This window comes from Phacochoerus africanus, chromosome 15 (assembly GCF_016906955.1).
Source record: "Phacochoerus africanus isolate WHEZ1 chromosome 15, ROS_Pafr_v1, whole genome shotgun sequence".
Taxonomy (NCBI): Eukaryota; Metazoa; Chordata; class Mammalia; order Artiodactyla; family Suidae; genus Phacochoerus; species Phacochoerus africanus.
The window spans coordinates 8488389-8632182 of record NC_062558.1 but is presented as its reverse complement, the minus strand read 5'-3'; the positions used below and the strand labels follow the sequence as shown (position 1 = coordinate 8632182).

The window sequence follows — 143794 nt, the reverse complement described above, 5'->3', positions numbered from 1 at the left end:
AAGATTAGCATTTTCTGTCTGACTTTAAAAGAAGGGTCAATACCAAGTACTCCGAAGTTATGTTAATTAAGGGGAACTTACGATTCTTTTTGTAGAAGCTAATTTCAGCCCACTAATTGTGTTTTAAGTGTATTGAAAAGAACACAAGATTCAAAATCAGGAACTCTGTGTTCACCTGTGACTAATTGATGACCTTTGGCAAATTGCTTATTTTCTGGGTCTTACTCATAAATTAGGAATGCTAGCTCTCTAAGATTTTTTCTTTTAAACATGGGAATGCTATGTTTCCATGCATTTCCTGTTTTGTTTTTTTTTCCCCCCTAAGACCTTCTAAGACCTTGTCTAAGACCATTGTAAGTAGAACTTATGACCTTATGGCCAGTATAATTACAAGTTTTGGATTTTTAAAAAATCGCTATCATATTTTCCACAATTTAATATGCTTAGAAATGTCATGTTATAAATGCACCAAGAGCCATTTAAAAATTGACTCACTCAATTGACCCAAAAGAATAAGGTTGTCCCTGGGGAATAGCAGACCCAGAGTAAAAAGAGTGTGTAGAAATTTCACTTCTTAATTCTGATTATCACTTAGCTGGTGATATTGAACAAACTACTTAATATTCCTAGAGTCTGGGTTTCCTCATGGCAAAGATAATAGCGCTTTGATCACTGTATAGATGAAGAAACATAAAGAACAGCGCATGCATAACATACATACAACTCCAGTTTTGTCCAAGGGTTGACATTATCTCTCACCTTCAATTTAACTCTGTTTTCTAAGGGCTTTAAGAAATACGCTAACTTCGGGAAGGTCAAAATGGTTTAAGCAACACAGACGTAAAGCCCTGTGGTGACAGGATTTGAAATGAGATGCAATTAGATTTTTCTCCAGGTGGATAAGTGATAGAATTTGTGATCCTATTCTGAAGTCCTGTTCCTACAGAACCAAGTCGCCCCTTCACTTCAGTCCTCCGCAAGCTGTAATTTTCCTCTTTAAACAAATGATAGCAACTCTCTTGACCTCACATGCCCTTCCAGCCACCTTGTTATCTTTCTGATCTCTTCCTAACAAAACCCTCCCAAGGAATTATCGGTAATCACTGTTCCTGGTTCTTCCTTCCACCTGCGAGCCATGAGAGATAATCTCTTTTGTGCCAGCTACTCTACTGAAACTGCTCAGCAAGGTCACCAGTGATCTCCAGACTTTAATTTCAATGGTTAATTCTCAGCTTTGATTTCATTTCTTGGTCATTTTCGATTTGTCATTTGACCTTGACCTTCTTTCTCTCTCTCTTTTTTTTGGATACACATTCCTTACTTGAAAGGAAGAGCCTTGCTTTTCCTCCCTCATTAGATGCTCTCTTCTTGCTTTATTCACCCATTTCCCCACATATCCCAGACCTTTAAACTTTGGAGGGTCTCAGGACTCACTCCTTGAACTTACCTCTTTTCTGTCTATACTTATGCCCTTGCAGAGCTCAGCAAATCACATCTTAAAGGTGCTTGTGTTACTGTTGATTGCCAAATTCACAGGCCCCAGAAATATTTCCTTGATTCCAGTTGTCTGTTTGGCATCTTTATTTTGATGTCTAGTGGGCATTACAAGTTTAATATAGACAGAAACTCCACTCTTGATTTTCATCCCCAAAACTGTTCTTCTGAATGTCCTGCTCGTCTCTGGCAGTGGCAGTGCTGTCAATCATCGTAGTAAGTCAAGCCAAAGACCTTGGTGTTATCCTGGGCAGCTCTCTTTCTCTCACACTCCATGCACAGTCTGTTGGGAAACCCCACTGGCTCTTCTTTCAGAATAGACTGTGAATCTAACCTTGTCTCAGCTCCTCCACTGGATTTGACCACTCAACAAATCCAGAGTCTTCTCTTACTAGATTACCACCATAACCTCCTCATCTGTGGTTTCTTGTTTCTATCATTGCCTCTCCCTCATGGTCTACTTGACAAGAGTAGCTAGGGATCCTTTTACAACAGAAGCAATGCCATGTCAACTCCTTTGTTTGGAATCCTCTAGTGGCTTGCCATTGAACAGTGAGTGGAAGCTCAATTCCTTGTGAGCATCTACAAGTTCCTACATGATCTGGCGCCCTCTTACTCTTGGACCTGACCACTGGCTCTTCTCTTCAGCTCTGTTTAGCTACTCTGTCCTTCTCCCCATACCCAGGATGAATATGCCAGCCCATTGTCATCAGGGCAGCATCCCTATAGCTCCCTCCCTCACCTCTTTTATGTCTTTCCTCAAATTGTATCTTTTCAAGACCTTCTCTGCTCACTCTCTTTTAGATGGCACTTGTATTCCTACGAATATCTAAGCATTCTATATCCTCCTTCCCTCTTGATCAATGAAGGCTTCTTAGTACCTGGTCTGTGAAGACTTTTACTCATGCATTTGTTTTTCATCCTCTACCTGTACTAGAATGTAAAGCAGAGATTTTGTCTCTTGGGTGCTATACCTCCAATGCCTAGAATTGTGCCTTACATGTAAGATACTCTCAACAAATATTTTTGTATGTAAATTAGCCATTTGTTTCAGGATATTGTCTTTATCATTTATATTTTCTTTGCAAGAAACTGAATATTACCAACCAATGACTGAGATTCTAGCCTCCTCTGCCTTTCTGAAGAGGATTTCTTTGAGGCCTGGATGGTCCAATGGAAAGAGACAAAAGTTATTATACCCAGTCACCATTTGCACAACAGTCTAAGAACATCAGCTAAAAATGTGCAGGGACTTTACTTTTGGCCAACTGATTGGTTGGTTGGCCTGTTCCATCCTTGGCACCCCTGCTCCCTTTATCAACACACCTGTGTGAGTTCTCCTACACAGTTGACCTTCCTTTCATCTTCCTACAGTTTCAACTGAAACACCTTTCCCAAGGTTGATTAAACAGAACTCAGAGTACACTTGTCAGGCTTTTGTGGTTTAATCATGTTCTTCATTCCATGCCTACCACCCTTTGCCTCCAATTTGATAAATATAATAAATCACTCTCTGGGGTAAGGGGCCATCCCCTGTCCACCTTCGCTGACTCCAACACGTTCTGGCACCACAGTCTTTATGCTACCTGCGTTACCTACCATGGCACACACTGCTCTTCCCCTCTGCACCTAAAACCCTGCCTAGCTCTGCTCCATAGTCTGCATGTATGTAGTAGGTTGGTTTGTTTATATCTTAATAAAGAGATGTATCCAGAGTTACCCCCTGTATGTGGCTACTTTCAGATATTTGCAATGCTAGACATTATTAGTATAATTTTCACTTTATCTTCTGAAATATATGCAACCCCTTTGAAGACAGAAACCCTCTGCGAGCATTCACATGTCCCCTGTCGAGTCTAACGGTGCCACACCTTGCATGTTGCTGGTATTCAATCAATAGCAACTTAAGAAGTTGATCATTCATCATAGCTTTATTGCCACACTTGATTTACAGAATAGGTGAAAACTGTTATGGGTTTACTGGGACTGAACAAAAGTCCCACTGTAATTCTCTTTTTCCTTTACACTTGAGCTTCTTTGGATCTTTGTATGGCTAACCCAGGGCTGTGTAAAGGCCCCAGAGTCCCTGTGACCGAGAGCAATTCATGCACCATCAAGTATCAGGAGCCAGGTTCTTATTACTATTTCAAAGTACTCGGGTATCCTACATGCCTTCCTTCTGAAAATGGAAAAGAAGGTGATACAATCTCTGCAGGCTGCCCATGCAAACTCTGTAGATTGCATTCACCCACAGGCATATCTTCCAGCACAGCTTGATCTCCGTGTGCCTGTACCAGCCATACCCCATTAATCAGGGGGCAGAGGTTGGGAATGGCCCTCAAACCTATGCCAGAAACTCCCCAAGGCCAAGGGGCCAAGGTTGTCTCCTCACAAAGAGAAAGTTAAGGGAGGGAGGAGATATTGGCAACTGCATATTCCTTAACTCAGAACACGCAATCCTGAGTCAGCCTTAACCCTACTACCTTATGATGAAATAAAGTGTATGCCCTGAGCACTCACTCTGGCAGGACTTGCCCATTTAATTTTAACAATATGTGGTGGTGATATAATAATTTAGTCACTTTACAACTGAAAAAACTGAGTCCCTGAAAAAGAAATTCACCTGTTCCAAGGTAATCAGCAAATGGTGGAGCCTCTTGAACGCTCAAGCCTCTTAGACTATTAATTTGCAAGGGTCCCACTATTTTACTCCTCGTTTCTTTCTTTCTTTCTTTTTTTTTTTTTTTTTCTGCCTGCCCCAATGGACGTGGAAATTCCTGGGCCTGGGATTGAACCCAGGGTTAGGGTTAGGGTTAGGGTTAGGGTTAGGGTTAGCCACACCAGAGCCACAGCAGTGACAACACTGGATCCTTAACCAGCTGAGCCACCAAGGGATTGACTCTTACTACACTCCTCACTTCTAAGCACCACAGAGGACTCCTAGAGTAGTGAAAATCTTAAAAAAAAAAAAGAAAAGAGTTTAACTTTTCAAAGTCACCAGCAGCTGCACAAAGTTAGAAATTCCCTTCCAATTTCAAACTCCAGTCACGTGCCTGCAAAGATGAAGGGAATTATTTTGAGCCTTTTCTTTCCACGGTGCTTTGCTGATAGTGGTCCTGCTGTCTGCTGGTGCCCATGGTTAGAAATAGAAACTGAAATTTGACAGTTTTAATTTTTTTTCCATCCATTTCTTGTTTTAAGGATCATACTCATTTCCCCCTAACTACTAAAGAGAAATCATAGAAGAAAGCTATTCTCACTCTCTTCCTCTGAAGTCAGGAAGTGTGCTTTTGTTTCATTTTGTGTTACGTTATTCTCTCTTTTTGTTGTTGTTGTTGTTGTGGTTTGAGCCCTTCCAGTCCTTGCTTCTGCCATTTCCTTTCCTGAACTGTCTCAGTTGCTTCAACTGAGTAACACATACTTGTAGTGATTGCAGTAGTCTCTCTCTTATAGAACAGAAGAGAAAAAAAAAAAGTTGAATATTAATGGAATGATGAGATTTGCTCCAAGATATGAATTCTGCAGTAGATGATTGTTATGAATTGAAATGAAATTAGATGAAGCCAATTCATATCTAAAATTCTGACCTAAACATGCATCTGGGTGATAGTGGAGATGTTAACAGTGGAACAAGTTCAGTGGGACTGGGGAGGTGGGGCTGAGCCATAAAAGGAGGTGTCCCAGGTATGCTGGAGATGGATCATGAAGAGGTCAGTTTGCCAAAGTAACAGGATGATAATTTATCCTGATGGCAATAAAATTAGAATTTTAAACACAGAAGTAATGTCAGATCAGTTTTTCAAATAACAAGGCTATCCGAGATGATGGATTGGAGTGGAAAACAGAAAAAAAGTTTTGTTTTTTTTTTTTTTCATTTTAAAAAATTTTTCTTGAGGTATAGTTGATTTACAATGTTATGATAATTTCTGCAGACATGCAGACGGGACCTGCAAGAGGGACTCAGTTGAGAGGTCCTAAGTATTTCTCTGTGGAACTGGGTTTCTCCTCTCTGCCACGATCTCCTCATTACATAAGCTTCACCAGCACACCCCCAGGCCCACCATAAGGCTTTGTCCAGGGTCCTGTTAGCCAGAGGATTTACTGTGAGGGGAGTAGGGGATTTGACAAGTGCTCTGCTGCTGTACATATTATGGCCACACGAGGGCGCCTAGAGCCCTAGATATTGTCCATAACTGAGGCCATCGCCTTTGAGTCTACAAACTATAGCCCTGCCCGAGTCCCTCGCTAAGCTTCTAGACTTCAGACTAAACTCCACCCACCCTGGTCTTGGAGTCCTCCACTCTGTTCAACAATGCTCACTTGTCACAGCCCCTCTGTTGTGGGAGGAAAGGAGAATAGACTGAGGTGCAAAGATGGGAAAAGGCAAGCTGTCTTGGAGAGCCCCTCCCACTCTGTTCTGTGTCACCAGGGCCGCGGGGCAGAGCAAATCCACTGTGTGTTCCCTGCCTCCTGGAACTCGGCTCCTTGTTGCAGCTTTCCTGGAAGAGAGGCTCCTGCAGGGGTGTAAACGGCTTTCCTGGAAATTTATAGGGAGGGGCCTTGCAGATGGTTCTTACGCGGGATTTTTAGGGATGAATACGAATCAGAAATTGAGGAAGAAAGGTTAATAGGTAATAAAATGGAATCCATCCCGTGGGAATAAAGAGGAAGGGAAGGGAATCGGGCAAAGTACATAAAATGTACAGTTCTTTGGGCTGGTGTTTGTCAAACCAGCAGACAGCCACACTATAGGAAGATGGCTGTGTTTATGTCTACTTTTTTTTTTTTTTGGTCTTTTTGTCCACACCCAGCAGCATGTGGAAGTTCCCTGGACAAGGGTTGAACTGGCACCACAACAGTGACCATGTCCCCTCCCCAGCCCCAAGTGGCTTTCCTGTCCTTCTCTTGGTCATTGAACTCACTATCCTCAGCATCCTCACTCACCCCAGCGTTTTAGGACAGCCTGTTACCCCAAGTTTTCTTTGTTTGGGTGTGTCGTGATGGTTCCATGGTTGAATGGAATTCTCAGAGGCAGTACTTGTGAGTATGCATAGACACACACACACACACACACACACACACACACACACCTAGCATGCCCCTTGGCCTCAGTGAAGTCTCAGCCTTGGTTAGGTCAGTCTTATCAATTAGTCTAGTTATTAAGAGTACAGATTCTACTTTTAGTTTATTTCTAAGCCAAGAAAGTAACCATATTTAAAAGATTATGTTGTGATACCTAGAGATTATCATACTAAGTGAGGTCAGACAGAGAAGGACAAATAGTGTATGATATTGCTTACAGGTGGAACGTAAAATAGGACACAAATCAACATATCTATGAAACGGAAACAGACTCACAGACATAGAGAACAGACTTGTGGTTGCCAAGGGGGAGGGGCTGGATTGGAAATTTGGAATTGGCTGATACAACCTACTATATATTAAGTAGATAAACAATAATGTCCTACATTATTGGAATACAAGGTACTACATTCACTATCTTGTAATAAATCATAGTGGAAAAGAATATGAAGAAGTTTTGTATCTATATGCGTGTATGTGTGTATGTCTGTAGTGATAGCAGTGTGATGCTCTCTCAGATGCTGGGCCTGGGCAGTGAACCGCAGCCCCCAGTCAGCCACACAACCACAGTGGGAAACAACCAATACACCTGTAACCATTCTGTACCCAGACGACCATTCAGTTCTCATTCGGTATGGTCTTCAGCACTTTATAGGTAACATTTCAGCACCTTATTGTAAAAGAGACTTGGTGTTAGATGATTTTGCCCAGCTGTAGGCTAATGTCAGTGTTCCGAGCACACTTAAGGTAGCCTAGGTTAAGCTGTGATGGTTGGTAGGTTAGGGTCTTAAACACATTTTCAACTTAGGAGAGGTTTTGGGGATGTAAGTCTATCATAAGTCAAGGAAGACCTGTATGTGTATCTGTCACATGGTTATGATGGACCTAAACAACCAGAAGAGCAGAGGTCCATTAAACAAGTGAGTGTACTAGGAAGAGATAAGTTTTCAGCATAGCCTCTGCTTTTGTGACGGCTGACTTTATGTGTCAACGTGACTGTACTCAGGGTGCCCTGGGACAAAGCAGACAGCCCTCCTCGGGGTAGGGGGCCATCACCCAATCTGTTGAGGATCTGAGGAGAACAGAATTTGGAGGAAAAAAGAATTTATCCATTTTTGCTTCCTGCCTGCCTGCTGGAACCAGGGCGTCTCATCACATCTTCTCCTGCCCTTGGCCTGAATTACACCAGCAGCTCTCCTAGTTCTTCAACTTGCAGGTGGCAGATTTCAGGACCTCTCAGCCTTCATAATTTTCTATGACAATATGAAAATACATTTATTTTTTGTATGTGTTTTATCTATCTTTTTTAAAAAATTAGGGGACAATAGTTGCTTTACAATTTTGTGTGAGTTTTCAGGTGTACAGCAACAGCCTTCATAATATGTGAGCCAACTTCTCTTAATAAAATTTAGTCTCTCTCTCTCTTATGTAGATAGAGAGATAAATGTTATAAATATAGATATAGCCGTCTCTTTCTCTCTCTATGTATATATCACATATAGTGAATAAATGTAAGTGGCATATGTATGGTGTTTCTCTGGAGAGATCTAATATAGGTTTTCATATAACTTACTTAATTGTAAATGTATGCAGTTGGTTATTTTTTTTTAGTAACAGCTGTGCACCACAGCCAGCTCATAAGATTCCTGATAATTTCACAGTTAACATCGTGAGCCATTATTGTCTTTAGGATGCCACCAAAGCTGCAATCCTTGCAGCTCAAGTGGTTTTCTAAGAAGCCTCTATCTACACATGAAGCTGGCGAGAAAATAAGCCTACCTTAACCCTTTTTCCCAGGAAGTTGGGTGGAAGTTTGTACTAGCCCAGTGGACCATAGAGATATTGACAAGTCAGGGCTGCAGCATGGCTACTGGTGACAGCCGATGTGCCACCTCCTGTAATACTGGTAGTGCCAACCCACCAGTAATATGCAGGTGGGGAAAGGGAAAATGGCCGAGACCAGCAAGCAGAGCTTTCTGGAAGGCCACTTGTTCCAAAGCACAATCCTTGGAAATATAAGTCCCTCTTCTCCCCACTCAGGCCTCAGTGGAAATTTGGGCAATTATTTGGAGTAACCGTTAAAAAGCGTTTAGAGGAACGTTGAAAAGAAGTCTAGTCTTGTGTGACCAGCCTCAAGTCATTGCATTTTGAGCATTAAAGGAGGATGGCCCACTGGATCCTGGGGGCAGAGCCTCCTTGCTGGCCCACTTGCATCTCTCAGAAGCGTCCTATCTTAATAAATCTATTTACCCATCAAAAAAAATAATAATAAAGGAGGATATGACTTTCCTCCTCTCCCTCACGATGCCTGTGCTCTGTGGCAATGCTGACAAATGTCCAAACGGGAAATTATCTACTCATAACACAGACCTACCCGGAAGCTAGAAAAGACTCATTTTTTGAAAAGGGCCACACAAAATTCTCAAAAAGCGGTATTTTATTCATTGACAGTGTGGTTCATGAAATCAATAGATGATCGAAGCATTTCTTGGTGGCTAAATTACAAGGCGAGCCATGCAGGCTTCTCAAAACCAACAGTATATGTGATGGTGACAAGATTATACATGATAAAATAAAAATGTTTCATTCATCTTGACATGACATAGAAAAATACCACACATCTACGAGTCAGGCAAGCAGAATACTGAGGAGTAATAAATGACACATGAACTCTGATTTTTTTTTTTTTCCACCAAAGACCTCACTCATCCAGTGGCCTTATTTCTTCATGGGCTAGCCCAATTGAGATTAAAACACAATGTACAATTCTGATTTTTTAAAAATTATCTTTAGGGTCACATTCACCGCATGTGGAGGTTCCCAGGCAAGGGATAGAATCAGAGCTGCAGCTGCTGGCCGGTGCCACAGCCACAGCAATGCCAGATCCCAGCCTAATCTGCAGCCTACGCCACAGCTCATGGCAATGCCGGATTGTTAACCCACTGAGCGAGGCCAGGGATGGAACCCGCATCTTCATGGAACCAGTCGGATTCTGAATCCACTGAGCTATAATGGGAACTATATAATTCTGATTTGAACTGGCATAATTCCGCAGTGCATTTTGAGGTGTTTTAATTAAAGGCTAATTTCTTTTGTTCTCCAGAGAGTAGAGCTAAGCAAGAACTTCACAATCCTTAAAAATACCTTGAAGACCAGGCTTAGAAAAGAGTCAGCTTCTCTAAATACATCTATTTCCCTTTTGGCTGGAGTGGTAAAAATATAGGAAATATAATGACAAGTGAAAAGCAAATATATCTAAAAACACGGGTGAAAATATGAGACGTTCTTGGCAGGTTTAGATTTCTTGATTCTTGTCCTGGCAAGTGGTGTCTCAATGAAAGAGGTTTTTGGATTCACTCTCTGATCAGAAGAAAAAAAATTTTGGAAGCCATGGTTATGATAAATTATAAAATATTACATAATAGTAAAAAAAATTACATAATAGTAAATATTTATGGAATTTATATAATACTAACAGCCCTACTGAAAGATAATATCATTATCTTCATTTTACAGGTGAGCAAATGCAGTGAACAACTTGGCCGAAAGGGCCACAGCTACTTTAGACCAGAACTAAGAACTGAAGTTTCCCAAGTCCAAGTCCAGTTTTCTTTCCATGATGCAAAATTGTCAGTCTTGCCTGGTAAGGGGGCAGGCATGCCCACCTATCATTCCAAACCCCTAAAGAGTTGAATGGACTTTTTTTGCAATGCTGTGCTTCTGAAGCCTCTGGACAGAGGAAGAAGATGGGTCTGATTTCTAAAATTCCCAGTGGTTCAGCTGAAGACAATGGTATTTGGGGGAAAAAGAGTGAGTGATGCGCCTCATCTTATGACCTTGCTGTGTCTTTTCCTTGTGAAAGTGATACCCATGGTCTTTGAGTCAATTACTCCCTTTATCATCTCTCAGCAGGTTCCAATCCAGAAAAGGTTCAGAAAATTCAGTAAGGATAACTCCTTTTCATGTAATTTATCCTGAGACTTTCCCTCATTTATAATTTCTGTTGTTGTTGCTGCCATTTTTAGGTTTGGAGAATATGTTCAGAACTATTAGATGTCCTAGTCCTACTCATGTAAGAGTGTGTAAAACATAACAATAATGTGCAGATCATGGCTTATTGAGGCTTTTTTTTTGTCTTTTTAGGGCCCCACCTGCAGCATATGGAGGTTCCTAGGCTAGGGATCTAATCGGAGCTGTAGCCACTGGCCTATACCACATCCACAGCAATGTCTGATCTGAGCCGTGTCTATGACCTACACCACAGCTCACGGCAACGCTGGATCCTTAACCCACCAAGCGAGGCCAGGGATCGAACCCGCAATCTCATGGTTCCTATCCGGATTCATTAACCACTGAGCCACGACGGGAACTCCTTATTGAGGCATGTTTAAAAGAATAACTTTGTCAAATCTTGGAGTGTTATTTTCTGACTACATTGCAAATTTCAACTGTCAGCACCAAAAAACAAAATCTGCTCATCAATCGAGGCCTTTTTAAATAAACTTTTCTGTCTGTCATATTGCTTTGTGTGACAGAAATTTATACAATTTTTAGCATAGATTTCAGTAGTCCCAATATCACAGATGACAAAGTAGCCACTTTTCTCATTTGTAGATTAGTGTACACACAACTGTGAGTTATTTATGTTCAGAATGGCAGGTTTTTTTTTTTTTTCATTTCTGAAATTGTGTCATCTTTAAAAATGTAAAATAAATTGTATTTTAGTGTATCATAGAACTCAGTGGCACATCCTTCTTAAATCAAATGAAAGTGAGAAAATATTTGGGAACAACGAAAGAAGAAAGGATCTTACATGTTATGGTTTAGTGTCTTTTCCACAATCAGCTTCAGGTTTGAGCAGGCAGGTCGTGGCCTCACAACAAGGGTTGTTACATTCCTTTAAAACACATACACAATGAGAAAATGGGTTCAAGCATTTTTCTTCCCTGTAGGCTAGGTGCACAGAATTCTGCTACAAGATAACAACGAAATTTCACTTTTTAAACTAAATTACTCTCTTATACAAATTCCAGTGGAAATGACCAAGGAAATTTAGTGACAGACAAAAATGTGGAGGAGTGAAAACTGCCTCTTAAAAGGACAAAATAGAATTATCCAAGAATTGCCCAAATAAATATGCCTAGAGGGTATTACATGTAGGACAATTTAAAAGTCTGAGGGAGACTATTTCTATACTATTCAAACGGTTTGAATCCTCAGTTCATTTTATCAAACTTGCATAATTCTGATAATGAGAACTGCTAATGAATATACACACACGTTTTCATTTATGAATATAAATTCAAAACTTTGTAGAAAATATTAGTAAAACACTAGCTTCTTAATATAATAACTTTCCATTATAAACTATGCAGGTTTTTTTTTTCACCAAAAATGCAAGAGTGTCTCAACTGTATAGAATAAAGGAATATAAGTCCATCATATTAAGAGTTGAGGGGAGGAGTTCCCGTCATGGCTCAGCAGAAACGAATCTGACTAGATCCATGAAGATGCAGAGTTGAGCCCCGGCCTCGCTTAGTAGGTTAAGGATCCGGCGTTGCTGTGAGCTGTGGTTGGTGTAGGTCACAGATATGGCTTGGATCCAGCATTGCTGTGGCTGTGGCATAGGCTGGCAGCTCCAGCTCAGATTTGACCCCTAGCCTGGGAAGCTACATATGCCATGGGTATGGCCCTAAAAAAAAAAAAAAAAAAATGAGTTGAAGGGCAAAAACAACTAATACTGTTGTGATAGATGGCAAAAATTAGTACAAATTCAGTAACCATTATTTATTTAAGCATATATAAAGAAACTCTAACCAGAATTATGCATCACCATGATAAAAAAATCTACCCAATGAATGGCAAAAAGATATCTAATAAAATAAACTGTAATTGAGAATTATAGGCTATATTTTTGTGTAAATAGGCTATATTTTTGTGTAAATTATGACAATGCTATGAGACAAAAAATATATGAAAAATAATAATTGGAAAGTATAATCACATTTTCATTATTTATATGTGACACAATTCCTGACCTGGGGAAAAAAGAAAGAATCAACTTTAAAAACACTGAATGAATCAATGAGACAGCTATTTAAGACAATAATAAAATAATATGAAAAGCAGTAATAAATTAGAACCTAAATGAAAAGGAAAGGATTACACATATTAATAGCAAAAAAAAATGAAAATGCTTCAAAATAGATTTTCAAAATGTGCAAGAACTACATAAAGAACTTTACATATAACTTTCCTGAAAACTTTAAAAGCAACTTGTCTTTTAAGACAATGTTTAATATTGTGACAATGCCAGTAGCCTTCAGTAGCAAATTGATAAAAAAAAAAATACCTGGAGTTTTATGGAAGAATGAACACAGAACAATTGCCATGCAAACAGTGCAAAAAAAAAAAAAAGAAATGAAGAAACTTTCCGTTAAAGATATTAAAGTGTATTACATAGTTATAATCACTAAAATTGTGTAATAGTTGTGTGACCATATCTAGACAAATAGAATGATTATTTTTAAATCTGGAATAATATATACATATAATAAAAAAGCAGATGATCAAAGAAAACTGGATTTTTCACTAAATGATAATATGTAAATTATATATACCACTTTTTGGATAAGAAAACAGTTATTTAAAATTCAACTGTTCATAAGCTTGAACTCTCTAACTCTCTAATTTTATTCAACTATAGAAGAAGAAAATCAATAAAATATGGAAACAATATAGGAGCTAGATATTATACTTAAAGTATAATAGACAGTAGTTTCTGTCTCTCTCTCCCCCCCATCTCCTCCCCTTTTTTTGCGTGTGTGTGTGTGTGTGTGTGTGTGTGAGAGAGAGAGAGAGAGAATGTACTGCATACATGCCATTTACCTGCTGAAATCAGAAATACCTAGGATTGTGAACAACTTCAATTATCCTCCACCCGAGAAACCATATGGGAATGTAAGGGAGAAAGAGATAAACCTAAGTCTAACTTATTGAAAAGCATCAAATCATTTATGAAATTCCATATCTCATTATAATTAACAGAATATTTGTAAAGTCTTTGTGAACGATTAAGGTGCATGATGAAAACTTTTAATATAATTCAATAACGTAAATTTTCTGGATGAATAAACCCAGGTGTAGAGTGATTACGTGCCTTCCCCATTGTCACAGAACCCCTTAAAGCAAGGGATAAATCTTGGGTTGCAATAGGATTCACCAGTTACTAGCTTTGTATCCTTGGATCTAGTTAACTTTTCTGAATCTCACTTCTTTTCTAAATTGGGAACAAAACAGTCCTTTTTTGGGAGTTCCTGTCATGGCGCAGCAGAAATGAATCCAAGTAGGAACCAGAAGGTTGCGGGTTCAATCCCTGGTCTCACTCAGTGGGTTAAGGATCCAGTGTTGCCATGAGCTGTGGTGTAGGTCACAGACGTGGCTGGGATCTGGCGTGGCTGTGGCATAAGCCAACAGCTACAGCTCTGATTAGAGCCCTAGCCTGGGAACCTCCATATGCCGCAGGTGTGGCCCTAAAAAGATTTTTTAAAAAAAGTCCTATTTTGTAGGTTTGTGGTAATAAAGGAGATTGTGATTATAAAGGCATTTTGAAGATTGACAGTAAAAAAGTCTCTTCAAATAGCGATTCATTTTCTTAGTTTTAAAAGTAAGAGAATATTACTGAGAAAATAGAAATCTAATATGGGATTACTAATAAACATTCTATCAGAGACATTCTTTAGAGTATACCAATGCCTTAAGGGGTCAGAATTTTGGAAAGACTAGCAGAAGTATAGCAATTATCTTAAATCTTCTATGTTAACCCATTTTTTCTACAGGTTTGTGTGATTTTTCTATTTTTTCTGTTATATTTTCTGTCTTGTTTACACACTGGCTTGATGAGAGAAAGCCGGCTCTCTAGAGAGAAATCTTACTTCTAGATTTTTAAATGTAATTGCTCAATAAATGATCAGCTGTGACTTTACATGATTTAGGAACTTCTGACTAATATATCTAGGTAATATCATAAGTGACATGTTTTAGTTAATGATTTACTTCTTTACCTTTGACTTCACCCAATCATGATAAGCATATCCTGGCTTTGAAATACTTTTCAAAAGATGACTAAAATCAGTACTAAAACCAAGTGCAAGTTTACTTTTTACTACGATGCCAAGTTAAAAAGAATTTCCAAAAGGACACATTAAGAAGAAAAAAGAAAACAGCATAATTCTTATGCCACAGTAACTCTCTAGTAAATGTTTTAAGCCGTGGATGTTTTCGTACCTTAGCAGAGCCACAATCGCAGTCTTCTCCTGCTTCCAGAAGCTGATTTCCACACACTGGTTTCATCATCATATTTTTAGGAACTAATGTTTGCAACAGGCATCTCGGCTTTTTAGATAAAATGTATTTTTCAAAATGTGAGCGACTGCCTGTACTGAAATCCTTGGGGAATTTTGAACTGCAACCAGAAGAGAAATGAGAAATACCATGATACATAGTGATAAGAGAAGATGAGAATCTAACTTGACTAATCATATTACTTGGTTCAGTGGAAATTCCAAATGTGCTATGTTATAGGTGGAGTTCAATCGACCGTGCATACTATGCTGGGGGGAAATAGTTTTCTTGGATGCTCAGTTGTTGAGCTAGGAGAATCCAAAGTCCTGTGTGGAGTCAGTTCTGTCCTAAATGGCAGCAGTGATGAGCCATTTGTTATCACTCACTTATGTCACCACTGAGGGCTGAGGGGTAAGCTATCATAACAACAATGAACCAGTGAAAGGAAATAATTGCAGACTTAGAGGTCCTAGGACGTATTTATCTTCCTATTTATGAACACTTCAAGAGCAAGGTATGCCTGGGGAGTTCCCGTCGTGGCGCAGTGGTTAACGAATCCAACTAGGAACCACGAGGTTGTGGGTTCGTCCCTGGCCCTACTCAGTGGGTTGAGGATCTGGCGTTGCCGTGAGCTGTGGTGTAGGTTGCAGATGCGGCTCGGATCCCATATTGCTGTGGCTCTGGTGTAGGCTGGCGGCTGCAGCTCCGATTGGACCCCTAGCCTGGGAACCTCCATATGCCGTGGGAGCAGCCCAAAGAAATAGCAAAAAGACAAAAAAAAAAAAAAAAAGCAAGGTATGCCTCATTCATTTTTCTATCCCAAGACCTTGCAAAGTGCCTGGAATTAAAAGGCAATTATTAATAACATAAAAATGAATTGATTTGTGATAGGGATTGATAAGGATGTTGTCATCATGTTAATTAGATAAACATTTTTAGAAAATATATTATTTTAAGCTAAAATTAAGTTAAAATAAGTTATTGTAATTGAAAATAACATGGTCACTAATAAACTATCTTGGCATATCTAGAAATCTTAAATAATGTGGTCTGATATCTGGGTAAATCCTGTACACAAGAAAGTAGAAGGTGAATTAGTGAGAAAGACAGCCATATATATATATTTATAATATATATATTTATATTTATATATTATAAATATATATAAATATAAATATATATATATATATTTTGCCATTTCTTGGGCTGCTCCCACTGCATATGGAGGTTACCAGGCTAGGGGTCGAATTGGAGCATAGCCGCCAGCCTATGCCACAGCTACAACAACGTGGGATCTGAGCTGCGTCTGCAACCTACACCACAGCTCACGGCAATGCCAGATCCTTAACCCACTGAGCAAGGGCAGGGATCGAACCCGCAACCTCATGGTTTCTAGTCGGATTCGTTAACCACTGAGCCACGATGGGAACTCCCACAGCCCTACATTTTAAAAAGAATGCCCATATAACTATATAGACTACATCTGAATTCTTAAGATTTAAGAAATGTTTTCTTCTCTAGTTGACAAGGCCTCACCTTAGATATTGATTCATTACACAACTCCCAGAGGAGCATTTGGTATCATACGGAACATCAGGCATCCCGAGGACATGACCTAACTCATGTGACATCAGTCCTACAAGAGAGACTCTATTCTTTCTCTTTGCCTAGAAAAAATAGAAATATCCATGACTTATTTTATTCAGTGATTTTTTAAATTATTCCCAATGTTCAGTATTTCAAAAAAAAATTGAAAAAAATGAGCCCTTGAACGCCTTTCTTTGTCATTGATGATTATAAATTATTGAATAAACATTCAATATACTTGGTTTCTGGACATCTAGCCATTGAGTCAGTGGTTAGATGAGCTATATTTGCTGAACTAATGATGAATTTTTGACAAACTATGGTTAAATTATGGTAATTATATTCTTCATAGGAAGTACCCAAAGGTACTTAAAGACCTCCAAGAACTATTGACATGATGCCCATGATGTTGGTAGTGTTTCGCCACATGACATGAACATGCATCTTGTCTGACCTCGCTGGTCATCGGTACTAGGGATGATAAATTGAAGTTGCCTCAGGCCACCGATGGCACCTGGATTCCCTTTCTGTTCTTATTTCCTAACACCAACTAAAGAACAAAACCTCTGGGAGGGTCAATGTAAAGAGAAACAGTCTCATAACCCGAGGGCTCTTCCATGTAGTGATTTACCAATAGGTTCATTTCTACTTTTATTTACTGACTGAACCAAGGTACGTTGTCCTAACTCTGAATAAGATGTTGCACTTGTCTTCATAGAAGAGAACGATGTTTACAAACCTCAATAACAGAAACAGATGATGAGGAACACAAGGAATTCGAGGCTGCCATTCCTGCAATTCCATTTTTGAAGCTGATTCCACTGTGTGAAAGTTACAGGGACACTGTCACAATCTGAGTTGTCCGAACCATTGGTTTTTGTCAACTATGGTGATTTCCCTTGTTGCCCCACCCTTGTTATAGTCACTAGGCCCCCCCACATCTGCTATTCTGTAGCATTAGAATGACCACAGCTGGTTATCCCACATCCAAGGGTCCATGAGTCACCAGTAATCTCACAGGTGAGTTGCTACTAGTAGAACTTGAGGCTCTCTGACAACTGATTGGGGAGATAGAATTGAACAGCAATCTCTGCCAAGAAACCTTTGGGATGACTATATCTACTTTATCAAAACCGACCTGGCCCTGGCCAGCATGTGCTCACCTGAATAGCTGAGCATGATCATGGGTCTTCATTTTCCTCAGGTTAGATTGATGCCAATTCAGAAAGTTGTTAAAGGTGACCCTTGTTTCGGGTACCACCTTTATCTTATCACCGTCAGACCAGATTTCCATACCTACCAAGGTCACTTGAATATCTATGGTATTATAAATCTGTGGGAAGAATATTTTTCTTCATGACATTGAGGTTTTTTTTTTTTAGTATTTTAATTATTTTATTGACCACAAGTGATGGGTAAATGTATCGCATTTTGAAAACGGAAAACGTAGGATTTGCTTTTGCTACAGTATATGTGATTTTTCCCTTGATGTCGATCTTTGTCTGCTACATTTCCCCAAACTGCTGACCTTAAGCCACTTTGACTGTCCCAACTCCTCATTTAGTGAAAACATAGGGAAGCCCTAAGCTTATGCAAACATATGTTTATTGAACAAATATCTTACCACATTGAGTAGGTTTATCACATCAAACACAAAGCTTCTTATCGAAGTTATATTCCCATTATGCATGTTATACTGTAAAATACAAAATGCAGAATGTAATTAAAATCACAAATTAAAGTGAGAAAGCTGATAGGGCACACAATTTTTACATTTTAAGAAAAATTATACAGTTCAACATAAATAAGTGTATATTAATTCCATGTCTATTTTACATAAGAATCTGTGTTTCAACTATTCTATTTCAAATGTAAGACCTTTTTAGCAAGAGAAAAATTATGCATTCATATAAAATTTCAATTCAAATTAAGTTGAATAAATCAAATTAGTAATGTCAATGATTTTTTTTTTTTCTTTTTGCCATTTCTTGGGCTGCTCCTGCGGCATATGGAGGTTCCCAGCCTAGGGGTTGAATCGGAGCTGTAACCACCGGCCCACACCAGAGCCACAGCAACGAGGGATCCGAACCACGTCTGCCACCTACACCACAGCTCACGGCAATGCCGGATCCTTAACCCACTGTTCAAGGCCAGGGATCGAACCCTCAACCTCATGGTTCCTAGTCAGATTCGTTAACCACTGCGCCGTAACGGGAACTCCATGTCAATGAATTTAAACTACTTGAATATTACTAAAATTTGGGAAAAGCAGTATTTGCAAGCTAAAAGCACAAATTCTGCAATTTTTGAATATTTGAATAGAATTTGTACAGTATATATAGTTATGCCTACATTTGCATATTATAGTGAGGATTTTGAAAAGATATTAATAACTGTTCTTTTATGTTTCTAGTTGTTTTACTCTTGCTTTCTGTCACTGAATGTATTTCCAGCATCTGAATATTTTGGCAGCAGATGGGTTTTTAAAGGGGGGGAAGGGGGTGTGAGTGAAAGCAATTTCTTCCAAGGCACGTAGAGCAGAGAAGACAATCAGGTGGACAGGTTTTGTATTTCCAGCCAAGATGGTTTATGGCTTGTGTCCACTTGATAAGAAAACTTAAGAGGTGACTTAAGTGGCCCAGAAGCACACATATTTCGTACTCACAAAGGCTCTATCCAGCACCAAAAACAGATCGATGTATTTCTGAGCCTGAAGAAAGTCTTCTTTCTTTACAAAGAGAGAACATTGTTAGCAGCATCTTCACTCTGCAAGAGTAAAAAGCTCACAAAGAGATTTTTTTTCTTTTCTTCAGAGGCAAGTTAAATCGAAGGATAAGTAACAGAAGTATGGGTTCATCACACGAGTCACTGCGGAGCCCACCAGTATATCAACATCACTGCTGAGACAGACGTAATGAGTGATGGTCGGAAAGCGACTCTCACCTCTGGATTTTTGAGTGACCTTGAAGTTCGGACATGGCCCTGTTTCCTGCCAACATTTCTTACACCACAGGTAAGGTTAGTGGGGTCTAGCTCCTCCTGGTTGTGTGTGAGGACGGTGTGTTCTTCTTGGTCAGTGCTGTTCAGAGGCTTTATCATGTACCTCTGATCGTGATGTGTGAAGTATCCCCTGCGAAATGCAAAGGCTCCTATTTCAGCATTCTCTGCCACACAGGGTCACAGTCACTGACAAGAGTGGACGGACACTCCCCCCTCAGCCTCAGGCTCGCGCACAGCGTGTTCATTCATGGGCCTTGTGGCTAACTTTTGCTGGATGAAATGATAATCAACATTTTGTCAGCAGCAAAACAGAGCCTATTTTAATCAGCCAGACAATTCTGAACAAGGAGTACTAAGACGAGGCTGTTCCAAAGAATTTGGAATTTACACTGTGAGCTCAGTAAATATCGTAGTATATTTTTACACTTAGTTCGTAGCATATTTTTATATTTACCAAGTATTTCTTGGCAGGCCCCAGGAATATAATGGGGAGTGTAGTAAAGGAATTCTTAGATACCAAGAACCCCCGAAGAGAGAAAGAATGATGAGCAGATCAGCTAGAGGAAGAATTTGGAACTAGGAGTAACTTAGAAAGAAAATTAAAGCGTTCCCACTGTGGCACAGCTGGGTTAAGGACCTGGCATCACTACAGCTGTGGCATAGGTCGCAGCTGCAGCTTGGATTTGATCCCTGTCCCAGGAACTTCCATATGTCGGATGAAGGGGGCACAGAAAAGAAAAAAAGAAGGAAACTTAGTTCAGAAATACATAGTGAATCCATATGATGAAATATTAGGAAGCCAATACAGCTGTTAAGAAATTACATTTATGAAGGTAGCTTATGATATGGGAAAAGGCTTATGATGTCATGTGGGGCGAGCCATGTTGCAAAAAGAGTCCTGTATATTCTATTTCATATTTAAATCACATAAAAGATACCTTTGTTTATATGCATAAAAGGCTGCAAGCACAACAAAACCTTAATACTAGTGAAACTCAGAGGTAAAATTTTGCAGTGGATGTTTTCTTATGTGTGCTTTCTCACACTTTCCAAATTTTCCCTATTGGCAAGAACTACCTTAGTAAACAGAAATACCACACACATACTTTTCTAAAAATTATATTCAACCATGATAGGTGCAGGGTAGAATCTTTAAGAAAATAAAATGGAATGGTTTTGGGGAATGGAGATCAACATGAAAATAGATCCAGATATCATCAAGCTCCAGAATGGAGTACTTGCTTAAAAATTGGTAAGGATAACTTCTACGAGAGCAGCAGAGAATGAAATGAGTAGAAGGATGATACTCTGTTCTTCACGTTAACCACATACCTTCAGCACTTTATCAATGGTGAAAATTTCACCAAGACAATAAAAAGACGTGGTGTCCGGGGAGACTCAATTCTGTGTAACAAAATGGTACCTGAGGTTTAATATTTTTGCAAGTGGCTCTTACCTCAGCCCATCACAAGTACTAATGCTGGCGACAGAATCCCATTCATTTAAAATATGTCCTTTATAGTAGCAGTGTTCCTAAGGTTAGAAAAAAAAATATGTTTTTAGTTATAAAAATAAATGTATCACAGTGGTGTTGAAAGTTCTTATCTTGAATATGTAGGAAAGTTCTTCAAGTAGTGGCTGTGGCCAGAGCAGTTCCCAGAAACAAAAACATTGAGAAGTTCAGTGGTTTCATAAACTCTTTCCCCACAGACCTTGGAAACTCTGCATTTTTGATGGCTGAGTGGTCTTTCTGACACTAATTCACACTAAAGAGAAGTCCAGGGAGTTTGAACCCAAACAGGGTCATGGCAAAAGTGGATGTGCATTTGAGGTTAGCCAGTTTCCCATGAGATCTACAGCACTCCCCACCTCTCAGGAGTGGAGGACCAACTTTTGGGAATTTGGTTCTATGTGCAAGCTCCACTGTGCCTCACACATCAATAAAACAAAGTATTTATTTGTCTAGATTCTAGAGTCCTCAGGAGCCACACTTCCAGCCCTGAGCCCCTCAGATTAACTGGTCCAACTCATTATTTTAATTGATGTGTTAGTGGAATTCCTCTATCAGCATCAAAAACCCAGAGCATTTGTCTACACCTAGAAATTCAGACGTGGTTAGTGCTTCATTTAAGCAAAGTAGGGAGGTCACTTATGTAGAATGACCCAAGAAAGCAAATGAATAAACTCTGATTCAAAATAAACTTTCATCTGTGCCTTTCTTTCATTTTCAAGAAACTTTGTCATCATAAATATTTTCTTACAAATGACTTGAAAAAGGTACCACATTACGATATCGCCGACCATTCACACTTAAGCATGAATGAGTTTATCAAATGCTTTCCCCGAGGTCAATATTAGCAAAATTCCAAATGTCCATGAAATGAGGGTTTTGATGTGAGAAGGAAACAGAGAGTCATTTACAGCAGAAGTCTTTTTTTTTTTTTTTTTAAATAGACACATAGATGTTTGGGGCACCTTGGCAGGTGGCTCTGAGAAACTGACTTAGCTTGGTAATACTCCATGACTGAGGCTTTCTATATTCTCTTCCTGCTCTTCCCTTGGCTTTCTCAATGTGTGGTGTCTGAACCTTGACATTATCTAGAGGATGGTGGTTTAACCAGATACAAAAATTATATTAATTAAATAATTGATATTCCATTGTGACCTCAGGATAAAAGCATATATCATTAGAAATAGTAAATAGCAACATGACATTTCAAGTCCTTAGGGAAGAATATTTCTAACCTATTGATAACGTGGTCTCAGTTGCTTCTAAAGATGCAGCACTTGGAAACCTCCTCCTACTCCTACATTTTTAAAAAAGCTATTTTTTTTAATGCTTTCTCATTGGTCATAGATGAGCACCTTGCATTCAAGTCTTTTGATTTTTTAATAAATTTTTCCTTGGAACTATGAACCTTATGATGTAAGCAGCAGATTGAAGTAAGGGTCCCCCAGAGCATTCAGAACCTACCATGATCTGAGGGCTTCTGGTGATTTCCTCTCCTCTGGGTGAGTAATATGTCTCAGTATAGTCTGGACCCAGGAGGTGCCTGTAGAGAAGAGAAAGTTGCATAACCTTCTCACGGTGGCAATAAAGACCAATATTCCTAATACGATCTTCAGCACTAAAGGAATGATAATGTCTATAGTGAGAAAGAGCTGACATTCTGACCCCCTGATCCTTTTCCAGCATTGGAAGTCTTCAAATCAAAGCCTTAGATCTATCAGATCTGAGGAAAGGAATGCCCTCAAATACTTTTCTGATAAAGGAATCAAATAGGGATTTTTCTGTTTTTCAAGTGGATTATTTGGGGATTCTTTGCACCAATGATGCAGCCTCCCCAGGATATTTGAAGGTTGTTTGTTGGGTCACAAATACACATCCAGGCCCATTGCATTCAGAGAGAAGTTTACTGACTGCTACAGAATGTAGTGGAGCCCCGTCCCCTAGGATCTGCCTCAAGATTGTGTGACCCTGAATGAGGCTTAGATATATGTTCTTATAAAAGTAATGGAAAGTCACATAAAAGGTTTGAGTTTATCTGTGTAGAAAATTTTTCAGTAAATTCTAAAAAGCAGCAAGGAAAGGTCACTGGTGTGTTCTCTGTTTTACACTTTGCAAATAATTTCCTAGGGAAACATCAAAATTCTTAAATAATGTTAACACAAACTATTAGCATCTAATACTCAAGATGCTTCCTGTCTTCTGTCTCAAATTATATTATACAGAGTTGCAAGATCTATTTTTCCACAATCTCTTAGTACAATCCAGTGATTAGACTTGCAGGAAGTACAACTTACTCAGTTTTTCGTAGGGAAAGAATGACTTCTTCTCCATTTAATATAATCTGATATTGAAGTTCAGGTTCATATCTTTCCTAAAAATATTTAACAATATAATGATAATTTATATTTATGCATCTGAAATAATTATAATATAATGATATACATAATACATCTAGAATAATAATTAGAAATGCATGTGGGACAAAAGCTGTTCTCTTATGCTTTTAAAATATGTAAAAGCAAACATAAGTTGTACATTAAGATAGATTTCCAGAAAGTTTAATGTTAATATAGATTAAACTAACTCCAACATGTGAGATAGGGATTTATTGTTTGCTCTGATGTATGGTATGCTGTCTTATGTATCCTAATGGCTTACTAATAAGTTAAATATTTTTATTACTTTAAAGCCAAACCAAATATGCTAAATAAAACAACCAAAAACCGACTAAAAATTAAATATCATAAAATGAGGGTGATATTTGTGAAAATGTAATAGTCAAAGAGTTAATATCTTTAAGACATTAAAATTCTTGTTGATTAGTGAGATGACTTGATTTCTCCATTATAGACAGAATGGCAAAGGAAAAGGCAATTCACTGGGGGCCGAGAGTGAGAGCAGGGAGAAGAGGGCTTTGTTGAGCTTGGCTAGAAACATTTCTTCCTAGAAATGGCTGTTCTTAGTGTTCACTTTTTTTTTTTTTTTTGATTCCTCTACACACTTGGAGAGATATCCAGGCTGCTTTATTATTTCTGATCAAGTGAGGCAGTTAACTCCCTTTCTGCTGCTTAATTGTAAAATCACTTCAAGAAATCCTCTCCTCTCTCCTGAGCAAAAGGGAGCTGTGGTATATATGGGCTTCAAGATTAAACTATTAGATACTGAGTGTGATATCACTTATATTAGTAAAAAGGTCCTTTACTGTCTTTTTAGATGACAGTAAAAATCCCACCATCATTTCCATTGCTTACCTCTTTGCCAGGCTTCTCTGTCTGGTTGTTCTGTGTCTCCCTTTTGTGTAAAATGTGTAGTTTTTTAGGAAGAACTACTTCATAGGTCTCAGATTCCGGCATTTCCTTCATGGCTATTGCTAGAGAAAGAGAGCTAATATTGATACACAATGTTTAAAAGTTTTTGTTGGTTGGTTTGTTCAAAGGGCATGGAAGACAATTTCCACTGAGAAGGGAAATGTTGAAAAGAACAAGTTTCTCCTTCCCCTTCGGCTTTGATCATAAAGACGTTTTCTTTAGCTTTCTCTCCCTATTCTGGAAAGACATGACAATGAAGAAACAATTCTTTGGAACTGTCAACAGAGCAGGGCTTACCTTGAGGTTGAACAATAAGCCAGAGGAGAGAAAGCAGTCCCAAAGCCATGCTGGTTACTGCAGGTAGCTGAGATGTGCTTCAGAGCAACAAGATGTGGCCTCCCCAGCTCTCTCTCCAGTTTTATCTTCCCCTACTTCTCTTTACAAATTGAAAAAAAATAAAAATAAAAACCTCAAACCTTCTTTGTGAGATTAGGGTATGTTTCCTAAGGGCGTTGGGAAGTTGCCAAGAGATTGCGGTATCAAGTTATCATGAGAATGTTCCTCATTTATGAGAGGTGTTTATATCTGTGGTTACAGCTTTTAGGGATTCATATCTGAACAGCTGCTTGGCCCTCGTGTTCCAGCAATGCTGGCAAAGTACCCACTGAGCCTGAGGTGTCTGTGTGCGTAATTGCATACTCATTAAATTCAGCCATCACTCATGCTGTTCAGTAACCTTATAGAAATTGACCTATGCATTTAGAAAAAATACCAGTAGTGTGTAGATATTTTGAAAACATGGCACAGAGAACACTGTCTATAAAACAAGAACCAGGAAGTCTTAAAAGCTGGTAGTATATTGTTCCCTTACCTCTGAAAAAGGGATGAATTTTTATAAAATCCACAGAAGGTAATGCACACACACACACACACACACACACACACACAACTGTAAGGAAATGTGCAAATGCAAATTTTCTTGACAGTGTTAGCCTTAACCAAGTTATGCTGCATATATTTTTGAAATGCACTTTGGAACAAAAAAATAATATTTTTCTGATTATAAAAATAATAAATTTTCATGGTCATAAATATCAAGAGTACACTGAGGAAAAAAGCTGGTCACCCAATGGTTCGGCATCAAGAAATGACTTCTGTTAATAATTTCACAATTTATTTTCATCTCATTTCCATGCACTTGTAAAAGAAAAGAAAGAAAAGTACATTTTAAAAAACTTCAGTCCTTCCTGTATAAAAGGTTTGGGGAACCTGTTATTTTTTGTATAACATTATGGCATAAGCATTTTTATGCTATTAAATTGACTTTATTTTAATGAACATAGAATAGTGCCTTGTGTGTATATGTTATGTATATCTCTGTATTTGTGTATTTCTTGATTGAATTTCTGATTACTTCTTTTGGATACATTACTAGTAATAGTATTATTTCGTTAAAAAGGTAAATCAATTTGAGATTCTTTGGATACATTGACCTGCTACTTCTCAGAACATTAGCACCAAGTTACACTTGCATTTGCAGAGTTTTCTCAATTAACTCAGAGTTCTTTAACTTCTGAGTTTACTTTCTACTGATATAGTTAGGAATTTGCTAGCATCAGACTGTACGTTTCATGGTCACCTCCATGTCTATGCTTCTTTTTATTCTTCTACATTCTTTTGAGTAATTTAAGTTTTCTCTGTAATTTTGTTTCTTCTGCTGGTCCAGAAGACTAACATTCTACATACATCCTATAATAGTTACCGTTAAAATTTGACAAAATGTAATCTTAATTAACATCTCTACCATCAAATGATACAAGACGGTGGAATGGTGTAACTCTTATCAACATCTCACTGCTGGCCACCTTACATGTGGCTGTCAGGTATTTTAGTTCTAGTGTGATTTTTAACCCCAAGTTAGTCATTATAATTAGTTGTATATTTTATACAGATGATGCTATTTGAAATTAAATGTATCACCTTCTTTGTCACAGGCCCTTTTAGCATTAGTATTTTTTAAAAAAAAAAAAAACTTCTTTGTGAAACAAATTCTTAGACAAATCCTTCATTAAAATTTTCTTAGTTTAAACACCATCATGAGATTTCTCCATCGCGCTCAGTGGAAATGAACCCGACTAATGTCCATAAGGATGTGGATTTGATCCCAGGCCTCCCTTAGTAGGTTAAACGTCAAGGCATTGCCGTGAGCTGTGGTGTAGGTCACAGACTTGGCTTGGATCTGGCATTGCTGCGGCTGTGGTGTAGGCCAGCAGCTGGAGCTCTGATTCCACCTCTAGCCAAGGGAACTTCCATATGCAGAGGGTGAGGTCCTAAAATTAAAAAAAACAAACAGGAGTTCCCGTCGTGGCTCAGTGGTTAACGAATCTGACTGGGAACCATGAGGTTTCGGGTTTGATTTCTGGCCTCACTCAGTGGGTTAAGGATCCGGTGTTCCTGTGAGCTGTGGTGTAGGTTGCAGACGTGGCTTGGATCCTGCGTTGCTGTGGCTCTGGCCTAGGCTGTAGGCTATAGCTCCAATTAGACCTCTAGCCTGGGAACTTCCATATGCCTCAGGAGTGGCCCTAGAAAAGACAAAACAAACAAACAAAAAAACCCCACACACGTTGTGTTTTTAATTTTTTTTTTCTGAGAGTATATTTATTTCAACCTGTTCTTTAATAGTAGTTTAAAACCGTGAATACAGTTTTAGGATGACAGTGTCTTTCAGCATGTTATCTGTTAGAGAGCTGAGTATCAGTCTATAAATTGAAACTGTGGAAATAACAGTGAAGAGTGTTTACTAGATGCATCTGGAGAGAATGAGGGAAGGCATATCTTTGTTCCCTTATGAACACAAGATCTAAGGATTTACTAAACATAAGGCTTAATTTATGATCTTAAAACTAAGAAATCCTGACCACCGTGAATTTTGTTCCCATAAAATTTAACAACTTAACATTCTGGAATGTTTCATAATAAAGTATATTTGATGATTAGAGAGGATGTTTAAACAGTGACTAGCTAGAAATGAAAATAGAACAGCAGCATGGATAAAAATTTTAAGTAAAATTATAATAATCCCTTAAAAGGTAAATATATTACATGCATTTTTTAAGTTGGGAATCATAATAGAGCTAAGTAGTCAGCTCAAAGATTATGATTTACATTTTATAGATGACTCAAAGAGTGACCGACTTCACATTATCCAGAAGATCTGTAATATATGTCTCCTGAGTCACTGGGGCAGGAGGGTTGCTTAATATGAGCACTAAATTATTTTAGGTATTCCCTTGTGGTACAGTGGGTTAAGGATTAGGCATTGTCACTGCAGCAGCTGTGGTTGCTGCTGTGGTGTGGATTTGATCCCTAGCCTGGGAATTTCTACATGCTGCAGGCCCAGCAAATATATATATATATATAAAATCATATTTTATTATTTTATTGTGGGAGGAATCCATAATGACTTTAATTGCTTCAGGGAATTAGTGAAATGGGTAAGAAGTTTGAGATGAGGAGAGAGGGTTTCAAATAAATTATCAAAAACAGTGGCAGGAGAGCTAAAGAGAAGTAAAAAGATTAAATGAGTGATTTCTCATTAAAACTTGGGCTTTGGGGGCATTATGTTTTGAAACTCTAGAATTGTTTAAACTTTCTATTTTGGCTTGCTTCTTCTGACCCCTCTCTGGCAAGAGAAGGAGGCTACTGTCTCATTACCTCCTAGTGCAGGCAGGAATCCACACTCTTAACTTGGTCTCTATTGGCACCTGAAGATAGGGATGTTTTCATTGAGCCTGGGTAGGGGTGGGGTTCTGGCTCCCCACTAGGTCTCCACAGAGCCCTGGATGGGTAAGAGCACCTTGTTACTGCTGTCCCCATGGCCTCCACTGACATCTTGGGAGGGAAGGTAGCCTTGTTACACCTGGGAGGTGGTAAAAGTCTAGACTCTCCATTAAGCCTCCTCTGACAACGTCCCAGCAGGATATGGGGAGGGAGATACTCATTATTCCCAGGTAGGCATAGAAATCCAAGCTCTTTACCTTAACGTCCCCTGACACTAAGGGGAGAGGGGCTGTTATGCTCCTTACTACCTGGTGAGGATGAAAAAAGGCTTAAGCCTCCACTTAGCCTTGTCTGACATCACCCCAGTTTGGGGGTCAAAGAGGCCACCAGCCTTTGCTGGTGTGATGGGAATGGAGTCACAGATACTTGTGTAGTGTTTGGCTTGAGTAGAGTATTTAAAGTTTCATGTGTTGTTATCTGATCTTATGCTGGTTCTTTGGCTATAGTGAAAGACTTTTGTGGTGGCTTTTCTTGTCTGTGTCTGTTGGCATCTCCACATTGATGCTTCTTCAGATCCAACCTGGGTGAAAATGAAAACCAAGGGGGACCCACCACTATATCCTTCCTTGCATCCCGTCCAAGGTGTTCTGTCTTCTCTCCACCTCTCATAGTCTTATTGTGTTTATTTTATTTATATTCTGTAGAGAGTTTTTAGTTGTGCTTCACGTGCTCCATCTTTTTTTTTTAATTCTTCTTCTTTTTTTTTTTTTGTCTCCTGTCTTTTTAGGGCCACACCCACAGCATATGGAGGTTCCCAGGCTAGGGGTCTAATCAGAGCTGTAACTGCCAGCCTACACCACAGCCACAGCAACGTGGGATCCGAGCCACGTCTGTGACCTACACCATGGCTCACGACAATGCCAGATCTTTAACCCACTGAGCGAGGCTAGGGATCGTGTCTGTGTCCTCATGGATGCTAGTCAGAATTGTATCCCCTGAGCCATGACAGGAACTCCTTTAAATTTATTCTTAAGGATTTTTTTCTAATTTAAGCTGTGCTGAATGTTTTATGGGAAAGTTTTCATACTACTTTGTTTTTATCCTTCTAATGTCAAAAAGGTCTGTTGTGATGCCATTGCTCTTTTTATTTATTTATTTATTTATTTATTTATTTATTTATTTATTTATTTATTTCAACCAGGGATGGAAGCCACACCACAGCTGTAACCCAAGCCACTGCAGTGACAATGCCAGATCCTAACCCACTGTGCCACCAGGGAATTCCATCATTCTTGATATTAGTAAGTTCTTCTTTCTCTTTATATACTCGATAGGTTTTGGTAAAGGTTTATCAATTTAATTTCTTTTCAAATCAAATTATGACTGTGAATTTCCTATATTATTTTTTTCTGTGTCCTTTCACTTTTCCTTATTTTTGTAATTTTATTTGTTTTAATTTTTTATTATTTGAAGTCATTGATTTTAAGTTTTTAAGTAAGAACAGGGAAGCTATATACATTCCCCAGGACTATCCAAAGTTTTTACTTCTCTTATTTTGTTAACGTTTAGTTGAAAATATCTTCTAACTTCATTCTCTTCATTAACCTAGGAGATTCTGAAGTGTGCTGTTTAATTTCCAAATATTTGAAGCTTCCCAGTGTATCTCAGTTTAATGGAATTCTAATGTACTTCTATTGTGTTCTTGGGAAATTTTTGTAGCATTTTGGTTTTTTTGAAATACATAAGTCACTGATCAGCATATTATCTTAATGAAGGATCCATGTTCTTTTAAAAACTATCTATTTTCTGTAGTTATGAACATAGTACTGTATTCTTTATTAATTAAGTCACATTAATTGTCTAATCGGTTGTTGTTCAAGTCTTCTGTAAGTGTACTGTTAAAAATTTTTTCCTGGTTGTTTTATCAGTTCCTGAGAGTTGACATGTTAAATCACCTACCATAATTATAGATTTACCTCTTTCTCCTTTAATGTTCATCAGTTTGTGTTTCATGTATTTGTAAGTTTTCTTACTTGGTACACAACATCTGAAATTATTACGTGTTCATGATGAAGGTCCCTTTTTATTTTCACCTGATTTCTTATATAAAATATATTTTTTCTGATATTAATATAGCACACCAGCTTTCTTATAGACTCTTTACATGATATATCTTTTTACTTTAAATTCTGTCTTCATAGTAACATCAAATATACATTTCTCAGAATATAAATCCAACTTTTAGAAATATTTCTAGAAAAATTTTCTCTATTTGAGCTCTACAATTTATCGATTTATTCCTCAATCGTATTCATTTTGCTATTTATTCTATTTTATTCTGTATTTCAACTATTGAGTTTTTTATGCCTATTAGTTTTCCTTGGTTAGTTTTTAAATGTTTTCTTATTCTTGTTTTACATTTGGAATAAATTCCTTGATGCCTATTAGTATGTTAATTGTTTGTTGACCCCTAGTTCTGATATTTCTGCATAGGTTCTATTATTTGAAGTTTTTTGTTCATTTGCACTTTATATAATTATTTATATGCTGAAATCTCTTACAATGAAGAAAATATAAGAGCAGTTTTTAAAAAATTATTGGAGTATAGTTTATTTACAATGTTGTATTATTTTCAGGGTACAGCGAAGTGAATCAGTTACACACATACATATATCCATTCTTTTTCCATATAGAATTTCACAGAACATGGAGTAGGTCTTCCTGTGCTATATAGCAGGTCCTCATTAATTATCTATTTTATATAAAGTAGTGTGTATGTGTCAAGTCCATCCTCCTAATTTATCCCTCCCCACCATAGTTTCCCCTTTGGTAACCATAAATTTGATTTTGAAATCTGTGACTTTGTTTCTATTTTATAAATAAGTGTTTTGTATCATTTTTATTAGATTCCACATATAAGTGATATCATGTGATATTTATCTTTGTCTGACTTACTTCACTAAGTACAATAATCAGTAGGTCCAACCATGTTGCTGCAAATGGCATTATTTCCTTCTTTTTTATGGCTTTTTTTCTTTTTTTTTGGTCTTTTTGTCTTTGTATGGCCATTCCCACGGCATATGGAGGTTCCCAGGCTAGGGGTCTAATTGGAGCTGTAGTCACCAGCCTATGCCAGAGCCACAGCAATGCGGGATCCTTAACCCACTGAGCAAGGCCAGGGATCGAACCCGCAACCTCGTGGTTCCTAGTCAGATTCGTTAACCACTGAGCCACGATGGCAACTCCTCTTTTTGACTTTTAAAGGCCGCACTCATGGCACATGGATGTTCCCAGGCTCGGGATCTAATCAGGGCTATAGCCTGCTGGCCTACACCACAGCCACAGCAACACAGGATCCAAGTGGCATCTGCAACCTACACCACAGCTGATGGCAACCCCAGATCCTCAACCCACTGAGCAAGGCCAGGGATGGAATCTGAGTCCTCATGGATGCTAGTCAGGCTCACTAACCACTGAGCCACAAGGGGAACTCCCTGGCTTTTTTTATGTCTATTGGAAAATGCGAGGTCAATGATAATGTTTTTTTTTTTTCTTTTTTTCCCCATATGATAGGCTAATTGTCTTGGAATCATTGAATTTTTTCTCTGTTCTGATATTCCTCAATTTGCCATAAATTTGCTAGGGGCATTTTTTTTTAAGTGTTTTGTTTCCCTCCCTCTTTGACTCTTCATGGCTGTTCCCATATTGAGCGCTTTTCTCTTTCTTAAGGCTAGAAAATTCATCTCCATTATTCAAGTATTTCCTTGTCTCCACTTTTTTAAGATAACCATTTTTCTTGGATTTCTATTATTTGGATTTTAGCATTTTTACTTCTACCTTCCATATTTTTTTGGCTTTTTCTTTTTCTTTTTTCTCTCTCTCTCTCTCTCTTTTTTTTTTTTTTTTGTCTTTTGTCTTTGTAGGGCTGCACCTGTGGCATATGGAGGTTCCCAGTCTAGGGGTCTAATCAGAGCTGTAGTTCCCGGCCTACACCACAGCCATAGCAACACCAGATCCGAGCTGCATCTGCAACCTATACCACAGCTCACAGCAACACTGGATCCTTAACTCACTGAGCAAGGCCAGGGATCAAACCCGCAACCTCATGGTTCCTAGTTGGATTCATTTCTGCTGCACCACGATGGGAACTCAGGCTTTTCCTTTAAAAATTGTTTTTTCTTTGTTATTTTTTTAGTTATTTCTGAAAAAAAGTTCTATTAGGTCTCTGTAATTTACTGATTTGTTCCTCAAGTCTTTACATTCTACTACTTATTCTATTTTATTCTATATTTCAACTGTTAATTTTTATGTCTAATATTTTCCCTTGGTTGCTTTCTTTATGTTTTCTTGTTCTACTTTCATATTTGAAATATCTTCCTTCATGCCTATTAGTATGTTTAGTATTATTTTTGTCCTCTTTCTTCTAATATTTCTGCCTAAGTCAGAATCTGTAATTTAATATAGTGTTTTTCTTTGTAAAATGTTTATTTCTCTAATGGGTTATGTTTTGGTTGACTTTCTTTTTACGTGACCCTATTGCTTATTCCATTAAGCAACGCATCTAGAGAAGGACAGCCTCAGATATTTTTAGGTGGAAAAACCAGAAAGTGGGAAGTTGAAGATTCTCCCACAGGGTGGAAAAACCTCAAATACCAAGAAACAAGTCAATTGCTCTTCACCCACAGACAGCTCTCTGATCTTCACCTTTTGTCCCTAGAGAAATAGCTTTGGTATGGTAAACTCCTAGATGGCCTTTCCCTTGTCAGTTTCAAGCAGGTGGCATCCAGAGCGCAACCATCAGGGATAGTCACTCATTTCCTCCAGCCTCAAGGTTTCTCTATTGCCCCAGTTTTATCTCTGAGTTCACTGGGATTAATCCCAGTTGTGACAGGTATGATACATAGCACTGGGTATTTGAGGCAAAGCTAGCAAACAGCCAGAGAAGCTCAATCCATTTTGCTCCCAGACCTGCCAAGCTACGCCAAAGTCCACGCAGACATCAGACATCTAAAAACAAATCCACCCCCTATTCCCACATTATCCAGGAAATCTCCCAGGTTCCTTCACTTCTTTTGCGACTAAAGAAGACATCTGTAAAATATTTTAGCTACATCAGCTATTGCTTGAAATTGCTGAATTTTTTACAAAATGCAAACAAAATATGCATGTTTTCTTTTCTCATTAAATTTACTTAGAATTAAATCTTTCAGCTTCAGGTGTCCTTCACAACCCCCTTCTAGTTATAAAATCAATTTGTATCAGCCTAGCTTCCTTTTTCCCTCTGAACTTCTCCATTTTGTGTTTTAAGAAAGCAGAAGTCTAAACCAAACGGCTCATGGATCTCTAGTTGTGAGACTCACAAATTACTCATGGAGGTGTTATTTGTGTCATTTTGAGTCACTGTGTGAGCGATTTACCATCTCAAAAGAAACTAGACGACTCAGGTTATGTTTTATGATGGCATTATCTCCAGTAGCAACAAGATAAAAGATGCCTGGATCAATTCAAAAGGCCATGGCTGGCAAATAAACATGGAAAAGCTCAACATCGTATATCATTTGGAATTTCAAATTAGGACAACAGTAAGATACCACAACACACCTATTAGAATGGCAAAAATCCAGAACACTAACAACATTAAATACTGCGGAGGATGTGGAGCTGCATGAATTCTCATTCATTGCTGGTGGGAAAGCAAAATGGTATAGCCACTTGGGAAGAAAGTTTGGTGTAACCAAACCACCTAGCAATCTGACTCCTTGGTATGTGGCCAAATAAATGAAAACTTGTATTCACATAAATACTAGAACATGGATACTTACTGAAGCTTTCTTCATAATTGCCAGAAATTGGAAGCAACTAAGATGTCCTTTCGTAGGTAAGTGGATAAAGTGTAGTTTGGAATTTTATTCTATGGTAAAAAGAAATGAACTATCAAACATGAAAAGACACAGAGGAAACTTAAATTCATATGACAGAAACCAATCCGAAAAAAGTTACATACTGTATGATTCCAACCAAATGACATTCTGGAAAAGGGAAAACTTTCCAGACAATAAAAGGATCGGTTGTTGCCGGCAGCTGCGGTGGGGGTGGGAGAGAAATGAATCTGTAGAATAAAGGGGATTTTTTTAGGGCAGTGAAAATACTTTGTATGGTACAACAATGGTGGATATATGGCATTATACATTTGCCCAACCCATCGAATAGATCACATTAAGCCACAGACACTGAATGATAAGAATATGTCAGTATAGGACATATGGATAGCCAAAATACACATTAAAAGATGTTCAGCCTCACTAATTATTAGAAAAATGCAAATCAAAACTACTATGAGCTACCATTTTACACCAGCCAGAGTAGCCATCATCAAAAAGTCTAAAAATAATAAATCCTGGAGAGGGTGTGGAGAAAAGGAAACACTCTTACTCTGTTGGTGGAGATGTACATTGGTGCAACCACTATGGAAAACAGTAGGGAAGTTCCTTAAAAAACTGAAAATAGAACGATTCAGCAATTTCACTCCTGGGCATTTATTCAGAGAAAACCATGATTTAAAAAGCTACATGCACCCCAGTGTTCACTGAAGCACTATTTACAGTAGCTAAGACATGGAAGCAACCTAAAAGTTCAACAGAGGAATGGATAAAGAAGATGTGGTACATATATATATATAATGGAATATTACTCAGCCATTAAAAGGAAAGAAATAATGCCATTTGCAGCAACATGAATGAAACTAGAAGCTATCATACTAAGTGAAGTTAGTCTGACAGAAAGTGACAAACATCATATGATATTGCCTATACGTGGAATCTAAAAAAATAATGGTAGGGGATAAAAATGAATTTGTTTGCAGAACAGAAACAGACTCACAGACTTTGAAAAACTTACAGTTACCAAAGGGGACAGACAGGAGAGTGGGAGGGATGGACTGGGGGTTTGGGATTGGCATATGCACACTGAGGTATATGGAATGATTAACCAAACAGGGGCCTGCTGTATAGCACAGAGAACTCTACTCAATATTCTGTGATAATCTGTGTGAGAAAAGAATCTGAGAGAGAATGGATATGTGTATACGCATGACTGGGTCACTCTGTTGTGCAGCAGAAGTTATCACAGCCTTATAAATTAACTATACTTAAATAAACCTTAAAAAAAAGTGTATGTCAATATAGTTTCATTGATCAGGACAAATGTACCACTCTGGTAGAGGATGTTGATAACTGGGGAGGCAGTGCATGTGAGAGGGCAGGGGGTATGTGAGAAATTTCTGAATCTTCCACTCAGTTTTGCTGTGAACCTAAAACTCCTATAGAGAGTAAATGTTATGTTTCTGTTCAATGGTGGGACTGAACCACAACAGCATGAGTGAACCATGAGTGTGTGCTGCAGCTGATCATATTAACCCAGGGGCTTTGGGTTCTCTATAGTTGCACATGTCCTGAGGTTTATACTTCATATCCTCATGCAAATTTCTTTTCTTTTCTTTTTTTTTTTTTTTTGGTCTTTTTGTCTTTTTAGGGCTGCACCCACGGCATATGGAGATTCCCAGGCTAGGGATCTAATCAGAGCTACAGATCCGAGTTGCATCTGCAGCCTATAGCACAGCTCACAGCAACGCTGGATCCTTGACTCACTGAGTGAGGCCAGGGATCGAACCCGAAAACTTCATGGTTCCTAGTCGGATTCGTTTCTGCTGCGCCACAATGGGAACTCCCAATTTCTTATGTAGCAACTAAGAGAGAAAAATGATAGCCACAAATATAAATATTGTTTGCTCTTAATTACTTAACAAGCTGATTTTTCAATATTGTCTGTAGCTTTTGTTTCTAATACTTAATTTTGGCTTCCTTTTACTTCATTTTAAGCCCCATAATTTTATCAGTAGCACCCATGAAATATGCCATGTTTATAATATAACTCCAATGTCTTGGATAAGAGATTGCAGCTCCTGGAAAATGTATATATTTAAAAATATTTTGTAATCAAATAACTGTTGTTATTCCTGATGCTAATTTCCATGAACAATCAAGATTGGATATAGCATATAGGTAGCAAATGATGGCTGAAATATTCCCATTAAATCTTTGGTTCTTAACCAAGAGTACATATTGGGATCACCTCTAGAATTTACTAAAAATCCAGTGTCTTGATTCTTTCCTCGTTATGTTCAGATTCTGTTGATATAAAGTAAGGGCTTTATTATTTTAAAGTAATATAGATGATTTCTATGTTCACCTTTAGTAAAGACTTCTTATTACAGGAGAGAAAATATTGTAATACTCCATATATTTTTAGTGATGAAAAATATAAAAAGATAAAAAGTTTATAATACTCTTTTTTAGTGATGAAAAAAGATAAATCCAATGAGCTTAGAAATGATTTTATAGAAAAAAGTAGATTCAGTTTCCCAAATAATCAATTAAGATAGAAATACATATAACTAATGATTATACAATGATACAAAATGTCTTCAGTGTCACTTAGCATAAAGCCATTCAGTTTTCAGATATTAAATTTCCTCAATGGCATATTTAAATATGCTACAAATGCATATTTTTAAAAAAAATTTCTTTAAGTACTCTTTTTTTGGAGGGGGGGTGGCTGTACCCAAGTTATATGGAAGTTCCCAGGCCAGGGATCAAATCCTAGCCCCAGCTGTAATCTATGCCACAGTTGGAACAACACTAGATACTTCAACCCATTGCACTGGACTAGGGATCAAACTTGTGTCTCTGTAGCAAACTGAGCTGCTGCAGTTGGATCCTTAAACCACTGTGCCACAGAGGGAACTCCTTAAGTACATTTAAAACAGGTTAAAAATACCTATCTCATTTGTTCAGTGATGACATGAGTTACTAGTATGAAAAAGATCAATGATTTGGTTTCTCAATGCACAGTATCCAGCTTAGTTAGAAATAATTTTTCCATTACTATGACATGTGATGGATAAAAGTCACTGGTAAAAGGGCTGGGCCAGTGACCTAAATTGAACCCATACTTTGTTCACTTTTGGGGTTCTTTTCCTACTGGGTGTGACCAGAGCACAGGGTAGGGCAACCAGCCCAAGACTCTGTATATGTGAAATACCTGGGGGCTTACCAGGGCAAGGGCCCAGGAAAAAGACAAGGTCAGGTTCTCAAGTTCGATCCAAGAGCCATACTGCAATATAAACTCTCCGAAGTAGGAAGAGCTCTTCCCCTGATTTTTATTTATTTGGTTGGTTGGTTTTGCTGTTTATGTAGTTTTATTATCCTTGTTGACAGTATGTTTGCTTTTACTTCATGGCTGCTATAAATCTATCAATCCTGTTTACTTCTCTTGTTTGTTTACTTTCTTGTTTTCAGATAGTTTGGAGTAAAACTTGGAGCTCATATTTATCAAACATGTAGGACTGTACGTTTTATATTCCACCGACCTCATCTTACTGATGGCTTTATGGTTTCTGGAACTTTCTTACCTTCTTTCTTTCTAATTCTCTTAACTGTTTCTTTTGGTTGTTGTTACACTTTTTGAAACCTCTTCAATTTGTGTGTGCACAATGTGTGTGTATTTAACGAAGAGGGGTGTATATAAGTATATAAAGGTGCTCATTAAAAATGAATAAATTAAATTCTGTATTTCAGTTTAGCCTTAATAAACCTGATGAACCAGGACTTCATACATGCTATTGGTGAATCTCATTATCTCCTAGAATGCCCCTTTCTTCTTGTTTCTTTTTTAAGCCTGACAAACCTGCTATAATTTAAGGTTTAAATGGCACCTCCCTGAGAAATGCCTCATGCCCTCCTTTGACAAACATTTCCCCTGTGCTCCCTTGTGCTGGTATTTTAGCAATGACACTCTTTCTATATTTATTTATGTCAGTTCTAGAATGAGGTTGTGAGTCCCTGGACAGCGGGGAAAGAGGTTAATCTTTTTATCCCCAGTATCAACATAGTAAATTGGCACTTTGTAAATGTTTGAATTAAAGAAAGAAAAATAAGTAGTTATGCAAGTGTAAGTTGCATAATGCATTTTATCATTTTTAATTTATTTGTCTTTTTAAGGCTGCACCCATGGCATATGGAAGTTCCCAGGCTAGGGGTCGAATAGGAGCTGTAGCCACTGCCCTACACCACAACTCACAGCAATGCCAGATCCTTAACCCACTGAACGAGACCAGGGATCCCACCTGCATCCTCATGGATACTAGTCAGATTCACTTGGCTGAGCCGCAAGGGGAACTCTGCAGAATGCATTTAAAATCCAGAATCTCAATGGAAGACTTTTGTTAGGGACTTTGTGAGAACTTAACCATTTTCCAGGCTCTGCGCTAGTTATTAGTGGCTAGAGTGGGGAGAAAAATTATTTTCAGGAGTGGACCGCCAAGGGGCATAAGATTTGAATCCAACATCAGATAAATTTTCATCGGTAACATTGTAGAAAAGAAATTATAGCTGGAGATACATTGGAATGTTCATACTTGGTATTATAATGTTAAATGTGCCTTTCTGTGCAAAATAATCTTGCTGCATTATGGTTGTGTATAAGGAACTAAAAACTTGGGAATTAAATTAGTTGGGTTTGAGTCTCTATTTCAACACTTCCTAGCTGTGCAATCTATGGAAAAATAACCTGTTCTCATTTTATCTCTGTTTTCTCATCTGTAAAAATGAGGACAGTGATTCTTTTTTTTTGTATTTTTAGGTGTGGCATATGGAAGTTCCCAGGCTAAGGGTCGAATCAGACCTGTAGCCGCTGGCCTACACCACAGCCACAGCAAGATGGGATCTGAGCCGCATCTGCGACCTACACCACAGCTCACAGCAACACCAGATCCCCAACCCATTGACCGAGGCCGGGGATCAAACCCACACCCTTGTGGATCCTGGGTTTGTTTCCACTGAGCCACAACGGGAGCCCCAGGACAATGATTCATTACATAGGTTTTTTATAAGGATTAATTGAAGACACAAATGCACACACATACACACGAACTTGTGTAAATCATATTGTACTCTACGAATGTGAACTTTTGTCATTACCCTATGATATTCTAATTTAAAAAAAATCATCAAATTTACAATCGGTTGTGATTCCATTTTTTTCTAAAAGTTTTGTGGGTTCAGTGCTTGTTGTTTTCCCCCAAATATCAATCCAGGGTAATTGCACATGGCAGCCCATGCTCCAGTTCACTAGGATAATGTTTGATTTAACCCAGAAGCTAAGTTAAACTTACTAAAAGAGAGGAACCTAAATAAGGATATGGAGACAAACTCTAAATAGGCAGAATAAAACACCAAGAAATACAGAGGCTCACCAATGAAGTGTGGGTGAAAAATAAGTAACTCTGCCTTACTTCTTGCTCAAAGGTGTATGAACAGTAGCCTGTAGAGAGTGGGGCTCACTTCTGACAAATCCAAGGATGGAGGCATCTTATAGGTAGATCCTGGATGGATGTATATTATCTACCTTTGTAGACCATGAAGATCTCTCTTCCTTTTTTTGTTTTTGTTTTTGTTTTGTTTTGCTTTTTAGGGCCGTACCTGCAGCATATGGAGGTTCCCAGGCTAGGAGTCGAATCAGAGCTGCAGCTGCCAGCCTACGCCACAGCCACAGCCTCAGAAATGCCAGATCTGAGCTGTGTCTGCAACCTACACCGCAGCTCACAGCAACGCTGGATCCTTAACCCACTGAGCGAGGCCAGGGATCAAACCCGCATCCTCATGGATCCTAGTCAGGTTCATTACTGCTGAGCCACAATGGGAACTCCCTTCTCTTTTTCTTTTTATGTTTTCACACTGCCTTTACACATTTCTTAGAAAATTCTCTTTGGAAATCAGCAATTCATGAATTGTTAACTGTATTTCATAGATGAGGAAATGTACGGATGCCCAGAAAGTTGGGTTTATTTACTGAGTCTAAAAAGCTTGTTAATGGCAGAGCCAGGGGGACTGTCTCTTCTTTTATCCATGTGTGTTGTATACCTCTCCCACATAACTTTTGTTGTTTTACCTTTTCTTATTCTTTTCTTTTCTGTGCATTTCAGTTAAATTTTCTCTTGACTTTCTCCAGTTCCCCCTATCTGTTAAGAGGGCAGATGTCATGTCAAATGTTCTTACCACAATACATTTTAAAAAATTTATTGTAGAATAAAAAAGAGAATGGACTTCATCACTAGCTGTGAGAGAGAAAGGAGTTAAATTTTAACGAGGAGATGCTTTCATAGTAAATTGCATACAATAATTTTCTTCTGCTAAGGGATTTTGTTTCCACAACAATATGACTTATTTAGCATAATGATAATAGTATTGTATTAGTGTTGAGCAGCATAGCAGATGGCCCAGGGCTAACTGCTAAGCAATGTCTAAAGTTGTCATTGGCAAGCAAAGGTCTTTTTCTAGAAGCAATACATAGTGGTGATAATGAAGTGGAAAGCATGTACTCCAATAATGGAAGCAGCTAATTATACTTCCTTAGTTACGATGACTTCTGCTGCAAGTAAGAGCAAATCTAACTCAAAATGGCTCAGGAAATTTTATTGATCACAAAATAGGAAGTCCCAAGAAAGTCCACTGTGACTCCAGCAATTATCAATCAGTTCATGACATCATTAAGAGACCAGGTTTTATTCTTTTTATCATTCTGCTCTTACTCTGGATTATCAGCTTTGCCCTCATGATCACAACATGGCTTCAAAAATACAAGATAGGATATCCTCATGGCTACAAAGGACAAGGACCTTTCCTAGAAACTCTCCAACATATCTCTTATCTTGTCACATTGTAGGGGGAGTGTATATGCTCGCCTCCAAATCATGGCCTGGTAAGGGAAATAAGATTATCATGATTGACTTAGAGTGGCAGAAACTTATGCAGGAGATGGAGTTAGGATTGCCTTTTCTACCATATGGAAAACCGAACCAAATTGGGGTTCTGAAAAGGAAGAAGGGGGTTTCTGGTAGGCAACCTACAATGTTTGTTCCATCAGTCAACTAAGCTGATGGTTGCTGTGGGCAATGTAACCCTGGGGTTGACAATTTGATTACTTTAAAAATGCTAGAGATCTGGATGTTTACACAAGATCTCCCAATTTTTAAACATTGGCAACAAATTCAAAACATTATTAAAATACTTTGTGGCCAAAATCATTCAGGCCAAATGAAATAAATCTGCAGTCTAGGCACATCCTGCACATCCTGCAGTTAAGAACCTCTGGTTTACATTATTAATTTATTTAACTATTTCTAGAAAATGATGTTCACTTTAAGCTTGCCAGTAATTGAATTATACAAATTTCTATTAAATTTTAATTAATAAAGTCATAGTCAATTGTAGTGAACTTCAAATGACACAGCCAATAAGGATTGCAGAAGATAGTGTGGGAAAAAGATGTCATATACACCAGGGATAGTTTATGTAATTTTTGTCAAAACTGAGAGTTCTAATTTGACGAGTTCACAGTTAAAACAATCAAGATGTTGCCAGGGAGTTCCAGTTGTGGCTCAGTGGATCAAGAACCCAACTGGTATCCATGAGGATGTGGATTCAATCCCTGGCCTTGTTCAGTGGGTTAAGGACCTGGGGTTGCCACAAGCTATGGCGTAGGTCACAGATGCAGCTAGGATCTGTCGTTGCTGTGGCTTAGTGTAGGTCAGTGCCTACAGCTCTGATTTGACCCCTAGCTTGGGAACTTTCATCTGCCATGGATGCGGCCCCCAAAAGAGAACAACAACAGAAAAGATGTTGCCAGTTATCTAACAATGAATGTAAATTTTCTTCCATTCCTCCCAGTTTCCTGTGATCTCTTATTTTTTGTTTTCATTCGAGGATGAATTAATTCCCACGGAATGAGAAAATCAAGGTGCTCAAAATCCTTTAACAAATATTAGTTAACACCATAGTAAAATAAAGGGGATGGGTAAAGGTGGCGGGGAGGCTAGGAAAGTCCCCTAATTAGAGAGTTCAGCTTCTTAGCTGTTTTTTAGAGCCATCTTCTTTCCCATGGATATAGAGAATAGAAATTTTTAATTCATACAAAGATGACCACGGAGTATGTCTCTCTTCAAAGTTTTGTTTAATCTCTTCAATGTAGAACATGAATCACAAAATCGTAACTTTCATGTGGCTCAAGAGCAAGTAATAATGAGAAAGCGAGTATATGTCTCTTCTATCCAGATTGTCCAGTCATTTACCCAACAATCCTTGCTTGGCTGTTCCTTCAGACTTTTGGATTGGAGACCTAAAAACAAAACAAAACAAAACAAACAAACAAACAAAAAAAACCCCTTAAACAATGGACTTTTCCTTTTTTTTTTTTGTCTTTTTCTAGGGCCGAGTTCGAGGCATATGAAGGTTCCCAGGCTAAGGGTCTAATCTGAGCTGTAGTCACCAGCTTACACCAGAGCCGTAGCAACACCAGATCCAAGCCGTGTCTGCAACCTACACCACAGCTCACGGCAACACCACGGAGCAGGGCCAGGGCAACACCACAGCTCGTGGCAACACTGGATCCTTAACCCACCGAACAGGGCCAGGGATCGAACTCACAACCTCATGGTTCCTAGTCGGATTCGTAAACTACTGAGCCACAACGGGAACTCCTAAACTTTTCCTATTCTATACTCTTGAACTACTAAGGAATTAAAATGTATTCTTTGTAGTCACATGTCCTATTTTATGGATTATTTGAGACCTCACATTGAAGGAGGAAAAGAAGGAGAAAAAAAATCACACTAGGATCCAAATACCCATCAGGCTACTTAGGATAGGGGATGAGGAGAAGGGTTATGCGATGCTGAGGGATTTTTCTGTGGGGAATTTTCCCCATCTCACATTCCCTGGGTAACATTTCTGAGAAAAAGAACACTGGGGTCATCATCCCTTTCTAGTGACCTTACATCTCTCTCTTTGGTTATGGTCCAAACTCAGAAGGAAGACATATACTAGATGCAGGTATATGAGGGAGTCATCCCACACTCCCTGAGTTACTGTCCTCAGCGAACATCTAGGAAGACGTGGTTAGAACTTCTGCCCTTGATCCTAGGAGGGAGACAGCATGATAATAGTTTGGCCATAGTTCTCTTACCTTAGGTGTAGACATCAGCTTATCCTGGAAAACCATGGGGGAAAGTCCTTTTGTGTCTTTATGCTATAATAGGGACAAAAGTAATGGTAAGTCATTAAAGATGCTATGCAATTACCATATTAGCTGCTATACTTACTTCCTCATTTAAATCTTTCCTGATCTCCTCATCTCTTATCTCTCTCTTTTTTTATTGCTGCTCCCATGGCATGTGGAAGTTCCTGGGCCAGGGATCGAACCCAAGCCATAGCCATGACAACACTGGTTCCTTAACCACTCGGCCACCAGGGAACCCCCTCATCGCTTATGTTGAGCTCTCAGGGACCAGTACATATCCCAGCTCCTCAGTCAATGGATCTTCCTCTTACTTTAGCAGTCACACCCATTCCTCTTCCCCTCATCGTACTCTTCTCAGTAGCATCATCTGCTTTGGCACAAATAATATATGAGGAGTTATATATGTATAATTCCCTATGTATCTGACTTCTTTTCCCAGCAAAAATGTAAACATTATCGAAAAAAAATACCTTAAACTTTAGTGCTTTCTCATTTACTCACAGCAGAGTATCAAGTGTGAAGGAACAGGCTCAGGAACCCCTTGAGCAAATGACCACCTTCTGCTCCCTGAGTGCCTGGCTTTTCCTCTGGGTTTGCCTTTATGCGGTCTGTTTTTTCATACCCTACCTCCTCTAGAAAACTGTGACTAATATAGGCCTTGTTTGATCCAGAATAAACAAGTAAAATATAATTGATAATACAATTTTATATCCTCCAAAATGAGCATGTAGAAACTACCCTTGGAAGGAGACAGTTTAGCTCCCACAGCAGGATGGTGTGTCAGTTTTTGACAATTATGTAACCAATTATATACCCACATAACCATAGAGCTATTTTTCACACTAAAAAATCAATACCCGTACTAATTTGTAGACAGTGAGTAGGCCTCGTTTTCTCAGATATTCCCATGGATGGTGCTATCTCAGGTTAGCTTGGCATATCCTAAATGAAAACCCGTACATTTGGAGACATCATTCACACAAGAGACATTTAAAAAATCACCACTGACCGTCTGATACTTACGAGGAAAGAGGATGACACAGATGTAGGAATTGGAGGTGGTGGAAAATCTGGCTTTGTAATTAGCTAGTGAGAAGGTGAAAAAAATGAATTAAAACATGGTGCCTTGGCGTTCCTGTTGTGACGCAGCAGAAATGAATCCGACTAGTATCCAGGAGGATGTGGGTTCAATCCCTGACCTTGCTCAGTGGGTTGGGGATCTGGAGTTGCCATGAGCAGTGGTGTAGGTCGCAGATGCAGCTCAGATCCCACATTGCTATGGCTGTAGTATAGGCTGGGAGCTACAGCTCCTATTCGATCCCTAGCCTGGGAAATTCCATATGCCATGGGTGTGGCCCTAAAGAGCAAAAAACAAAACAAAACACGGGGCCTTGAAAACAGATGTGCTTAAGGGAAAGACTTAAATCATTTTCAGAAACAGAGAAGCAAGAATAATCTGAACCTGTAAGTTGAACTGCTTTCCCTAAGGTGTGCACGATACAATTCAGAAATAAGCTCAAAAGCAACAGGCAGATGATGAAGATGGCACTCTATGAAGCTGATTGGCCCTCTTCTTTAATGACTTACCAGCTTTCCAGGCCCAGTAATTCGGGTTGAAGAGTTAAATTCAGTAGTCTAACGGAAAGGCAAACTCAACATTCTGTATTTTCAAAAAGTTTTGCAGAGGAATCTCTACTTTATACGAATAGCCACATAGATTGCAACATTCTCTTGCAGAAATAAATTGGGCACTGGGGATTCTGTCTTTCACTAGCATTTCCTAGGATAAGAAGGGATGGTGAAGAGAAGCTGCCAACTCACAAGGGAAGCTGGAAGCTCACTGCCCCCTACTGGCAAACCAGGTGCATGAAACTTCATCTAAAACAAAACAAAACAAAACAAAGCAAAAAACATTTTAAAAGGGATTATGGGAGTTCCCTGGTGGTGCAGCAGGTTAAGGATCTGGTGTCACTGCTATGGCTCAGTTCACTGCTGTGGCTCTGGTTCGATCACTGGTCCTGGAACTTCCACATGCAGCAGGCACAGCAAAAAAAAAAAAAAATCACATGTGTGAAATGTATGGAAATTGTCAAGCACTATAGAATTTAAAGAATTTTTCATTCAACACAAATAAATATATATTTTTAGGGGGCCATACCTGATGCATACGTAAGTTCCTGAGCTAGGGGTTGAATCAGAGCTATAGCTGCCAGCCCACACCATAGCCATTGAACTCACATCCTCATGGATACTAGTCAGGTTCATAACCTGCTAAGCCACAAGGGGAACTCCCAAAGTACATTTTTTTAAATGAAATGATCAGTTTCCTAATTTAAGCTTCGAAATCAACAGTTCTTTCTGATCCTGAGAGATCAGAACTAAGAGAACACCAAAAGACAGTGGAATGGAAAATCATGGAGTTTCCAGCAAATCACTATTTTAATCAAAAACATTATTACCAATGTCATTAAGCAACTTCTGCTAAAATTTCTAAACTTGCAGGACAGAGCTAGGGCATTAAGTGGTCTACGTATGACATGTATTGTCATACAAGTATGCCTATTATTGTCATTATTGGGATATTTGCAAAAGGAGTAAGGAGTCAACCCAGAATCACATAGAGAGAGAGAGAGAGAGAGAGAGAGCTGGCTTCTGCCCCCTCACTCTCTTTATTCTCTGCATTTTGTGATTCCCAGGAACACAGCCTCTGCATTTGGGGGAGACTCTTATGCATTCAACAAAAGGCAAAGGCGAACTTTCTGAGTGTGTAGTTATCGAGCCCCCAATCCTTGCTGTACACTAACTCGTGAGGTGGATTTGGAGAACGCAGCCGAGTAGAAATGACAACGAGGTCAGAACAAGAGAGTGAGAGAATCACAAACTAGGACCCACTAGCAAACACAGTACAGACTGTGGTTCACCTCCTGGGGTTGAACAGGCTTCTCCGTCTGCAGTTTCCTCTTCTGTCTATATGGCCCGATGCCAATGGCAGACAGTGGCCTGTATGTGAAAGAAAACCATACAGATTGACTTGGCAGTTCCTTGGCCATGAGGGGAGAGACTCAGGAATGATCTGCTACTTTCCGTGGCCCATTGTGTCATCTGTGGTAATGGACAGGGTTTTCATGGGCTCCCTAGAACAGTATGCAGGTTTTCCTTGCCCTGTAACTCATGATCGCCGCCCCTGAGTTTCTTTTCAATCCTCTACCGCGCCCTGATTCCTAATAATGATGGTGTTGAATCCAAAGTTTATCTAAATGATGACCCTTAATTAAAATGTTATATTATTCATTCAGTATTGATTAAAAGCCCATTCTGGGTGAATAAGTGAGTCTTTAAAAATTCTAGAAAGGTCCTGTAGTATGAAGATTATGTTTGAAAGACTGACTGAGGGAGGTGCAAATTCTGATTCCACTATTCAATTTATAAGACTACAAACATGTTTGTTAACTTCCCTGAACTCTGTTTCCACATCAGTCAAAATGTGAAAGGCCTGACCTTCCAAGATTACTGTAAGGATGAATATATAACACCTTTACATCTGTAAAATGGAGATAGTGGTTATTACTATTATTTCCTTGTGAAGAGTAGATGTTCTTATCAACATTAAATGACATAATATATGTTAAAGGACTGTAGTGCTTGTCATAAAGATAGGGATCAGGAGTTCCCTTCATGGCTCAGCAATAACAAACCCAACTAGTATCAACGAGGACATGGGTTCGATCCCTGGCCTCACTCAGTGGGTTAAAGGACCCAGCATTGCTGTGAGTTGTGGTGTAGATCACAGACGTGGCTCAGATCCGGCATTGCTGTCTGTGGCTGCGGTGTAGGCCGGCAGCTGCAGCTCTGATACGACCTCTAGCCTGGGAACCTCCACATGCCGCAGGTGCAGCTCTAAAAAGACCAAAAAAAAAAAAAGATAGTGATCAATAAATTTTGGATACTGTATTTGCATTATGCATATGAAGGTTCTTATTATTAAACAGTGATTAACAGAAAAAAAAAAAACATGTCTTATTTTAAAGGATTTCCCAATAAAAGAAATACCCAGCCTCTGGTCCAAGAAAAATGTATCTGTACTTATTTCTGAGTCTTTGAAGTAAACTAAAATTAAATTTGACAATCTGGGTCATATCCTTGCACTTCAAGTGCATCAGAGGCTACAAGTCCCCAAAGCAAGATTAACACAAAAACAAAAACAAAAACAAAAACTACCTCAGGACTTTCTTCTGCTTTCCTCTCGGGCTCTTGTATCGAATTACTATAGCAACCACCACCAATATGATGGCCACAGGGAACAGCACCCCAACCACAATGGAGAAGTCTGCAGCAAAGAAAACCCAAGCCTCGTGAGAGTGTGAGAACGTCACAAGTATACGTCGCCTGGTCCTTATATCTTAATTTATCACAGAGTCCATCTACCCTTTCCCCAAAGAACATGCATTCCCTGGAAAACCTCTCACAGCCAGTAAAATGAAAATGTTATCTTGATAATGGTTATTCTAATATTAGTTGGAGAGAGGAAATCTATTTAAAACATTTCATGTAGGATACGTGAAGCATTAGCCTACCAAAAATTCTTAGAAGGGATGATGTTTGCAATAAATTGAAAACAAAGGGCTGGGAGATTGGAAAGATTAGAAAATAAGGAGCGTAGCAGAACAGGAGAGAGACTGTTGAAAATTCAGCCCTGGAATACAATAATGTTTGTTAATTTGGGGGGGAGGGCGCACCCACAGCATGCAGAAGTTCCTGGGCCAGGGATCCAACCTGCACCACAGCAGTGACCCAAGGCCACTTCAGTGACAACACTGACTCAACCCACTAAGCCACACAGGAACGCCTACAATAATGCTTTGTAGAAGATAATATATGGCTATATATTCATAACTTCAGGACAGGAAAATTTTCCTTAAACAGGACACACACACACACACACACAAAACTAATCATCAGGGAAGTGGTAAACAAATTGACTATGTTACAATGAAGAGCTTCTTTAATCACGCGGCACCACCAAGAGTGAGAAAACAGAATGAGGGAAGTTATTTGCAGCATACATAACTGAAACATAGCTTCTATCAAGAATATAAGAGAAGTTACTAATTTCTAAGTAATTATACAAGTTAGTAAGAGTTCAGCGGAAATAACCTAATAGAAAAATAAACAAAAATGGCTTGAACAAACACTTCCCATAAGAGAAAATCCAAATGGCTGAAAAAAAAAAAAGTTGCTTTTTTATTACTATTAGCTTTAAAGAGCAAATTAAAACCCCAAAGTGCTATCACTACTAACCTACCACAGTGGCTACAATTTAATAATTTTATTTATGCCAAATGGCTTAGAGATTGTAGAACAATAGGAGGAAAAGCAGCTCTCACAAGATGTGGATGAAGTGAAGAGCTACCTCCTCAGGGCAAAGTACTCCTCACCATGGCAACTGGAGGTGAGCGTCTCCACTCTGGCTGCTCCCCACCCAAAGGTCTGTAGGAAGATCTGCCTACTGAGCCAGTTCACAGCCAGATCGCCCATCAGGAGAGGTATGGTGGGTACAACAAGCACACAAACATGCAAAGAAAACCCTCGTGAGATAATTCAAATCAACCTAATCCCACGTTCAACTAAGGATTGTACGTCCTAAAGAAAAACAGTACCATGCAACACAAGAGACAGGGTGAATAAACAAAACAACCCAACTCCAAAGAGAGAGAAATTTGGAGTTCCCATGGTGGCTCAGTGTTTAATGAATCCGACTAGGAACCATGAGATTGAGGGTTCAATCCCTGGCCTCACTCAGTGGGTTAAGGATCTGGCGTTGCCGTGAGCTGTGGTGTAGGTTGCAGATGCGGCTCGGATCCTGCGTTGCTGTGACTGTGGCATAGGCTGGTGGCTACAGCTCTGATTTGAGCTCTAGCCTGGGAATCTCCATATGCCGTGGGAGCAGCCCTAGAAAAGGCAAAAAAAAAAGAGAGAGAAATTTAAATTGAACCCACAAGAATAATGGAAGTCATATTCTCCGAGAGTTTTACCAGGCTGTTGTGGCTAGAATACATTAAGTCAAGATTGCTGTGAAAATAGAACGATCATAAGGCAAGAAAATTCAGGAAATTAAGCTCAAATTGCAAATATAAAATTTCAAGAAATCTTTTTGTAGGTAGCAGAAAAACCTAAGCATGTGGAGCATGTGATTAAAAAATTGCTGAAGACACTGGAGATTAATATCATGGGTTCGATATCTACAGGACAGGAATTCCAAGAGGAAAGAAAATAAGACAATGACATATTGTGTAATATAAAATCAAAGCTTGGAAGAGGAGAGTAATTTTCTCAGGTTAAAGTGTACTGTTACCTACTGAAAACCGTGGAGACATCATCGCAGTTGGGAGGGGCCCATCCTTCTTTACATTGACACTGGAGCTCGTGGTCACACACCTAAAGGAGCGACGATCCTGTCAATTTGCTGGCTGGACTGACCTCCAACCCAAAGGCCTATTCATCCATAACTAACTCCATTCTGAAAAAAAAACAATAACCCTTGCTCTGCAGCCTCTTGACTGTCTACATAATGGATGAATCGGTAGCAGGAATTTTGGTACCAGGTTCTTTGAAGGAACTGATCGTTGCATCAAACTACCAAAGAGTTAGAGAAACTGAATAATAGTCATCATTCAACACTGAAATGTTACTTGACCATCATCAAAACGGACCTAAAATGACACAGGATTCAGCAAGCTTGGGGAAACATGGTCAAAACTTACCGCGTGTCCTTTGCACTTAGAGGAGCAATTGGCTGATTTGTAAACTCTTTCCATGTCCACACATTCTGCATTAATGCAAACCTGAAAGTGACGTGAAAAACCAGAAGTTGGCATTCACGTCCAATGGTTTCAGCTCCGCCAGTTGTTGATTCTGAGATTTAGTCTTGTATTTTTGGCTACTTTTGTGGTTATCAAACTTACTTTTTTATCAGGAAAATCATGGCGTTCTTTGGAAAATAAGAAGATGGAATCTAGATAAGTTTTATAATAAAATGTTTATGGAGTTTGTTTAGCAGAAACAAATCTGACTAGGAACCATGAGGTTGTGGGTTCAATCCCTGGCCTTGCTCAGTGGGTTAAGGATCCGGCGTTGCCGTGAGCTGTGCTGTAGTTGCAGACGCACGTCGGATCCCGTGTTGCTGAGGCTGTGGTGCAAGCCAGTGGCTACCGCTCCAATTTGACCCTTAGCCTGGGAACTTCCATATGCCCTGGGTGCAGCCCTAAAAGACAAAAAAAAAAAAAAATGTTTAGGAAGTCCCCTTTAGAGATTTCTTTCCTTCACGTCATTCCTCATGGGTCATTCCCTTACTCCACCTCTTGAGTTCAACTCTTAAAATTGATATTTAGCGTTGAACTAAGCATTGCAAAAACAATTGCAAATATAAATACAATAAAAAGTACCCATTCTTGGAGTTCCCATCGTGGCTCAGTGGTTAACGAATCTGACTAGGAACCATGAGGATGAGGGTTCGATCCCTGGCCTTGCTCAGTGGGTTAAGGATCTGGCATTGCCGTGAGCTGTGGTGTAGGTTGCAGATGCGGCTCGGATCCCATGTTGCTGTGGCTCTGGTGTAGGCCAGTGGCTACAGCTCCAATTCGACCCCAAGCCTGGGAACCTCCATATGCCACAGGAGCAGCCCAAGAAATGGCAAAAAAAAAAAAAAAAAAAGTACCCATTCCAAACAAAAACATTACGGAAAACAAATTAATGTCACATCATCTCCAATATTAACATAAATATCATTTATGTAAAAGTAAATAGTACTGTTATGATTCTCTTTATTATTATCAGAGAGACTCTCATTTTATTGAGAAACTACCAATTTGAGGGCAACAAAATTTACCTAAATTTAACAACCTAGTGCTAAGCACATGATAGGTGCATATTACCACAGGCCTTCTTTATGAGGAGGGTACCTAAGCCCAGATGGACATTAATCTCTAACCCCTGTGACTCAGTTTACGGGAAGAGAAGGGCAAAGAAACCATGAGACTTATAAGACATTTCCACCCCTAAGACCCCTATTGGACAAGGACTGATAGAGGTAACTGAGCAAGGCCAATGGGAGAAAACCACATCTTTCTGAACCCCATGTTGGTAACCCGCATCTTAAGGGATAAAAACCCCTATAAGAACAATAGAGAGGGGGACTCTTCTTCCTCCTCCCAGCTGTCCTGGGAGTTGTTTGCTTTCCTGTAATGAAGACTTTGCTTGCTTGCAGGAAAAAAAAAAAAAATGTACATATTAAATAACATTGCAGGGAAGAATGCAGGCAGGCATGGGTGAAGGGCATTAACATCGCTTTCAACACTGTGCTCCATGAAACACCAGGAGGTCCTGCGAAGCAAACCAAACACAACAAAACAGAAGAGCATTTGAGTAAAAGCCACAATTTCCACTTACCTTCTTATTTCCACACTTGGTGCCATAGGCTACCATGCCTACTTCTTCACCTATGACTTCAGGTTCAAATGCTTTACACGTCAGGAAAGTTACTATACGTCCTCTCCAGGGCAGATATTCCGACCCGCCTTGACAGAACAACTTCCCACACATAACATCACTGGGAAAAAGCCAAAATTTGCAGCATTTGAAATACCAGGATCCAAAATGAAGTTTTTATACAAATGTAAATCAACTCCCTGACTATCAATATTTAACAAGTAAGGGAGTTCCCATCGTGGCTCAGCTGTAAAGAAACCAACTGGTATCCATGAGGATGCAAGAGTTCGATCCCTGGCCTCCTCAGTGGGTTAAGGATCCAGTATTGCTGTGACCCGTGGTATAGGTTGCAGATGTAGCTCAGATCTCACGTTGCTGTGGCTATGGTGCAGGCCAGCAGCTACAGCTCCAATTCCATCCCTAGCCTGGGAACTCCCATATGTCACAGGCGCAGCCTGGAAAAGAAAAAAAATAAATAACTAGCAATATTTCTCCCTGTGACAGAGACTCCGCATTCTCCTTTATATGAGTTTTCCTCTTCAGTAATAGAACCACTGAATATTAGCCAGGCACACTGTCGCTCAAAAACATTCCCACATTTCCCAGATTCCCCAGTTTTGGCCAGTGGTCTAAATTACCAGCCCATGGGAAGGAAACAGAATCTTTATGGCAGATTCTTGAAGGTGGCCTTCCATGAGAGTATATGTCCTCTCTTCAATGTTTTTATCCTTTTTGCTCATTGGAATGTGATAGTTGGAGCTGGAGAATCCATCTCAGACCAAGAGAAACATTTGGGAAAGGAGATCATATGGATGATGAGCAGGAAGACATTAGGAAGATGGCTTTCTGACATCATGGAGAGTACCTAGGCTATTGGTTTCCATCTCGGTTCAGCTAAGGGTCCTCATTTGTCATGAATGGCAATAGAATAATTCTCTCAACAATAATTGTGTCAGTTGAGCCTTGGTTGACACCCCAAGGCATCATGGGGGGTTAACAAAGAACTCTCTCCCGGCAGATTCAGAAGAAACTGTTCAGCACTCACTAAAGCCTTGCATTCACTACCAAAGGGAATAAAGTCAACACCGATAAAAGTGGAATCCATTGCTTCGTGCAGAATCAGAGGAAAGCTGTGAAAAAACTATTCTGAGAGTGGTAGAATCTGATTCTCCTGATGTTTCTGGTGGCATTTAGAAAATAGGATTGAGGAGAGGAGAAAGGCATGAGAGTGCTTTCCTTGACTCATGTGGGTAGAGCCCGATAAGGAAGGCTCTAGGATGCTGGGAATTCCAGGCTTACTTCCTGCTGTAGCATAGGAAAGCCAAAGACAAGTGACTGAAAGCAGTTCCCTGGTGGCTTAGTAGTTAAGGATCCAATGTTGTCACTGCTGTGGCTCCAGTCGCTTCTATGATGCAGGTTCAATCCATGGCCTGGGAACCTCTGCATGTCAAAATTACTGTTACTGTGCAACACATCAGCCTACAACTTCCTGACAAATCTTCTTCCTTTTTATGTCTAGTCCCTTGCTTGGGGTACAGGTTGGTCATCTCTTTGTATACATGGCTTTCCATGTGGCTAACTTGGACTTCCTCCAATACAGCAGTCTCAGATTTCCAGACATCTTTCAAGGTGACTAGCTTTCCCCAGGAAAAGCATTCCAGGAGGCCCATGAGAAAGCATCCAGGCTTGCTATGACTCACTCTTAGAAAAGAGGAAAAAGAGAAAGAAAAATGACCTGCCTTGAATTAGCCCTGATTCTTGTAAAGGAGAAGCCACAGGGTATGATTGTCTTTCAGGCTCAGACTCCCCAAAAGATAACCTCATGTCCAAAATATGGTTTGTTTAGTAACATCTATCATGCAGAAAAATGTGGGTTTTTTTTAATAGAAAAACTTTGAGAAATGCTGATTTGTTCATTCAATCTCTAGTTATATATTAATTTGTATGTGTAAAATTTGGAGCAGGCACATGGTTTATTATACTTATGATTTTAAAAGTCACCTTAAGGGAGTTCCCATTGTAGCTCAGTGGTAACAAACCCAACTGGTATCTATGAGGATAAGGGTTAGATCTCTGGCCTTGCTCAGTGGGTTAAAGCATCTGGCGTTGCCATGAGCTGTGGTGTAAGGTCACAGACGTGGCTCAGATCTGGCGTTGCTGTGGCTGTGGGGTAGGCCAGCAGCTGCAGCTCCAATTTAACCCCTAGCCTGGGAACCTCCATATATCATGGGTGTGGCCCTAAAAAGAAGAAAAAAAAAAACCTAAAATTGCTAGAAGCAAAAAAATATATAGAAAAATCTCAAGTTCAATCCTTGTGATAGTCTATAATTTTTTCCAGAATATCAATACCAAAAGTAAAACAAATCATTTAGGTGAATTGTCAATCTTTTCCCTTGCTGTATTTTTTTGTTATATAATGCCATGGCAAGTTGAAATAAAATCGCATAATAATCAATGTATCACTTATGCCTCTGAATATTTCTACTCTAGAGTCATAATGAATCATACTATTTCTACCCTAGAATTGTATTTCCACACTAGCTGGAAAAGCATCTAAAGTACACTGGAGAAGCCATGTACAAATTTCCAATCCAGCCCACTCACTGTTGCACATTCCATCTCAACATCCATTCATTTAGCAGCCGTGCTTGGTGTTCTCTGAAGCATTCATCATGAGGGACTGGAAAAAGCAGTATTGGCTATTTGGCTTCCTAACTCAGAGCCTAGTTTAACATATGGCACCAAACAGTCACTCAATGAATGAGGTCCAAATTCAGTTTCTCTTTAAATGGGATAAATTGGAACATGTGACTAGAAGCAAGCAATTTCCCTAGTCTGTGGAGCAGAAAGGTTCAAATAACAAGGCCACTTACTTTGCTTTACAGGGAATACGCGTGTCATCCACTTTTCGACAGTACCCGTACTTTGACCCACCTTCATTCCAGCTAAAACATGACTTATCAGCAACTTTGGTTCCTGGGACCAGACACGGTCAGTAGGGACATATTTGGAAAGAAAAGAGATAAGTAGTTCAATGCTACAAAGGATTCATGAACTAGAAACCCACTGACCATGCTCAGAAATACAGGCTGCAATACTTTGATAGCCAGAGAGATGGCTGGGATTAAAATAACCTTTGAAATTGCCTACTTTTGAATAATAGCTAGCTAAATATTTGGAAACATCTGGATGATTTGCTGCAGGTTAAAAAAAAATCCATCTAAACAGGAAGACTTAGCTGGAAAAGCCATAGTAATTGTGTTAACAGCCAGCCCCCAGGTAGGTAGTGGAAGGCCATCCTGCTGGAGGGTGTAGCTGTGACAGATACATGCTCTCCTGAGTCAAACTTCTACTCTGCCAGGCACAGTGATGAGCAACACATGTTTCCTCTCTCGTGGATCTTCCTCAGAGCCCCATCAGGTGGGCAAGAGAACATAGTAGTTAAGAATTCAGGTGTTCTAGGGAGTTCCTGTCATGGCTCAGTGGAAACGAATCTGACTACCATCCGTGAGGACGCAGGTTCGATCCCTAGCCTCGCTTAAGTGGGTTAAGGATGCTGCGTTGCTGTGCCAGTGGCACAGACCAGTGGCTACAGCTCTGATTTGACCCCTAGACTGGGAACTTCCATATTCTGCAGGTGCAGCCCTAAGACACACACAAAAAAGCTTGGGTGTTCTGTAAGAGCTGTGTGTGATCTTGGGCAAGTGCCTTAACCTCTCGGTTTGGCTGTGTAAAAATGAGGTTTATGGGAGTTCCCATTGTGGCTCAGCGGTAATGATCCCAGCTAGTATCCATGAGGATGCGAGTCTGATCTCTGGCCTTACTCAGCGCATTAAGGATCCAGTGTTGCCATGAGCGTGACTATTAAGTTGCAGATGCGGCTCGAATCTGGCTTGGATCCCATGTTGCTGGGGCTGTGGTGTAGGCAGGCTGTAGGCAGGCAGCTATAGCTCTGATTTGGTCTCTAGCCTGGGGACTTCCATATGCTGCATGCGTGGCCCTTAAAAAAAAAATGAGGATTTTATAATAGTCCCTCTCTCATAGGACTGTTATGAGGATTACATGAATTAATACATGTGAGCTGCTGAGAACAGTGCCTGGTTGATAAATATTAAACAAGCTTATTACCATTCCCATTTTATCAATAAAGAAACAGAGGATGGTATTGATTAAAACCACCAAGAGAGACAAAAAACCAGACTTCATACCCAGTTCTATTGAATCTAAGGCCTCTGCTCCTTCTTTGTGCTGAGATGCCCCCCTTAAGACTGGGGAAACATGATCCCAGCTTTTGAAAAAACAATAACAAAGTTAATAATAATAATAATAATAAACCCTATGGAGGAGTTCCTGTTGTGGATTAGCAGGTTAAGAACCTGACTAGTATCCATGAGGACATGGGTTCCATCCCAGGCCTTGCTCAGTGGGTTAGGGATCAGCGTTGCCGTGAGCTGCAGTGTAGGTTGCAGATGCAGTTCGGATCCTGCGTTGCTGTGGCTGTGATGTGGGACAATGGCTAAGCTCTGATTCAACCCCTAGCCTGAGAACTTCCATATGCTGCAGGTGCGGCCCTAAGAAAAGCCAAAAAAAAAAAAAAAAACCTATAGAGTTTGGGACTAACAGATGTGAACTATTGTATATAGACTGGATAAACAAAAAGGTCATATCACATAGCATAGGAAACTATATTCAAAATTTTTATGTATTAAGCTGTAATGGAAAAGATGACAAAATATATATACATATATATATATATAAAACTGAATCACTTTGCTGTACATTAGAAACTAACACAACACTGTAAATCAACTACACAAATTTAAAAACAAGAAAACAAAAATCAAAAGACGAAAAAGCGAAAAAAACCTATGAAGACACTGCAAATATTACAAATATTACCTATTACAGTGATCGGTAGACTCAAATCATTTGAAATAAATTCTATGTTGTGATGTCCAAGATGGTAAAATGAGTTTTAGTGCCATATTTTCTTGATTATTTGATCATAGTAACATTTATAGATTCCTTAATTAAAACAGTCACTAAAAATTGAATAATTAGTGATGAATAATTAGGGAAAATCACAATCCTAATCACAAAGTTTATAGTTAGTGCTGCTGATAATATGGAAAGTATCATTCATATACCTGCTATCATTTTACGTTATAAGTTACTCTTTCCCAATTAAAAATATACACTTCCTCCCCTAGACATTAAATGTCCTATAATATCATATCTGTAATAATTGCACTGCACAGATATTCCCTGTAATTTATTTGACTAATCTTAACTCTTGGACTTTGCATGTTTCCCAATTGTCCACTATCATTTGAAGAAAATACTGGCTGAAAAATCCTTCGTAAATAAATATTCCTGGGCACCATTGTTAAGGAAAGGAGCACACTTTCTTTTTAGGTTGCACATATATTTTTCCAAATTCTCTGTGAAAAGATTGTGCTAATTCATAATCTTACTGGAGTGTATGAAACTAGGTGTTGTGTTGTCTCCTCATCAGCAGTAAGCATTAACTGCAACAAAGCTTTGCAGTTTAACAAGTGTAGAAAATTAACTTGTCTTCATTTATTGTTCTTACTGTACACTGCACATGTTGATGCATTTATGGCATTTCAGACTTCTTGCTAGTGAGTTAACATGATTTTACTGTTTATTAAACACATGTTCTTCTTCATGATGAACTGTCTGTTTATACTTTGGTCACATTTTCAGCATTTGGAATTTCACATGATTTATAGAATGTTAAAGAGAATGATTCCCCCCCTTACATGTGTTATAAGACTTTTCAAGTTTTGAAGTTGAATTTAAAATAAGTGATAAATGTCTGATCCTTATGAGCTGTAAAATTTGGAATTCTGTTTAGGCAAATCTATTTTTCTGGGCTTTTATAAGGACCACTTTTAAATGTATAATTTAAAAAAAGTTTTCTTGGAGTTCCCGTCATGGCGCAGTGGAAATGGATCTGACTAGGAACCATGAGGTTTCGGGTTCGATCCCTGGCTTCATTCAGTGGGTTAAGGATCCGGCGTTGCCATTGATGTGCTATAGGTCACAGATGAGGCTTGGATCTGGCTGTTGCTGTGGCTGTGGTGTAGGCCAGCAGCTGTATCTCTAATTCCACCCCTAGCCTGGGAATCTCCATATGCTATGGGTGCAGCCCTAAAAAAAGAGCCAAAAAAAATTTTTTTTAAATAAATAAAAGGTCTTCTCTCTTCCAAGATCAGACAACATATATTCAACATTGTTCGATAGGTAGTTTCGAACGTTTATAACGTCAGGTGTTGGGCTAGGATGCCCTGGGAATAATAATTGTGAACAAAAAAAGTGTCTAGGCGTTAGGAAATGTACAGATTTGTAGGGGAGGCGGATATTAAAGGGTCAGGCAAAAAAAAGAAGGTAACAGTATTTATTGCAGTGATTTGTGACCAGGTAACAAAGAGCTTCAGCTCTGTGCCAGAGATTTCCTTTCCCGAGGTTTCTGCCATAACTGAAGTCAACCAAGGAAGCACAGGGTCTTTAACCTGCAAAGCCATTTCTGTTTCCACCTGTAACTTAGATGTGCATCTACATAAGCTGTAACTGGAGGAAAGCAACAGCCCAATTCCAGGCCATCAAAGCACTTCCTGACAGCATCAAGCTTTGCTCCTCCAATTGTGTCTCATCTCACCCTAGCCCTACCCAGAGGCTTTCATCCAGGGATTTTTCTAGGTTCCTCCCCATTTATTTTCCAGTTTTTTTTTTTTCTTTTCCCTGAGTGTATTGTCAATCAACAATTTTGTGGCTTTCCTTAATCTGACCTTATGTGTATTTTCAGGAATTATGAAAAGTTTTCAGCATGGGAGAACCCTCCTCAAAAATTCTTAGGAATATATATTTCCCCTATTAAAAAATATTCCTCCTTTGACCATTTAAGTAGGAATCTGGAAATGTAGCAGAAAGGGGGATGAAAATTAAAAATATGTAGACAATATATATCATATCCAATCCAAAGAATTAATATTTTAAAAATTGCCTTTTTGAGTTCCTGTTGTGGCTCAGTGGAAATGAATTCGACTAGTATCCATGAGGACTCAGGTTCAATCCCTGGCCTCATTCAGTGGGTCAGGGATCCAGCACTGCCATGAGCTGTGGTGTAGGTCACAGATGAAGCTTGGATCCCGAGTTGCTGTGGCGCTGGTGTAGGCCAGCAGCTGCAGCTCTGATTTGACCTCTAGCCTGGGAACCTCCATATGCCACAGGTGCGGCCCTAAAAAGACAAAAAAATAAAAATAAAATTGCCTTTCTAATCAAGTAATGTAGCACATTTAAATTTTGGTTTAAAGTTTTTGAAGATTTTTAAGTTACAATTTTATTTTTAATTTCTTCTTTCATGGTGTAATCAGAGAATATGACCTTGAAAATTCTGGTAAATAATGAACGTTTAAGAATTTTCTCTTTTCCTCATTGCTGCTCTGCATTTGCAGCATCCTCTTTTCCTTTTGTCTCCCTTTGCTTACTCTCTGCCCATCTCCCAACATCTTGCTACCCTTACACCCACACTCACACATGTGTGCACACGCACACACACACACACACACACACACACACTTCCAAGGCTCCAAGGGTATAATTAACTGAGAAGGATCTGGGTTGGGGTTTCCAGATAAAGTACAGAATACACAGTTAAATTTAAACTTCAGATACATAAAGACTTTTTTTAAAGCATAAGTCTACCTCAAATATTGAATGAGATATACTGATACTAAAAAAAAATTGATAATCTGAGATTCAACTGGGCCACTCTTATTTTTATTTGCTAAATCTAGCAACACCAAACTTGACCACTTGTCCAGAATTTTGAGCCAGGGCACAGTTTCTAAGACAGAGTGGGACAGAATGCTACTTTGGCCACCATTAGACACTGTCACCTGGAATGCACAGAGCCGGGAGTGCCAGGAACACTAGGGTTGGTCCTCCTACCTGGTCCCCACATCTCAGTGCACTGCTCCTGCAGGGTGGGGCATGTCCCATTCAAGCAGTAGCCCTTCCCGTCTTGGCAAGGGAGGCCATTGACCTGGAATCGATCACTAGGGCAAAGCCCCGATTTGCCATCACACATTTCAGGCAAGTCACACTCATCTTTTGCTGGTCTGCACACAGCACCGGCCTTTTTAAACTGTAGGGAAATAGAAATGGAGAAAAGGCTTGTTTCCAACCACCTGACTTGCCCTACTATCTCAAATTGATGAAAATGCCCAAATAACCAAAATTATAAATGAAAAAGGAGAAATCACAACGGATACAGCAGAAATACAAAAAACCATAAGAGAATACTATGAACAACTATATGGCAACAAGTTTGGCAATCTGGAAGAAATGGACAATTTTCTAGAATCTTACAGCCTGCCAAAACTGAATCAAGTAGAAACAGACCAACTGAACAGACCGATCACTAGAAATGAAATTGAAGAGGTCAAATTGATGAAAATGGCATTTTCCCTCTGTCCTTTTTTTTTTTGTTTTTGTTTTGCAAGGTAATCAGAAGCATTTCAGTTGACATGTGCATTGTATAAGCTAAAGCCATATCCTATTATATCACTTTTTTTTTTTTTGCTTTTTTGCTTTTTTTTTTTTTTAGGACTGCACTATGGCATATGGAGGTTCCAAGGCTAGGGGTTGAATCAGAGCTACGGCTGCCAGCTTACACCACAGCCACAGCAATGTGGGATCCAGGACACAACTGTGACCTACACCGCAGCTCAGAGCAATGCCAGATCCTTAACCCACTGAGTGAGGCCAGGGATCCAACCCTCAACCTCATGGTTACTAGTCAGATTCGTTTCTGCTGCACCACAACAGGAACTCCTATATCACTTCTATTGAATTTGGCCAATGCCCTGAGTCTTCAAGCAATTGATATTTCTGAATTTGTAGAGCAAGCGTTATAGGAAGAACAATGAAAAAGTACAGGAGAAAACCAAGCAGTAAGTTAGATGCAAAGAAGGAAGTTATTTCCCTCTTTGTTGAATGTTATCTTTGTTGAGCTTTTCAAGGAGATTTAAATCTGCAGCTTCAGAGATTTACTGGTGAAGTGAATCTTCTGTAGTAAGGAAGATATGTGTTTACAATCCCAGATCAGCATGCTCTGAAATTTTCCCAGACATTTGTGTTTCCTAATCCTTAATTTCTTTTATTCTATGGTCAGATATTTCAACTCACCATTGAATGATTTATCAAGAGGGAGAAACAACCAAATAGTCACTTGATGTGTTAATTGCATTGCAATCTATTATTGCATATCTTGCTCTTTTGTGCTCAGAGAAACCTAGTACAACAAATTCTGCCATTTATGCAAATGGGAAGAGGCCCATGTGGATATTGAACGCATACTCTTCCCTACTTGATGTGAGCAGGCATGTTCACATATCATCAAAAGACTTTCATGGAGTTCCCTTCACAGCTCAGTGGTTAACAAACCTGACTACGATTCATGAGGATGCGGGTTCAATCCCTGGCCTTGCTCAGTACGTTAAGGATCTGGCATGGCCGTGAGCTGTGGTGTGGGTTGCAGACGCGGCTCAGATCCTGCGTTGCTGTGGCTGTGGTGTAGGCTGGCAGCTGCAGCTTTGATTTGACCCCTAACCTGGGAACTTAACATATGCCATTGGTGCTGCCCTAAAAAGCAAAGAAAAAAAGACTTTCAATATCTTTATGCTGGTGACAATAAAACCCAAATTTTCATTGGAGCATGTGAGGCCTTCCAGATTTCAGCCCCTTCCAGCTCCTGTTGGACCAGCTTCTCTATGAGATGTGACACAAACCTTCTTTAGACCTTTTCTTTGTTCTCTCTTCCAAACCCCTCATTTGGAATGTTTTTTCTCTTTCTTTGTATCTGAAATCTACTCGTAACTTTCCAAACTAAGCGAAAGTCTCACTTTCCATGAAGGCCTCTCTGACTTCTGTGCAGATCACTGCTCCTCTTTTCTACTCTTAGTGGGAAAAGAACCTTAAATTCAAATTTGAAAGATACAGGTTTGAATCTTGGCGCTGCCAAGAGTCAGTGGCTAGATGTGTACCCTTAGCACATGGAATTATGCTCTCTGAAAATCCATTTCCCCCACAAGTATTAACTTTTCAAGTCATTATGAAAATTAATTGAAAATATATGTGAAAAATATGACCCAAAGGCCATATACTATTATAATACCTACCTGGGCATTTAATCATGTATCACATTTTCATCTGTTTCAGGTGTGGATATAAATATCATTGCCTTAAGGAAATAGCAAGTTCTTTGAGGTCAAATGCTACTTTTTTTTTTAATCACCCATAATCTCTAACAAATAGCTCTTAATAGACACTTGTGGTTTTATTTATTTATTTATTTTTATTTTTTCATTGTTAAGGCTGCACCTGCAGCACATGGAAGTTCCCAGGCTAGGGGTTGAATAGGAGCTGTAGCTGCCAGCCCATGACACAGCCACAGCAACTCAAGATTTGAGCCATATCTGCGACCTGCGCCGCAGTTTGTGGCAATGCCGGATCCTGAGCCCACTGAGCAAGGCCAGGGATTGAACCCGAATTCTCCATGGATACTTAGTTGGGTTCTTAACCCACTGAGCTGAAACAGGAATTTCCCATAAACGCTTGTTCAATACCACTTAAGTTCTCACATTTTCTTCCTTTTGGCCTCTTTTATTTATTTCCTCTCCCTGCAAAATTTAAAAAGAAAACCTATCCCAAACACTACCTATATCCTGGTATTCTATCTACATATTTCTTTTATAAGTGGTTGCTGAACATTTAAAATAGATGCAATTCTGTGTTAGGTAAGTATGAGTCAGACCCTGGACGGTAGGAGTCAGTCTAATTGAGAAGACATGCAAACAAATAATCATAATACACAATTCTCCACAACCATAAAATGTAAAATGCTAAATTCTCACTGGAAGAGAAAGTCAAAAAAGCCCCACAGAAAAAAGTGATAGGGCATCCTCATCTTGTGTCTTTTATCTAAGTTCATCCTCAAATGACATCAAAGGCTGAAGACAGAGAGAGGAGCTCCCACATTACTCAGAATAAAAGATTTTCCACTACACCCTTATTAGAGGCATATTTTATGGCAAGACAAGGAAAATCTAAACAAAAGAAATTGCCTCTGCACTCTGGCCTCCTGTCTCCACTCCACCGTGCATTGTGGATCTGCCCTAGGCATCAACAGAACTCCATCAGCAGAAGCAGCTGCTCAACAGTAAGGAACCGCATTCTCCTAGCATCAACAAGACAACTCCTTCAAAGATAACATTCCTTCTTCATCTTGTAAGGAGCCAGGATAGTGCTTAGCTCTGTACTGTGTAAACTGCCAATAACAGGTCATTTAATGCACAGCCCTCTGTCTCAAAAAACTTAATGTAACTGTGCTTTGACTTCTAAGGGTACGATAGTTCTCTGAGCTTTCTGATATGCTCTTCCTGGGTTATAATCCTCCATTTGGCTCAAATAAAAAAGGTCCATTTCTTTCTTAGATGGGACTGGTAAATTTTTGTCCACAGAAGGTAGAGGCAAACAATGATTGGATTTGGCCCAAGAAGATCACATGCATTTGAAGAAGCAAGAGGCAGGAGTACCTAGTATTGGCTTTGGAACTGGTCATTCTGGAGTTTGCCATTTAGTGACTCTATTATTCTGCACATTTTCTGCTTTGAGCACAATTAAATAGTTATCCTTTACCTACCTCAAAGGGCTGTTGGAAAATTAAAGAGCCCATGTTTGCAAAGCACTCAGTGAAGACTTGAAAAATGGTGGGAAGCATTATTTCATAGACAGAAAAATATTTGCCTATTTCATTTAACATAATCCTAAGATTTTAATTTAGAAAAAAAACAAAGAGGAATCATAATTATCATGACAGAATAAACTAAACGTACCTGGCATTTTTCACAGCATTCTCCAATGGCACATTGAAAATTTACTTTGCTTTTACATGTCTTTGCGTCACAGCAAATGTTGGTACATTCCTAAGAAATACCAGAAATGCAAATACCACATTGCCTTTTGTCTCATTTCCTCACAATTCACAATGTAATTTATTCATCACACAGACCTTTGAGAAGTGTGAAAATGATTTTGGTGGGGGGAAGCAAAGCTTAACATTAGAAATACTGAGATTTTGGAGCAACTGGTGGTTTACTGTTCATCTGAATTCCACTAACATTTATTTATTTAGGGGTCACAGCATGCAGCAGCTTGATGTGGGATCTTAGTTCCCAAATGAGGGATCAAACCCCAGGCAGCAGCAGTGAAAGTGACAATTCCTAACCACTAGATCACCAAGGAACTCCCAGCACTGCTTTTTTTTTTTTTTAAATATTTTTTCTAGTTCCCCCAATCTCCCATAGTAATACTGAACATGGTCTATTTTTGGTGATACGAGAGGAAACCAAAAAGAAGGGGACAATTTTTAAAACTAAAATCATCTAGATATTTAAGAACATAATTAGTTTGGCTCATCCATTTTGTACCTATCCAGCAGTAAAGTTAATCTCTAGAGCATGTACTGAATGTCTAAAAATAGAGTTCTTTATTAAGTTGCACATTTAATTTGACTCTCTGTAAAGCAATATATTTCGTCTTATTCTCGGTGCCTTGTTGCCAAGAAGTCAGACACCAGCACAAGGGAAATTCTTACTGCAGACATTCTGCCCTGTAGCTGTTGAGATGCCCCTAGAGGAGTGATATATTCAGAGTTATAAAAATGTAGGGTTAAAACTCTTGCCCTTATTTCAAACCTCAACATTATGTGGGAAAGGTTCCTTTTTCTCGTAGAAGGGGTAAATGGGTAATTCTATTTTGAAGTTACTAAAAGGCTGCCCCCCCTGAGGGCTTGGCGTGGTACTCACATTCCCTCGCATTTGGTATTGATAAGTTGGGGGCAAAGATCCCATTCGGAATCCCGGCCGCCCCATCAAGAGGGTTGGATCAAGCCAGAAACTTCTAATGGTAACAACTCCTAGGTCTCAAAGCAAGAAGAGATGACCAAGTCCCAGCACAGGGAGGCTCTAGCATTGCTAGAACTAACACACCTGCATCCAGTCTTGGCTGCTCCAGGTACCAGCCCAGGGACCCTGGGCAAGCTGTTCACGCTCTCTGAGCTCCATCACAGAGCTGGGTCTAAAGTAACTGCCTGGTGAGTCTCTGGCACACAAGAAATGTGAAGTGTTTCTGACAGAAGGGGACACGAAGCCCAAGCCGGTGAGTGGAATTTAAAAAACAGGGCGTGAGGAAGGACTCCTAAGAAGGAAATGAGGAAGATCTTTTTTTTTTTTTTTTTTTCTTTTTAGGGCCAGAGACATGTGGAAGTTCCCAGGTTAGGAGGCAAATCAGAGCTGCAACTGCCAGCCTGCGCCACAGCCACAGCAATGCAGGATCTGCGACCTACACCACAGCTTGTGGCAAGGGAGGATCTTTGACCCACTGAGGCAGGCCAGGTATCACGTCTACGTCCTCATGGATACTAGTCAGGCTCTTAACTCTCTGAGCCATGATGGGAACTCTTCATTCTTTTATAGTTTATCTCTCAGCAACTGAAAAACAGACAAGACCACTTTAGGAAGAACTTGGTAGTACCTCCGGGGTCCCACAATCACAGTCTTCTCCCATTTCTAAAAGCTGGTTCCCACAGGTCGGGGTGGACATGATATCTGTAGGCAACGGAGCATTCAAAACACAGTTTGACAGTTTATCTCCAAAGAATTTGGCATAGCTGTCACGGCTGCAGGAACTGAAGTCCTTAGGTAGATTGAATCTGTCAAGGTAAGGAGAGAGAAGGTGGAATGCAGCCAAACAGGCAGGAAGAAATATCCAACACTGGACTCAAAACCTGACCCAAAAGATCAAACTGAATTCACTCATCAACTGCTAAATCATGAGATTTTTGTTTGTTTGTTTGTTTGTTTTTTCAGGGCTGCACCTGTGGCATATGGAGGTTCCCAGGCTAGGGGTCCAATCGGAGCTGTAACTGCCAGCCTACACCACAGCCACAGCAATGCTGGATCTAAGCCATGTCTGCGACCTACGCTACAGCTCAAGGCAACGCTGGATCCCCAACCCACTGAGTGAGGCCAGCGATCAAAGCTGTGTCCTCATGGATGCTTGTGGGGTTAGCTAACCACCAAGCCACGACTCCCTCATGAGCTCATTTTTTTGTGCCTGAATTAGCCCACCAGGGCAGACATAAACACCTGCAGCTTGATGAGCAGGTATGGTCATATCTCAAAATATAGCATCCTGGCTGCTCTTTGATAAATTACAAATCCTTCTAATTTATCCAGATAATCTTATTCAGCCTTGGTCATTTGGGTTGTGAGGTCCTAAAGGCAGGAAAATTATATTTATTTATATGCTTAAAAATTCACTTCCTTCAGAGGAATTTCTACCGACAGACCCTCTACATTCCACAAATAAAGATGAGGTTTAAAACTGCAATAATATCTGGGAGAGATAACACAAGATATGTAACTGGCACGCAGCCATGTGCTGTTTTGTCGAAGGGCATGGGAGACTCACCCTAGCTTGAGTGAACTGGGAGAGGAACACACAAATGAGGAAATGAACACATAAAAGGGATTGTGGGTTTTTAACGATAAAATTCCGGGGTAATTTTGCCTACGGCAAGGCAGGAAAGGGTAATCTCTTCAAAGACGCTTCATCTTTCTGTGAGCACATTCTTCTTTAGATTTTTTCTTCTAGAACTTTTCCCTTTCCACCCCCCCGATCTGAATTCATTGAACATTGGGTAAATGCTAATGAGTTTCGGACACCAGAGCTGGTATAGAGAAAATGAGGATAAAAGGACATGTCAGTCCAACAGGAAAGAGACAGTGTATTTAAACTATGACTCAGTTAATGAAAAACATCAGCAATAGATGAGAGATAAAGTAGTTTGGAGAGATACACATCCATGATTACATCCCGACACTGCTATTCAATAATTTGAAAGCTTGAGCATGTTGCTGCTGATGACCTAAAAGAGAACAGCCCAGAGTGAACCCCACACAGCGTCTTCCCAGAAAGGCTCACCTTAGTGCTCTGTCCATCACACACACGGCAGAAGAACACTGGCAATTATCGGTGTCGTGAAACATTCCAAAGTTATGGCCCATTTCATGGGCCATGGTCCCTGCAACTCTAAGCCCGTTGTTACTGTGGTCCTGAGGATGAGAACAGGGAGAGAGATGTTCTGGTTTGCAAACTGAATTATCACTCAGGGTGCAATTAAAAATTTGGACCATAGCCAAGTGGAGGAGAGAGTCTGATTTTAGGTTCAGCTTCCTCGCCTTACCCACCACGTCTCCTTCTCTTTCCCCCCTCCCTCCTCCTCCCCCTGGCTTTCTCCGTCCGTCTGTCTGTCTGTCATCTCTCTCTGTCTCTCTCTCTCCCACACACACTCTTCTCGGGTACCGAATGCCCATCACAAGTCGTACAGCCTACCCTCTGTTCTGGTCAATGGGTCCCTAGAGTGAAAGCTTTTGTGGTTTCCCGCCATGAAAAATAATGACAAGTTTTTTTCAACAGTGATAAGAAATCAGATTTTTTTTTTTAACTGTAAATCCTTCCTCTGCCATTGCTTGCTTTTCAATAGTCTCCAATTTAACTGGAGGTCTTTGATCTGTTTCACTTCTAGGGATCTAAAAGTGCTCATGAACTTCTAGAACTTTAGAATCTTTTGCATCTTTTTTTTTTCAAATCGACTACTGCCAAGACTAGACATCAGTCACTTCCAGACTTGCCCTATCACATGAAGTCCAGCCTGTAGCCAACTTCATTACCAAATTGTTTCTGATTCAAGGTGTTGGACGGGGGCCTCCACATTATCCAGAAGCAATAAAACAACACTAGAGAATCACTGCTGGTTGTAAATCTTCCAGAGGGGAGACAGGAAACTGCCTAGAAACCCACTCACTGACACCGAATTCCTTTATGAATTTCACTTCAAAGAACAAAATGCAGAGAGCCAGCAGGCACAGTACAAGGATGGCAAACAAGGAACACTTGTGAAAATAGGAAGTTAATGCCCACCACTCATGATGCTGTTTCATTCTGTTGAGATCAACCTGGTAACCCTGCTGTCTAGTAAGATGGAGTGCCTCAACTGGGGACAAAAACAAACCAAAAAATTAAAGCAAAAAAGAAATGAGTTTAAATAGCCCCTTTCCAGACTGCCTTCCTTGAGGTCCCTTCAAATTTAGGATGTCTTCCTTTTTTTTTTTTTTTGTCTTTTTGCCTTCTCTAGGGCCGCTCCTGCAGCATATGGAAGTTTCCGGGCTAGGGGTCGAATTAGAGCTGTAGCTGCCGGCCTACACCAGAGCCACAGCAACACGGGATCTGAGCCGTGTCTGTGACCTATACCACAGCTCACGGCAACGCCGGATCCTTAACCCACTGAGTAAGGCCAGGGACTGAACCTGCAACCTCATGGTTCCTAGTCGGATTCATTAACCACCGCGCCACGACAGGAACTCCTAGGATGTCTTCCTTTAAAGAATAATTTTTCATAGCTTAAATGGACTTTTCCTCCTGGAATGACCTCCATTCTCTCCTCCCCTTAAGGCCTAGCCATGCTTTGAGCTTCATCTTCATGCAACCTTTCCTGACCACCTTACACTTCATCAACAGTCCTCTCCTCTGAATTCCTACTGTAGTTTTTAATTTTACTATCATATATTATTAACTATTGCTTTAAGTAGGTTGGCCTCTCTTCCAATTTTCTGGTAAGCTCTTTCAAGTTTACCTATTACCTCTGTACATCCTAGGAAGCTTAGCATAAACCCAGACTCAGACTGGAGACACATATACATATTCTACAGCTCCTTGGGATGTAGAAAGCTGTAAGGAGCATCATTCTAATGCTCACAACAGAGACAAGCCAGTTAAACTTAATTACGACTTGCTGGAACCTATCAGTCCATTGGGGTTGTAGGACATCCAGAGAGCCTGAAGATGAGGACGGACAGGGACAGATGGGGCATGAGAACTGGCTTGTCTATGGAAGCGCACAGAGGAAGAGACGCCAGCCATCCTACAGTGGGGAGGAATAATTCAGCTGACTTCTTAAATGAATTGCTAAAGGCCTAGTTTGGGCCAGGGCAGGAGTGCAGAATCAGCAGGACATCAGAAACAAAGGTGCTTTGCACATACTCAAAGACTCTTCTCCAGGGACCTCCTCCAGGAGCTCCCGACAGACAGTTGAGGCAGAAAAGCAGGACACAAAGAATCTCCCTTGCTGGAGCAGGCCGGGAAGAATGAAGGAACAACTGCCGCAGGTAAAAAGCATTAAGTCATATCCAGATCTTTCTCCACTAAGGAGCACAGGCCTTAAGTCACTGACAGGAGAAGTAGCAACAGCCTCCAGCAGAACTGAGGACCTATTTTGGATCAGGTATGAATTTAACGTGCGCGCGCGCGCACACACACACACACACACACACACACACACACACACACACCCCTTCACTCATAAGAGAGAGGGCCAGACAAAAATCCTGAGCCCAGGATCCGATGTTGATATCAATTGAGGTTCCTTCCCCTTGCAGGAGAGCCAGGAGACTCTTTTTTACAAAAGATCTGCAAAAGCCAGAAAGCAGAGTTTTGCTGCCATTGGAAAGGATGGGTGGGCTTAATGAGAAAGGCTAACCCCCGAGACCCAGGCCCTGCCAAAAACTGAAACTGGACCAAGTCAGAAGAGAATTCCCCCAGCCCTGTTTTCCACCACTAGATGGCACAAAGCTGGACAGAGCATAGCCCTCAAACCTCCAATATAATAGTCAGATTCGCAGTTTTCTAGATTTGCATTTTCTAGAACCCATCCTAGAGCTGAGGTCACAAGGCAACCAACAAAGCTGAAATCTAAGGAAAGAATGGCTGGCACCTACTGGGAGAAAGAGTCGTGTTTACATGAGTTGGGGACTACCAGATGCCAGTAGTAATTTATAAAGAAAAAATTTAAAATTGATAAAGGCTGAGTGTGGAATACACAATAGCAAGAGAGTATGCAAAAATGTGGGGGCTTCAGTCCTAAGAGGAATCCCAGCTCTTCACAAGTTTTTCCCCACATGACCTCCCCAAGTGAGAGCTCCAGGGGAGCTTCTGCCACAGTGTTGATCTGGGGGAAACAGCAGCAGCAGTAAAGTATGAACCCCCTTCAGAATCCTTCTCCTCCATTGAAGTAATAGAACAAATGTGACCAGGACCAGGGTGGGCTGATTGCCTCACTTGCCTTTCTCTAGTCCTAGCCCTAAACTAAGGTCTTAAACTTCTTTTTTGTTGTTGTTGTTTGTTTTATGCACTCCCAGGGCATGTGAAAGTTCTAGGGCCAGGGACCGAATCTGTACCACAGCAGTGACACAAGCCACTGCAGTGACAGCTCTGGATCATTAACAGGCACTGATGAAATCTCAGTGCAGCTAGGAAAAAAGGAAAAAGGAAAGAAAACAAAAACAAAAAGACCCTCTACTGCTGGCTAGAGGGGGTAGAAAGGGCAGGATGGGCTACATCACTAGAGGTCTCCACCAGGTGGGAATGGAGCAGGATCATTAGAAAGACCCACCCCAGAAACTAAGGGACACAGGACTTGCCTAACACTGAGCTTAATGAGGACAAAAGAGAATGCCCTCCTCCCACCCAAAATCCAACACCCATCCAGTAACAACTACCTACAGATGGGAGAGAGACAACAGCATAAAGAGACTCACTGGGAGGTGCAGTAAAGCCCTAAAGACGAGTGTGAAGCACACACTGAGAAAAACTCTCTGGCAAACCAGCCTTCATTCTAGATGCAAATAATGGGAAAGGCACTTAGAGTCTGTGATGGACTGAGAGTCACCATAGCAACCAAAAAACCCCAAACCCAGCTCCACTCTTCCTAGATTGATTCAAACCCTCACACTCAAGTCCTAGCAGAAGGAAAGGAGTGATCATTTCCAGCCCATACTTCCACAAAATTGCCTCAGATTACTGTCTTTCACAAAATATCTGACTTCCAGTAAAAAATATTAAGGCACCCCCACCACTGGGAAAAAAAAAATCCCAAGCAAAATAGAACCAGACTCATACATGATACAGATGTCAGAACTATCAGAGAGACACTTTAAAATAACTATGAATACCCTCTCTGATGTTGTGTTATCTGTTTGTTTGTTTGTTTGTTTTGTCTTTTTAGGGCTGTACCTGTGGCACATGGAGGTTCCCAGGCTAAGGGTTCAATTGGAGCTGTAACTGCCAGCCTATGCCACAGCTACAGCAACGCTGGATCCGAGCCATGTCTGCAACCTATCCTACAGCTCATGGCAACGCTGGATCCTCAACCCACTGAACAAGGCCAGGGACCGAACCCTCAACCTCATGGTTCCTAGTCATTCATTTCTGCTGTGCCATGACGGGAACTCCAATTCCTTCTCCTTTACCAAAGGTGCAAAGCCCAGAGCCATGGCACCTAGTCTGCTCTTTTCTTCTCAGATAGGGATGGATCTCTCTCTCACATTCAAAGTTTACTTATTTTCAGTTCCTTTCTCTCCACAAAACAAACAAACATGTTTCCATAAATCAAACAAACAAAAAACATGTTTCATAATAGATTTGTTACTGACCCGGCTTCTTGGACTCTTTAATGGATAGAGATTGATAAAAATCTCTAGTGGAAATGATGAATGTCATACAAGATGAATGGAAAGTTTCAGCAGAGAGTTGGACACCATTACGAGAGAATCAAATGGAAATGCTACTGTTGAAAAACATGGAGTTCCTGTCGTGGCGCAGCAGAAACGAATCCTGACTAGGAACCATGAGGTTTCAGGTTCGATCCCTGGCCTCGATCAGTGGGTTAAGGATCCAACGTTGCGGTGAGCTATGGTGTAGGTTGCAGAAGTGGCTTGGATCTTGCGTTGCTATGGCTGTGGTGCAGGCCAGTGACTGTAGCTCCGATTAGACCCCTAGCCTGGCAACATCCATATGCAGCAGGTGTGGCCTTAGAAAAAGCAAAAAGCGAAAAAAGAAAAGACAATAATGGAGATGAATAATGCCTTCTACAGCTTAAAGATAGATCCAGAATAATTGAGGAAAGAACCAGTGGACTTAATGGTTGAACAGAAATTACCCAAATGGTAACATAAAGTGAAAAAAAGTGATCAAAAGGAAAAAACAAAACAAAACAATGGAGTATAAAAGTGTTCCCAGGCGGAGTTCCTGTTGTGGTTCACCAGAAATGAATCAGACTAGTATCCATGAGGACACAGGTTCCATCCCTGGCCTCGCTCAGTGAGTTAAGGATCCAGTGTTGCCATGAGCTATGGTGTAGGTCACAAAAGCAGCTCGGATCTGGCATTGCTGTGGCTGTGGCGTGGGCCGGCAGCTGCAGCTCCAATTCGACCCCTAGCCTGGGAACCTCCATATGCCACAGGTGCGGCCCTAAAAAGACAAAAAAAAAAAAAGTGTTGCAGGACAATATAGTATAATTTTACACATACATAATCGAAATCCTAGAAAGAAAAAAGGATGAGAATGGAACAGAAGAAATATTTAAATAAATAATGGCCTAAAATTGTCCAAAATTAATCACAAATAACAAGCCTCAGGACCAAGGAACACCAAATAGGATAAATTGCCTTTCACTCCCCCTAAAAAAATCACTTGGTTATAATTATAATCAAATTGAAGAAAATTAAGGACAAAGGAAAAAAATCTTAAGATAGGAAAAAAAACTCACACACATGACAGAGGAATAAAGTTTAGAGCAGATTTCTCACTAGGAATGGCAGCAGACAGTGAAATCAAAGTGCTGAAAGAAAATCACTATCCACTCAGAACTGTAAATCCTGTGAAATATATATGCAATAATGAAAAAGAAACAAAGTCATCTTCTGAAAACAAACAAACAAACAAAGAATTCATGGACAGCAGACCTATATTATAAGAAATATTTTTAAAATTCTGGAAGAGAAAAATATATTATGCTAGATAGAAGCTCTTTTCTCTGCAAAGAAATGAAGACTAATGGAAATGCAACCAAAGTAAGCACCAGTAAAGATAAGCACAAAATATAATTTTTTTAATTTAAAATTGAATGAAATTTCATTTTCTTTTTGAATTGTACTGAAAAATGACTTTTAAAGACAAATCAGTAACTGTGTTTTGTATTAAATGCTGATGAAGTTAAACATTTGATAAAAATAGCACAAAGAATAGAAGGGAGTATTTAGAGGTGTGCTTTGAAAAGTTCTTATGCCACATGTGAAATAGTTTAATACTATTTCAAGGTAAAACACAATCAGAGGTGTAAACCCCAGGGCAACCATTAAAAAGAAAAAAATCAATAAAAATTAATAATGGAGATAAATGAAAAATTTTAAAATACTTAATCCTGGATAAGCAATGAGATCCTTCTGTATACCACAGGGAACTATATCCAATCTCGTGGGAAAGAACATGATGGAAGATAATATGAGACAAAGAATGTATATATGCTGCGGGTGTGGCCCTAGGAAAAGGCAAAAAGACAAAAAAAAAAGAATGTGTATGTGTGTATGACTGGGTCACTTTGCTGTGCAGCAGAAATTGGTACAACACTGTAAATCAACTATGCTTTAATAAATAAAATAAAATATCAATCCTAAAACAGGCAGAAAAAATAAGATGGCATAGGAAACCTCTAACAAGATGAAAGATTTTATACAACAATATCAATAATAACATTACATATAAATTATTTAAACATACCAAATAAAAGATAGATCTTGTCAGATGATAAAACATAAAACCCAAGTATATACTGCCTAAGAAACCTTCTTTAAATGTAAAGAAATACAGGGAGTTCCCGTTGTGGCTCAGTGGTAAACAAATCCAACTAGGAACCATGAGGTTGTGGGTTCGATCCCTGGCCTCGCTCAGTGGGTTAAGGATCCGGTGTTGCTGTGAGCTGTGGTATGGGTTGCAGACGTGGCTCGGATCCCGCACTGCTGTGGCTCCGGCATAGGCTGGTGGCTACAGCTCTGATTCGACCCCTAGCTTGGGAACCTCCACATGCCATGGGAGCGGCCCAAGAAATGGCAAAAAGACAAAAAAAAAAAAAGTAAAGAAATACATATGCTAAAAATAAAAATAAGAAAACAATTCTATCAAGTGAGCTATAGCCACAAAGTGTTGGAGTGAATATACTGATTTTGGTCAAAGTAGACTTTAAAACAGGAATATTTCAGGGAAAAAGAGGAACATAATATGATAAATGGATCAATTCTCCAAAAAGATATGACAGTTCCATCTGTGTATTCACTTTGCAATAGAGCTTCAAAAAACATGGAGTGAAATTTATAGGACTGAAAGAAGAATAGACAAATCTACAATTATACTTGGTTACTTAAACACTCTCTTTCTGTAAATGATTCAAAAGAACTAAACAACCCTATAAGTCAACTTGACATAAATGAAAACTACAGAACATTCCAATAACAGCAAGAGACACATCCTTTTTCAAGTTCATATGAAATAATGAACAAGAACAAACCTCAAGAAAATTAAAACATCTAAATTTTACAAAGTATATTCTCGATCTATTATGAACTAAATGGTGTTCTGCCCACTAATTCTTATATTGAAGCCCTAACTCCCACTGGGACTGTATTTGGAGAGGGGTAATTATGGTTAGATGAGGTCATAAGTGTGGTGCCCTAATCCAATAAGACTGGTATCCTTATGAGGAGAGAAAGAGACACCACGGATATGTATGCACAGAAAATGGCCTGGGAAGACACAGAAAAATGGTGGTTACCTTCAAGCCAAGGAGCGAGACCTCAGGAGAAACTAAAGCCACTTATGCATTGATCTTGAATTTCCAGCCTCCAGAAATGTGAGAAAATAAATTTCTGTTGTTTAAGCCACAGAGGCAGTGGTATTTTGCTGTGCCAGCCCTAACGAACAAATACACAGTCCTTCACGGAATAACAGAATTAAACTAAAAAACCAATAATGGAAATTATAACAATGCACATCTAAATAACACACGGGTCAAAAAAGAAATAAAAAAATAAGAAATATTTTTAACTTAATGAAAATGAAAACACACATATCCAAATATCTTGGATGCAGCTAAAGCAGTGTGTAGTAGGAAATTCATAGGATTAAATGATTATATTTGAAAAGAGGAAAAGTCTCAAATTTATAATCTAAAATTCTTCCCCAAGTAACTAGAAAAAGAACAAATTAAGTACAGAGAAAGCAGAAGAAAATCAATAATCAAGACAAGAGCAAAAATAAATAAAATTGAAACCAGGAAAACCATAGGAGCATCAATAAAGCAAAGACTGCTTCATTGAGATCAATAAAATTGATATACCCTTAGCCAGACTGATGGGGGGGGGAACCCATGAATTACTAATATGAATGACAGAGGGAAAATTACACATTCTACAGATATTGAAAGAATAGTAAAGTATTATCATTGACAAATTTATGCCAACTTAGATGAAATGGACTTTAATTGAAGGCACAAACTACCAAGTCTCATTCGGAAATAAACCCTGACACCTATGGTCAATTAATCTTTGACAAGGGAGGCAAGAACATCAAATGGGAAAAAGAAAGTCTATTCAGCAAGCATTGCTGGGAAACCTGGACAGCTGCATGCAAAAGCAATGAAACTAGAACACACCCTCACACCATGCACAAAAATAAACTCAAAATGGCTGAAAGACTTAAATATACGACAGGACACCATCAAACTCCTAGAAGAAAACATAGGCAAAACACTCTCTGACATCAACATCATGAATATTTTCTCAGGTCAGTCTCCCAAAGCAATCGAAATTAGAGCAAAAATAAACCCATGGGACCTAATCCAACTGAAAAGCTTTTGCACAGCAAAGGAAACCAAAAAGAAAACAAAAAGACAACTTACAGAATGGGAGAAAATAGTCTCAAATGATGCAACTGACAAGGGCTTAATCTCTAGAATATATAAACAACTTATACAACCCAGCAGCAAAAAAGCCAATCAATCAATGGAAAAATGGGCAAAAGACCTGAATAAACATTTCTCCAAAGAAGATATACAGACAGCCAACAAACACATGAAAAAATGCTCAACATCGCTGGTTATAAGAGAAATGCAAATCAAAACTACCATGAGATACCACCTCACACCAGTCAGAATGGCCATCATTAATAAGTCCACAAATAACAAGTGCTGGAGGGGGTGTGGAGAAAAGGGAACCCTCCTAGCACTGTTGGTGGGAATGTCAACTGGTACAGCCACTATGGAGAACAGTTTGGAGATACCTTAGAAATCTATACATAGGACTTCCATATGACCCCGCAATCCCACTCTTGGGCATCTATCCGGACAAAACTCTACTTAAAAGAGACACGTGCACCCGCATGTTCATTGCAGCACTCTTCACGATAGCCAGGACATGGAAACAACCCAAATGTCCATCAACAGAGGATTGGATTCGGAAGAGGTGGTATATATACACAATGGAATACTACTCAGCCATAAAAAAGAATGACATAATGCCATTTGCAGCAACATGGATGGAACTAGAGAATCTCATACTGAGTGAAATGAGCCAGAAAGACAAAGACCATATGATATCACTTATAACTGGTATCTAATATCCAGCACAAATGAACATCTCCTTAGAAAAGAAAATCATGGACTTGGAGAAGAGACTTGTGGCTGCCTGATGGGAGGGGGAGGGAGTGGGAGGGATCGGGAGCTTGGGTTTATCAGACACAACTTAGAATAGATTTACAAGGAGATCCTGCTGAATAGCATTGAGAACTTTGTCTAGATACTCATGTTGCAACAGAACAAAGGCTGGGGGAAAAATGTAATTGTAATGTATACATGTAAGGATAACCTGACCCCCTTGCTGTACAGCGGGAAAAAAAAAAAATTAAAAAAAAAGAAGTAAATAACCTGAAAAGTCCTATATCTGTGGAAGAAATTGAACATATATTTAAAAACTTCTCCACAAAAAATGTCAGGGCCCATGTAGTTTTACTGGTGAGTAGCACCAAACATTTTAAGAAGGAATAATACAGTTTTACTCAAATATTCCAGAAAACTGAAAGAGTTGGAAACACATTTTTATATGGCCAGATTTACTCCAATATTTGCCCTAATAACAAAACCTGAAAAACATGTTATAAGAAAAGACAACTACAGACTAATATTCCACATAAATATAGATGAAAAAATCCTCAATATATGTTAACAAGGTAAATCCAGCAATATATACAAAAGATAATACATTATAACCATGCTGGGTTTATGTTGGACATGCATGATTGATTCAACATTTGAAACTCATTCAATGTTATTTACCATGTCAACAGACCAAAGTAGAAAAACTACATTTTCTTCTTCACGGAGTCAACAAAAGAGCATATGACAGACTTGAACCATAGAACCAACAGTTTATCTTTAAACAAACCTGAATAAGGCCAACAGAATGATAAGGAGAGCACATTGTAGACATGAAAGCAAGGCCCACAGTTGTTCCAGAAAATCCTTTTGCCCTGCAAAAAAGAGAGAAATCAATGCAATTTATGACTCTAAATATATTTTCTATAGACAATTCATCCAGAACCCTAACTGATTAGCAGAGAAACCCACACTGTGAAACATCACTCTTAAATATTTCCTTGAGTTTTTGAATTTTGCACAAAGTGGTTTTGATTTTTTTGTTTTGTTTGTTCGTTTTTGTTTTGTTTTGAATGATGGTTCTCCTACCACTAAGTCCAAGCATCTAGATGTAATCACTTCTAATGTTTTAATCTCTCATTCACAATTATTATATTTTTTATTGTAGAACTCATCCCTTGTCAGGAAATATAGGGATTTTTTTGTTCTAATATTTTTTCCTTTAAATATGTATATCTTCTAATATTAGTATTGTCACGTGTTTATATTTTCATCATATATTTTTATATATCTTTCCTTTTAGCACTATTTTTTGTTTGTTTGATTGTTTGGGGCTGCACCCACATGATATTGAAGTTCCTGGGCCAGGGATCCGAGCCACAACTGTAACCTATGCCACAGCTGCAGCAATGCCTGATCCTTACCCCACTGCACTGGGTGGAGAATCAAACCCATGTGCCTCAGAGACAATTTCAGATTCTTAATCCCCTGCACCACATGGGGAACTCCTCTTTCAGCACTGTTTCAGCTACAGCTGGATTTGGAGTTTGGGCCCATTCTGAAAGCATTTGTGTTACTAAAGCACTTATATCCAATAGAAATATTTGTCCTTTGGAAGAGAGAAATTTAAACCACTTGCATTTATTTACATAGAAAATATGTTTGGTCTTTAGTAATTTAATTTTAATTTCTGTCTTTTTTTTTTTCCAGAGCTGCACCCGCAGCATATAGAGGTTCCCAGACTAGAGACAGAATAGGAGCTCTAGCCTCCGGCCTATGGCAAAGCCACAGCAATGCAGGATCTGAGCCAAGTCTGCAACAGCTCACAGCAACACCAGGTCCTTAACCCACTGAGCAGGGCCAGGGATCGAACCTGGGTCCTCATAGATGCTACTCAGATTCGTTAACCGCTGAGCCATGACAGGAACTCCGGTTTTGTTTCATTTTGTTTTTCTTTCATTTTGTAATAATTCCATGTGCTTTTTTTTTGGTTATCATTATTCTGCTATCTATTCAAGATCCTGGCCCTGGTTGGTCTCCAGAAATTTGCAAGATATGTATCACTTAAAAATTTTCCTTAGTTGATACATTTACATAAGGAGTTGAATTTATATTTCTCACTCATCAACATCAAGAATGAAGAGTATTCATTTTGCCATGAAAAATGAAGGCATTGGAGAACTTCCTCCAGATTTCCATTCCCTATGGAGTTTTCAATATCTATTATTCTGAAATGATATTTTGTATCATCCATGGTATTTTAAAGATTTCTATTCTTTTAAAATTACATGGTAAAATTAGACTTAAATCTATATTTTTGTGGATTCAAGTCTTACTTCTAGTTCATTTGTTAAAAATAAAATCTTCCTCCATTACAGAATCAACTATTTTGGTTTCTCTTTCCAGTGGAAAGAGTACATTTGGGCTTTAAAGTTCATACCTCATTATGCCTAGGTATAAGTATATTTTGTTATTTTGTCAGGTAACTAGTAAGACTCTCAATTTACTTGTGAAATGACAATTACATCCTTCCATCATATCTTTTTAGTCCTTTTATCCTGTTTCTTCTGCTCTATTCAGGAAATCTACTCTTGATATTGGGTAACCATTTTTTATCTACACATCTGCCTCTTGTCTCTGATTTATATCTCTCTACCTTATTTCTTCATGAAGAAGAAATGATTGATTCAACATCTGAAATTCACTCATTGTTATTTACCATGTCAACAGACCAAAGTAGAAAAACTACATTTTCTTCTCCACACAGTCAACAAAAAAGCATTTGACTGACTTGAACTGTAGAACCAACAGTTTATCTTCAATTTGAGCTTGGTGCTGGATTCTACTTCAATTTGAGCTTGGTGCTGGAACCAGCCTGATGAAAGTTGAATTTCCTTACCACTCACTAGCTACGAGACCTGGGAAATCACCAAATCTCTCCAAAAAAAATGAGCATGTGTCTTATGGTGGGCCCTTGAGTCTGGAACTCACTTTCCAAATTAAGGAACTGCAGAAGCTGTCCTTTGAAAATAACTCCCAGTGAGCCAGCTATGCAGTATTCATATCCTTCCCTAAAGCTGGATGAATCTATCTATGACTTGTTCTTAACCAAGAGAATCACAAGCGACACATGTGATTTCTAAGACTGAGTCCTAACAAGCCTGGAAGCTTTTTCCTGGGCCTCTTAGAATGTTTCTTTTGGGGAAAGTTAGTCATTTCGTAAGATGTCTGGAAATCTGAGCCTGTCGTATTGGAGAAAGTCCAAATTAGCCACATTGAAAGCTATCTGTACAAAGAGATGACCAACCAGCATCCCAAGCGAGAAGATTTGTTTTAAGTCAGGAAGTTGTGGGCTGATATGCTATGCAGTAACAGATAACCAGCACAGAATATTAATTAATTCTGACAGGGCCTACACCACTTATTTCCCATGACACTCACTGTTTTCTAAGGAAGTGAAACTCAAGTAAGTTTAAGTCACTCTTTATTACAGTCTGATTTCAAGTGTAAAATTTCCAGTAGAATTTACTTGAAGCACAGTCTCAGCACTTTTGTATCCTTTATAGCTGTTAGATTTACTTGCCTTATTATTTTAAAAAATTAGTCACCAATTAGTCATTTTAGCAGGATAGTAGGAGTACAGGATTAGAATACAATGTTCAGGGAGTTCCCGTCATGGTACAGTGGAAACAAATCCCGACTAGGAGCCATGAGGTTGTGGGTTCGGACCTTGACCTTGCTCAGCAGGTTAAGGATCCGGCGTTGCCGTGAGCTGTGGTGTAGGTAGAAGACGTGGTTCGGATCTGGTGTTGCTGTGGCTGTGGTGTAGGCTGGCAGCCACAGCTCCAAATCAACCCGCAGCCTAGGAACTTCCATATGCTGCCAGTGTGGCCCTAAAAAAAAAAAAAAGAATACGATGTTCAATTTTCCTTCTGGCCTAGAATTTTGTCCTGACTGGTGTGTAAAGTTAATTAGTTCTTTTAACACACTGACTCTAAATCCCTCTCACCATTATCTAAACCTGTCTTTCCTTTCTGCTATACCCAGTTAAAACAAGTTCTTATGAATCATTCCTAAATTATTAACTTCTCTCTTAAAAAAAAAAAAAGGGAAAAAAACTTGGAACAAAAGTAAAAGCATATTCAACATACACTCCAAATGAATATTTTTTAAACTCAGGATGGAAATGTTCTAAAATTAGGTTGTAATGATGGTTGTACAACTATAAATATAATAAAATTCACTGACTTATTTAAAAAAAATTTAACACGCTATGTGTAAACCACCTCCTCTTACTCTGTACTCTGAGATACCACTTGCTTTGCCAAAGTTTTGAAAAATGTCTGTGCTAAATACCATAGAATGTGCAAGGGGGAGAATCCATACATACGTGATTAGCTGAGCAACATCATGAGGTTTTCTTCTTAGGAGGACATTCCCTCTCCACTGAGAAAAATTTTCCAAGGTGGAGCTTGCATTTGAGGTTATATGTATCTTATCCTTGTCATTCCAGATTTCCATCCCAATTAAGGCCACCTGGGTATTGAGCTTTTTATAAAGCTATTGAAAGAGAATAAACGGTAAAGCAACAACTCATAACGGTACTAGTATCTTTTAATATTTTCAATGTATTTAGATTTTCAAAACTTTCTAAAAACCTTCTTCCCCTACTTGTGAAGTGGAAGGTACCATCTCTTTTGGCAGAAGCTAACAACCCCAACTGTAAGCAAAGCAAGGCAGACATCCTTAGATATTTCAGGTCTATAAACTCCTTTGTTTTTGCTTTTGTTTTTAGGGCCACACCTATGGCATATGGCATATGGAAGTTCCCAGGCTAGGGGTTGAATCGGGGCTGCAGCTGCCAGCCTATGCCAGAGCCACAGCAATGTAGGATCCTAGCCGTGTCTGTGACCTACATCACAGCTCATGGCAACACCAGATCCTCAACCCACTGAGCGAGGCCAGGGATTGAACCTGCATTCTCATGGATACTAGCTGGATTCATTTCCACTGTGTCACAACCGGAACTCCCTATAAACTCCTTTTTTGTTTCTTGTTTTTTGTTTTTGAAAAAAGGGCCTATTGAAACAAATGTTTCCTGCTTGCAATCTCAAGAAATACTGTAATTTCCTGCCCGTAGTTCATCAAATGCTATGTAATTTTCTCAGAGTCATAATATTTCAGAATTAGCAAGCTTGACTCAGTGCTGATATGGACATTCGAAAAGGAACATGCTTCATGAAAAAGTCCTGCATATGTGAGTTGCAATAAAGTCATCCTCTAATGCTTAAAACTGGACTGAACCAAATAATCTACAATGCATGTAGGGTAACCTTTAGAAATAACGAGTCAGGCCTATGAGACAATCGCTCTAAAAAAACCCCATAAATTGTTATATTTTATAAAACAGTTCCTCAAAGAGTACTGACTCTAGTTATAAGATGAGTAAGTTCTGGGGACTTAATGTACAGAATGGTGATTATAGTTAATAATACTGTATTATTGTCACAAGACATGTTTCTACAATATTTTCTTAGCCTCTTTGCTGAAAACTCCATCTTGTCCTGCTTTACTTTACCCCATCTTCCTGCTTGAAAAACAGTCGCAGTGCTGGTAAATGACTTAAGCTTAAGAACAAAAGCCTAAAGGCATAAGTTATTCATGTGGTCACATTATGAATGAGGACAAAATGTGTTGATCTAGGCATGCTGGACCTGTGCAGATGGGCATGTCGTTTGCACAGCATGATATGTTCCTCTAAAGAATAAGAGGAAGGTGAGCCTCATGGCCCCAAGGGGTTTGTGAGGGGTCGTTAGCAGGATCTGCATTAGCATGGAGAACTGAGGTGCAAACCTAGGCACACTGGGTTGCTGCAGATAGGCACGCCATCTGCAGAAGCACAATGGTGATTCTCTAGAATGCTATGCATAGATAGCTGATGCCAAGCTTCCTCAATGCTAATAAATATTAAATGCCTGAAGGTCAGAATAAAAGCTTAATCAGCAACCGGTTATGTGACTTTTAAAATAATTTTAAAAAACCTATATCCTGCACCTACAACCCCCTCCTCACTGGACATAATCCTAAAGAGCACAATGAAAGCAGTGTGGTTTCTTGAGGCAGAGCGCTCTTGGTCCCTGAGACCTTGAGTCCGGCTCTTGGTCCCTGAGACCTTGAGTTCCCGGGCTCCCACCTTTACTTAAGATAAATGTCTCTGTGTCTTGTTTTATGTTAACTCTTTTCCTTAAGTTTCACAGCACCTGTTCTTCAGCCCCACCCTGCTGAGCTGGTCTCGGCATATTATATGCTTCAAAATTGCTGATAGAGTAGGTTTTTAATACTCTCATCAGAGAAAAGAAATGATAATCATGTGACGTGATGGAAATGTTAGCCAATCTAGTAGGTTAGTTAGCTTAACTGGTTTGCAATATATAAATGTATCAAATCAATACACTGAACAGTTAAATTTACACAATCTAATATGTCAATTATGTATCAGTAAAGCTGGGGGGGGGGAAGACAGAGTTACAAGCTTTCTCCTAGGCAACTTCCTGGTGAGAAACATGATTTTTCTTTCTTTCTTTTTTTTTTTTTGGCCACATCCTCGGCATTCAAGTTCCTGAACCGAAGCAGTGCCACAGCAGTGACACTGCTTCTTTTAAGCCACCATCATCTCTTCCCCTGAATGATGGCACAATTCCCCTATCTGGTCTTGTCTCTGCCCTTGCTTTCTCCTTCAGTTTATTTCAACACAATGGTCAAGATAGTCTTTTAAGAATGGGGATCTGAACATGTCACACCTCAGCTCAGACTTGCCAATGTCTTCCTCTCTCATTGAGAATAACCAAGTCCTTACATGGGCCCATCAGGGTCTTGAGGTTCTGGCCACTGCGGCTCTTCAGATGTCGTCTCCCATCCTGGCCCTGGTTCACAGCATTCCAGCCGCAATGGCCTCCCCCTTGTTCTGCAAACAAGGCAGGTGAAGTTCTGCCCTCAGGTCATTTGCTCTCCTTAGAGTCAGACTTCTCTCCTTCCCTTCAGGGCTTTACTTGAATGCTACCTTATTAGGGATGCCTTTCCTATCTGATGTAGCATCCACGCTATCTCAACATCTGCCCCTTTTTTTCTTTATCAGCATCTTCATAGTCTTTGTTTGGCTTGAATGTTTGCCTCCTCGAATGAGTAGGCTAACTCCCTGAAAAGAAGGGGAACTCTTTGAAAAAAGAGCCATTTGTCAGTTTTGTTCTCCATTTTATTCGTGTCATCTAGAAAAGTGCCTGGCACAAAGCAGAGCTTAACAAATATGGCCCGTTCTTGGGGTATCTTAAGAGGGATCAGCATACTCTTCGTGCTGAGATAAGCCGCGCCCTAGGTCATTGAATCCACCTTTCTTTTCTTTCTCTCCTTAGAGGATCTGCAGAACCACAAGTCACTCAGCTATTTCAACTAAAGAGGCTAATCATATGTTCAACTAACAAGAAACTAACATGATTTAAACAGAAAGGATATAAAAATATATTTTTTAAAGTTTTTGGAAATCAGACAATAAAATCATGTTTAAAGAACAGAATCAACAATTGTACAATAGGAGTTCTCACTGTGGCTCAGCAGTTAATGAACCCGACTAGTATCCACGAGGATGCGGGTTCAATTCCTGGCCTTGCTCAGTGGATTAAGAATCCGCATTGCCATGAGCTGTGGAATAGGTCGCAGACACTGCTCAGATCCTGCATTGCTGTGGTGTAGGCCAGCAGCTACAGCTCTGATTTGACCCCTAGCCTGGGAACCTCCATCTGCTGCAGGTGCAGCCCTAAAGAGACAAAACAAGAACAACAAAACCAGTTGTATAATGCAAATAGGCTTGGAAGTCTAACCAATCTAAGTTCAAATCTTTTCTCTACTGTTTAGGGAAGTTACTTTGCTTCTCAGAAGCTAGTTCCTTAGCTATTAATTAGGTTTAATAATATTTTAGGGTTGTTTAGAGGATTAAATGAGATAATACATTGAAAGATGCTAAAGTACCAGAGCTTGGCTTCTTTTGTTTGCTGGTTGGTTGGTTTTTCAATTTTCTTCCTTAGATTGGTTTTCTATTGGGATTTGTCTGGCAAAGTTTTCTTACTGGGTTTTAGAAAAACAAAAACTATTGGGGAAAGAAACACCCTCTATACCTTCATGGACCTGAGAATAGTGTGGCAGGTAGGTAATTCACTTCTCTATCATGTAAAATTAAAATTCAATTAAGTAGCCAAAGTTGTGGTTGCCCTTCAAGAACCAGCCAGTAGTATTAATGTTAGGACTATTGGATTTTCTTCCCTGCATCATGAGTATTCACAGAAACACTCAAAGACAGAGCATAGCAAATTTTTAAAATTATACTTGATAAAATATATCATACCATGTTGATGTAATTGACCATCTCAAACACCCTCTTTCTTATTTCCTCTGGATCTTGACGATACTTTATAAACTAGAAAGCAACCAAGACAAAATAGAGATATTGATGGAAATGAATATAACTAGGTTAAAAAAATCACTTTATCTTACTTGTCACTGTAATTAATGATCAATTATAAAGATTAACATTTAAATGTTAGAAACAGAGCACTTTATTTTTCTAGCTAAATTAAAGCACTTTGGGAGAAGATATGATGTTTTGCCCCCTGAAATACTAGCTCAGTGTAAAGCTCTAAGGAATTATTCCAGATATATTTTCAGTTAAATACCATGGTTTGCTAAACTGTACAGAGCAGGTGCAAGGAATAGTCTATTCATTTTAAAAAATATGAGCAGTAAATGAATTTAGTGTAACAAGAGAGGCCAAAGCTTTCAGGTCTGAACTAACTCACTCATCCATGTTATCATAACACAGAATTTGTCCTTTTGAGATCACACATGTGGACCTCAGGTTTAGAACAATCAATATATCAAAATCCATTATTATGAAAAATTAGTAATGAATATTACCGAAAAATTGCCTTTTTTCAGAAGATTCTATTCACTCATCCTTTTTATTTACCACTTGCTGATAAGCATAAAATTTATCCATGATTTAGCTATTTATTAGAAGACAAAGTTACAAAGAAATTTAATTGGAAAATAAATTTGGAGCTCTTAGGACAATAAGAAAGAAGCATTATACTGAAAAAACAAATAAGTTTATACATGTAATATTAGGTATACATTCCTTAAAAGGTGAAACTGTATCCATCTAATTATGTCAGATCTCCTAGGCTCCAAACAATTTGTAAAAACAACAACAACAACAAAAAACCCTCATATTCATGATTTTAAAAAACATTTATATACTTAATATCACCTCATAAATTGATATGGAGTAACTTTTTTGGGGGGGGGGGCTTTTTAGGGCCACGCCCACGGCATTTGGAAGTTCCCAGGTAGGGGATTGAATTGTAGCTACAGCTACTGGCCTACACCACAGCCACAGCAACAAGTGATCCAAGCTGAGTCTGTGACCTACACCACAGCTCATGGCAGTGTCAGATCCTGAAGCCACTTGAGTGAGGCCTGGGATGAAACCCACATCCTCATGGATACTAGTTGGCTTCATTTCCACTGAGCCATGACGGGAACACCTAGAATAACATTTTAAAAGACATATTTATCTGATATAATTACCTCACCATTATCCAGGACCAAATAATATTCTACGTATTTCTTACGTTCCCAACTTTTCCAGTCTTTGGAATTCTGTAATAAATATAAAAAGGCAAATTACTAAAACAACATCTTTCTCTGCCAGAGTTCTTCTTTAATTTGTAATGTGTATTTCCTAAGAGCAGGTTGCTCTCTGGGAATAAAGTGAGACAATATTACTATGTTGAGCCTAACTGACCAGCCAGAATCATCTAGGACAAGGCTCAGAATGTCAGAGGTAGAGAAGCATTGGTAATATTTAGTCTGGCCCCTTTATTTCACCCAGGAGTGTAAAGGATTACACGCCTAATTAAAAGTGTGCTTAAAATAAAATCGAAGTCTTCAGGTTTTTTTCAACAATGGACTTCCTCCACTATCATGTCATGAAATACAGACACATTAACTTTCACAGCCTCCCAGGGTTTTATTTTTGTTTGATTGCCCTTTATTCCTATCACAGTGAATCCCCTCTCCTTTACCAAAGGTGCAAAGCCCAGAACCATAGCACCTAGTCTGCTCTTCTTCTCAGATAGAGCTGGATCTCTCTCGCATTCGAAGTTTCCTTATTTTCAATTCTTTTCTCTCCATAAAACAAAACAAAAAACAAAAATCTTGTTTCATAGTAGATTTTTTACTGACCCAGATTCTTGGACTCTTTAAGGGCTAGAAATTGATAAAAGGCCAGAGGAGGAATCCAGGCAAAATTTTAATGGGATTCACACTGCAGGACAAGGGAGCAAAACTGAGTAACAGTTTCCTTTGCTTGCTCCCAGAGGAGGGGGTGAGCTGGGCTCTTAAATGAGGTAAGGGCTGGGGGACTCTTGGGTCTGGCAGGAGGGATGGTTTGGGTGGTCTACCCACCCCTTGGTGGTCTTGCTGTGTGCAGGGATCCTGTGCATCTCAGAAGTGGCACCTGGGTTTTGGTCTGTTTGTATCTTCTTACTCACAATTTGCCCCCACTGCCTAAGCATGCAGTTATTTCATCCCTTACTGTTTCTTTGCATTCTGCTGCTGGAGGAAACATTTGTGTAGGTGTAAAAACCGCAGCAAAGGGTCCCAGGTCCCAGCCTATCTCAGACTGTCCAGTTAAAAAGTAGCAGATATACTGGAGTTCCCACTGTGGCTCAGCAGTAATGGATCCCACTAGGCTCCACAAGGACGTAGGTTGGACCGCTGGCCTTGCTCAGTAGGTTAAGGATCTGGCACTGCCATGAGCTGTGGTGTAGGTCACAGACATGGTTCAGATCCTATGTGGCTATGTCTGTAGCTCCAATTGAACCCTAGCCTGGGAACCTCCATATGCTGCAGGTGCGGCCCTAAAAAGCAAAAAAAAAAAAAAAACCATAAAGATTCTAAATTGAATTGATACTGACATGTTAAGTAAAGAAAAAAAAGTTTGTGTTTGTCAGCACATACTGGGGGAGGTCATCGGTGGGTGGGGAGTACAAAGTGGGATGAGATTAGAGAGGTAAGTGGAGCCCTAATCAGAAAGGGGTTTGTAACTTGGGGTCAGTGTGGTAGTTTTTTTTTACTAAATGCAATGAGAAGCCATTAGAGGGTTTTAAACAGAAAAGTGACATGAAGTGATTTAGAATAAAAGAATCACTCCATCTATTGCGTAGCATGGATTCTCCAGAGGCAGGAATGGGAGTTGGAAAGTCAGGCAGAGTCTGCTGCCATGGTTACTGTGAGATGGATGGTGCCATGTGGTACTGGGAAGAGGGAGCAAAATGAAAGATCTGGACTACGTGGTGGCACTCACTGATGGACACCATGGGGAGAAGAATGAAGGAATGAGGAATCAAGGAGAGTTTCTAAATTTGGGTCTGAGAAGGAGGTGACTGGTGGGACTGTTGACTGAGATAGAGGAGGATGAGGAAGAATCAGGTTTTATTTGGGGGCTGGAAATTGGTAGTTCTGTTTTGCCCACATTTGTTTGTGACATTGGACATATCACTGCATGCATGAAGCAGGGAGTTAATTGGCATTTGGAGGAAAGGCCAAGGCTGGAGATATGTATTGGATGGTAATTAGCGCAGAGTTCCTTTTTTTTTTTTTTTTGTCTTTTTAGGGCTGCACCCGTGGCATATGGAGGTTCCCAGGCTAGAGGTCCAATCAGACGATAGCCGCCAGCCTACACCACAGCCACAGAAATGCAGGATCCGAGCCGTGTCCGTGACCTACACCACAGCTCACGGCAACACTGGATCCTTAACCCACTGAGCAAGGCCAGGGATCAATCCCGCAACCTCATGGTTCCTAGTTGGATTCGTTAACCACTGAGCCACAATGGGAACTCCCAGAGTTCCTTTTTAAATAAGACATCTCATTGGGTGAGATTACCTAAGAAGAATGTATACATAAAGTAAAGATCCGGACCCAGAACGGAGCTAAATGAGGTATGAGGACCTCTAATATTTAGTTAGCTAGAGGAGAGGTAACAGTGAGAAGGACTGAGGTGGGGTATCATGAGTGAGGTAGGAGGAAAACCTAAACAATAAGAGGTTATGAAGGCAAAATGATTGGCCATGGTTACCAAAGAATTGAGACAGAGAGACTATGGGTCTGTCCCCAGCTGCACCATGAGATCAACATCCATGGGAGTATACAGCTCAAGAGTGGTTCTCCTGGACTCTTAAGCATCATGACCCTGGTAGAATTTAAACCTACAGCAAAATTGAACCCAACAGAAATTCTATTGGTCTTATTCAGACCAACTGCATCCAGTGCTTACAGACGCTGAGAACGTCTGTAGAAGAGATGATAAGGTGTGACGTGTATCCTGAAGCAAACAAAGGTAATAATGACAATGATATTGTATATACACTCTGAAGTTTCAGACACAAGCCATGCTCACTTTTCTTCTGTGACTGGAAACTGAATTTGAGGTATGGAAGAATGGTCTAAGTTCTGTGGGCAGATCCTGTCTTTATTTTGCCTGCTGCTACATTCCTAGCATTAATGGCAGTCCTTGAACAAAGATTTGCTGAGTGAGTTCATTCACGAAGGCAGCAGGATATCTTATCTTGAAGCCATAATAATACTTTACACCCTGTTGTATGTTGTCGCACTGTGAAAGTTGTCTGCTTCTAGAGAACCAGCATTGTATCCATGCATTTTTCACATCCTTGCACTCTATTGTTAATAATAGTCGATCCATATGCACTTGTTAAATAAATAAATCATCAATGTACAATAAGGTGGGGGGTTTTTTTGGTCTTTTTTTGTCTTTTTTAGGGCTACGCCCACTGCATGTGGAAGTTCCTAGGCTTAGAGGTCACATCGGAGCTGTAGCTACCAGCCTACACCACAGCCACAGCCACAGCCATGCCAGATCTGAGCTGCATCTGTGACCTACACTACAGCTCAGGACAATGCTGATCCTTAACCTACTGATCGAGGCCAGGGGTCGAACCCACATCCTCACGGATACTAGTTGGGTTCGTTAACAACTGAGCCATGACAGGAACTCCACAATAAGGTTTTAATGTCTCTGTAGCCTATGAGTTTCAACAATGACTGTAAAGTTTCAGTCCTTTGCAGCTGCTAAGCCTGGAACGCAGAGCAACCATGACAGGATACTTGAGAGCATTGCAAATAAAATAATAAATAAATAAAAGTAGGGATACAACCAGACTGGAGTCAGGCGGGACCATATTCCGATGAAATCCATGTGGCCATAACACGTCATCCATCCCACAGTCACTGTTAGTCTGTTGTTCCTGGGGATCATCCTTGAAGAGTGCGTGTTCCTGTTCATCCTGATCCGTGGGGCTTAAAGGTTCAATGAAATACCTTTGATCTCCCTGACTGAAGTAACCCCTGAAAAACACGAAAATTCAAGCTTCCTAAAAACGTTCCAGTCTTGAACATGAAAGACTTGTAAACTCTAAAACATTGCCAATGCCAAAGCATTCCGAGGTCCTGGCAATAGAATATATTAAAATATTACCGCTGAGGAGACTCCTAGAGATTATCTAAATTTATGGACTTGACTAGTGCAGTCATTCAGCTAATCTATGTCAGAGCTGGTGCTAGAATGTCAGAGCTCAGTCCAGTCCAGTATTCTTCCAGTTCCCATGTCTCATCTTCTTGAAATGTCCACTGACAATGAAAGAGACTTTGGAGTCTTACAGATAAGGGTTAAAATTCTTGATCTAGGAAGTTTCCCTGGTGGCTCAGCAGTAACAAACCTGACTAGTATCCATAAGGATGTGGGTTTGATCCCCAGCCTCACTCAGTGGGTTAAGTATCCAGCGTTGCCACAAGCTGTGAGGAAGGTGGCAGATGCCGCTCAGATCTGGCATTGCTGAGGCTGTGGCATAGACCGGTAGCTGCAGCTCCGATTCAACCCCTATCCTGGGAATTTCCATATGCCTAAGGTTCAGCCCTAAAAAGAAAAAAAAAAAATTCTTGGTCTATGACTTAAATGCACATAACCTCAGTTTTTCCACCCATAAAATGGGAATAATGATACTGACCTAGTAGGATAGTTGCAAGATTGAAGGAGATAATATATAAAGCACATGATCAATGAATATTATCAATGTCTTCTCAATTCTCTTTGCCGAACCCCAGAGCTAAGATTCATGTAACCATTATTTAGGAAGGACCTATTATTCATTAGTTGTTGCTCTTTTCCTTTTACCTCCTGCCCTTGAAAAGAAAAAGAAAAAGAAAAAAAAAAAAGAAGAAGAAGACCAGCAATAGGGCCTGTTAATGGATTTAAAATGAGTATTTTAGAGGCAAGATGTCATCGAGGAATGTAGGTTTCTGGATTAGGCAAGTGTTTGGTTGACTATTTCATTCACTGAAATAGGAAACACTGGGGAAATACCGTATTGAGGAGAATATCATTAGTATGATTTGGAACATATTAAGGTTGCGATTTCCTCAAGATACACAGATATGAAGAGGTATGGAAGAGGACATGAGATGGTCAAGTCTGGGCATCAGAAGAGATATCTTATTATAGACAGATACGTGGGAGGGGGTCATTAACATCCAGGAAGAAATGGATCTCATAGGCATGGACAAGACACGCTAGAGAGAGAGAGTTTAGAGTGAAGAGAGTAGGAGGAGAGGAGCTTCTATTCCCTACAGATTCTGACTCTAAAACTGGGACTTGAAAACCGCTATTTCAAAAACAAGCAAACAAACCAAAGCAAATCTGCAGGCGATTCAGAGGTATAATTTGCAAACAACTGCCAAGAAAAGCCATGTTTCCTCCACATTTCAAATTTGAGCCCTTAGGACTCATCTTCAACTGGAGTATACTGAATCATATTTGTGATTCTTTAAATAATTAAACACTTACACATAATGCACCATCATTACAGGTATATACAAACCACTGCAAAACCTTACCTGAGACCCCTACACGTGCTGATGCTAGCATCGGAAACTGTTTCGTTAATGATGTGTCCTTGGTAGTAACAGTTATCCTAAAGAAAATGGAAAAGGGTTTTTTTTGAAGGGAACGTGTGTGTGTACTTTAGACCCTCTGCTACATTTCAATTTGAAATCTTGGAACAGGATCTATAATGTTTTCAAATCATTTTATGCTGAGTAGCAGTCAATTGAGTGCTGTAAAAAATTTTAAAGGAAGCCTTTTGTGGTTCAAATCTTAAATATTTAATGATCCCGAATGCTTAGTTAGATAACAGGAGTGGATGCAATCTGGAAGAAACAAATTCATAGATGTAAATTTAAAACCTGAGCCCCTACAAACCTCAAACATACATTCTATCCCTTGGTTCATTATTCATTAAATCTTCCTAACATGTGGGAGCTCTTTCTAATGAATAGGTTCCTCAGGTTGTGTGGTTATTTCTTGATTTATTCAAAGAGCTCCACCAGATTAATTGGATTAGTACAATATTTCCGCCTCCACTTGAAACAAAATACTCAATCTTAACACTTTTTCACGTACTTTAGTCTAATACATCTTTCTGCTTTGGGACAGATGGGGTATTGGCCCACATAAACCTCTGTGCATTGCTATGGAAGAGAATGCTTCAAAGTCTTCCAATAGAAAATGCTGCTCATGGAGTTCCCGTTGTGGCGCAGTGGTTAACGAATCTGACTAGGACCCACAAGGTTGCGGGTTTGATCCCTGGCCTCACTCAGTGGGTTAAGCATCTGGCGTTGCTGTGGCTCTGGTTTAGGCACGGCGACTACAGCTCTGATTAGACCCCTTGCCTGGGAACCTCTATATGCTGTTGGTTCAGCCCTAGAAAAGACAAAAAAAAAAAAAAAGAAAAAGAAAAAAGAAAATGCTGATCAGAAAAAATGGCAATGATAGAACCCCCTTCATACCACTTAACTGTCTTCTCTGAGTAAGTGTTATGCATGGAAATTATTTAGGGAAAACTAGAAGTCTGCAATTTTACCACTGGAGAAAGAGTCTTGAGTTTGAAAGACTACATGATCTAGAAGAGGTGATTGACACTGAGTAAGAATACTAGATGCACATCATTTTCCACTTTTCTCATGAAATTCTCATTTTATGCATTCAATTCTTTACTTTTCTCATGTCACTAGTAAGAACACTAGATACATTTAATTCTTTACTTTTCTGCACACTCCCCTATAAGGAGCCATTGAAGGCTAGAAAGGGTTTCCATGGTTGTTAAGGAGTGTGTTTGTTCTTACCAAAGCGTAAAAATATCAGGGGATCTATTAGGAGATGGCTATCACTGAAAAAAGGCATTGTTGCTATAATGCCATTTCAATTTCACTAATTGTCTGGCAATGACACTGCCCCTGAATGTGTGAGTGTGAGTCACACCCCAGTTAACAATGAGTCTGGGGGAGTTCCTTTTGTGGCTCAGCCGTTAACCCGACTAGGATCCCTGAGGATGCGGGTTTGATCCCTGGCCTCGCTCAGTGGGTTAAGGATCTGGCGTTGCAGCTCGAATCCGGCAGCTGTAGCTCCGATTGGACCCCCTAGCCTGGGAACTTCCATATGCCATGGGTGTGGCCCTAAAAAGCAAAAAAAAAAAAAAAAAAAATCTGGGATACTTTGTTGTACCATAATCTGTGGGCTTGTGGTGACCTCCTTTCCACTGGAATTATAATGTGTTTCCGTGTAGCCTGGTGCAAGGAGATCCCTGGAGAAGAAAAAAAAAAAAAAGTCATATTAACTGGTGCTAATTGCAAAGTCTGGGGATCAAAGTGACAACTTTCCTTGGATGTGGAGAAAAGTTTTACCTCCTGAGTGCTTCCTCCTAGCCCCTCAAGACAAATCCAAACCTCAAGACAAATGAAAGGGATGTTTAAACAGGAGAGAGTGGGGAGGCAGGGCCATTCCTGAGGAATGCGGAACAATGTCTGTTTCCTCATCAAACTTTACATACCCGTCTGAGGAGAGATTCGAGGAAGAAATGGAACTAAGAAGGGAATAATTGATTTAAAAAAAAATGACTGAAAATAACAAAGTTCCTCACCAGCTACAGATAACTGCATTTTCACCCAGTCCTTGTCAGTTACTGGTCACTGTCAACAACTGCAGCCGTGGAAAATATACTGAAAATGGACTTGCTTTTGGTAGTTAGGAACCTTTCAGCATTTTCATCAAGCTTCTTCAAATTCTTTCCATTACCCACCAGAAAATAGGAGCCTGACTATATTTTTAAAGAGGCAGGGCAGAGTTCAGAGTTCCCCGATGGCCCATCTGTTAGGGATTTGGTATTGTCACTGCTGTGGCTTGAGTTTGATCCCTGACCTCAAATTTCCCTGGGGAAATTCTGCATGGCATGGACATGGCCAGAAAAACAAAACCAAAACAAGCAAACAAAAAAAGAAGCAAGGCAAGGAGAAAAGATAGTCACTAGTATGTATTAAATGCCATTTTGGAGTTCCCGTTGTGCTTCAGCAGAAATGAACCCGACTAGTATCCATGAGGATGTGGTTCATCCCTGGTCTCACTCAAGTGGGTTAAGAATCCGGTACAATGATGAGCTTGAGATGTAGGTTGCAGACACGGTTTGGATCCCGCATTTCTGTGGTTGTGGCAGCTGCAGTTCTGATTTGGCTCCTAGCCTGGAAACTTCCATACGCTCCAAGTGTAGCCCTAAAAAGCAAAGAAAAAAAAAAAAATGTCATCTCCATACGGGCCACTGGGTTAAACATGATCTGTGAATCATTGACTCATTTCAACAATCCTGCAAGATAAATATCACTCTCCTTATTTTCCAGGTGAGATTAAGCTCAGGTGACAAAGCATTGCATCCAGGTCTGCCTGGATTCAAAGCCTGTACTATTAGAGTTCCCCTTGTGGCACAGTGGAAATGAATCTGGCTAGTATCCAAGAGGATTCGGGTTGATCCTTTGCTTCCCTCAGTGGGTTATGGATCCATCTGGCATTCCCATGAGCTTTGGTAGAGGCTGCAGATGTGGCTTGGATCCCGCATTGCTGTGGCTGTGGTGAAACCTGGCAGCTGTAGCTCAGATTCAGCCCCTAGCCTGGGAACTTCCATATACTATGGGTGCAGCCCTAAAAAAAAAAAAAAAAGCAAAACTTGCACTATTTACATTGTACCATACTGCTTCCAAACTCTATTCAATTGTGCCTTTTTGCAAAAGGTGATAGTCTATTTGAGGGAGAAAAAAATATTTTGCTGTCTATATTGAACAATTGAGGAATTGAGAAGCTTGAAGCATAGAATTTGGAAAAACTACTTTTGAAATAGTCTAGATATAGGAAGAGCGAGATCTGGGTGAGAGCTGAGGCAGTGCCATTATAAAGGAATGTTGAATTCAGATAAACTGAATAAGAGAATGAAGGAATGAGAGATGATGTAATGCATAGAAAAAAAACAAAGGGTTAGTGTTTGGCTGGGTAGAAACAGCACTGGTGTTAAAATCGGGGGACCCCAATTCTGGTTTTACCACTGACTTTTTTTTTATTTTGGCCCTAGAGTTTAACTTATGTATGTCTTTTTTTTTTTTTTGATGAAAACAGTTGCATATTGCTTTAATACCTAATCTTTCAATGTTAGAATAACAAAATGCAATAATGTAGGGGAAAGATTTAAAAATCGATGTTATTTCACAGAAATTGATAAAATTGGTCTGCTCCCCCATCATTCACTGTGTTTTATGACTAAAACTCTCAAAAATACTAGTAAACTTTATCCAATATATCTCTACTACTTCAGAAGGGACAAATATTCGCTGAACCCCCTGGGTCAGTTGATGGTAAAAGCTGATTGGCCAAGGTTTGCAGGAGCCATAAGCAGTAACAGGCTCAATTAGCACGCTTTCCACATGCTAACGGGCTGCTGGTGAGGATAATATCAGAAGTAAAGACACTTACTTGTTTTTTTTCAAATAAAGCACTGCGATTTTTCCATTCACTGTCATTTCATACTTCAACTCAGTTTCAAATTTTTCCTGCAGAAGTGCACACACATTTATGGTAATTAAACACACACACACACACACACACACCCCCCAATATTCATTTGGCTATGTCCATCCGTTTAATCATTAGAAAGCAGTGCCTGCTTTTCTTTAGCAGTCGTCTTTATAGTTTCAAATGCCTGCTTCTGCTTTTTTTTTTTTTTTTTTAACAAATCAAACAACTGCCAACCATGGACAAGTTATCTGAGACCTTTATACCACCCCTAACTATCCATATGTCCAGACGCACATTCTACAAATACTATGTGAATGCTGGTTATATGCCAGATATTGTTTGGTTTTGGAAATTGTTCTCTAAGCAGGAGACATTGGTACCTAATGTCAGAAGGCTTATAATCTTGTGGAAGGATAGATAATAAAAGTGAATTATATGACCAAGGGTATATATATGGAACCAGGGTAGGATGTCTAACATCTTAAAGGCAAGAAAGGCTTTTTTGAGGAAGCAGCATGTAAGCTGAGATATGAATTAGCCGGGTGAAGCAGAGTTGGAAGTTATTCGAGAAGAAGGAATTGTGTGCATGTAGACCCAAAGACCTGCAAACCTCTCACTGATGTCTGGAGATCTTCTCCAGGCTAAGTGAAGATCAGAACATGGGCAGAATGACAGGAACCGCTTCTCTAAAGCAGGAAGAGATTATCAGGAAGAAAACATAGTCTCGGGTGTTCAGAAAGAGAAAATATCACCTTAAGGAATCTGTGTGGGAAAGGAGAACTGTTTTAGGGTTAGATTTCTAGATACAGGAGAAGATAGCGAAGTCTATGCAGAAGTATTTTAAAGACGATGTTATCAGGTACTGGCTTCTGACTTTGTTCCATAAAACAGGGTTACTAGCAAAGGTTACAGGCAATATGTACACATTCACCAGGAAGTCCCAGGACATTATGACTATTAAAGAGATCAAATACGGCAGGCCACACGTGATTGGGCCCCCTCGTTATGGACTGAGTACTATTTCCTTTGCTACATTGCACCTAAGGTCTCCTTGTTTCTTCCCTCTCCCGGCCAGAATAAGACCTGAGCTCATCTAGGGGCAAGCAAGAGTTAGAGCCCTTAGATCAGGATATCGTTCAGGGATTTGCCATCTCTAAAATCAGTCATTTCAGCCCAAATTTCCTTCAGATGATCAGTTATGGAAGTCTCCTCTGGTGTCAAAAATTCCAGACTATAAATATCTTACACAGTGGGTCTAGATGAGGAGAGACTGCTGTAACTCAGTTCATTTTCATGAATAACAGAAGCTAGGGAAAAAAAAAAGTCTGTGGGTTACAAATGAAAATTATGGGGGGATGGTTGTAACCACTTGTTTAGAAAGGCCAGACAGGATAAAAATGGTAGGTGGATTATTATATAAGCTTTCTATACAGAAGAGGCTTCCAGATATCTGTTTCCTGTCAGCAGCGTATTTTAGTGGATTTTTAGTTAAAATATTATTTGGAAGTTGTTTCAGAAAAGATAATTATTTGAGGAATGGGAGTTTTAGCTGACACTAGGGTAGAAGTTTGGTTGAAAGGAAATAGCTAGGAAGAAAACCAGAGACTATATATAAAAGAGAGTGCACTGGGTAATGTTATAACTGTACTTCTCAAGGAAGTTCGTGGTGGAGAGCAATGCCTGCTAAGAAGAAGTATGTCTTCCATACAGAACAGACTGGTGGTTGCCAAAGCTGGGGGGGTGGGGGTGGAATGTGGGGTGGGATGGACTGGGAGTTTGGGGATAGTAATATGCAAACTATTACATTTGGAATGGATAAGCAATGAGATCCTACTGTGTAGCACAGGGAACTCTATCCAGTCTCTTGAGATGGAGAAGAGAAATGTGTGTATATATATGTGTGTGTGTATGTATGTATGTATGTATGATTGGGTCACTTTGCTTTATGGCAGAAATTGGCACAACATTGTTAATCAATTATACTTTAATTAAAAATGGAAAAACATAGACGAAAGAATGTAAAAAATCAATTTTGAACCAAAAAAAAAAAAAAGGAAGTATGTCTTATTCTATCTAGATTCTGAACTGTGGGTTAGGAGAGGAAATAGACACCTTGATTGAAGCGCCTCTGATAGAAGGAAATGATTTGGAGCTCACTGAGTAAGATTAGCTGGGTATAGGGACGTGTATATATAAATTTCCTCCAGCAAGCAATATGGGTGGATTGGGAAGGCCACAGTCCTGGGTGCTTCTAGGATGGAAGCCTATCTGTAAAGTCAAGATGATGCCCAGGAGCAAACAAAGGAAACTTTGTGGCACAACTATGGTCATAACATGCAATAATCGGAGGTCTCTAGAAACCCTGAGGGACCCAGCTAAGGCCTGAAATTGTTCCCAGTATAGGGAGGTGTTCTGATCCCACATATTCTACTTTATGGCGTGGGTTAACAGCAAGACAGCTTTGGCTTCTTATATGACCTGAAGGCCATATCCTAAGAAGAAGAGTGACTACCTTTAGAATTTAAGTTTCAACATCAGGGACCTCAATTAAGTATTTCTTTAATATACAGCTATGTAGATATATAGGAACTGTATTCTACTTATACTCATTCATTTGTCCATTTGTTCACTTATTCATTTGCTCACCTACTCAACAAATACTTATTCAGATCTCCTTATGCCATGCAAGTAAAACATAATCAAGCATACAATCATGTATAAAACTTTCAAGATTCTTGAAAGTGCCCCCTGCAGAAAAGTTTCAAAATCAGAAAACTTTTATTCCAGCTCAGATTTTTCTCTTCTTTTCTTTCTTTCTTTCTTTTTTTTTTTTTTTTGTGCGTGTGTGTCTTTTTAGGGCTGCACCCATGGCATATGGAAGTTCCCAGGCTAGGGGTTGAATCGGAGCTACAGCTGCCAGCCTACGGGAGTCTGAGGATCTGAGTCGTGTCTGTGACCTACACCACAGCTCACGGCTCCTTAACCCACTGAGCGAGGCCAGGGATCAAACCTGCATCCTCACAGATACTAGTCAGATTCATTTCTGCTGAGCCACAATGGGCACGCCCCAGCTCAGATCTTAAATGATGTGGCCGTTTGTGATGCCGTCAGAAAGATGGAGCCATGCTCTTGGCACAGCCGACAGGTACTGCTGGTCCTTCAGGTCTCTGGTCCAGCAGAGGGCACAGCTGTCTAGTAAGTACTAAAGCCCTCCTCTTCACTGCTTTGAGAAGTGATGAATCCAGTCTGAGATCTATGTAGATACAGAGATCCCCTCAGTCACCGGCATTATAAATTCTGAGTGTTTCAAGGTATCGATAATCAATTATTTGCACAAGGAAGACCAGTAGTCTCAATACAGAAAACCACAAAGATGATTTCTGAGAACTTGGCTTCCACCTCAAAATAGTCAGTGAAAACAGGTACTTAGCATTTTTAAAAGACAGCCAAAAAGAATATGAAGAAAGCCATACTGGTGGGAAATCCAGTCATATGGGTCCCATGTAAATTTAATGGAAATATTTTGTTAAGAGACAAGTATTTTGGGGAACAGTGTCTCTGTGGGGTCTGTTGTTATAAACATATTTGCTTTAGAAGTTCCTCCCAAAGTTCTGTGAGGAACTTTGTCCTATTGAGGAATATGGGCTTCCAGTGAGTTTCATTCTATAATAGACAGATGTAAAATTATTATTTAGACTTCACTTATTTGTATTTTACTGGTTCCCAGCAGAAGACTTACAGGTGCAGGTAATGAGAAAATTACCATTGAATGAATCATGTTTTCGCTTTCCTCTTTTGACTGTGTTTCATGATGTGGTAAGACTCCTACAAAGTTTAATAGGCCTCTGTTTTGAAAAGACAGAGGCAAGTTTTATGTTTAATTACAGTAATTAACCCTAACTTAATTTGCACATATGCATGAATTCACCCACAATATTTCATTTTTTACTTCAATTTTAGTCTTCGCGGTTTTGTTTGTTAGTGTGTTTATAGATGATGGCTGGATGGATAGATAGATAAATGATTGATGACTAGATAAAAGTTGTATGACATTTCTTCAGAAATAGCAGAATTACCATAAAAAATTAAGGTTTACTCTCTGTGTGATCTTGGACAGTTTATTTCAACTGTCAAAATATTAACCTCAAAATAAAGCTAATAAAAGAATGTTGCATTATTGTGAAGGTTAATAAAAAGAAGATAGGTTGAAAAACCCCACAAATGTGTGTGCATATACAAAATATATACATATTAAACATAGTTATACACACACACACACACACACACACGCATATCATATGTATACATTGTATGTATATATTCAAGATTCTTTGTTAAATCAAAACTGTACCTCTTGACCTGGCTGCTTGATCTCTCTTTTATGTAGTGGATGAAGTCTTCTGGGAAAAACTACTTCATACTTTTTCACTTCAGGGAGTTCTTTTATAGCATTTGCTGAGCCAAGAACAAAAAGTTACAAAAGATTTAGCTAAGCAGAACTAACAGGCTGTCTGATAATAGTCATCTGAATTACATTAATTACATTTCTTTCTTTCTTTTTCTTTCTTTCTTTCTTTCTTTCTTTCTTTCTTTCTTTCTTTCTTTCTTTCTTTCTTTCTTTCTTTCTTTCTTTCTTTCTTTCTTTCTTTCTTTCTTTCTCTTTCTTTCTCTCTTCTTTCTCTCTCTCTCTTTCTCTCTTTCTTTCTTTCTTTCTTGGACCTTGCCCCTAGCATGTGGAGGTTCCCAGGCTAGAGTTCTAATTGGAGCTACAGCTGCCAGCCTACGCCAGAGCCACATAGCAACGCCGGATCCAAGCCGCGTCTATGACACACACGCGTGTCGAACCCACAACCTCATAGTTCCTAGTTGTATTCGTTTCCGCTACTCCACGATAGGAACTCCTGGATTGCATTTCTGATGAAAGATGCTACACAGGGGTTTAGCTGAGTTATGTTAGAGAGCTATAAAAGTGCAGACACAGGGAGTTCCTGTTGTGGCGCATCGGAAACAAATCCAACTAGCATCCAGGAGAATGGGGGTTCTATCCCTGGCCTCGCTCAGTGGGTTGGGGATCTGGCATTGCTGTGAGCTGTGGTGAAGGTCAAAGATGCGGCTTGGATCTTGCATTGTTGTGGCTGTGGTGTAGGCCCGCATTATAGCTCAGATTGGACCTCCAGCCTGGGAATTTCCATATGCTGCAGGTGCGGCCCTGAAAAAAAAAAAAAAAAAAAAGCATAGATATAGAAGAGACCAACAAAATCAGAAACCCACTCTTCTCAAGTCTTTAGCCTATATTTTCAGATATTTCCTAACTGAAAGTCACCAGTGTTACTTAGCTTAGTGAACATATATATAAGATATGTACATTTTTGGCAGTGCCCAAGGTATGCAGAAGTTCCTGGGCCATGGATCAAACCTGCGACACAGCAGCAATCTGAGCCACAGCGGTGACAAGGCAGAATTCTGCTGAGCTACCAAGGAACTCCAACATATATATATATATTTTCATTTTCCCACTTCTGTTTGCAACCTTGGGTCCCCTGAGGGAAAGTAGCAAATAGAGCAGACAAAAGCCAGATCAGGAGGGCAGAAACCACATTCATCCTCTAAGAAGCTAATCGGTATCAGAATAATTGAATTGAAGCTCTATGAAAACTTTAGAGAGTTCTCAACATGAAATAACTAATGGATACCACTTTGGATTCTAACATATTTTTCTTAGCTTTCTCCATCAGTAATATTTTACACCAATGAAAGAAACAAAATCAATAAGAAAAGGCTCCATTCAAAGGGCTGGCTTTTGCAACACAAACCTTCATCTTTTTCATACAAAATATGAAAAAAAAAAGGAAAATGCAAGAAGCAAACAATGAGGACACTCTGACTGGCCTGGAAGGAACTGGAACATTATCTCATTCAACCTTCTATCTATTGGCATCTTGAATGCTTGTGTCAACGTTGTTTCTAGAAGTAATTATTTTAGAGAAATTCAAGTTTCCCAAAGCTCACACTGAATTTGCTATTTTCTTTTTTTGTTTTCCCACATCATGCAGTCCCTGCTCTGTGTAAAGAAGGGCCCAAGGAAATGTTAACAGACTTATCAAAGGCTGAGGGGCTGCAGGTGCACCGCAGAATGTAGACCCAGTGGAACCAGAGAACATGGTGTGGCCCCAACCCAGCAGTTTCCTAACGGAGACTGGAAAGGCTTTAGTTCTCTGTGGAATGACTAGCAGGTAATCTTAGCTTATTAAAATATGCAAATCTAAATTCTGTGATAGTATAAAATGTATGTTACCATAGTTGATCTTTTAGTACATGAAACAGTTATTTTTCATTAGTCATTTTGCATGACGATACACGTAGCCCAACAATGCTCCAGAGAAAAAAATATTTATTTTTTCCAACTTTCTTCGGAAACTAAAGCAGAAACTTTCAAAAATTCCTAGTCACGTTGATTTTCTTTTATCCTTTTAGGATGTTTCATTCATTTGACCATTCAAGAGCCATTTACATCTAACATTAAAGAATAGAAAAGGTGTTTAAGTCGGCTGACACTCATTGGGTCAAAAATGGAGTTTTAAATTGATGAAATGACTTTTCTTTCACTGGCACAAGATTTACTCTTTTTTTTTTTTTTTGTTAAAGGTAACACTTTTATTTTATTTTTTTCTTTTTACAGCCTCACCCAAGGCATATGGAAATTTCCAGCCTAGGGGCTGAATCAGAGCTGCAGCTGCCAGACTACACCACAGCCACACCGACACTGGTACCAGTCACATCTGGGACCGATGCTGCAGCTTTTAGCAATGCTGGATCCTTAACCCACCTAGAGAGGCCAGTGATTGAACCTGCATCTCATGTTGGGTTTTTAACCCACTGAGGCACAACGGAAACTCCTCAAATTTACTCTTAAAAATATTTCAAAAACACTTAAAGCCATGGCATCAACACTAGAATAACTTAACTCTGGGTTTAGTTTGGATTTTATAATTGTCTGAAAAGAGGGGGCAGGTTAAATGATCTCCAAAAAGAGTTCATGTAGTATAATTTTATGCAAATAAATACAGAATCTTCTCTAATCCCTTTGAAGAGGTAATGATCATTTGGATAATGTTTTTATTGGCTGTGATCAAATGTCTCATTACCTAGTCACACTTCTTCGAGAATTATATCACATGTCCCCTCGGTTACTTACTTCTTGCTATTATAGAGATAATCCCTGGGCATCTTTTATTTCTATGTAATTAATTTTTGGTAAAGGAAAATAATAACGTTCGTTTTCAAACTTCATCAACGAATTTCAAAAGCCTAAAGGGAAATTAAATCAGCCATTTTATTTCCATTGAGTTTAATTATCCATAATTATCATAATTATTTCAAAATAATAAGATGCCAAGAGATAAGAAAATGATTCCTGCCAGAAATTAACTGATGGTGTCGACACAATTCCCTAGAGCCTCCTGGCACTCTGTGTATAAGTTACCATAAGGCATTCACATCCTGTCTAGTGGATTCTATCCAATCAATGTAATTAGTCCCATTAATTTGGAGCTCATAAAGCCATATATTCCTCAATGTTGCATCCAGAGTAACTCTTCTAAAAATGCTGTATCAACAATGATTTTTGGAGTTCCTGTTGTGGCTCAGTAGCTAACGAACCCCACTAGTATCCATGCGGAAGCAGGTTCGATCCCTGGCCTCGTTCAGTGGGTTAAGGATCCGGCATTGCCATGAGCTGTGGTGTAGGTTGCAGATGTGGCTTGAATCCCACGTTGCTGTGGCTGTGGTATAGGCTGGCAGCTACAGCTGCGATTAAAAAAAAAAAAGATTTTCATCCACAATACTCATTATTATAACAGGGAGTATTAGTCCAAGCTAAACTTAGGTCATAAAATAATAACTCCCCAACTAATATTTTTTATAAAAGCAGAAAGTGTCAACACACACTTCTCATCAGAAATGGTGAAAAGGAAACAGGCTGATCCAACACAAGTTTTCTCTGATACACACTGATCTCCATGCCTCTAGTCAGTCTCTCAACCTTAATGTTTCATGAAATCAGACACTTCCTGTTGACTCTTAAATTTGGAGTCTAAACATTTAAATCATTCTTTAGTTTGATGGCCAAGCACTTCCCCATAGCAACCAAAATGAATCCATAAATAGAATAAACCAGAATATGTCTTAAAAAGCTTCCAGCAACCTCTCACTTTCTTCAGTTTAAAGGGAACGGATTTCCAGCTTAGACACTCTTGCAACACAGGACATTTTCTAGAGAAAACGTAATTTCCCTTAATGGCCCTTATTTTTCTCAAGCCAAAAAAGGCCCCCAAAAGAATGGGACTTGAAATGTAGCAAATTACACAGCAGTTAATGAGGGCCAGCAGACCTAACCACTGTTTGCCTCATTCATCCTTTAGTTTGGTGGATCTCCATCAGTCTCTTCCCATCTGAATAACCTCAGGCTAATTATTTTGAAGCCTGTGGAACAAACACCCCTAATTTCCATCCAGGGACTAAACAAATCTGAGACGTAACGCAATATGTTCCTACTAACTTATCTGAAGACTTGCTTTCTCTCTCGCACAGAACTCACATGCTGGATTAGTTTTGACCAGCAAAACCGGGTCAAGAAAAAGAAAACTGTTACATGGGTTTGAGTTAGATCATTACTTTGACTATTTATTAAGTTTAGAAAAATTAAAGCCTGTTGACAAGATTACCAGAACAGGCATTAGTCTGGATTGCTGTTTTATTTATTTATTTTTTAGTGTGTTTGGAGCACCCTCTGTACCTAATATTGCTCATCTCATTTCTTTTACAACTCTGTTCAAAACTGTTTAAAGCAATGTCTTTCCAAACCAAACACATGATGTTAAGCCCTGAGTCAGGGTTTATGCAATGATGTTCACGTAAGTTCTGGGATTTTCTGCACCCCCTCAAACGATGCAGTGATTTTAAACTTCATGTCGTAAAAGTGAGCACACGAAGGGGGAAAAAAAGCACATCCTAATTAGGGCTATTATTTTGGCTATTCAGATCAAATTTTAGATTTACATATGCCTTGGGGTCTTCTAATCACCTTGTGAAAGCAAGAATAAATTGCTTGTTTAAAATGAAATAATTTCAGGGGTGTTTCCATCGTGGCTCAGCAGAAAGGAATCCTACTAGTAACCATGAGGACGCAGGTTCGATCCCTGGCCCCCTTCAGTGGGTTAAGGATCTGGCGTTGCTCTGAGCTGTGATGTAGGTCGCAGACACAGCTCGGATCCTGGGTTGCTGTGGCTGTGGGGTAGGCCAGCGGCTACAGCTGTGACTGGAGCCCTAGCCTGGGAACCTCCATATGCTGTAGGTGTGGCCCTAAAAAGACAAAATACTACTACTACTACTGATTTCAAAAAGTACTGTAGCCTGTACCCCCTAGATATTCTGCTAAAATATAACAAAGACTTTCTCCTTTATCAGTGCACTTACTCCTTTATCTCCAAACACCTGTAACATTCTTTCATTTTTTCTTCTTGTTCCTTTCCTATGATGAAATCCCGTAAGTTATTTTTCTCAGGGATTGTGAAGCTCATTACAAACAGCTGTCCTGACTTTACCTCATTCTTTTGTTTCACATATATAAAATCTGGGCAAAAGTCATGGTTGGAGGGGCATGTATTTATTCTTTGGATGATGGAGGCAGAGAAACAAACAAACAAACAAAAAAAAAAAAGGAGGAGATGGGAAAATGGAAATTGCTTTACTTCCTGCATTCTGGCTGGGAAATAAATTAACCTAGGAATGATGTCAGAGGTATTTCAGTGACCATGGAGACACTCTTGAAAATGCACGACGGAAAGTAAAACGAGGGGGAGCTTTCTGTTCCAGGTGGAAGATTGAGGGGGGGCAGCTTTCCGTCGGTCCCTCCTGTTCTCACAAATGCCACTTCAGAACTCTGTCCCCTACCATCAAGTACGCAAAAATGTCACACTTTGAGGCATGACTTCTAAAAATGTTGCATCTCCTTGGACCATGTCGTGAATGCAAAGACGGGACAGAATCATTTGTTATGTCCAATGTCCCCAAAAAGGCTATAATGTGAATAGACCCCAGTGTTAGCTATGTTATCCTCGTAATGGATCCGGCTTGATCTTTATGCCATTGGATAAGGTTAGTACACGAACAATTCTTCTGTTTCAACCAAGAGAAGAGTCCCAGAGAGTTTTTAGTGGTTGCATCTTTAGAGAATGTAGGGAAAGAAGATTTCTATTAAGTTTCGCTCAAAAAGTAGGAATTTCAGGAGTTCCCATCATGGAGCAGTGGTTAATGAATCCGACTAGGAACCATGAGGTTGCGGGCTCGATCCCTGGCCTTGCTCAGTGGGTTAAGGATCCGGCATTGCCGTGAGCTGTGGTGTAGGTTGCAGATGCGGCTCGGATCCCGTGTTGCTGTGGCTCTGGCGTAGGCCAGCGGCTATGGCTCTGATTCGACCCCTAGCCTGGGAACCTCTATATGCCGCAGGAGCGGCCCAAAAAATAGAAAAAAGACCCCCCCCCAAAAAAAGTAGTAATTTTAGGTCAAAGATTGAAATGCCTAGCACAGTTCTATATTGAAGTGTATTAAACTTTCCCAAGTCTAGAAAACAAATTGGAAACCAGGGTAAAAGGAAAATCATTTTTAGTGACAAAGTACTGACTGGGTGCAAGGGGTGGGAGAATCTTTCCCTCCCTAACGCCATCCTTCTTATTGATAATTTGTTCCTATTTCTAAGCCCCAGCGAACATTCTATTCTGTTCTATTCCTTTTTTTTTTTTTTTTTTGTCTTTTTAGGGCTGCACCTGCAGCATATGGATGTTCCCAGCTAGGGGCCCAACTGGAGCTGCCAGCCTACACCACAGCTCACAGCAATGCAAGTTCCTTAACCCACTGAGCGAGGTCAGGGATCAAACTTGCGTCCTCATGAATACTAGTTGGGTTCGTTACTGCTGAGCCATGACAGGAACTCCCCAGCAACCATTCTAAAACCCAAGGGAAGGAGTCTTGGGCACTCCAACCATGTGCTGACTTAAGTAAGCTCTAGAAATAAACTAAGGAAATATGTCACCCAATCTAATTTAACCAAAATCTAATTAGAGAATTTATCAGAAATGGAGAGTCATGCTCAATAGAATTTATTAATAAGAAGTAGAATTACTCTACTTTTGAATTCCTAAATGTCGACTACAACTTGTCACACGCCATCTGGGCCTGCAAGAATGAAGTCATTAGCCACTGTGACTTCATACACATATCCTGACCTTCAACACATACCCTGAAACCAGAGTTCAGGGCAGGTGGAATCAGGAATGAGGCACTGTGTTCTGGGGAAAACTGGCAGAATGGGGCTTTCAGATAGTCAGATACTTTCAGGAGAACATTTTATAAGCCCCAAATCTTGCATCTTCTCATATCTAGAAAAGCACTGAAGCCATTAATGGAGACATCTGCTCCTCAACCTTCTGCTGAAATGTGTGTGTGCTTCATTGTATGCGTCCTTCTTCAACAAAATCCCTGCTCTCCCTACCCTGCTTCTTCGGAGCAGCTCCTCGGAGCCATCTGAGAGGTTGTCTCCCAGGCTATAGTCCTCTTCTTGCTCCAAATAAAACTTCGCTCACAACTTTCATGTTGTGTTTTTCTTTCAGTAGGCAAATGTTTGCTAGAGCCAGCAAAATGAAGTGAATGAACAATTTAAGCTCAGCAGAAATATTGTTTTGATAAAGTAATCATGGTGCTTTATAAGTACGAAATTGGTCAACTATTTCTAATTAGTCACGTTTGTTATCACCAACAATAAACGGACTAAATATAAAAGTGTGTTCTAAAGACACAGGACAAGTCAAATCGGTCTCAATAATAATAATGACAGATACTTTGCGAAGCCTTCTGTACCGTGATGACCAGTCAAATCTGCCACATCTTAACCACTCTACAAACGATGAAGTTGGTTTTGATGAATTCTGATCTTTGACTCGGAGATCAGATTCCTTGTTTAAGTAATGCTGAAGGAAATCTTCCCTTTGATTTCTATACATTCTCAGATCAGCCATGTAAATAATGATTCAAGAAGCCTGCTTGCCTCTGCTTTACACTGAGTGTTTACATCAGTCAGAGCCTCCCCAAACAATAGATTAACTGGCCCAACTGGTTAGGAATATTGGTTAAAAAAAAAAAAAAAAAAAAAACTATTGGGAGAAGATGAAAAGCAAGCAGTTCCCTGAGGCATTTAACAGAATCTGAAAAGGAGTGAACACCCACCTGGCAATGAAGAAAGGAGGAAAGTGGCAGTGAGAAGCAGCCCTTGCAACATGCTGGGTGATCCCAGGAGCCTTGGTGTCTGCCTTTCTCGCACAAACAGACAAGTGTGCTGCTCAGTCTGTCCCTGCCTTCTCTCAAGTGAGACAGAACGAAACTCGGAGGTTCATGCTTGTCTCCGTTTCAGGAAGTGTTTGCCCAAGGTGTTGCACAACTTCAGAGCTGTGGTCCTGAGACAATGGCACAGCAGGCGGAAGTACAGGCTGCCACCTGACTCTAAGATTCCTTTATCCTAAGCCACTGTTTCTCTCTCTTCCCACATTCCCCACTCAAAAGCAGTACATTTCCAGTAAAATATTATCGTCCAATAAGCCACCTGGATAACAGATTCAATGTAGCTTGATAAATAGGTGTATTTCTTATGTGTGTAATAAATATATGTATAGGTATATACCACCATATATAAAACAGATAGCCAACAAGGACCTACTGTATAGCACAGGGAACTCTACTCAATATTTTGTAATGCCCTATAAGGGCAAATAATCTGGAAAATGACATATATGTGTGTGTAACTGAATCACTTTGCTGTACACCAGAAACTAACACATTGTAAGTCAACTATACTCTAACAAAAAAAAAAAAAAGAAAAGAAAAGAAAAGAAAAGAGAAAGAAACAGATAAATAAATACATGTATATGGGTTTAGATTTGTTTTTGCCAGGTTGGCAAAAAGTTATTATTATTAAGAATGTTTTTCTTCTCTCACACATATATGTTCAATGAAGCAACTTCTGATTCAATCCAATTATTATATAAAATTCTTTTTTCCAATCATCTTATATCCTTAGCCGATTCTTACACAATGGTGATCTCAGGGAAATAAAAATGTGTGATTATACAAGCTTAAGGTTTTTCAGAGCCCTAAGGGTATTTATATCCTCAATAACCACCAGGAGAAGGGGGGTGAGGGAGACCCTTAAATTCAAAGGATATAGGAGTTCCCGCTGTGGCCCAGTGGGTTGTGAACTCAACTAGTATCCATGAGGATTCAGGTTCAATCCCTGGCCTCACTCGGTGGGTTAGGGACCTGGCATTGCCTGAGCTGCAGTGTAGGCTGCAGATGTGGCTTGGATGCTGAGTTGCTGTGGCTGTGGCAGCTGCAGCTCTGATTTGACTCCTAGCCTGCAAACTCCATATGCAGGTGTGGCCCTAAAAAGGCAAAAAAAAAAAAAGATTCAAAGGATATAATTTCTACGAAAACTTTAAGAGTTGTCACAGGTGCTAATAAGGCTAAGCTGGCAAGCCCAGCTAGCACAGTATATAGCTAATGAAATAGCTAATATTAGTTAGTGTGGCTTCCTAAGTTCCAGCTCCTTTAGACTTTAAATTCACATTAATTCTTTGGATATTCCTGTGTGACAAATACTACCTTACCCTTATTCTGTATATGAAGAAAACAATCAGGTTTCAAAAGATTAAAAATTCAAAAGATTAAGACTTAGTTTTCCTTATTTTATAGAATCCAAAGATTAAGCAGCTTGTCCAAAGTCATTTATCTAGAAAGTGGTGCGAGTGGAATTTGAACTTGGTGTGGTCTGAGCTCTTAGTCACATATTCTAATCCTTCCCACTAACACAGCTGATTTATATACCCAGTTAAATTTCTGTTAAGAAATATATATACAATTCCTATTAAAAAATCCTTAGGTATTACTACAAAAGCCATCCCTAGTCCACTAAAATTATGCATCTGCTTATGGATTCTGAAGCACATTCTTATACTAACAATTTCAATGGGAAGAGCTATCTCTAAGTAATTACAGAGCGATTGACTTACAACCATAAGAATTTTTTTTTTTTTTTCTCTTTAGGGCCACACCCACGGCATATGGAGGTTCTCAGGCTAGGGGTCGAATCAGAGCTACAGCTGCCAGCCTACACCACAGCTCACAGCAACGCTGGATCCTTAACCCACTGAGCAAAGCCAGGGATCGAACCCTCAACCTCATGGTTCCTAGTCGGATTCATTTCCACTGCGCCACAATGGGAACTCCTTTTTTTTTTTTTTCTTTTTCCTTAAGGGAGTTTTTAAATTTATTTACTGAGCATTTCAGCCATCAGGATTGGGGATATCACAAGTTTCTTGTCTCCTCCATCCAAGTTCTACTTTCTTTATTTCAGGAAACCAAAAGAATACATCCCCTTTTAAATTATTACAGTTTTTCTCCATTAATGCTACACAGTCGTTAGCATCTATTATGTGTGAAACACTGAGATCACAGTTGAAAACATAATCATTCCTCTGAGAGGCTCACAGTCTGGGGAGAGGGAGGCAGATAGGCAAGAACAGTAACCACGAAGTTGCATATAGTGAGTACTGCCCATGCATCATATTGTGTTTAGTGCTATGGTGGATTTAGGCAAAAAGATCAGAGGCAACCTCTATGTCTAAATCCTATCAGGGCGAGCAAGGCTTCCTGGAGGCAGAAACAAGATCAGGAAGAATCAACTAGGAAAAGTGAAGAGGCTGTATCATAACACATTAGTTTATGGCTGGTAATATTTTCGTATCACTGGAGCAAAAGAGTGTGGGGGGATAGGAAGAGATCCTACTAAATATTAAAAAGTTTATATTTGGCTTTTTCCCTGCAGAGAAAGGGCACCACTGGTAGGTTCTAATCAATTCAGTGACTTGCACACTTGCTTGTTTAGAAGGACAGCACCTTGGAAATAAGGAGTGATCAAAGTCTACCTGGCAATGAATGGGGCATGTTTAAACTGACAATTGATTTTCAGTTCTCTCCAAATATTCTGTAGTCTTGAAATACTTCTGACCACATTTTCTCTATGCTATCATTCTCATCCAGCCAATCTGCACAGTCTGGAGTTGTATTTATAGTGCCTTCTATGGAGTTCCCATCATGGACTAGCATCCACGAGGAGGCAGATTCGATCCCTGGCCTCACTCAGTGGGTTAAGGATCTGGCATTGCTATGAGCTGTGGTGTAGGCTGCACACGTGACTTGGATCCGGCATTGCTGTGGCTGAGGTATAGGTTGGCAGCTACAGCTCTGATTCAACCCCTAGCCTGGGAACCTCCATATGCCGCAAGTGTAGCCCCCCCCTCCAAAAAAAATGCCCTCTAGTGTCAAATAATTTATTCCAATCTCTAAACAAATTTTATTCTCTGCTTCCCTGGTTATTTCCCTGAAGATTATTAAAGCAAGCTGAACTTGTCATCCAACTTAACATTCCCTTGGTTTCTTTGTGGTAGACACAACTTTGTCTTTTACATAATTTATTGTCATTATTGATCAAACTCTTTGCCAGAACACAAAATAAATGGTAGGAAGAAGAGCTACAAATGCTATATTTCATAATATAATAAACTCAGAATACTGCAGTCAATAGAATTTCAAAAATCATAAACTAGCACTCAGAGACAGTGATTAAAATATTTCAGTGGTGCTTTATACAGATGCATATATACATACATATGTCATACACATACACTTGGGTGTGTGTGTTTGTATATATGTATACTATATATAATATTTAATAGACACACATATAGGCACACATGTATGTGTATTTATGTTTATCTGATATGTGTATGCATATATAATATACATACATACAGCATATATTCACACATACTTAGAATATTATAGACTGTAGAATATAATAGTATTATAAGGTATTAGTGCTGTAAGGAGAGCTGTAGAATAGTGTAATATTGGATTTGAATTTTAGGATAATTAATTTGGCAGCATACTGGAGAATGGCTGAAGCCAAATTAGAGCAGAGAAAAGGAACCAGGTGGAAGTTAAAAATGAAAGATAAAGTGAAAGCAACAGGCATAGAAAGAAGGGGACAGATTTGAGAAATATTTATGAAACAGAATTGGTAAGATTTAGTTAGTAATAAGACAGTTACTAAGGGTGCTAAAATTAAGAAGCAGGTTTGTCTATTCATTAAAGATTTATTTAAGAGCTCCCTGGTGGCTCAGCAGGCTAAGGATCTGGTGTTGTCACTGCTGTAGCTCTGGTCACTGCAGTAACATGGGTTTGGTCCCTAGCCTGGGAACATCTGCATGCTGTGGCTGTGGGAAAAAAAAATTTTATTTAATGTCTACTATGTGCCATCTACTGCACAAGACTTGGAGATTAAACTCTGAAAACAGACAAAAATTTATATACGCATGGAGCTTCGAGTCCAGTCCAAAATGAAATGCTATGAAGAAAATAACAAGGGTGATAAGTTCCAAAGGGACACCCATTCTTCACTGCTAATGTTTCTTCCATGTGAAGTGTTTTCAGTAGCATACACTCCAGGTCCATTTCTGCTCCCTCTCTTACTCTCCCATGGGAAGTGGAATGACTCATCTATCTGGCCCCTTCCTCTTCTCCTTTTCTTGGGAGCTCGATGTTCACAGGGAGAGAACCTGCATCTGTTCTCCATACCTTCAGTGTTAAGGGGGCTGTAGAGACCAGTCCTCTAATGGCACAGAAGATGCTTGCCCTGTGGAATTCCTGGGATAGGTAGGTGAATTCTAAAGATGAGTATTAGCAAACATGGGAAAATGTGAGGGAAGAGCATTTTGGCAGAGGGACTAGGCAATGCAAAAGGATTAAGGCTGAAGTACAGATGACGTATCTAAGAACAAAAAGCAAGTCATTGTGGCTGGGAGAACTGAAAGAGAGGAAGAGAGGAAACTGGGAATGTGGGCAAAGGGCCAAATAATGTTGGGCTTTTACATATCTTATTTTAATAACAATGAGTGGGAAGTTCTTGGTGGAGTGTAAGCAGAAAGTAACATAAGTTGTTTCATGTTTCTAAAAGGTTATTCACACAGTAAAAAGAGTAATAGAGTCAGAAGGAGATCAGGAAATGGAAGAAGAAAGAATTAGGAAGCTACAAAGACATGCTACCAAAGAAATACCTGACCAGTATGGTGGCAGGGAAAATAGAGGTCAGGGCACAGGTCAGGGACGTATTTAAGAAGGAGAGATGCTTATAATTGACTTTCCCTGATCTTTCCATGGGAAACCAATTGTATTGTTCCCTGAGAGAGTAGATTCATGCAGTAGAATGGGTAAACAGAAAAATATTAGTAGTTCCCTGGTGGCCTAGCAGTTAAGGTTTTGGCTTTGTTACTGATGTGGCATGGGTTTGATTCCCGGTCCAAGAACTTCCCCATGCCATGGAAGCCCACCCCCCAAAAAAGTCTGCTCAATTAGATTTCATAATCTCTGTGGCCATCAACATGACATAGTCTTTGCGTGATCCCCACAATCTCTTGCACCCCAGTGCTTAAAGGATAGTTATTAATCTATTTTTATGAAAAGTTCTTTCATTACAACTGTTCCAGGAACCATGGATATCACACAACCTGTGATTTGGAGACAAATTCATCTGCTTCTACTGAGCTGAGAGCATCTGGTGCTACCCCTCTGCCCAGGAGAGAGACCACCTCCTTTGTTGTTCCTGCTCAGCTCATATTAACTAATAACAATTCTCTGGATTGAGGCTTCAGTCATCTTCCAAGGTATTCCTAATTGTCAAGTCACAGGAAAAACAAAAAAAAAACAAAAAAAACAAAACCCAAACATTTTTCTAATAGCATGATAGAGTAGTATTGGTCAGAGAAATGATTAGGTTTTCCAAATTCATATTGTAAGATATTATCAGAATAGAAATCTAGACTAAGATAAATCTCTCATTTAGTAATACCAACAAAAACAATAAGAGCAATGGAGACAGCTAATTCTTTGAACACTTACTAAGCCCCAGAAACTTGGCTAATGCTTTAAATACATAATGTTCTTTTTAATTTTTTTTTCTTTTTAAGGCCACATCACTGCATATGGAAGTTCCCAGGCTAGGGATCTAATCACAGCTACAGCTGGCAGCCTACACCACAGCCACAGCAAAGTCAGATCCAAGCCGCATCCGCAACCTGCACTACAGCTTACAGCAATGCCAGATCCTTAACCCACCAAGCGAGGCCAGGGATCAAACCCGCAACCTCATCGTTCCTAGTCAGATTCTTTTCCACTGCGCCACGATGGGAACTCCAGTACTTCTTCATATTTAAGCAGTGGTTACTATTATTTTTATAATTTAAAAATTACATAAACTTGACACAAAACTATGGATAGGACTTCCCACCCCTGAGCTGAGCTCTCCTTTAGGAGACATATTAGTCATCACTGCATCCCTAAGACCACAATTAGTGCTTAGAAAATAGTAGCTACTAAATATATGTTGGCACACTGAATTAATGATCTGAAGGAGGATCACTTGAAAAACAAGCAGAGCCTCTGAACCACAAGCCATGAGTCTTAGAAGAAAAGAGAAAAGAAAAAAAAAAACCCAAAAAACTGTTAGTCTTTTAACACCAGAACAAAGGTGAAGCCTTAAGTTTTCCTACACTAACTTCTCAGGTTCCCACCTGCGTTAAGTAGATAGCACAACACAAAGGAAAGAAAGCTATTTGCTTTTAAGTTTAGTCAATACATTTTTACATAAGAAATCCAAGAGGATTTCTTATCACCTTTCAGGTACTCTACATAAGATTCTACATTCTTACTTAGGTTTTACTATTTTACTATTTTATTATATACTATTTACTATTTTACCATTATAATCAGCCAATATCCCCTCAGACCCCAAATTACTAGCTATTACTTAGGACTTGGTACATTGCCTTAGGCTCTTTGTAAAATGAAGTGACTTTTCTTTTCATCATACAGGATCAAAATTAAAAAGCAGTAGCTAAGTAACAGATTATTGAGTCCAATCAAACTGATGCACAATTTGCATTATCTGATGTTCTTTAAAAGCAGACAGAGCTGTCAGAACACTTTCTTCCAGGTAGAATGAAAATAGATACTGTCCATCTTTATAGCTGTGATTCTTCTCCTTTGTCTCTGCTCTATGGCTGACCTACACCCTCCCCCACTCTTCATCTGGTATAAACACTAAAATTAAGATCTAATACTATGTGTGCTGTGACATTTGGTGAAAAACAAGAGGGCTTGGATCGCCCTAAGTATGAATTTTCGTGGATATGTTTTCCTAGTCAAACTGTAAACCTTACCAAAGGGACCAGAAACAGTTCCTGCTTATCTGAGTGGGCTTCAGTTTCCTGCCAACCTACAGTATTACTCAAGCCATCCACATGCTCTCGTGGGCATCAGGGACACCTCAAGCTCTTGGTACTACTCCGCCTGCCTTCCACAGCCCCTTGTTGCTATCGACTTAAAAAACAAACAAAAACAAAAAAACAAAAACAAAAACAAAAAACAAAAATAAAACGCACAACCTGAAAGTTGAGAGTTAAGTTTTACCTGGGGTGAAATTAAGACTCAAGTCCTGGAGACAGCATCTCAGGTAGCCCTGAGCAACTGCTCTGAGGAGGTGAAGGCGGGGTGCTAGGATATATAGGCAGGTAGCAGGAACAAAGGATAATAGAAAACCAGATACCCCAAATTAAGGAATTTTTTGTTTCTATGGGAGGATGCGAAGGTCTGGGCTTACTGGAATCACTCCTTTGGCATGCACCACCTCTGTGGGCCAGTCTTTCTCGTTTCTTTCCTGAGTTCCCTTAGGGCTCACAGGCTCACCCGTGGGAGTGGCTACACTCCCAGATGACTATGATATCTTTAGTCCACTTAACTACAGCCCGGGAGGCGGTATTTCAGACAACTCTGAAATACTTCCCCAAAGAGGAAAGGAGAAAATATCAAGATATAAGTGAGAAAGATGAAGGGGGAGGTGCATGCAGCCATGCACGCATTTTACAGAAATTTGCTGCTGGTCTTATGAAGGTTACCATGAGTCATGACATGGTCATTATGAAGGGTTTTACTGTTTTTTCTAGATAGGAGGAGATGCAAGAATTGGGTTTATAAAATCTTCTAAAGACATCTAACTATTTGAAGACCTGTTCTTCCAGTTTTCCCAAAGCAGAGTGCCTCACTCCTGATCTCCACACTGAGCTCTGCTCAAGGGATGCTGCGGGTGGGGTGGGCAGCGGCAGAGGCTCATGATTTAATTCATGTAGAGGCAGATGGCAAGTGCCAAACTCCAGTTCCCATTGCTTGCTCTGTTCCCAAAAGCAACCCTTGTGTGTTTGTGTGCAGATTGCATGGTATTGCCACTCTCCAACCTTGGGATGTGAGTAGAGTGACATAAACTGTTGTCAGTATCATCTGTCCAGTCTGGGGTGCCGTGTTCAGCCATCCCTGTAACACGAAGGCTGGAATCTCTCTCTCACCAATGGAGTCAATAGGAGGCAGATAAGATGCTTCAGCACATACACCTCCAGTACCATTTACCAGTTACTGGCCTTGAGAGGCAGTCTGCTTATATCTGCTTTGATTCATTATGTGCTGATTTCGCAAATTCCCACAGGGAAATCTCATCCCTCTTATTTATAATCAGAGGTAGAGAAAGGTTTCTTACGTTTGCATTCATGGTCTTCCTACACGTGAAAATCCAGACCAACAGAAAAATCTCCAGCCTCCTAATTAAACTCAGCTCCATGCAGTGCAATGACTTTTGAGCCTGAACAGGATCTGTACTCTGGCATCTGTGCTCACACCTCAGTCCCTGAGCTCATCTTCTTGCTCACTCTAATCAAGCCACACTGGATGACTCCCTACTCCTCAAATATGTCAGGTACTTGCCTCAGCATTTGATTTGACTCTTCCCTTTTTTTTTTTTGCCTTTTCTAGGGCCACTCCCACGGCACATGGAGGTTCCTAGGTTAGGGATCTAATCAGAGCTGTAGCTGCTGGCCTACACCAGAGACACAGCAACGCAGGATCCAAGCCGCGTCTGCGACCTGCACCATGGCTCATGGCAATGCCGGATCCTCAACCCACTGAGCAAGGCCAGGGATTGAACCCACAACCTCATGGTTCCTAGTTGGATTCCTTAACAACTGAGCCACTATGGGAACTCCTGATTTGACTCTTCCTTCTGCCTAAAATTCTCTTCCTCCAGATATTACCAGAATGATTAAGTAGTTCATGTATTTGGTCAAAGACTGCCTTCTCAATGAGATGTAATTTAATGAGAAATTTCCATTTTTCTCTTCTCTAGCACAACTGGTCCCTTTTCTGTTTTTATTTTTCTCTTTTGCACTTCCCACACACTAACATTCCATATTGTGTATTTGCTTATTTATTCATTTTTTGAGACTTTCCATCATCCACTTGAATATGAGCTTCATGAGGCAAGTAATTATTCAATGTTATCTCTAGCACTTGGAACTGGGCATATTTTAGAGTAAATGCTCAATAAATATTTGCTAATATCTGTTCAGTGAATGACCTTAAATATTAAAAAAATAGAGTAAGAATTCTTTTATCTATTAACATAAATTCTGATGTACATTTTTTACTTCGGAAAGTTTTTAATGAGTTTTACACCCTTAGCAGGAAATCCATTTTATTTCTCTTTATACACCTTCAATTCCCCAAGTCATTCAACTATTTTTATAGATTTACATAGTTGAAAGAATTTCATGCCTTTTCAAGATGTTAAGCAGAGAATGAGAACTGGATTCTGATTGGTTTATTATTGTAATTGTTTTGTCACTGGATGGAAACATCGTTCCTTAATATAGAAGTATTTTATAGGATCTGAATCCTCGCTAGACAGCGATGTTACTCCAAATAAAGCCCTAAGGTTCTTAGTTCGCAATGACCTAGCGGTGTTTCACATTGGCTTATTTATGGCAGGGTAGCCAGATCCAAAGGAAGTAGCAGGTATAGACTGCTTCAAACCCACTCTCCTCAATCAAACTTAAGCCCAGTTCTCCAGCTTAAATTCCCTTTCCCTTATGCAATTTAATTCAGAAAGTTCTGTCTTTGGTCATCATATCCTGATGTTTTCCCTGAGTTGCCTCACACAATTGTACCGGCTGGCAAGTCCAAAATCTGCAGGGTGTGCTGGCAGGCTGAAAACCCAGAAAAGCCAAAACGGCAACTCAAGTCTGAAGACTGTCTACTGGCAGAATGCCCTTTTTCTCAGAGGTGATCAGTCTTTTTTCTATTAAAACCGTCAACTAACTGAATGAGGCCCACACATATTACCCTGGGTAACCTGTTTCATAAAGTCTACTGATTTAAATATCAATTTCAGCTAAAATACACCTTTGAGGCAGGAGACAGATGGGCCCTAGGCTGAGCAGCTGGAATCTGTCCCATGTAGTAGATGCTTCAAGATCAAGATAATGGCAGGAGTAAGCAGGGCCTGAGTTCTGGGGTAAAAGATAAGGAGACCACATAATTCTCATTCTTGAGGTCAAAGATACCTCCCAAACTACACATGAGCAGAAAGGTTCCTCAGGGGTCAGAAAAGGAGGGGACGCTCTTCTCTAACAGGTTCTGTCGACTTGCCAGAGATCCTTGCCCTAGAATCTACCTTGACTAAACGATGCATGTGCATACAGCGGAGAGACCTGAGTCAGACCAAACATGGACTTGAAGCCAGACAAAGCAAGAAGACTGGCTACGAGGGAACCCCAAAGACTGTCATAACATCAATTATTTAAACCACCCCAAAGGCACAAGACTCTTTCGCTGAGCCTACCTGTGTGTCTATCCACACGTACTTTTTCTTCTAATAAACACTTTACTTGGTTTGCCACTTTCTGTCTCTTTGCTGAATTCTTTCTTTAAAGCAGAGAGCCAGCGTCCCACTCCTCTCTTCTGGCCTCTGGGGTTTAGTGATTAGGATTCCATGCTGTCGCTGCCACAGTCTGGGTTCAATCCTTGGCTGGGGAACTGAGATCCCACTTAAAGCTGCAGCCACCTCACAGCCACGGGAGCTCACCTTCACGGAGACAGAATATTGTTTGACCGGATATCTGAGTACTGTGGCCTAGCCAAGATGACACATAAAATTAATCACACACAGAGCATACAGGTTGGGATTTAACCATTTCCCTCCAGGAAAACCAGGGCTTTTTATATAAATAGTCAATCTCTCCACGGGTACTAAAGTAGGCTTTGCAGCTATTTAATCATCTAAAGAAGAAAAAATAAAAAAGAACTTGTTAGACACTAATCCTCTAATCCTAGAAAAATATGTTCCTGTTAACCCTACATTTGCATATAAAAGGCCCTCCAAGAGAGCCTTTGCCAGACAGAGAGATACCCACAAGAGTAATAATGCCCAATAATGTGACAGGTTCATTAAAATGAACTTTACACCCTTGGAAGTGAAAGTAAGATGCTGATTGCAAGTTCTGATTAGATGTTTTTGGAGTAGGTTCTTGGATCCAATTATTCTTCTTTTGACCAGGTGAGATCATGTAAACCACAGACCAACAAAAACCCTGAGGCTGATGGCATTGTCCTTACTTCCCTACAAACTATATGAAAGAACATTATTTCAGAGCAACATTCAATAAGCGTATTTATGTGTAGAAGTGAGTCATTCTACAAACTCCACTTCTGTGCCATATGCTTCTGGGTTGATAACTGCTCTGTAAGGCTCATAGAGTCAAAATTTTGGACTGGATGATCCTTTCTGATTTCTCTCCATGCTTAACCAAGCAAAGCTGCTAACCTATACTCTCATCAATGGGTGGTCCTTTATGCACACTACATGTGTAAGGGAAAGCCATCCAAGTATTCGTAGATGAAATTAACTTTGTATTAAGCAGATCTGCTTAGTAGGTCAAGAATAAAGCCATTTCTGAGAGTGGCTTAAGAAGAGAAAAGATAAGGGCAACTGAATGTTGAGGAAAAAAAGAGTTCAAAGAAATTAAGATTTAGAATTTAAATTATAAATATGTGATGGTTAATACTGTATGTCAACTTGGCTGAGGCATGATGCCTAGATATGTAGTCAAATAGTATTCTAGATGCTCTTATGAAGGTTTTACTGATGAGATTAACATTTAAATCATCAGACTTTTTTTAAAAAAACACTTTGTTGAGGTATAATTGACATGGAAAAGGCTGCACATATTCAATATTTACAAGTTGATGAATTTGGGGAAACTGTCAGCCCCATCAAGGCCATGGAGACATGCAACCCCTCCTAAAGTTTCCTTCCATCTCCTTTTAAAATTGTTAGTGTTATTACTACTATAATTATTATTTTGTGTGGTGAAAACACTTAACATAAGATCTACCCTCTCAGTAAATTCTAAGTATACAATATAGTATTATTAGCTATAAGCACTGTTTTGCATAGTAGATTTCTAGAACTTATTTACCTCACATAACTGCAACTCTGTGCTTTTAACCATAAACTCCCCATTTCTCTTCCCTTCGGCTCCTGGTAACCATCATTCTACTCTCTGCTTCTAATGAATTTGTTGATTTTAGATTCCATATATAAATGAAATCATACTATATGTCTTTCTGTGTCTAGCTAATTTCATTTAGTATAAACTTCTCTAGGTCCATCTATGTTGTCATAAATGGAAGGATTTTCTTATTATTTTATTTTATTTATTTATTTATTTATTTATTTATTTATTTATTTATTTATTTATTTATTTATTTTGTCTTGTCTTTTCTGGGGCTGCACCTGCGGCATAGGGGTCTAATTGGAGGTGTAGCCGCCGGCCTATGCCAGAGCCACAGCAACATCAGATCTGAGCTGTGTCTGTGACTTACACCACAGCTCACCAGCAATGCTGGATCCTTAACCCACTGAAAAAGGCTAGGGATCAAACGCGCAACCTCATGGTTCCTAATTGGATTTGTTAACCACTGAGCCACGACGGGAACTCCCAGGATTTTCTTCTTTTTAAGGCTGAATAATTTTTCATTGCATGCAAATACAAATTTTTTAATCCACTCATCCATCAGTGGACATTTACATTGTTTTCATATCTTCGCTATTGTGAATAAATGCTACACTGAACATGGGAGTGCAGCCATCTCTTGTAGATCTTGATTTCAAATTTTTTTTTGATAAATACCTACAAGTAGGATTGCTGAAACATAGGGTAGCTCTATTTTTAATTTTTTGAGAGATATTCATACCGTTTTCCTTAGTGGCTGCACCAACTTATACTCTCACCAACAGTGCATAAGGATTGCCTTTTCTCCACATTCTCACCAGCACTTGCTATCATTTGTTTTTTGATAATAGCCATTCTAACAGGTGTGAGGTGATATTTCATTGTGGTTTTGGGGGGCATTTCCCTGATGATTAGCCTGTTGACTATCTGTATGTCTTCTTTGGAAAAATATCTATTCGTGTACTTTGCCCATTGTTAAAAATTGTACTGCATGCTTTTTGCTATTGAGTGTGTGAGTTCCTTATATAATTTGGTTATTAACCCCTTATCAGAGATATAATTTGCAAATATTGTCTCCCATTCTATAGGTTGCCTTTTCATTTTATCAGTTGTTCATTTGTTGTGCAGAAGTTTTTGTTTTTTAGTTTGATGTAGACCCATTTGTTCATTTTTGCTCTCGTTGCTTTTGCTTTTGGTGTCAAATCCAAAAAATCTTGGACAGGATCAATGATTTTTTCCCCCTACATTTTCTTCTAGGAGTTTATGATTTCAGGTTTTATATTTAAGTCTTTCATCTGTTTTGAGTTTTTTTTTGTGTGTGTACAGTGTAAGATGGGGATCCAACTGCATTCTTCTGTTATTATTACCCAGTTTTTTTAAAATAATTTATTGAAGAGGCTATTCTTTCTCCATTGAGTATACTTTTTTTTTTTCCTGTCTCTTTAGGGCTGTACCCATGGCATATAGAGGTTCCCAGGCTAGGGGTTGACTTGAAGCTACAGCTGTCAGCCTACACCGCAGCCACAGCAACACAGGATCTGAGCCCCCTCTGTGACCTACACCACAATGCCAGATCCTTAACCCACTGAGTGAGGCCAGGGATCAAACTTGCATCCTCATGGATCCTAGTCAGGTTCATTTACCCCTGAGCCACGATGGGAACTCCTGCATTGAGTATTCTTGGTTCCTTTGCCAATATTCGTTGATCATTTATGTGGGTTTATAAATGGATTACACTAAGGTTAAGGATTATAAATGGTTACAGATAAATGAATGCCTAAAAAATTACTGGGGGCTAGTAAAGAAGTATACACGTGTGAAAAGTGTTTTCATTCTTCAATAACAGCAAGTACTCTGCTAAGAGTGAAGGGTAGGCTACGTGAGGGAGTGGAGGAGCAGGTTGGAAGTTGGAATCCTTCAATCTGTAGTGATTCCATCAACATGTATATTAGGAAAGAAATCTTTCTATCCAAATTGGATATAAATGGGAGCTACTGCGTGGCTCAGCAGTTAATGAATCTGACTAGTATCCATAAGGATTCAGGTTTGATCCCTGGCCTTGCTCAGTGGGTTAAGGATCCGGCGCTGCCATAAGCTGTGGAGTAGGTCACAGATGCAGCTCAGATCCCAGGTTACTGTGGTTGAGATGTAGGCTGGCAGCTGCAGCTCTGATTCAACCGCTAACCTGGGAACCTCTATATGCCGAGAGTGCAGCTCTAAAAAGACAAACAAAACAAAGTGAAACAAACAAACAAAAAAAACCTAAAAGAAAGAAAAACAAATTGGATGTAGGTGAAATAATCAACTTGAAGTCTATAAAAATATAAGCAGAAATGACGAGAAATGGGGTCTTACTATACAGCCCAGGGAAGTGTATGTGATTGGGTCACTTGGCTATACAACAAAAATTTCAGAAACATTGTAAATCAACTATACTGTAATTTTTTAAAAACCCACAAAAAAAGAAGTGATGAAATGAAGTATAGGACTCAAGTTAAAAAAAAAAAAAGCATGCCTGTTAATTTTATGAAAGATCCATAAAGCAATTTGAGTTATACATTGCCCCTGCAAAGTATTGTTTTTTAAACCTCTGTATAATGAGTAAAGAAAGCTGTAAGGAAGAAATACACTTAAATAGGCAAAGAGAGCTACCTTTAATGGAAAAACAACAACAACAACAACAACAACAAAACCCAGGCAAAAGGACGCCGTGTCAGATGGTAATGTGAGCACAGCCATCTAATCTTTCTGCTCCAGACACTTCATGTCCCCTGAAGATACACAGAAACAGTGGAACTTCCTGGCAGGAGAGTTGCTTCACTGCTGCTGGTCAAACTACTGATGATTATTCAAGAGCTTTAGGCAGATAAAGAGGTCTTCCGTTTAGACTATGAGAGGCAATAAGGCTGAAACTAGGTGGTTCTTGCTCAAGTTTGCTTGAATTGCAACATTACAGCTCTGAGAATTGATGTACACTGACATATTTCTAGGACATGGGCTTACTCGTAGCAGTTTGGGCCAGACTGGGTTTCGGTTGCCACTTCACTTCCCGCAGACATGGAAAAAAAGGTGTATGTCTATATGTTAATCTGCATGTGTTAGTGTGTGGTTGTGGGTATGGAGAGGGAGAATTACAGATAAATAGCTAGTCAGCTAGACAACATGCACATGATAGACAATAGACAGACAGACAGATAGATAGAGATGTAGATATATAATATACAAGCTACTGGAGTTCCCGTCGTGGCGCAGTGGTTAACGAATCTGACTAGGAACCATGAGGTTGCAGGTTCGATCCCTGCCCTTGCTCAGTGGGTTAAGGATCCGGCATTGCCGTGAGCTGTGGTGTAGGTTGCAGACACGGCTTGGATCCTGCGTTGCTGTGGCTCTGGCATAGGCCGGTGGCTACAGCTCCGATTGGACCCCTAGCCTGGGAACCTCCATATGCTGCAGGAGCGGCCCAAGAAATGGCAAAAAGACAAAAACAAAACAAAACAAAAAAAAACAAACTACCAATATCATGGGCTTACTAGTGAGTTATATGGTCTTTATGTATATAAGACCTCTTAAAATTTTTCTAAAGTCGAGATTTTAACTTTCTAGAACAAATAAGAAATTGAAAGAAAATGTTTAATGTCTCAGAGCTGGAGAATTTTAGAGTGATGAAGAGGTCAAGGATGCAACTATTTCTGAGAGTGACATAAGAGGAGCAAAGATAAATGCAGCAGATGGTCAGGGAACTGAGAGAGAAGCCCAGGTTTTTCCATCAGATCACACTGTTCTCCCTTGGGATGATGGCAGAAACTAGGGCTTGAAAGAGGAAAACCTGTGAGCTATGTGCCAACTTCTAGATGAATATGGAGAACTACCTTGGAGGCTAAACAAACGTAGATGTCTGCCCAACTTTACAGTGGAAGAAAAAAAATGATTTGTACACATATGGAAGAGGAAAGTATGCCAATAGCAGCGGGAACTTTAAGAAAACTAAACACTGCTTCCTGCATTCTTAGGTCTAGTGGTGTTCCACTCGTGGCTCAGCAGAAACAAACCTGACTAGCATCCATGAGGACGCAGGTTCCGTCCCTGGCCTCGATCGGTGAGGTTAAGGATCCGGCCTTTGCTGTGACCTGTGGTGTAGGTTGCAGACGTGGCTCAGATCTGGCGTTGCTGTGGCTGTGGTGTAGGCCAGTGGCTACAGCTCCAATTTGACCCCTAGCCTGGGAACCTTCATATGCCGCGGGGGTGGCTCTTAAAAAAAAAAAAAAAAAAAAAAAAAGACAAACAAACTAACTAACTAAAGAACTGTCTACTAAAAAGCAACAGATAAGCATTATCTTTGCCACAGTCGAATCAAGTGAAGTGATGTTAAAAGTGACACAAGTTTTGCAAACTATGACACAGTCCTTCTGGAAGGCACAGTGGAAAGCCCGGATGAGACAGCAGTGGTGGGTTGACAAGCTAGCTTAAGAAGCACATGGAAATTTTGAGATAAGAACATAGGGGATAAAACAAGTAAGGTGGTTTTTCATTTGGAAGATGACCAAGGATAGCAGGACCTGAGAGAAAATGGTACAGTTCTGGGAGGAAATATTTGGAAGCATAAGAATGCAGAAAGGGGAGATGAGAACTTCATGTATAAATATTGTCTTGAACTGTCTTCATAGATCACAGAAACTCACTGAAGCAATCTCAGCTGTCTCCAGCCTGCATTCTCTGATGAATCACAACCAGAGTTGCCTGCCTCAGCATAGTAGTTTGGCACACACTTTAGCCTGTGTCTTACTGTAGGTAGGGAAGGTATTTATCAGGAAAAAAAATGATACCTTGTGAAGGGGACAGGGCATTAGGATAAACAGAATGAAACAGGAACCACAGAACCCAAGGAGCTATATGAAGTGTCTACGCTGTTATTTCTTGTCCGTAGGAAAGAAGCTGGGTGGGAGGGAATAAGAAAATTTATAGTAGGAAAGCTGATTAGAAGTACTGATCTGCAGATGACAACGGCCTACGTGTGTAAACAAGTCCTAAAGATGTCACTGACCCTAAGACCTAGAGAATGACAGCACTGGGTAACCTGTCAAAATGCTGTAAAGGGTCAACCAATCTATGACAAAAGAGGCAAGAATATACAATGGAAAAAAGACAGCCCCTTCAATAAGTGGTGCTGGGAAAACGGGACAGCCACATGGAAAAGAATGAAATTAGAACACTTCCTAACACCATACACAAAAATAAACTCAAAATGGATTAAAGACCTAAATATAAGACCAGATACTATAAAATTCTTAGTTGAAAACATAGGCCAAAAATCTTCAACATAAACCACAGCAATATATTCTCAGATGCACCTCCTAGGGTAATGAAAATAAAAACAAAAATAAATAAATGGGACTTAATTAAACTTAAAAGTTTCTGCACAGCAAAGGAAACACTAAACAAAATGAAAATACAACCCACAGAATGGGAGAAAATATTTGCAAATGAAACGACTGACAAGGGATTAATATCCAAAATTTATTAACACCTCCTGCAATCAAAAAAGCAAACTACCCCATCAAAAAATGGGCAGAAGATCTAAACAGACAATTCTCCAAAAAAGACACACAGATGGGTAAAAAACACATGAAAAGATGTTCAACATCACTAATTATTAGAGAAATGCACATCAAAATCACAATGAGGTACCACCTCACACTGGCCATAATGGCCATCAGCAAAAAATCTACAAACAGGAGTTCTCATCATGGCTCAGTGGAAATGAATCCAACTAGGAACCATGAAGTTGCCGGTTCAATCCCTGGCCTTACTCAGTGGGTTAAGGATCCAGCGTTGCTGTGAGCTGTGGTGTAGGGTGTAGGATGCAGATGCACTCGGATCCATTGTTGCTGTGGCTGTGGTGTAGGCCAGAAGCTGTAGCTCTAATTCAACCCCTAGCCTGGGAACCTCCATATGCTACAGGTGAGGCCCTAAAAAGCAAGAAAAAAGGAAGTCTACAAACAATAAATGCTGGAGAGGGTGAGATGGTGTGGAGAAAAGGGAACCCTATTACACTGTTGGTGGGAATGTAAATTGGTGCAACCACTGGAAAACAGTATGGAGATTCCTCAGAAAACTAGAATTACCATTTGATCTAGCAATCCTACTCCTGGGCATCTATCCAGAGAAAACCATGATGCAAAAAGATACATGTACTCCAATGTTCATTGCAACACTATTACAATAGCCAAGACATGGAAACAACCTAAATGTCCATCAACAGAGGAGTGGATAAAGAAGATGTGGTACATGTACACAGTGGAATATTACTCAGCCATTAAAATGAAGGAAATAACAGCATTTGTAGCAACATGGATGGACCTAGAAATTATCATGCTAAAAGAAGTCAGTCAGACAGTGAGACACCAACATCATATGCTGTCACTTACATGTGGAATCTAAATGAAAGACACAATGAACTTCTTTGTAGAACAGATACTGACTCACAGACTTTGAAAAACTTACATTTTCCAAATGAGGGGTAGGGGAAGTGTTGGGGGTTTGGGATGGAAATGCTATAAAATTGGGTTATGATGATCATTGTACAACAATAAATGTAATAAAATTCATTGAATAATTAAAAAAAAAAAAAACACTGTAAAGTGCCCCTTTACAAATGGCTCAATTCATCCTTGAGCTCCTGGATTTAGAGTTCGCTATTGATTTTAGTAAACAACACTTTGTTACTAGGATGGGCAAATTTTCTCCAGAGTTAAGTCGGGAAGCTACTACATTTTAAGTCTCATCCAGAAGTTCCCTCTGTGGCTTAACAGAAATGAATCTGACTAGCATCCATGAGGATGTGGGTTTGATCCCTGGCCTTTCTCAGTGGGTCAGGGATCTGGCATTGCCATGAGCTGTGATGTAGGTTGCAGATGCGGCTTGGATCTGAAGTTGCTGTGGCTGTGGCTTAGGCCAGTCGCTGCAGCTCCAATTTGACCCCTGGCCTGGGAACCTCCATTTGCCATGGGTATGGCCCTAAAAAAGATGACAAAAAAAAAAAAAGTCTCATCCAGGAAGAATAATAGATAAATGGGACAGAATAGAAAGTCCAGAAATGAACCAGAATATATCTAAAAATTTAGTGTATATTAAAGTTAAATTTTCATATCAGCTTAGGGGTTCTCAATAAATAGTATGAATTAGTAGACTTACTGCTTGGTAAGTCTACTAATGAATTATCTAGAAAAGAAAAACCTCACCTTAGAATTCCTGTACAATATACTAGTTCAGATTTCTTAAAGATTAATATATAAAATATAAATATAAATAGACACATATTTTTCACCCATCAGATGGGCACAGATTTTTTAAATGATAGTGCTTAATATTGTCAAGGATACAACTCCTGAAGGAAGGGGAAATTAGTTCAATATTTTGCATATGTTGTATACATTACTAATTATATTCTTGGATCATATTCCAAAGTATAGAAATTTTATTCTGAGGGCATGGTGATTCTTGGGCTTTAACAGATATGGCCAAATATCCTTCCTAAAAGTGTTTTTCCTTTTTGTAAAATGTTAATTCCAATGTCAAATATAGAAAAAAACAGAAAGTACCTGCAAGCAAAAAGGAAAAAGAATGCTTTTAAGGGCTCTAACTTCCCTACACCAGAGATAAGTTCGCACTCCAGGGTTTATTCATTTAGAAAAGTTTCCAGAGTTCGCATTGCAGCTTAGTGGTAACGAACCCGACTAGAATCCAGCTAGTATCCATGAGGACACCAGTTTGATCTCTGGCCTCACTCAGTGGGTTAAGGATCTGGTCTGGTGTTGCCATAGCTGTGGTGTAGGTCACAGACTCTGCTTAGCAGATCTGTTATTGCTGTGGCTGTGGTATAGACCAGCAGCTGTAGCTCTGATTTGACCCCTAGCCTGGGAACTTCCATAGGCTGCATGTATGGCCTGAAAAAGCTAGAAGAAAAAAAAAAAAATTTTTTCCCCACACATTTATATGTGTATTACCTTTTCCACAATGAGACTATGATATTAAGTTCTATGGCTTTCCTTTTCATTAAAAATTTTATCATGAAAATCTTTTAAATAAATAGGTACAGTTTCAAAGCATTTGCATTGCTGCTGTACTCCAGAAGATGGATATAATGTACCTTTGTTGGGATTGCCTCCAACATGTCATTGTCACCATGTAACAGAAAATATGCATGACCAAGTGTGCGCTACGTTCACACTTTGTGACAGACACACAATTTTACTAGAACATCTTTTGGTATTTCAGCCTTTTTTTTTTTTTTATCTTTTGACCTTTTAGGGCCACGCCTATGGCATATGGAGGTTCCCAGGCTAGGGGTCTAATCAGAGCTGTAGCCGCTGGCCTACACCAGAGCCACAGCAACGCCAGATCTGAGCCATGTCTGCAACCTACACCACAGCTCAAGGCAACGCCAGATCCTTAACCCAGGGATCGAACCAGCAACTTCAGGGTTCCCAGTTGGATTCGTTTCTGCTGTGCCATGACGGGAACTCCTCAGCCAATTTTTACTGAAACTGGTAAATGGGAATGCAATCTTGGATAGCTGGGCTGTTTACTGGGAGAGTATATGCATATAAATATGTGTGTATGTATATAGCTATATATATACACACAACACCAGCATAAATTAGGGACTTATAAATTAGTCCCACTCTTGCCAAAATGGGCAACATCTTTCACTGGAAACTAAAATATACCTCTTGTCAGGAAATTTCAATCTATAGAATTTGGCAGACTTATCAATTCCATACAAGTGAGAATTGATAATTGTCTGAATTTTTTTTTCTTTTTACAGCTGCACCTGCGGCATGTGGAAGTTCCCAGGCCAGGGGCCAAATCAAAGCTGCAGCTGCTGGCCTATGCTGCACCTTGTGGCAATGCTGAGACCCTTAACTCACTGAGCAAGTCCAGGGATCAAACTTGCATCCTCACAGATACTATGGTGGGTTCTTAACTCGCTGAGACACAACAAGAACGCCTGTCATCTGGAAATTTGAAATCAGCTCATTCTTTGCATGGCTATATTTTCCAGAAAGCATGGTTTATTTTATTTACATTTAAAAACCTTAAATAGGAGTTCCTGTCGTGGCTCAGTGGTTGGTGAGTGCAACTGGGAGCCATGGGGTTTCAGGTTCGATCCCTGGCCTCCCCTGGGTTGGGGATCTGGTATTGCCATGGGCTGTGGTGTGGGTCGTGGGCGTGGCTCGGATCCCTTGTTGCTGTGGCTGTGGTGTAGGCCGGCGGCGGCGGTGGCTGCAGCTCTGATTTGCCCCTTGGCCTGGGAACCTCCATGTGCCACGAGTGCGGCCCTAAAAAGACAAAAAAATAAAAATAAATAAAAAATAAAAAGCTTAAATACACCTACCAGGAAGCTATAGGGTTTGGAGAATGCCAAAATAAAGCTGAAAAGTGGGAGCTTCAAAAACAGCTCATTGAATTTTTCAAAACTTTGGCCTTTCTTACCTAATCATAAATCCATTGGTAGGTGAATGTGTTTCTCTGTGCTAATTATTAATAGAAACTAACAACCCATTGATTTTCATGTCTCTTAATTGGTTTTATTCATTCACTCTGAAAGTGATTACTCATACCTCCTTTATATTGGCACAGTGCCAGCCACTCTGTAGTGGGATGGCAATGAAAAATAAACACAGTACTTACTCTCTCTCTCTCTCTCTCTCTCTCTCTCTCACACACACACACACACACACACACACACACACAGCAGACACTAAAGAAACTACCTTCAAGAGACTCACATAAGCTCCTAATGTGAGCATTTTTGAAAAAATGGAGCAAGGTGAGAAAATGACTCATTTACTTCATGATGACACTCCAAGATCATGTGACAGGTGCTGTTAACTTGAATTTTCATAAGTCACACAGCAGTCCCTTGCCAAGGATCACACAACAAGTAACAAGATAAGCATGAGAATTCGATTCTCCCATGCTCACTGCTCACACAGAGAATATTTTTCTTCTCTGAGGATTTATAATCAAAAACAAGTGGCCTGAATATCAGAAATCAATGATTCAATAGCACATGACCCCTGGGAGAAAATGGCAGGAGAGAGGCAACATTTTCATCAGTCATGTTTTATTTATTCTTTCTGTACAGTCAAGAACAATTTCTTCTTTCTTTCTTTTTTTTTTCTTTTTAGGGTTGCACCCACAGCATATGGAAGTTCCCTGGCTAGGGGTCAAAACAGAGCTGCAATTGCAAGCCTCTGCACTACAGCCACAGTAACACCAGATCTGAGCAGCATCTGTGACCTACGCTGCAGCTCGCGGCAATACTGGATCCTTAACCCACTGGGCGAGGCCAGGGATGGAACCCATGTCTTCATGGAGACTATGTCAGGTCCTTAACCCACTGGGCCACACTGGGAACTCCAAGAACAACTTCTGAGAAGAGTACTCTGTGCTTAGAGAGAAAAAAGCTGGTTAAAAGGAACAGTTGTAATAATTGCTAATGGCATGGGTAGGAGATTGAGAGCTGAGAGAGAGGAGCCAGTGAGGAAATGAGGAGAGGACATTCAGAGTTCAGAACTAAGGAAAGGTAAAAAGGACAGAAGGCCAGGAATGCCACTGCAGGCAAAGTCAACTGATAATGCGTGTGATGGGAAGACAACTTGGAGGAAAGGGAGAAGACAGAACCTGCTTTGCACAATATGCAATTACTAACCCTGACAAAAATGTTGCCGAATGTATCAGGGATCTGAGTTACAGGATAACAAGCTGTAGTTAGGTCAGCCTTCTAGCCACACCTACTTATTTTCCTCATCAGAAAGCTGGGGTCAACAAGCCAAGCTAATTTTTTTTTTAAATTCCAATATCATTGAATATGCCAAAGCAGGAAATAAACGTCATTCCTGTTTCAATCGAATGCTTTTTTTTTTTTTCTTCTGCAAACCCCCGCTCCAGTTAGGGTATTCTCATGTGTTAATTTAGGCAGAAATGGACCTGGTCCAGGGCAAAGAGATCTGTCAACATAGACAGAGAAGTTGGCATCCCTCCACAGTGTGAGAAATAAAAGGTTTGAGGGCCTGGTGTTTGGAGGTAAGGCTCATAAAAAAAGGTACCCTAGGACTCTCCAGGAGCTCGTCTTACAAAACCAATTTTTCTAAAGCCATCTGTTCCCATCATTTCTGGAAGGGAAGGAGGGACATGTCCACACGCAGGAGGATGTGGTTTGTACCAGTTTACAAAGTGAGTCATGATTACTTTATACTTCGCCTTATCACATCTCGTTAATGCGTGATCCCAGGGTGAACCGCGTACCACTCACAGCATCGCCCAGAGTCCCACGCGCATATTAATCATGGTTCTGTGCCCCTTACTATTAGTCTAGCTAAGTTGCAGCCTGTAAATGTTTACTTCAGAGAAAGTTCAGATGGCATTTGGAGCAAACATGGTCTTTTCTAGATGAGAACGAGACACTCAGCAGATATCAGGTCGGTGATGTGAGCTCAGAAATGTGAGTTTTATTCCACTCCAGCCTAATAAACTGTCGTGTTACCTCTGGGTTCTGTCTAGCACACTCTTGCAATGAAGAGTTTTTACTGGTCCAGAAAGAGGATTGGAGTAAAAGCTTTTATTCTGTGGTGCAGAATCGATTTTGGCAAAGTTACAGATAGAAATACACTTAAATGCATACACATAGCCCCTAGGAAGACATTACAACAACAATCTAAAACGCTGAGTAAAAATAGAAAGTTTTTCTAGGTGTTTTTCAGTGCTCTCTCTGAAACATTATGATTTTTTAGACATTAAGAGTTGTTTTCTATCCAAAGAGGGTAAGGGTGGTCACTGACTGCATCCGTTAAGCTATGATCGATAGGGTTTATATATATATATATATTTTATTTTTAGGGCCACACCTGCAGCATATGGAAGTCTGTGGGCTAGAGGAAGAATTGGAGCTGCAGCTGCCAGGCTCTGCCACAGCCACAGCAATGCAGGATCGGAGCGGAGTCTGTGACCTACGCCACAGCTCACGGCAATGCCAGATCCTTAACCCACTGAACAACACCTGGGATTGAACTCCCATCCTCATGGATACTAGTCGGGTTCCTAACCTGCTGAGCCACAACAGGAACTCCCCTTTAGGCTTTCTTTACTGTAAGACTTATCAGGAACTAATATATCACTACTATCTCTGGTGACATGCTAAGACATTGTGTAGAATTGTAGGAAGATATTTCATTATTGCACTGCTTTTGGTGGAAGAATGATTACTAGCTGTTCCAGTTACCTATTGTTGCAAAGACACCTCCCCCCAACACTTTAATCCTTATTAAAAAAAACCATAGCGGGTTATCATAGAATATCCCTCATATTTCTGGAATTTGCCTAGGCTAGGCAGTTCTTGCTTGGGCCACCTGACAGTGGCTGGGTCTAGAAATAACCTCAAGGCTCATTCTTTCACCTGTCTGAAGCACTGGCTGTTGCGTAGGACCCAAGCCAGATATCAGCTGGACCATTCAGTCTTACAGCCAAGTCACTTTCCTGAGCATCGTTTTGCCATGAGTCCCCACAAACAGAGCATGTTCTGTACCTAAATTTGTAAACATCATACTGCTCAAATTCATCAGGGGATAGAAGGCCCTTCATAACTTATCTTCCCATAGGTGCTCAGCTTTCATTCCCAAAGTAAATCCCTTCTATCCAGGCTAGTCCAGAAGTCCTTTTCTCACATATATTAAAAAAATCTTTAAAAAAAAGTTGAACTCAGAGTAGCAGAAAGTGGAATGATAGGGTCCAGAAAATGAAGGTGTAGGGAGAAGGGAAAAGGAGAGATACTGATCAAAGGATACAGACTGTCAGTTATAAAGTGAATACATTCTGGAGACCTAATGTACAGCATGATCATTAGTTTATAATGACGTATTGCATACTTCAGATTTGCCAAGAGAGTACACACATACACACACAAATCTAACTATGAGAGATGATGGATATGTTAATTAACTTGATTGCAGTAATCATTTCATAATCATATATCAAAACATTATGCTGTATACCTTAAATACGTATAACTTTTCCTGTCAAAACTTAATAAACATCAAAATAAACTCTATACAGTTTTATTCATGCCTATCTTCTCACTTCTCCTACCACAGATATCATTGAAACACTGTAAAATCATTAAGGTTTAGCTTTCCTAGAATTCCCCAAACAAATCCTTCTCTTTTTTTTTTTTTTTTGTCTTTTTGCCTTTTCTAGGGCCGCTCCCACGGCATATGGAGTTTCCCAGGCGAGGGGTCAAATCGGAGCCGTAGCCACCAGCCTACGCCACAGCCACAGCCACAGCAACGTGGGATCCTAGCCATGTCTGCAACCTACACCACAGCTCACGGTAACACCAGATCCTCAACCCACCTAGCAAGGCCAGGAGCCGAACCCGCAACCTCATGGTTCCTCAGATTTGTTAACCACTGCACCACGACGGGAACTCCCCCAAACAAATCCTTCTACGCAGCCTCATCCAGCAGTTCTTTTGATTCATTATTCTCAAAACTCTCTACACTTTGTTCATGATTCTCCTCCCACTTCTCCTAACCTAGATACCTTTGAAATACTGCAAAATCCTCAAGACTTAGCAAAAGGTTTGTAATAATAGAATTTGTTTAATTTTTATTTGGTGCAAGAAGCACTAATCTAAGTACTTTACACTATTAAATCATTTAATTGTAAAAATAATCCTAAAAGTCAGGTGCTATGATTATTTATTTTTACACAACAGGTAACTGATCCCACTTAGGGAAAGGGCATTCTCAGCAAAGAAATGATTGTAAAAAAGCACAGAATCATAAGGTCTCTAGCCTTTTTGAGAAGCAGTGATGTTCACTGAGGTTGTGCTAACATAGTGGACTTTTTCTTGTATACCGTTATGTGTGTGAGCTGTTATGCTGTAAGCAGCAAGGAGTTCACCAAGTTCTTATATGTTTTGCAGCCAGGAGTTGGGTTCCTACGAGTTTGTAATCATTAATCTTCCTGATGAATTCTTTTACTTATCAGTATGCCCATTGTATTCTATCCAATGATTAGTATTTCCATGACATATATTTTCCATCCTTTTATTTTAAAGTTTCTGCAGTAGTTTCTTGAAGGTATGTGTGCATAGACAGAAAATAGCTGGAGTTATTCCTCCCCATTTTAAGAGTCTCTTTTAATAGGTCAATTTAGCCATTTACCATTTTGTGATCATGAACGTACCTGGATCCCGCTGTTTACTTTATGTGCCTATTTACCGTATTATTTTTTTTCTGATTTCTCCAGGGTGATTGAGCTTTCTTTGTTCCTACTGGGAAGTTACAGATTTTATTTCCATTATTCTCATGTTTACACTTACAATTTAAACATGAATGCATAAATGTGGATTTTTCTAACACAGAACAATATTAGTCCTTAAACCTATTCTCATCGAGATGGTTTAACTTTTTTGGAACAACTCTCAAAGCACCATTCCAAATTTTAGATTCAAAATTGTCTCAGTGCCTAGAATACGCTATGTTACTGTTCTCCACTCTAGGTTTATGCTGATAAGAAACTGTGCAGTCTGATTTTTTTCGTTGTGTCCTTTCTCTGGCAGAATGTAAAACTTTTATTTACTTGTAAGATTCTATGGATTCACCATGGAGTTTTGAGAGTTTTGTGTATGCGTGTGTGTGTGTATTTGTGTGAGTTTAAGTATCTTGGTCAATTAAGTCTGAGAAATCATCTTTTAATATATTTCTTAAGTTCTCACCCATTATCGCTTCAAATTGCACCCAACTTCCTAATCTTTCTTTCCAAAAACCCCTGTAAAATATATATTAGAATATCTTTATTAATCCCTTAGTGTTTCCTATATTGGTTTCATATTTCCTATGTCTTAGAATTTTGTTTTCTTTTTACAGCCGCATCTGCAACATATGAAAGTTCCTGGGCTAGGGGTCGAATCAGAGCTGCACCTGAGGCCTATACCACAGCAACACTGGATTCGAGCTACATTTGCAACCTGTGCTGCAGCTTTCAGCAGTGCTGGATCCCAAATGCACTGAGCAAGGCCAGGGATGGAACCCATATCCTCAAGGAGACCAATGGGTTCTTAACCTACTGAGCCTCAGCAGGACCTCCTATCTTTTGTTTTATGTGTTTTACATGCTGGGAGATTTCTGGAGCTTGGACTTTTCTTTTTTTTTTCCTGTCTTTTGTCTTTTTAGGGCCACACCAATGGTATATGGAGGTTCCTAAGCTAGGGGTCAAATTGGAGCTGTAGCTGCCAGCCTACACCACAGCTACAGCAATGAGGGATCCGAGCTGCGTCTTTGACCTACACCACAGCACTGGGCAATGCTGGATCCTTGTACCACTAAATGGGGCCAGGGATTGAACCCGAATCCTCCTGGATGCTAGCTGTGTTCATTAACCACTGAGCCATGACGGGAGCTCCTATTTTATAACTAAGGTTTCTAATTGATTCTTTTTTATAATCATTTATTTCTAAGTTCTAGTTTCTTCTAACAGCTAGTAATTTTCAAATTATCTTTTATTAATTGTCTTCCCTCCTTTCAGTACTGGAGACTTTTAAACATTTTTTTTTTTTTAAATCACTTGGTATTTGGTTCCTAGGGTTACTATAACAAAGTACCACAAACTGGGTGGCTTAGAACAACAGAAATGATTCTCTCACAGTTCTGGAGCCTCCAAGCCTGCAACCGAGGAGTTCATCAGTTTAACTGAGGGTGGATTTAAGATGTTCCCATCCCCCTGAAATGCTAATGGAAGCCATAATTCAAGCATGTCACATGCAGTTAACCAGACTCCTAATATGGAATATTTATTCCTAGATATTTTACTCTCTTTTTTTGTCTTTTTTGTTGTTGTTGTTGTTGCTATTTCTTGGGCCGCTCCCGAGGCATATGGAGGTTCCCAGGCTAGGGGTTGAATCGGAGCTGTAGCCACAGGCCTACGCCAGAGCCACAGCAACGCGGGATCCTAGCCGCGTCTGCAACCTACACCACAGCTCAGGGCAACGCCGGATCGTTAACCCACTGAGCAAGGGCAGGGACCGAACCTGCAACCTCATGGTTCCTAGTCGGATTCGTTAACCACTGCGCCACGACGGGAACTCCCGATATTTTACTCTTTTTGATGCAATTGTCAACGGGTTTTTTTTTTTTTAAAATACTTCTCTTCCTTATAGTTATTAGTATATAAGAACACAACTGATTTCTGTAATTGATTTTGTATCCTGCAACTTTACTGAATTCATTTATTAGCTCTCACAGTATTTTTGTGGCGTTTTTAGGGCTTTTACTATATGATGTCATTTCATCTGCAAATAGTTAGTTTTACATCATCCTTTCCAAGACGGATGTCTTTGGGTTCTTCTCCTTGCCTAAAACTTTCAATACTATGTTGAATAAAAGTAAAGATAGTGGGCATCCTTGTCTTATTCCTGATTTTAGAGGAAAAACTTTTACAAAAGTAAATAAGGAAGTAAATAAGGAAAGGAGAGACACAAACAGAAGAAAATAATAAATAAGAAACACAAAAGTTAAGGTAGAAATATATAAAAATATATCAGTATTTTAAAAAATAAAACAAGGGCGTATTCAGACACAAGCCATAAATGATGAAAATCTACTTTTGAAATCCAACTACGTGATATTTATAAAGGCAAATTTGTAGCATAGTTTAGTAAAACATAAAATAGAAAATACTTGGGAGTTCCTGTCACGGCTCAGCAGAATTGAATCTGACTAGCATCCACGAGGATGCAGGTTTGATCCCTGGCCTTGCTCAGTGGGTTTATGGTCCAGCATTGCCGTCAGCGGTGGTGTAGGTCACAGACATGGCTGGGATCTGGCCTCGCTGTGGCTGTGGCATAGGCCAGTAACTGTAGCTACGATTAGACCCCTAGCCTGGGAACCTCCATGTGCCACAGGAGTGGCCCTGAAAGGACAAAAAAACAAAACAAAACAAAACAAAACAAAAAAAACACACACCAAAAAACTTGAAGATAGAAAAGGAAAATATAATAGACACATAATCAAAACCAAATGATGACACAATTTAATAGCAGACAAATAGTCTGAGGCAAATCTGTTTCTAGAGATTTATAAATTCCCTACATATTGACAAAGGCTTCACTTTACCAAGACTACATAAAAATTTAATGTACCTAATAACATAGCTTCCAAATGTAAAAAGCCCAAACTGATAAAAGCAAGGAGCAATTGAGAAATTCATAGTCACATTAAGAGATTTAGCACCCTTTTATTATTATTTTATTATTTCTATATACAAAAATCGCTATGTTCAAAAATTATTTGAATTAAAAAAACCTAGAAAAAATATCTCACAAACATACGTAAGACACACATGTATAAAACAATGGTTTCAAATTATTTTCAAGCACATATTTGACACTAACAAAAACTGACTACATATTAGGCAGTAAAGTAAAATTTTTAATTTTGAAAAGTGAGGTTTTGTACAGATCCTGTTTTTGGACCACAACACAATTAATTCAGAGATCAATAAGGAAAGAGAAAATAAATACTTCTTAGGATTGGGAATTTTAGAACAGACATCTAAATACCTGAAGATCAAACAAATTCAAATCTTCAGAGAAATGAGAGAACTCCTAGAACCGAATGATGATAGAAATATTACCTAGCTCCCACGAACAAAACTCCATGTTCTCTAGAACATTAAGCTGATAAACACAGGAAAAATCCTGTCCCACTCGGAATCATTAAAGTTGGTCTAAGGGAGAGGATGGCAAAGAGCCAAGGAATGTTGAGGACATCCTCTCATTACCAAAGCAGGACGTGGTTAGATGCCCTCAAACCTCCAGCTCAACTGAATGGAAGATAGCAGATGAATGATAGCCTCACGGGTCACATGCTTCTCCATTGGGAGTAAAGAGTTTTATACAAATATATTTTTTTTCTTGAAGAGAGACTTTGAAGAGGGAAAAAAAGACCATGAGAACAGAGTGCTGAAATGGGAGGGAATGGAACAGAATATTGTTCATTTGGTTGGTTTTTGTCTTTCTAGGGCTGCATCCGTGATATATGGAGGTTCCCAGACTAGGGGTCCAATCAGAGATACAGCTGCCGGCCTACACCACAGCCACAGCAACACCAGATCCAAGCCTTGTCTTCGACCTACACCACAGCTCTTGGCAACGCTGGATCCTTAACCCACTGAACGAAGCCAGGGATGGAACCCACAACCTCATGGATGCTAGTCAGATTCATTTCTGCTGAGCCACAACAAGAACTCTCAGAATATTGTTAATGAAGGCAAACTACTACAGAAAGGAGACGCTGAGAATACTAAAGATAAGAGCATCATCTTTGCAGTTTTATAGCAGTATTTTCTTCTTTGAAAGTTTACACCAGTGATTTTTTCCATGTCTTTGGTTCGTAAAGCTCTTAAAAATCTCTGAGGAAATCTTTGGATTTTACCCTAGATAAATGAAAAAAAAAAAAAATCTACAGAGATTTTCCTGAGACATTGACTCCAGGAAGTCCATTTATAGATTAGTTTTCAAAAATCAGTGTTCTAGAATGTACACCAATTCCCAATATCAAAGGTTAAGCTGTAATAATGTTGGCAAGGAGTCAGTTCCAACTCCACTATAATTGCCATCAAAACCCCCTCAAACTACCCAGACAGGAAAGAATGAGGTTTTGCCTCTAGAAAGCTTCCTACATCTATTTTCTTTCTAGGAAGACCCAGCTAGGAAGCTGGCCCTGGACATTTTCACCCATTTCCTAGAATGCTATTGCCCTAAGTTGCATTGACTGGTACTTTCAAAGCCTGAGAAATTCACTGGGGAGAGTGAGGAAGCTGGGAAAGTGAAGTAGATTTGACTCGAAGTTCTGGATTCTGGCCTCAGAACAGCAGACTTTAGGCAACTCACGTAACCTCTCTACACCTCAGTTCTCTCCACACCTCAGTTCTCTCCACTGTAAAATAAGATGATTTTTAGTTTTCCTTTCTGGAGTGTAGATGCTTCCAGAAGAAGATGAGACCTGCGTTTGGAGAGTCTGGTAGGGTTAATGAACAAGGGAGGAAGTCAATTGTACATTTTTGGTGAACTTTTAATAAGTCTCCAACGTGTGTTAACAAATGGATTTCAACTTTTCTATAAAGCAATAGATATATGAAGTTGACTTTGTTTAATGAGTTTAGGTGTATTATTGTGGAGCAGGTTCTCCTTCCATTTATAGTTCTACGTTAGACTATCTATTGAAAAATGGATGAGTCAGCAAGATGTTTTCTGCATCCTCTTATCTTTGTAGGGCCATATTCTTAGAAGAGACACATCAATCCATAGACATTTCTATTTCGTAGGATATTCCTAGTGTGTCACACTGGAGAATTCCTAGCTCCTGCTTTCTCATGTTTTTCTGAATTTTACTCTTATGTTTTCATAAAACATTAGAAGTGTGCACTGGTGACTCTTAAGGTAATAAAGAAAATTTTTTAAGATTGCACTAAGTTAAAAAGTTCACATATATATGAGATTTATATGTAATGTATGCAAAATAGATGTTAATACATTCATACACATTTGCATATAACTATCTATTAATATATTCACACCTACATCTTCAGGTAAAATATTCCACTTTCTTGAATATATACAAAGATGAAGCAGAACATCTTTTCTGACATTGAGGAGCTTACAACCTGACAAAGAATTCAAACGTTTTCTAAACTGCTCCATATTGTCTAAAATTACTTTAAATGATTTGCAATGAAATTAATATCTTTCATTTATCTAGCTATTTATCACTTTACAAAGTGTTGTCATTAACTTGTCTTCATTTAATTTGACCTAAGCTCATGGGACAAGTGTTTGGCAGTAAATTCTGGACTTTGCTTTGTCTGTATACATGAAAAGAGAAAATAAAAGACGCAGAAAGTGGTTTTGTGAAGTTTTTTTCCTTCTTTTCTTTTTTTTTTTCTTATTTATTCCCCGCTAAACATTTCATACATCACTCGTAAGTCTAAGAAATCAAATATCAAACTGTCAGTTTAAAGACTCTTCAAGATTTAAAGCATGTCTTCATATATATTCTATATATTCTTCGAATATATTCTAAGGTTTCTCAGAATATATTTTTAATTTTACACCCTGCTGGTATAAGCAGTAGTCCACATCAATAATTCATTCATGGCAGAGGACTATTGAGGATAATTCCTACTGCCACAAAGGAGGGAGACTATTCCGGTTAGCCACTAATTATTCTATGAGGGTATACATAACATGCTGGCAAAAACCCCAACAAACTGGATATCGTCTACCTCCCTACATTTTTAGGCACAGTGCTTGAGCCAGCACAAGCCAAACTAATGAAAAGGCAGAATGAAACCAATCAAAAGTCAGAGAAGAAAAGTGGCTTCTTAGATCCAGTTTCAAAATAAAATGGAAAGTGCTGGAATTTTTAAATTTTTTTTGAAAGCAACTTTGACACTTAAAAAGGAAATTAGGAAGTTTCCATAAGGTTTATGTTTCTACAATTCTCGGCTCAGACTTCCATAAAATGTCTAAATCTTATACATTTGGCTTTTCAAGTACCACCTTCATCTGGATTTCAAACACCAGATGACTCTAGAGGCATTTTATTTTATATTTTATTTTATTTTATTTATTTTTTTGAGTGTTTTCACAAGTAAATATGATAACAAATGGCTAAGGTTTACATCTGATCACTTTGTGTACAAACCAGCTCAGATTCAAGGCTGTGGCTTTGATCACTTCACTTCCTGGCTCTGCCAAGAGAGAGGCTGAGGGGCAGCAGGAGGAAGGAGCAGCTTTCTGGGAAAGCTGTGTCCTTGGGGTGTGTGGGGTTCTGGGCTATGTCCTTGGGGGGGTGTGGCCAGTAGTGGGTCAAGTTTGGGATATAACCAATTTAAGAAGCTTGATTGAATAAGCTACCTGGCCATTATTACCCAGCATTCCAGAGGCATTTTAGATAATGCAACAGAGAGATCCCAAGAGCCAAATCAAAGAATTATGGAACCACAGTGTAGCACAGATTGACACTGAGTATTTCAATAGGATCATCACCGATCTGGGTTTTTGGTCTTCTTTCAGCAGTAAAAATTGACATGAGGCCATAACGGAAAATTTAGGCAAGGCTTTACTGAGGCCCCAGCTGAAGCAGGAGGGAGCGATAACAAACAACAGATTCCCTTGCTTGCTTGCTCCCTGAGGGAGGGCGAGGGTAGGGGTGGGCCCAGAGATCAGGCCACAGGGGCGGCTTAGGTTGTCTTCCTACTGCTTTGGTGGTGTTGTGTGCAGGGGGCATGCATGGTACCCTGATTTTGCTTCCAACACCCTGCCTTTGCTCTGACTCTTCAGAAGTAGAAATTGGGTTTTTAGATTTTTTGTATCTCTTGCCCATAATTTGCCTCAACTGCACATGTCCGCAATTATTTTTAGCCACTTACAGTTTCTTTGTGTATGGTTGCTGGAGGAGATGTTTGTCTAGGGGCCACCGCAGCAAAAGGTCCCCAGGTCCCAGGTCTCTGCCTGCCTCAAAATCAGCATATTCGCAATACTTCCTGCAGTGACGTTTGGCAGTTAAAACAAAGAAAGTAAGCAATGCGAATATTCCTAGGTTGAGCTTTGGTTAAGGTGGAGCAAGCAAAAGTTTACAGTATACCTTCCTATAAGTTAATGTAGTTTTTGCTCTAATAAAAACCATAGGACAAGTAATACCATTTCTGTTTTACACACTGAAGTCAACAAAGGTCACATAAATATTAATCAGATGAACGAGAATATTCCTGGGATTTCCGTAGACACTCTGACAGTGGCTGAGAAGGAGTCAGAGAGTTCAAAAGGAGAGGGAGAGGAGTCACAAGCTCAGGTCTCAAGAACAGATCTGGGGACTAGGAGATGGGGAAGTCCACGCGTGTCAATCACTGGGGAAGAAAAAAGCTACATGATAAGAACTGGATGTAGGTCTCCACAAAGGCTTCAAATATATTGGCAGAAACAGGGTTTTTTAAAATCTCAAACCTGCTACCCAGTCAGTGCTTCATTCTTGTCCAACACTGACTTCCAACTAATCCCTCAAAGTATGTTAAATTCATAGGGTAATCTAACAAAAGTAAGTAGTATGTGGTTAATGAAAGAAATATTTGTATTTTTGAATAGAGAGACCCTGTGTCCTTCCTTAGCATGCTGATTCCCGCAGCTCTTTTCTTACCTAACAATTTGTTCCTCAATTGTGAAGCTTATGGGTATATTTCCAGGGGTCTTTGACTGGCAGTAGCGACAGTTTCTAGGCTAGTGGTTCTCAACCCTAGCTGCATATTAAAAATCACTTGAAGAGCATATTAAAAACACCAGTGCCCAGACATTAGCCCAAGCAACTTTGGACTATAGCAGTTTCTCAGTGTGGAAGAAAATTTTGATGGGTACCGCACCCCAATCCACATTCCTGCTTTCTTTTCGCAAATCGAAATCACAATGAGGTATCATCTCCCAGCGGTTCGAATGGCCATAGCAAAAAGACAAGGAGAAATAAGAGTCTGTGAGAATGTGGACCAAAGGTAAACTTTGTGCACTGTTGGTAAGAATGTAGGTTGGTTTAGCCACAGTATGGAATGTCCTCAAAAAAAAAAAAAAAAAAAAATGGAACTATCACATGATCCAGCAATTCCTTTTCTGAGTTTTTATCCAAAGGAAAAGGAATACACTAACTCCAAAAGATATCTGTACCTCCATGTTCACTGATGCATTATTTATTTATTTTTTTGTCTTTTTTTGTCATTTCTTGGGCCGCTCTCTCAGCATACGGAGGTTCCCAGACTAGGGGTCTAATCAGAGCTGTAGCCACTGGCCTACACCACAGCCACAGCAACGCGGAATCCGAGCCACGTCTGTCACCTACACCACAGCTCACGGCAACTCGAGATTGTTAACCCACTGAGCAAGGGCAGGGACCGAACCCACAACCTCATGGTTCCTCGTCGGGTTCGTTAACCACTGTGCCATGACGGGAACTCCTGATGTATTATTTATATTAGCCAGGACCTGGAAACAGCCAAAGTGTGCATTCAAGGGTGACTAGATCAAGAAAATGTGATATACACTCATACATACATGTGTACAATGGAATATTATTCAGCCTTAAAAACAAAGAAAGTTATGTTATTTGTGACAAGTTGGATGGACCTTGTGGCATTATGCTAAGTGAAATAAATTAGACATAGGAAGATAAATACCATTTGATCTCACTTATATGTATAATTAAAAAAAAAAGTCAAACACATAGATAGGAAGAACAGATTGCTGGTTGCTAGAGGCAGGGATCAGGTGTGGGTAAAATGAGTGAAGAGGTATAAACTTCAAAAGGTCAAAAGGGGAGTTCCCATTGTAGCACAGCAGAAATGAATCCAACTAGTAACCATGAGGTTGTGGGTTTGATCCCTGGCCTCGTTCAGTGGGTTAAGGATCTGGTGTTGCCATGAGCTGTGGCGTAGGTCACAGATGCGGCTTGGATCCCTCGTTGCTATGGCTGTGGTTTAGACTGGCAGATGCAGCTCTGATTGGACCCCTAGCCTGGGAACGTCCATGTGCCATGGGTGTGCCCGCCCCCCCCAAAAAAAGAATATGACTGCATTGTATATTTGAAAGTTGTTAAGAGAGTAGATCTTTACATTTCTCATCACAAGAAAAGAAAACCGTAGCGATGCATAGTGATGGGTGTTAAGCTTGTGATGACCACTTCACAGTGCATACACACATTGAATCATTATGTTGTAGAT

The 143794-nt window shown here is 39.7% G+C and overlaps 2 protein-coding genes across 7 annotated transcripts; both read right to left on the bottom strand.

Moving 5' to 3' along the window:
- Nucleotides 1-7037: 7037 nt before the first annotated feature.
- Nucleotides 7038-24878, bottom strand: ADAMDEC1 (ADAM like decysin 1). 4 transcript variants are annotated; one of them, XM_047761828.1, is made up of 14 exons: nucleotides 24622-24878; nucleotides 24268-24386; nucleotides 23311-23387; nucleotides 22481-22559; nucleotides 20963-21039; nucleotides 19450-19636; nucleotides 19172-19234; nucleotides 18131-18202; nucleotides 17670-17839; nucleotides 17246-17327; nucleotides 16456-16586; nucleotides 14863-15040; nucleotides 11390-11473; nucleotides 7038-7829 (listed from the first exon to the last, which is right to left on the bottom strand). In XM_047761828.1, the coding sequence occupies exons 1-13, from the start codon at nucleotides 24668-24670 to the stop codon at nucleotides 11393-11395; spliced, it is 1365 nt and encodes a 454-aa protein (XP_047617784.1). In that variant the 5' UTR covers nucleotides 24671-24878; the 3' UTR covers nucleotides 7038-7829; nucleotides 11390-11392. The 4 variants fall into 4 exon arrangements, with proteins under 4 accessions (XP_047617784.1, XP_047617782.1, XP_047617785.1 ...); XM_047761826.1 differs by lacking the exon at nucleotides 7038-7829 and adding an exon at nucleotides 8996-9936 and having other exon boundaries at nucleotides 24622-24877; XM_047761829.1 differs by lacking the exon at nucleotides 7038-7829 and adding an exon at nucleotides 9506-9936 and having other exon boundaries at nucleotides 24268-24400; nucleotides 24622-24752.
- A 17270-nt stretch (nucleotides 24879-42148) lies between these two features.
- Nucleotides 42149-107921, bottom strand: ADAM28 (ADAM metallopeptidase domain 28). 3 transcript variants are annotated; one of them, XM_047761678.1, is made up of 23 exons: nucleotides 107700-107919; nucleotides 99772-99875; nucleotides 95379-95455; nucleotides 93093-93171; nucleotides 91427-91503; nucleotides 89692-89881; nucleotides 86042-86113; nucleotides 84801-84872; nucleotides 80796-80965; nucleotides 77196-77280; nucleotides 66793-66923; nucleotides 65341-65518; nucleotides 63642-63731; nucleotides 59695-59890; nucleotides 54594-54696; nucleotides 51682-51841; nucleotides 49998-50078; nucleotides 49593-49671; nucleotides 47455-47563; nucleotides 46158-46236; nucleotides 44260-44322; nucleotides 43183-43245; nucleotides 42149-42336 (listed from the first exon to the last, which is right to left on the bottom strand). In XM_047761678.1, exons 1-23 carry the CDS (start codon nucleotides 107749-107751, stop codon nucleotides 42316-42318), a joined length of 2331 nt encoding a protein of 776 aa, XP_047617634.1. In that variant the 5' UTR covers nucleotides 107752-107919; the 3' UTR covers nucleotides 42149-42315. The 3 variants fall into 3 exon arrangements, 2 of the variants coding, with proteins under 2 accessions (XP_047617634.1, XP_047617635.1); XM_047761679.1 differs by lacking the exon at nucleotides 47455-47563 and having other exon boundaries at nucleotides 49589-49671; nucleotides 107700-107920; XR_007132326.1 differs by lacking the exons at nucleotides 42149-42336; nucleotides 47455-47563 and having other exon boundaries at nucleotides 107700-107921.
- Nucleotides 107922-143794: the final 35873 nt, after the last annotated feature.

Excerpts from the sequence above, each read along its gene's own strand:
- ADAMDEC1 (XM_047761828.1), bottom strand. The coding sequence starts at position 24,670 with ATGGCTTTGGGACTGCTTTCTCTCCTCTGGCTTATTGTTCAACCTCAA. Across the intron at positions 21,040-22,480 it reads CCAGAAGCCCTCAGATCATG|GAACACTGCTACTATAAAGG; the intron begins GTAGGTTCTGAA and ends TTCTAACCTTAG. Across the intron at positions 19,637-20,962 it reads AGTACTTGTGATGGGCTGAG|GGGATACTTCACACATCACG; the intron begins GTAAGAGCCACT and ends TGCATTTCGCAG.
- ADAM28 (XM_047761678.1), bottom strand. The coding sequence starts at position 107,751 with ATGTTGCAAGGGCTGCTTCTCACTGCCACTTTCCTCCTTTCTTCATTG. Across the intron at positions 86,114-89,691 it reads TCCCGCCTGACTCCAGTCTG|AATTCCAAAGACTGGAAAAG; the intron begins GTTGTATCCCTA and ends TATTTATTACAG. Across the intron at positions 84,873-86,041 it reads TGGTCCTGGATAATGGTGAG|TTTATAAAGTATCGTCAAGA; the intron begins GTAATTATATCA and ends GTTGCTTTCTAG.